Source organism: Pleurodeles waltl, chromosome 2_2 (genome assembly GCF_031143425.1).
Source record: "Pleurodeles waltl isolate 20211129_DDA chromosome 2_2, aPleWal1.hap1.20221129, whole genome shotgun sequence".
Taxonomy (NCBI): Eukaryota; Metazoa; Chordata; class Amphibia; order Caudata; family Salamandridae; genus Pleurodeles; species Pleurodeles waltl.
The window spans coordinates 445479009-445623187 of record NC_090439.1 but is presented as its reverse complement, the minus strand read 5'-3'; positions in this window follow the sequence as shown (position 1 = coordinate 445623187).

The following is a 144179-nucleotide window of genomic DNA, read 5'->3' as shown; positions in this document are numbered from 1 at the left end:
GCTCACTACTAGAAAACACTTCCAGGTCTGTGAATATTTTTCTGTTCTGTTCTTTTCGAATACAATATCAGGGATTCTATGGACTTCTTCAATAGAATCAGTGGAATACCATGGGAAGGAAATTACCTCATGGCAATGACAGACATTGTATCTTTTATACACAGCTGTACACATGGATTAAGTGTGTGCAGGAATTTTCTGACATCGATGTCCATCAGTTTGTTGGAACACAATGAAATGCAGATAGAAATGTTACATTTCTGCCTGATTCACAACATATTCATTTTTACAACAGTTTTTATTTACTATAGAAAGGAATTGTGATGGACATGTCTTTTGCCCCAATGTACATGAAATAAAAAGATCTTGAGAATTTTACCAAATCAATGAATGATAACCGACAGAAATTGAAGTTTACCTATGACATCAGTATAACTTAACTACATTATCTGGAAATAGGTTGCTGGGGGGGGGCGTGGCTAATCGCCTAAGATGGCGGTCGTCTAATCGCGGAGCTCCCGTCTCGGGCCTGCCAAATCATATAAATCTGTGTGAAATTGGGGCTACTGACAAACAACAGGCCGTTCGCTGCTCGAAAGAGATGTCGGAGCATCTGCGGAGCGCAGTTTGAACTCTCTATTGGGGACGGAAAGGCGCCGCTGGACCCTGCCGAGAATCTGAGCCTGCGATGCGGTGGCTGGGCAGAAGCGAGACAGAGGCCGGATTGGCGTTGCGTTGCCGTGAGTGGGGGGTGAGGCCAGCACTGTACGCGGGAACCTAGGCCAGGACGGTGTGCCCTGTCTGGGCTCACTGCCTGGGGTTCCCCCCCACACCCACTCCTTCCTTGGTGGAAAATCGCAGAAAGCGCGAACGATGGGGCGGCGAGGGGAGAGGCGATCTAGGAGCTGGCTGCGCTCACACTGCGGCCGGGGCTAAGGAGACACTGCAAAGGCACAGCGGCATGCCCCGATGTACGAGATAGGTACCGGAGGATTAGCGATGATTTACCCTGCATGAGGGAGTTGGGACTGCGCCTGCGGATCCCACCTTCCTCCACGGAGGAGGATTCGTTAAGACCAAGGCCTGGCATGTACTGAGCGGTCCAGTGGCAAAGCTGAGATGCCCATAGAGATCTTAAATGAAATTTAAACTTGAAAGAGAAAAATACATTGAACACACAGGCACAACTACAGAACTAGAAAGCCAAAAATGTACACCTCGATGAAGGAAGGCCTCGGATTCTAAATTGGGCAGAATAGAAAGACCCAGTAATTAACTACAGCTGAGTGGGAAGACATCGTAACCCGCACAAATTCCCTGTTGACTTAACTGAGTGTTTTAAATTACCAACTTGATGGAATAAAACCGTTACAAAGACACACAATAATGGGCCACACAAAAGGCCAATACCTAGAAGGCATGGAGATGCCGACCACCGATGATCCAATGCTGACAATGCCATCCGGATGTTAAACTGACAAGCCAGACGTTATCCTTCAGGAAATCAAAGACTTGCAACAAGCAATAGAGAAAAAAACTGGGCTCCATCACAATCGAATTGAGTATCCTAAAAGACGACCAGAAGAAATTGTCAGACAGAACGAAACAAACTGAATCAAACGTCACTGAGATCCCCCCGACTCACAAGGAAAACAAAAACGCCATTGAGCACCTCCAGCAGCAAGTAGAAGCTCTGCAGGAATGAGTCGAAGATGCAGAAGGTCGATCTTGATGCAACAATGTTCGAATAATTGGTCTCCCGGAAGGAAAGGAGGGAAGAGACCCCACGCAATATGTAGAACACTGGCTGAAAAAGATAGCCATGAACCGATTGTCAGCGCACTTTTCAGTAGAAAGACGCACCGTTTACCGGGTAAGAGACCTCCACCAGGAGCACCGGCACGCCCATTGATAGCCCAGATACTAAACTACAGAGATCGTGACATTATACTACAGGCAGCAAGAGAATTATACCCCATTACAGTGGATAATGCCCGATTCTCTCTGTATCCTGACTACACACTATTGGTCCAGAAACGTAGAGCCTCTTTCCAAAGAGATTACGAGCAGAAGGGATAAAATACACACTATTATTCCCGGCCCGTTGCGAGTTACATTCATTCATAAAACGCACTTCTTTAAAACCCCTGACTCGGCGTGTAACTGGCTGGATGCAACCTTCATAATGGCGCCCTTCCCCCGAGACAACCCCACCAGCCTCGTGAAGGGAAATGCGATAGAGCGCAATCGGTATGGAAAAAAGCTGGTTCAACACTATTACAAGTTCTGGAAGGTCAGACTGATGCATTACAATCAGCATACTCTTTACATTGAATAGACTCCTCCCCACACAGAGCTCTCTCGTCCATGGATAGCACTGCAGCATCTGACTCAAAGGGAAGCTTGGCGTTGTTCCCCACTGTCACCCCACAGACAGCACAAGACCTCTAAGGGAAAAACTACTACCTCAGCATAGACTATGCACCCATCTTCTGTGGAGACCAGATCTCCCCTTCTAAGTGGCGGGCCCGGGCGGTTGAGCACCGCAATCCCTGCTATACATAAAGTAACCCATTGGCCACGGGCGTGAACTACTGAACGCACATCTTGTATAACCCCATTGCGTAAGCTCCCTATATGTTTCTCCTTTGGTTTGCAATCATAATGGTTTTGTATTGCACAATAGTTTGGCAAAGCCAGTTTCAGCTTTGCCTAGTATTAAGTCTAATAAGAGGCATTGTTTACTGGTTCATAAGTTTGACATCACCACACACATCATACATAATACATCAAGAGGGGCAGGGGCCAAGTTGGGCTGCAAGAGTAATGACCAGATTAATACCTCAGAATGACTTCAATACGTGAATTCAACATTGTAACCTGGAATGTGCGGAGAATGGGGTCTATCTAAAAGCGACATAGAATACTGGCCCAATTGAATCACCGAAAAATACACATCGCCTACTTGCAGGAAACTCACCTCACTACCCATGAAGCGACAAATCTCTGCAAGAAATGGTGGGGACAACTCCTTCTGACATCATACTCTGCGTTTGCGAGGGGAGCGGCGGTGTGGATACGGGCTGGAGTTCCCTTCGAAGTATTGGAGACTAAGATAGATGATAGCTGACCAGAGGCATGTTAGATGGGAGACCCATAATACTGGGTAGTATATATGCCCCAAATACTGCCCAAGATGTTTTTCTGGAACGCCTGTCAAGGGTGCTACTACAATGGGCACACATCCCATAGATACTAGGCGGAGACTTTAACGCGGTACTAGATATCACATTGGACCGCACCACCCCCTCATTACAAGGCACTAACGCACAAAGACAAGCAGACGCATTGCGCAATTGGCAACAAGGCTGGTCACTAACAGACATTTGGTGAGCTAGAAACGTAGGTATGAGAGAGTACTCCTTTTACTCACACCCACACAAGGTGCACATGAGACTAGACCGCGTTGTATGTACTACATCACTGCAAACACAGATATCACAGGTTACATACCTAGGGAAAACATTATCAGACCATAACCCTTTAGAGCTGACATTGTTGTGGGGCCGACGGTCTACACCGATCCCTACACGGCGTCTACAACCATCAATATTAGAAGATGTTATTTTGAGAGACGAAATTTCCCAAATGATCACAAACTTGTTCACTGACAACACGGGCTCAGCATCCTCCCCACTGATGGAATGGGAGGCATTCAAGGTAGTGATAGGGGGGCCAGTGATGGGAGCAGCATCAGGAGTACAAAAGGTATTAACAAGAGAGCTATAACAGGTAGAGAATCGACTGAACTCACTCGAAAAAGAGATATTGCTACACCCCCCTAAGGCTCAGCAACTACAGGAAGCTAGGGCCGAACATACAGAACTCATTGAAAGGCTATGAAAAATAGACTATGCTAAATACAGGGAACGAGTTTACAACGAAGGGGACAAAGCAGGGACAGTACTGGCATGCCTTATAAAAGAGGAGTCATCCCCCACTCCCATTCTCCATATTATAACACCACAACAAGGTAATATAACTACACAATTGGAGATAAACACAGCATTCTGTGACTACTACACTACGTTATTTTCAGCCCCCCCAATAATAGATCAGGCTAAGATCGACTCCTTTCTGGCTGACATCACACTACCGACACTTAACGAAGAGGCTCAACTACAATTAAGCACGCAAATAACACAAGAAGAGATACGTGAGACTATTAAAAACATGCCGCGTAATAAAACACCGGGGTCGGATGGACTACCATCTGAATTTTATTCCCTCTATTGCACACAGCTTGCCCCACAATTGGAAAAGCTATACTATGCCTTGTTACAAAATGGATCTCTCCCAGATACGACTAAACAGGCAATAGTTACCTCTCTATTAAAACCGGTAAAATCCACAACAGACGTTCCTTCCTATAGACCCCTGTCTTTACTGAATACAGAATATAAAATACTAGCAAAAATATTGGCGCAAAGACTACTCAGTTTTATAGAGAGTCTAATACACACGGATCAATGTGGATTTGTTCCGTCTCGGAACACCTCCCTGAACATCCGCTGACTATATCATGTGATGGACTCTGCCAAGGGATGGTACCCACATGCGGGATGTCTCTCGTTGGACCTTCGCCAAGCGTTCGACTCCTTGAGTTGGGACTATGGGGGTCATTACAACATTGGCGGTAAAAGCCGCTTACTGCCGTGCAGAAGACCACCAACACACGGCCGCGGAATTCCGCCACAGCTATTATGACCCACATCTCGGAATCCGCCAAAATTCAGACAACCACACAAGTCCGCCACACCAAAGGTCAGTGATAAACTGGCGATAACAAAACCTCCACCGTCACGTCAACAGAAATACGCCCACACTATTACGACACACGAATCTACGTGGAGGTCTTTCAACCGCGGTATTCCATTGGCGGTACACACCGCCGCGCTCAAAATACACACACTTCTACAAAACATCCCCACATTGGACGATTCAAAATACACACACCTGAGACACATACACACACCACTCCCACACACTCATTTCAATATAAAACACATACCCACATCACCCACAAACCCCCACGACAACAAATACAGAAAGAAGGCCAGAGAGAGACACCACCAGCAAGTACAACAGCATCCACAGGCACATAACACCATCACCCACACAACTTCCACACACCTCACACAACACACCACTACATATCACCACATGTATCACCCCACACTCCACCCCACACATCACCTACACCACCCCATGGCACGTCAAAGACACCCCAGGTTCTCGGAGGAGGAGCTCAGGGTCATGGTGGAGGAAATCGTACGGGTAGAGCCACAGCTATTCAGAGCACAGGTGCAGCACACCTCAATTGCAAGGAAGATGGAGCTATGGCAAAGAATAGTGGACAGGGTCAACGCAGTGGGAAAACACCAAAGAAATCGGGAGGACATCAGGAAAAGGTGGAACGACCTACGGGGGAAGGTGCGTTCCGTGGTCTCAAGACACCACCTGGCAGTTCAGCGGACTGGAGGCGGACCCCCACCTCCTCCCCCACAACTACCAACATGGGAGGAGCAGGTCTTGGCGATTCTGCATCCTGAGGGCCTCGCAGGAGTAGCTGGAGGAAATGACTCTGGTAAGTCAAAGCTTTACTATTACATACCCCACCCTACCTGCATGCTACCACATACCCCCACCCTCGCCCTCACCCCCATCACTCCAACTTCTCACAAATGTCCCAATATCACAAACCACACATCCCAATACCAAGCCCTGCATGCAACACCAAAGCATGGACACCCATCAAAAAAGCATGCCCACTGCACACAGCCATACACCCCTTAAACCATTATCACAGTAGGTCCCACACAAGAATGGAAGCAATGGGGTACAGGGTGACCCACCCATTGCACACCATGGCACACACAGATGCAATAATCATGCCTTTCCACCCCTGCAGGACCCCTACCCAACGTCACTGGACAGGAGGGTCCAGACATGTCCACTCCACCCACAGAAGAGGCCCACAGTGATGACAGCAGCTCTGTCCAACTGGATCTAGATGACCAGCCCGGTCCATCAGGGATCTCTGGACAGTCAGATCCCCTCACACAGTTACAGGCCACCACAGACCTTCCCCCCTCTGGAAACACCAGCACAGTACCCACCCAGCGGGCCCATACCTCCGTCCCCAGGACACGTGAATCAGCTGTGTGTCCACCACTACAGGGAACCCCAATACACCAACAACAACAGGGACCTGGGGGCAGTGGGCACACGGTCCAGAGGACGGAGGCCCAGGAACACAGGGGAACTGGGAGGGCTGCCGTGCGACAGGGGGCGGACAGGCCAAGGGAACCCACTCTCCACGAGGCCCTCTTCTCCATCATGGGAGCATACCACCACACCCAGGAGACGATGGCAACGGTACTGGCCAAGCTTCAGGAGACCCAGCGCATGCAGGAGGAACAGTATTTGGGCTTCAGGGAGGAACTCAGAACCATCAGCTCCACCCTGGGCACCATCGTAGGGGTGCTGAAGGAAGTACTCAACACCAGGAGGGACACTGTGGCACTACAAGGGGTCCCTGACATTAGCATGGACGATGAAATGCCCACCACCTCTGCTTTTTGAAATAGTAGTGTCAACATACCTATGTCACACAGCTCTAGTCCATGAGTAATTTAAGCAGATGTCACACAGAGGGACCCACATCTGTGAAACAGTAAGGGAAAGTGACAACTCAGTGACCATACACTGGGTGAAAACGACAGACAGGAGAGAGGTAGTAGTGTAAAAGTACATGTAGTAGGCAGCATTGTATTCTTACCTGTGTTTCACTGGAAATATTGCTGGATCACTGAGTCCCTGTTCTGCATGTCTTCTTCCTCTGCTTCATCCTCATCACTGTCCACAGGCTCCACAGCTGCCACAACACCGCCATCTGGACCATCCTCCTGCAGAAAAGGCACCTGTCGTCGCAAAGCCAAGTTGTGAAGCATACAGCAGGCCACGATGATCTGGCACACCTTCTTTGATGAGTAGAATAGGGATCCACCTGTCATGTGGAGGCACCTGAACCTGGCCTTCAGGAGGCCGATGGTCCGCTCGATCACCCTCCTAGTTCGCCCATGGGCCTCATTGTAGCGTTCCTCTGCCCTGGTCCTGGGATTCCTCACTGGGGTCAGTAGCCATGACAGGTTGGGGTAACCAGAGTCACCTGAAAATGGCGAGGGACAACTGTTAGACACACACTAACCTGTAGGGATATACCCAGACAACCATTCCCACTGTCTTGCTTCCAGGTGCTCACCTAATAGCCACACACGGTGCCTCTGGAGTTGACCCATCACATAAGGGATGCTGCTATTCCGCAGGATGTAGGCGTCATGCACTGAGCCAGGGAACATGGCATATACATGGGAGATGTACTGGTCTGCCAAACATACCATCTGTACATTCATAGAATGCTAACTCTTCCGGTTTCTGTACACCTGTTCACTCCTGTGGGGGAGGGGGACCAAAGCCACATGGGTCCCATCAATGGGACCTATTATGTTGGGGATATGTCCCAGGGCATAGAAATCAGCTTTCACTGTGGGCAAATCCTCCACCTGAGGGAAAACGATGTAGCTCTGCATGTGTTTCAGAAGGGCAGACAACACTCTGGACAATACATTGGAAAACATAGGCTGGGACATCCCAGATGCCATGGCCACAGTTGTTTGAAAAGACCCACTTGCTAGGAAATGGAGTACTGACAGCACCTGCACTTGAGGGGGGATTCCTGTGGGATGGCGGATTGCTGACATCAGGTCTGGCTCCAACTGGGTACACAGTTCCTGGATTGTGGCATGGTCAAACCTGTAGGTGATTATCAAATGTCGCTCCTCCATTGTCGACAGGTCCACCGATGGTCGGTACACCGGAGAATGCCGCCATCTCCTCACATGCCTCAGCGCACGGTGCCTATGAAGGACAACAGCAAGCACAGAGTCAAACACCTCAGATGTACGTACCCACAGTTTACACAGAACACCAAACATACACAAAAGGTGGCCTGTATGTGTGTTGAGACTAGGCCTAGGTATGTGTGAAGCAGTTGAAAATGAGGCGATGTGGGCATCTGAAATGGCGGCTGCCTGACCTCTAAAGTGAGACAATGAGATGTGAGGTAACTGCGCTGGCGTTGTACATCGTCGCGGTAGGCGGTCGGAGACCGCGGCGCAATGCTGCATTGGTTAACATTGGACCCTATGGGTCCCAGGAGCCAATGACGATGTACGCCGGCGGTGATGGTATGCACCGCAGCGGACGTGACCGCCATTTTCTATCTGTTCAATCACTTGATACCTGATCTTCGACAGGAGAAGACCTACACTGCAAGTGCTGCTGTGACCTCGGTCTGGAAGAGACAATGGCTCGTGTGTCTGGGGAAAGGGCCCCTGCCTTCACATCGGAGGAGTGGGAGAAGCTCATGGATGGGGTCCTCCCCCAGTACACGCTACTCTACGGTCCTCCAGACAACCTGGTAAGTACACAGGGAGCATGTTGTATGGGCTATGCCTGTGTTGAGAGGGCTCGATGTAAGAAGGAAGGGGGCAGAGTGCTGCGTGCATGAAAGACGGTGAGTGCATGTGCCACATGGCAAGGGTAGGGATGGGGGCCACTCACTTTGATGGTGCAGTTGGTAATGACTTCTCTTCTTCCCCTGTACATTTCATGATGGTCAGCGCCCACCAGAAGAAAGATATTTGGCATGCCATCGCCAAGGACGTCCGGACCATGGGGGTCTACCACAGACAGAGCACCCACTGCCGGAAAAAATGGGAGGACATTCGCCGCTGGAGCAAGGAGACGGCGGAGGCTCAGCTGGGGATGGCTTCCCAACGTGGGAGGGGTGCCCGTCGAACTATGATCCCCTGATGTTCAGGATCCTGGCGGTGGCCTACCCGGAGTTGGATAGGCGCTTGAGGGCATCACAGCAAACACAAGGGGGTGAGTACACTCTCATTCAGCTGACTTTGCGTGCAGTGGAGTTGTCTGGGTGGGGAAGGAGGGCTGGTGGTTTCCCTAGGACAGGGTGAGTTCCGTAGGCTAGGCCCCTCCGTAAGGCATGGCCCTGTGGCACCCCACCTCTATAGAGTGCCAAGTACATCTATTCATGCCCCTGTGTCATCTATGTGTGCAGATGTCGTCCATAGCCTTGCAGGCCATTTCCCAGGAATTGCACTGTGGAGCCCAAGAGCGCAGCGTAGTGCAGGGGGCCTCTGTGTCTGTCTTGTCCGCCAACGGTAGCGGTAATCCATGCACTCAACATGTCTTTCTTCTGTCTCCTCCCCCTTTTTGTGGTCTTCCTGTTCTTGTGTGCATTAGCATCATCACACGGAGGAGCAGTGGCACCGGAGCACGAGGGAGCTGCATCCCACATGGCCCGGGAGGGCGAGACTACGGACTCAGAATTCACCAGTGGGACGGAGGGCGAGGGGAGCTCCACGGCGGGGACAGGAGCTGACACCAGCGACACAGGCTCGTCCTCTGTTGGGAGCTCCCTTGTGGTGGCGGCAACATCTGTGCTCCCCGCATCTACAGGTACAGCCGCCACCCCTCCTACCAGCACCGCCCTCCCAGCAGCCCCTCAGCCTTCGCCCCATGCCCGCTCACCCAGGATAGTGGGCATCACCTTCGCCCCAGGCGCCTTAGGCCCTGCCCCAGTCACCCCTGCTGCCCTCAGTGAGGAGGCCATTGACCTCCTCAGGTCACTCACTGTTGGGCAGTCTACCATTTTGAATGCCATCCAGGGTGTAGAAAGGCAGTTGCAACAAACTAATGCATTCCTGGAGGGCATTCATTCTGGTCAGGCGGCCCTTCACTGAGCTTTTCAAACTCTGGCTTCAGCTCTGATGGCAGCCATTGTCCCCGTCTCTAGCCTCCCCCCTCCAACTTCCTCCACCCAGACCCAATCCCCTGTACCTCTGCCTATCCCAAGCACACCATCAGACCAGCCTGCACACACCTCACCACAAAAGGGAAGCTCAGGCAAACATAAGCACCACACATCCCACAGGCACTCGCGCAAGCAACATACACATGCAGACACACCAACATCCACTGCCTCCACTGTGTCCCCCTCCTCGTTGTGTCCCTCCTCCCTCCCAGTCTTGTCTACACTCACACCTGCATGCACTACCTCTACAGCCACTACGTCCCTCACCAGCACACCCACCAGCGCACCCCGCTCACATGCAGTCACCGCCCCACTACCATTCACACGTCCACTCTGTCCTCTCCCAGTGTGTCTGTGACACCCCCTCCGAAGATACACAAACGCAGGCACAGACCCACCCAACAGCCATCCACCTCACGACAGCCTCCAGCACATGCACCTGCACCCAAAGTCACAAAACGTACACCTCCTACTACCACCACCTCTTCCTCCACTCCCAAACCACCTCCAGCTACCGATCCCAGTGTATCCAAAATAATTTTCCTGTCCAGCCTTGACCTTTTTGCCACACCTCCCCCACCCCGTCCTTCTCATAGGTCACGAACTAGCACCTCAGCCACAACATCTCCGGGACCAGTGGTGCCTGTAGTCACAGGTATGTGGAGTGCACCGGCCACCAGGACAGCCAGTGTGGGACGGAGCCACAGCACAGCCAGTCCCCCCCCTGTGAAGCATCAGAAGTTGGCCAGTGCCCGGAGGGAGAGGGGGAAGACTCCAGCCACCAAAGCTGCTCCCAGGGGTCCTGGTGGGAGTGTGGAGTCAGCTGTTACACCTCCCAAGGTGGGGAAGGGCCACAAGAAACCCAGCAAGTCTGGGAAGAGCTGCACGGCGGAGAAGACCGCCATCATCCCCGCTGCCCAGGAGGCCACCGCCAGCCCCAACCCAGTTGCCCAGGAGGGCCCCGCCAGCCCCAGCCCAGCTGCCCAGGAGGGTGCGCCAGCCCCAGCCCAGCTGCCCAGGAGGGCCCCACCAGCCCCAGCCCAGCTGCCCAGGAGGCCACCGCCAGCCCCAGCCCAGCTGCCCAGCAGGCCACCGCCAGCCTCAGCCCAGCTGCCCAGGAGGGCCCCGCCAGCCCCAGCCCAGCTGCCCAGGAGGGCCCCGCCAGCCCCAGTCCAGCAGCGCAGGAGGCCACCGCCAGCACAAGCCCCGCTGGGCCATGAAGGACCACCAACACAAGCCCCGCTGGGCCATGAAGGACCGCCAGCACAAGCCCCGCTGGGCCATGAAGGACCGCCAGCACATGCCCCGCTGGGCCATGAAGGACCGCCAGCGCAAGCCCCGCTGGGCCATGAAGGACCGCAGGCACAAGCCCCGCTGGGCCGGGCACCGCCAACTCAAGCACTGCTGAACAGGGCACCGCCAACTCAAGCACCGCTGAACAGGGCACCGCCAACTCGAGCACCGCTGAACATGGCATAGCCAAATCAAGCACCGCTGCACAGGGCACCGCCAACTCAAGCACTGCTGGGCCGGGCACCGCCAACTCAAGCACCGCTGAACAGGGCACTGCCAACTCAAGCACCGCTGAACAGGGCACCACCAACTCAAGCACCGATGGGCTGGGCACCGCCAACTCAAGCTCCGCAGAACAGGGCACCGCCAACTCAAGCACCGCTAGCCCATGAGCGGCATGGGCACTGACGCAACTGGGTCCATCACGGGGTGAGTGTTGCACTCTGGGCACCAGTCCCCCTCCAGAACCAGCGGAGACATCCATCCACTACCTCGGTCCTTCACAGGATGAAGCACTCTGGGCACCAGTCCCCCTCCAGAACCAGTGGAGACATCCATCCACTACCTCTGTCCTTCACAGGATGAAGCACTCTGGGCACCAGTCCCCCTCCAGAACCAGTGGAGATATCCATCCACTACCTCTGTCCTTCACAGGATGAAGCACTCTGGGAACCAGTCCCCCTCCAGAACCAGTAGAGACATGCATCCACTACCTCTGTCCTTCACAGGATGAAGCACTCTGGGCAGACATCCATCCACTACCTCTGTCCTTCACAGGATGAAGCACTCTGGGCACCAGTCCCCCTCCAGAACCAGTGGAGAGATCCATCCTCTACCTCTGTCCTTCACAGGATGAAGCAATCTGGGCACCAGTCCCCCTCCAGAACCAGTGGAGACTGTTATCAACTTAAGAGACTGTGGCTTTGCACTCCCCAGGATTGAACAGTGGGCAACCCACCCACTGTAGAGACTTGAGAGACTGTGGCTTTGCACTCCCCAGGATAATGCAGTGGGCAACCCACCCACTGTAGAGACTTGAGAGACTGTGGCTTTGCACTCCCCAGGATTGAACAGTGGGCAACCCACCTACTGTAGAGACTTGAGAGACTGTGGCTTTGCACTCCCCAGGATAATGCAGTGGGCAACCCACCCACTGGAGACACTTGAGAGACTGTGGCTTTGCACTCCCCAGGTTAATACAGTGGGCAACCCACCCACTGGAGAGACTTGAGAAACTGTGGCTTTGCACTCCCCAGGATTGAACAGTGGGCATTGAGCCCCCTCGTGGATCTGGCGTCGTGCACTCATCCGGCTGAGGTGTCCCCCCTTCCCTTCCCCCTGAGGTGCCTGTTTTATTTCTATCTGATGCCCCTGCAGTGTTCTCTCTGTTTTGATCGGGTGTCGAGTGTGGGCATCGCCCATGCATTTTGGGCCCAGTGGTCCACTGACTATAATTTTATTTTGTCTTTGCATTCTTCCGGGGGGATTGGGGAGTGTAACTGTAATGTATCAACATGTATTAGTGTGTGTGTTATAGTGGGTGAGGGTGGGGGTGTTCCGTGTGTGTGTGTCCCTGTTTTTTGCCTCCCCCCGTGTCATAGGTGCAGTACTCACCGTGGTCTTCGCTGCCGGCGTTCGTGCTCCTGGTAGAGGAGCAGGAAGACTATTGCAGGTAGAATTTGGAGTTCCGGTTCCATGGTGTCCTCGATCCTCGTGGGGTGTGTAGAGGTGAGCGTTTTCCCTTCGATATTCCTGTTTCTGCCGTGTTTTTATCTGCGGTGAATCCGCCCCGGAAAAGGTGGCGGATTGGCCTGTCATAATAGTGTGGGCGGTACATTGCCTCCCGCCTGTCTGTTGGCGGTGACAGCCGCGCTGTTTGTTTGTACCGTTGTGGCGGTCTGAGTATTAAAGTGGCTGTCTTTGTTGGCGGTTTCCGCCACGGTCGTAATTGCAATTTTTTTACCGCCGGCCTGTTGGTGGTCTTACCGCCGCTTTAACACCGTCCGCCAGGGTTGTAATGACCACTTATATGTTTAAGGTGTTGGAGAAATTTGGTGTCCCTCGCGATTACACATGCTGGGTCCATCTGCTATTTGCCTCACCAAAGGCAAGGGCACGCACGGGACAGAACATCTCAGAGGCCTACCAGGTACACAGGGGCACCAAGCAAGGATGCCCATTATCCCCCCTACTGTTTGACCTAGCGATAGAGCCATTAGCCCAATGATTGAGGCAAGATAGCAAAGGTTGGGGAATAGATACAACTAGAACAAAGCACACGGTGTCACTATATGCTGACGACATTATATTATACATAAAAGATCTAGGGCAAAACCTGGACTCCATAGCGCAAGAATTTACACCATTATCCGGACTGGCCATAAACTTTGAAAAATCAATAGCATTCTCCTTTTCTGGACCAGATTTGAGAAACACAGTGCCATTTGGTGATAAACAACTACAAATGGCCACAGACACATTTCGGTACCTTGGTATACAAATTTATCGTACCCCAATACATCTCTTAGAAGGTAATTTGCAAAGAGCGATGACTTCACTCAGGTCACAGATCCAGTTTTGGGCAACATTACCAATATCAATTGCAGGTAGTCTGGCTCTGGCCAAGATGGTGATGTTGCCTCGCATTTTATATTACTTTATGAACCTACTGGTGAAAGTGCTAGAGATCTACTTTAAAATACTCCACTCGATGTTGCTTGAACTTGTTTGGGGAAGGGGAAGGCGCCGTATAGGCCTAGCCAAGCTGCAGATGCCGGTGGGTCAGGGAGGCATGGGTGCACCGGACTTCAAGGACTACTGTGTGCTACAATGGCTGGCATATTGGCTGGCCAGACGAAACTTGCAGGAAATAGAGTACACCCAAATAATGCTGGATAAAGGCAGCAAACACTCCTTGTTGTGTCCCGGCTCTCAGACACCGGAGAAAATGCCACTTCTTCTATGAGTGGCCTTGCAATTCTGGAAACTGTCACTCAAATACACAGCTAAAACAACCCCTTACTCCCTGAATATTCCACTGTTGGGATTGCCAGTGACTACAGGTGCACTGACCCAACGCCAAATACAAAAATGGACACAGGAGGGTGTGGACACGGTTAGTTCACTGTTTGAAGACCAACACCTACTTGCACATACTGGCTTCACACATGAGCATAATCTGTCATCGTCGCTCTTCCTTCTCCATGCCAATCTCATACATTATGTAAAAAAAACACTGGGCCCAAGACGGTATATAACCCCCTACGCACAATCTTGTAAGTACTATATACACCGCAGGGCAAGGAAAACACTTAATAAAATGGCTCTACCGAAGGCTAAGGACTCACTTATCACTACCCCTGACAAAACTAAAAACTAAGTTGGAAATGGACGTTGGCAAAGAGCTGTCCGATGAAGATTGGGCAGCAATAATAAAGTATCCTAGTCAAATTCCCCATAACACAAGATTCAGATTTATACAGTATGCCATACTACATAGAGCATACCTCACACCGCACAAGTTACATTTACTATACCCCGAAGCACCATCAAGATGTCCCAGATGTGGAGTTGAAGAGGCAGAACTAATACACATACTTTGGAATTGCCCTATTATTGCCCAGAATTGGAATGGGGTGAGAACTATACTAGAGAATACAACGGGGAGCACTGTATGCCAGACAATTGAAGCTTGTCTACTGGGGCTATTCGCACACTCGAGAAAAGGGAAAGCACTCCCACAACTAATAAACTTAGCACTTATCTTGGCAAAACCCCTACTAACTAAGCGTTGGAAGACCACAATGGCCCCGTCAGTGATGCAGTGGAGTATAGAAGTGATAGACTGGAGAAAGGCAGAAAGTATAGCCCTTAAAAGAGAGGAGAGTAGAGGAATGAGAAGCCATCCTTTGGCTGAAGAATGGGACGAACTATTAGATACATTTGTGGCATCATGCGGAGAGGAGGGGATCCAGGTTAATATATAGAAGTGTCTATGCTCAACTGCCATGGTAATGTAAGTTAGAAGACCGATACCAGGGTACCGCCTCAGGCAGTAACTTGTTATTGAAATAAGTGTGTCTGTTGTGAATGATAATGTAGAACTCCTAAATAAACATATGATGTATAGTCACAAGAGGTACAACTGGATAATGTAATAACTATTGTGCAGCTGTCAATGCCCCCCTATAAAGCTGTGATGTCAAATAAAAAAATAAAAAAAGAAGGTAGAATAAGATGGTTAAATGTTACTTGTGATGCAAGATTAAAACGTATAAAGTTACATATTTGAAAAATGTATTATGCTACCTACAAAGTTTTATATATATGGTGTATAATGTTAAATACCACTGACAACCAAACAATTATATGTATGATATACCTTGATGTTGTACCAAGATGGTGTATGGTAAGAATGGTAATATGTGATAAATCTTGAAAATAATAAAAAGATGTTTAAAAAAATCTGGAAATAGATTGCTATATACAATTTGGGGAAATTTGCATTAGTATTCATTGAAAGCCAACAAGATGCAATAGCATATTACAAACAGCTGACATCCTCAGGCACTCAAGTGGAGTTTACCACATGGAGAATTCCTCAGAGAAAGGAGCAATTGCTTTGAAGACAGTGACATTTAATTTCAAGTCATAGACATGCACAATAGATTCACCCACAGAGGGACTTCTAAATCAGTATTGGATGAAGCATTAGCAAGAGCCAGGAAGAGAAAGAGAGATGATCTGCTGATATAAAAAAGGCAAACTTAAAAAACATGGAGGAGTGTTATGGAATCTTAATGAATGTAATGTCTCATGATATCAGACCAAAGCACTTTTAAAGGAGAATTGGACATTGCTTAGAATGGATGATACTTTAAGAGAAATACTGCTAGATCATTCTAAGATTACGTACAAGAAGACAACCTCTCTGGGTGATCACATGACCAGGTCCTTAATGGAGAACACTAACACAGATGGGTCAAACTGGGTTACAAACAGACAGAAGGGTTTTTGGCGATGTCTGAAATACAAAGCTTGCTCATTTGGGCAGAATAAGACATATTTTAAGTTGCACAAAGGAAAGTCAGTGGAGGTCAAGGAATGGATAAGTTGTGAAATATCATATGTGGTTTATGTACTGAAGTGCAATTGTGGAAAACACCTTGTAGCAAGGATTATTAAGAAACTGAAACTATGTATCCTTCAGCATCGTTGGCCGATTACAAATAATGATTTTACATACTCAATGACCAAACATATTTGGAAAAAGCACAATGGCAGCAAGTGTTAGCTTTAGTACTGTGGCATTCAACATGTGATAAAGGGGCTAAAAGGGGAAGGTTGAGAACTGGTGCTCAGGATTTAAGAGGATTGTTCTAATGGACACAGAAATGCAAGGAACTGAATGCAGACACTGACTTACATTTATATTTATATTTGTTAGCAGTGTTAGAACTGTGAGTAGAATGTGTTAAAACTGTGGGTAGGATCTCAATATAATTTTCTCACTGATCAGTTTATGTGAGAAATAATATGTGGGAAATGTTGATTACCTTTGACAAAATGCAAACTATGTAAGGTGCTTACAAACATTTAAAGTCAGTTCCTGATAATAGAGAATCAGTAGGATTATTTGTAGGGTATATCTGTTGAAAGTCTCTGAAGGCACACATTGGCAGAGACACAGGAACCCCCCCCTTATAGGTTCCCTTCAAATGCAGATCAGGTTTTATGTCCCACAAGCACCAAGACTTGCAAGCTGTACTTCTGAAGAGAAACTCTATAACTTGCCTTTTAGAGCACTAATTGCCAAATAATCAAACTTTCCACCATAGATGCACATGCACTTTCCAACCCGTCTCATGTATCAGTATTGAGTATCACACTATACATACAGTTGCACTTTTTATTGCACTTTTGCACTCCACGTGGCAACTCATTGCAGCCTGTTGCATTAGCTTTCAATGTTGCAAGATTTATATGTACTCTAGAAAGCATCCAAATGGAGGTATTAAGTTCAGTTGCAACACCACACCCTTAGAAGAAATCAGTGCAAATTAAATATGCACCTGACACTTTATTTGGTAAGAGGGAAGAAAGGAAGAATGCATAAAGCGAGTTGACATATACACTTGACACTTTATCCCGCATTGTGTTGAGATGACATTAGAATTTGTTAGATTATACACAACCTAGCACTTTATAAAAAAGAATGGAAGAAAGAAAGGTGACAAAAGTATGATTAAAGGAACTTTTACACCATCTGATTAAGATGACAAATGTTTAATTGCATACTGAGGAAAATGTAATTCAACATTTGATAGTTGAATGCAATATTTGATGCAATGTGATATTTACATGTGATAATGGTTGGAATGGTGCATGACATTGCATATAGCATGTGAATCAGAAAAGCGATGTGTAGAGCATTATTTTGCCACCAATGTGTGTAAGTGTCATCTATAGATGCAGCAGATAGGTATTTATGCAATAATGTGTACTAAAGTCTTGGCACTGGGATATTACATCGATAGATGGCACATTATGTCGCACTGTATGGAGAATGATACAACAACTGAAATATGATGTCCTTTACAGGCATTTATGTTGCAAAACCTATATATATCTATTGTTCTAAAGTCTCTATTAGAGTTCAAATAGCTGGGTGCTGTGTGTGTATGACCAGGAGAGCATTATAGAAAACACTGTTACTGTACCTGTTTAGTGAGTCATATTACACTATTGTGACTAATTATATTGATTCTGTTGATGAAAATACCGTTTGTAAACTGTTTATATTTGTATTGGCTTGAGAGAAATGGCTGAGGTTTTGGGTACTTTACCAATATGAATGTGTTACCACATACTGAACATTTGTTTATACAGTGCTCTATTGATGTGCACTGCAATAAAAAGATATCAGAAAGAGAGGAACCATGTATTGTTAAAACTGTTAATAGTCTAGTTTTTTAAATGTAGTTGGTGGGATTCAAAAGTGTCCCTTGAAAACAACATTCTGTACCAGGGAAACTGTATGGGCAGCTGAAGGCTCCGCCAGAAGCGCATCACCATGTTTTTCATATTTTGCTCTTTCAAAATAAACTAAGTAAATGGTTTGCAGGAAATGACTTGGTGGTGCTGCCTTCTTATTTCTGGAGCCCGACAAAGAATTACGGCTGCCGAGGTGAAAGAAGTTGTGGAGCAGCACTGGGTCATTATATTTTAGGACAAATAAAAAAGACAAGTTTATTTGTCAATTAAAACAAGTGAAATCTCCTTTCCGTATAAATCTTAAACATTTGTAGTTGAAAACAAATAGAAGTAGGAAAATTACCACACACACCCCTGGACTTGAACCCTCAACTGTCAGTGCAAGGGTCTGAGACCTTAACCATTATGCCACATGTGACTCTTTATCACACTCTTTTCAGATACCTATGATAGTCTCTTCCAGAAAAAAAAAAAAGAGAGAGAGAGATAGAGAGAGAGAGACAGAGAGAGAGAGAGAGAGAGAGTGAGTGAGTGACAGGACTGTGGAGGAAGCATTAATGCCCCTGCGGTCCTAGGCAGTTCTCCACATCCTGCGAAAGCAGGCATTGCTCCCACAAGCAGGGAGCTGCTTTAAATATCAGCTCCCTGCTTGTGGGAATAATATTTTCCCTAAGAATCACCAGGGCACCTTTTTGGAAAATTACGTGAAGATTCTATTCTATGGAAACATGGTCCTAACTATAACTACCTAGAGTTGACCTCATGGTTTTGGGGTGATCTGTCAATCAGCGGCAAAGAAAAAGTGAGGGGCTCAAAAAAGTTGTGTTTCCCATGTTAATTAGGATAGGACCTTTAGACACAACTACATTGAGTACTGATGGATGGCATTACACCAAATTAAGCAGAAAGCTAGCTTTGGGTACACAGATTGATCTTTTGGTGTAAATCCCTTTAGTAGTTTACAAGAAATTGAGGATAATCCAAATTTGTATATCTATGGCCATGAATAAATCAAGAGTATTCGCTCATTTTTAGAATGTAAGTGTGAATAGAAATGTTGTAATTGGCTGGCCACAACCTGATTAGAAAGTTGCAGCTGCCATTTTATGTAGTGGGAGAGGGTACCCAGGGCTGACAATAGAAATTATAAGTGTTATAATGGGTCAGGGTGAAAGTACCCTGACCCCAGGGGTATGATATATGGGTGTTTTAGGGTAAAATGATGGGTTTAAAATAATTTTTCTTCATCATGCGTGATATCCTCAAATATCCTCCAATATCCTTCAATAATTTAGGATATTCGAGGATATTTGAGGATATTCAATGATATTCAACGATATTCAATGATATGCATAAACAATAAAAAACATTCACAGACTCATGCATATACCAATTCATTCACTCATACATGTACTCAGAGACTCATGCACTCACTCAGAACCACTCATAGACTCACACACCCACTTTCAGACCCACTCATCCATTCATGCACCCACTCACAGATCCACTGACAGAGACAGGCCCTGTGGCCTACCACCTCTCCAGATGCCCAAGGGCTGTGCACGGCACAGGGTTGGTTGGTTATATAAGAGCTTGGCAAAAGGATATGTGCGGCGGTTGTTGGATTAACATATAGTAATTAAAATTACTTTACGTTTAAACACCATAGAAATGTACTGAAAAAGCAAAGGTTACAGGGGAATTATATTTGGGTTCTGAGTTTACTTGCACAAAACCCTAGAAATTCAGCAGTCATAGTTAGAGTTATTCCACTCGTGCCCTAAGGTAACTATGACTCGGGCATTCACCATGAACAGCTAATTGCTCCACATATTATATCACTGATAACATCTTCTATGATATCTTTGATATTATCACTGCAAAATTAGCAATAAAGTTATTGATAGGAAAACCTTACATGGCAAGGGCGCAAGTTATAGTTACTTGAAATTACTCTAACTATAACTGTGGAAGTGCTGAATTTCTACGTTTTTTACGTTCAAAATGTGAGCCTAACTATAACGTCCCTTTAGTCTTTGTTTTAGTATGTATTCACTGAAAAAGAAAGTTATAAGGACATTATATTTGGGTTCAAATTTTCGACACACAAAATCATAGAAATTTAACAGTTAAATTTATCTCAAGAAATTAAAGATCATGCCGTAAGGTAACTATAACCATCACCCCGACCATGCACAGTTTTCTCATCAATAATTTTATTGCAAATGTTGTAGTGATATTATCAATGATGTCATAGAAGATGTCAGGACTGATGCAATATGTGCGGTGATTAGCAGTACATGGCAAAGGCGCGAGTTATATTTACTTTAGGGAATGAGTTATGGTTTCCAACATCACTTACGTATACAATAGAGGGCTGGCTGCAGGGACGAGGCTCCAGCTAGGCCTTACACCCAACCCTATGATGGATGGCCCACTTCTTTCTGTGCACGGCCCCCAGCCATATACAGTGGGGATTTGGGAGCAGGGCCTAGCACAGACCCCTGAAGACAGCCAACCCCCTACATACATCGAACAATATTCTGTTTTTTATTATTTTTTTAAACTTTTTTTGTAGGTACTATAGTACTCCCATGGTACAGCCACTCAATATTCATCCCCATCATACCGCAGTACTATCCAAGCCTTCAATGGAGAAGCTGGCACTCTCCAGTCCTAGCATGGGGTGGATGCTTGTGTGGTGACTTCTGGAGGATTAGTGCGATACCTCACAAGAACACCATGGTATTGAGGTAAGTGGGCAGAAAAAAATTGCTTTTGGCCTTGGTGTGGTCATTTTGCCTCCCCCCACCCCAAAAAGTGCCTGGTGCTCTGTTTCCCTACTCTGCTTCTTATACAATTTATTTAAAAAATGTTCAGGACACGGGGACCTGTAATGGGCACTGGATCATCTTCTTCCAAGTTGTAGTTGGGCTTTACATTGCGTAGTACTGGGTGTCCCGACCCCGTGAACCGAAAAAGGCAACAGGGGAAAAAGGTCCCTTGGACATCCAGGTGCTCTTATCTTATTTATTTTCAGTACCGTGGGACTCCTCCAGGACCAAACATCCAGATGCACCTAGCATTTAACCCTGCCAGTCCAGCACAAACACCTTTTTAAATGCAAATGTCTTGAAAAGGGCTAAATGGATTTACACAAATCAGTAAAATGTACGCGTCTAAGCTAAGTTCCAACTTTCTTCCCAATTTAGTGTAAGTCCATTCAGCCATCTTTTCTGAACAACTTCCCAAAATTTCCTATGGGAATTGACATGGGAAAATGATACTTTGTGACCCTGCTTCGAAACGTGTAATTATTATTGTCCATCAATCTCATTCGTACTTCACTTTTTACACTTTTATAGTTTAAATGTAAATGGTTTAATTTCTCAGTGATTCAGATGAATTGTTGGAATATTACAATACCATTTATTTATTTTTTGTAAATTTCGTAGGAAATGATTTTGATTTCCTAAAAAACGACATCAAATTAGGTTATATTCATTTAATCTCAGAATTATCGAAGAAACCTTTTAATCACAACCTCTTTGTAACTCTTGTTTTTCTTTACGTGGCTTTTTATTACATTCGAAACGAGCTGTATTTGGCCTTCTCACTGGAGCTATTGATAACTGTAAATGTGTCCACAGATAGTATTATATTATATGGAGCACACCACAGTTACAAGAATGAAGTGATCATTTTCTCTTTTAATTTTTTTAGCATCTTCAAACCAATGTGGAAAAATAAAATTAGCAGCAGAGCTCACATAGTATGGCATGAAGCAAGTAAGTGCTGTTGGGTTTACAATAAACTAGGGCCCTGATTTAGGAAGGGCCAGCACCACTTTAGCACCACCCTAACATAATTTGTTTTTACGCTAAGGTGGCACTGATGTGGCCTTTTCCCCGTGCCATATTTAAAAAGTGGTGCAATGCATGCATTGCACCACTTTGTAATGTTCTGCGCTATATAATGCCTGTGCCAGGCATAATGCAGGAAAAGGGGGCGTTCCCTAGTTAAGGGGGCTGAAGAAATGGTGCAAAGAAAACTTAGGTCATTTTTTTCAGCACTTTCAATGCCTGCACAAAGCAGGTCTTAAAAGGGGGCACACCATTGTTTATTATGGGCCCCTATGTACTGTTCAGAGTTTGGCGCCAAAATTTTGACACTAACCCTGAACAGTACATCAATAGCGCCAGAAATTCTGACACTATTGCCCCCTACCCTGCACCATGGTGCACCGTATTTTTAAATACGGCGCACATATGGTGGCAGTAGCGGGGCACAAGGGGCTACAAGAAAAGTGTAAATATAGCTGGCCGTAAATGTTAAATTTATGGTGTATTTTTTAACTATACATTCAAGCCATTAGTACAATAAGTACTACATAATAATATTTCATCAATATTAATTTCACTCATGTTCAAATGCATATATCTAGGAGGATCGACAAAGATTTGAAAGGGTGAATTTTTGAAAGTATTTTAATAATTATCAATAAACAATCATGCTTTTATTAGATTTCTTTCTAAATTAGATTTTGCTGGCCTCCTTTGCTGAGGAATTGAACGTTTGCCGTGACAGCACACAGCGTTAACCGCAAGACCAACTGGTAGTTAGAGCAATGGTTTCCAATTGCTGCTGTCACGCCTGATGGAAAGCCTGTCTCTCAAATGTCACGGTGTGTTTGGGCTCACTGCATTGATCAAGTCTGTCCGGAAACATGTCACCATTCCCTGTGTTTTAAATTAAATTAAACATGTCTTGCATATCAAGACTCTCCAAAAGTTGAACACATTCTTCATTTTTGCTTATCATTTGATCTCCCAGTGTCTGCTTCGTAGTGTTCAAAGTCGCTTTCCACTTCAGCCAACTTCTCTGAAAGACTTTTTTGATTCCCATTTGCATGAAAATCGCCCCCGGGTTTTAAATCAGCTGGCTTTCACCGGTGACCTAGCTTTAAGAATAAAGGACAAGTAGGCACAATGCATCAGTCTATTTGATATCTTTTTTCTCTACTGTTATTTAATAAGGATTATGTCTGGGAGTCTTTTCTGGTGACAGTTTTATTAAGTAAACGGAATTCTAAAACATCATTTTGTTCCTTTTTCGCTTCTAAATGTTAACGGCTTATTTGATTTGAGTTCATTTGTTATTTCCCTAACATGCATGTTTTCGCGTGAAATCTGCCTAAGAAAATATTGTCAGATTTGTGTAATCTGAAATCTGATTGCAGTTTACTAAGAACTGTTGCTAGGATGTCACTACCCCTATTCCTTTATTGATTTGGTTATTCACGGTAATTTAGAAAATGTTATCGAGACATGGACATTGACACCCATTTTACTAGTGTAAAATGCCATTTATTAGGACAGGCTTGCTCATCATAACATAACATTAAACTAACTGGAGCTTTAAATGAACACTTTTCGGACCATATGTATGAAAAATGGAGATTGCGAATCGCAAATAGCGATTATCAAGAAATCGCTATTTCCGAGTCGCAATTGGCCATGTAACAATATTGCGATTCGGAAACAGCGATTTCTTAAAAATCACTATTTGTGATTTGCGAGGCCCATTTACCGAATTGCAATTTGCATTATCGCAAATTGCGATTTTTTTGAGATTCGGTAAAAAATCGCAAATTGCGAGAAAGTTCAAGAATGCACACCTGGAGGAACCTGATGACATCACCAGCAGGAAATGAGTCATCCCAGGCAGTTTTAGGTGCCACACCCAAACCAGCATCCTGAGAGAGAGCAGCCCAGCCACACAGAGCAGCACTCAGAAGGAGCAAGAACACCTGAGTCAGGATGGATACCCCAGGCCAAGCACAGGAGAAGGCTGAAAGGAAGCGCAAGCTGAAATTCAGAGAGCAGGAGCTTGAGGTACTAACTGAGGAGGTGGTGAGGAGCCATGACCACCTGTTTGGAAAAAGCTCACTCCAGGTGCCTGAGAGTGAAAAGAGGAGACTATGGCTGGACATACAGTCCAAAATCTGCACCATGGGAGTGGCACAGCACTCCATTGAAGAGATAAAAAAAAGGTGGTACGACCTGCGGTCCCGTGCAAAGGAGAGGGTGGCAAGGAGACTTGCGGAGGCCAGGGGTACAGGTGGCGGTCCACCAACAGAGGCACCATCAACACTATTGGAGGACCTAGTGGAGTCCACACTCCTCCCTGAAGCTGTGACTGGGGTCACAGAAATCGACACCTCCGGCACACTGAGTACCAGCAAAGGTAGGTGCAATATTGTATTGTAACCCTTCATGTATATTCACAAAAGCCCCTTAGGAATTAGCATGTAATGTGAAACAGTGTGTGAAGTAGTCCAGTCCACATCTTAGATGCAGCACTACAATGCATTATGGGAGTGACAGTCCACAACCTAGAACTGAAAGTAGCACAACAATGTAATTAAGTATAGTGACACCCAAAGTAACACAACACACACAACACCATGTAGAGCAGTACCTGTACCTTTATTGCCATTGTCTGATAGATAATGTAACACACAGAACTGACATGCTGCATATTGTTGTTGCAGGTGGGCCAGGCCCAGCAGCCACACCATCTGCATGTGTAGGAGAGACAGACACCCATCTGCCCTCAGATTCGAACACCAGTGGGTCCCTCCAAATGTCGACTGGACGACGCAGGCCCAGGGCACTGCCATTGCCAGAGCTCAGCAACGACTCTGATGATCAGCAGGAAGTGCAAAGCACACCATCAGCACCAGACAGACGCAGCCTGATTCCAGAGGGCAGGTGTCAGCCAACCACAGCACCACGCAGGATTGCGACGGAGTCCTGGGCACAGCAGCATGAGGCAGGTGAGGGTCCCTCCTAATTCGGGGGCCTGGAAGCTGCTATGTTGCAGCAGCAGCATCTGTAAAATAAGTGGATCCTTGCATTAGACCGAAACCTGCGCAAACACAACCGCACCATGATGGGCCTGCATCACCATCTTGACTCACTCAATAGCATATTGTACAGCTGCGTGTGGGACAGGTGCAGGCTTCACAGGACACCAGGGACCTTACAAGTGCTGTCCGTGAACTGTGCCAGGAGCTGCGCCATGAGAGGGTGACCCAGCGCAGACAGGAGCGCAGATTCTGTACAATGTTCGGCAGCTACTGCCGGTCCTCTAACAGGATGGCAATTCAACTGGATTGATTGCCCGTCGCGCAGTGGCTGCGCAAGTGGAGGCTGCACATAGCAGCAGGGACGTTGTCAATGGACTTGTCCAGATCACAAATGTGATCGAACACATCATGGGACCACGATCAGCCACTCCAAGTGAGCTAGCACTGGGGGACACTGAGGACAGTTCCAGCCTCAGCAGTGTTGCCGTACCAGCAGCAGACACCAGACAGCGCAGTGCCAGGCACAGCACTGCCACTGAAGGTGACAATAGAGGTGCCAGTGACGTAACTGGGCACCCGAGTGGTGTGCGTGGTACAAAAACATCACTCTTGCTGCCATTAGACTGCTGTTGCCACTATGAAGAAATAGTGCATAACTCTGGTTGTTCATTGTTTTGCGTTTGTCACATCACCTGTTTCATTTCTTACTCACTCATACATTACCTGACGTAAGGTAATACATTTCTTTCACTACAGGTACAGTTGTCAGAGGATTTGTGTCATTTATACTCACATCTGAAATGGTTGTGTGTGATGTCGGCACGCCTTTGCCTTCCCTCTGCTGCACTGGTCCTGTCTGCTGGCTGTAGAGGTGGTATGGCATTGTCATCCTCATCTGATTCAGATTCACATATTTCTACAGGTATGCCCCTGGTTGTAGCTATATTGTGCAGGATTGCACAAGTAGCCTCTATTCTACATGTTGTCTCTGGACTGTACTGTAGTGCCCCTCCACTTTCTTTTGTGGAGGCACCGGAAGCGACTCTTCAGCAGTCCAAATGTGCGCTCCACCACGTTGCGGGTCGCCCTGCGTGCTGCATTGTATTTCCATTCAGCTGGTGTTGTAGGATTGAGGTAGGGCGTCATCATGTAGGTGCGCACTGCGTACGCACTGTCTTCTGAAAGGGACAGAGGGTGTGATGAGTAACTGAGCCATCTGACATGGGTTCGCCATCTATGCACCAGTGTACAGAATGACATTACCTAGTAGATATCCTTCACCAAACTCCCCAGCTAGCAGTCTTGTGTGAATCCCGCTGTGGCAAAAGATGTACAAATCATGTGTGCTCCCTGGGAACCTGGCCACGAGATCAGTAATGATGTAGGAGGCATTGCAAATCACCTGTATGTTCATGGAATGTTGGTATTTACGGTTGCGGTACACATACTCTGTGGCTGATGGTGGACAGATTGCCACATCTGTGCCATCTATGGCACCTAGGACGTGGGGGAACTGTGCTAACTGGTAAAACTCTATTTTGGTCTGCTGTATTTTCTGTAGGGTGTGGGGGAATCTGATGTACTGTTGTAGTTTGCTAAGCATGGCTTTGATGAAAGAATTTAAAAATCTGGAGAGGGTACTCTGTGAGACCCCTCCAGCTGCTGCTATGACCCTTGATAGCTCCCTGAGGTGAGTAGGTGTAGGGAACATAATACCTGCACATGGGTAGGTATGCTGTGAGTCCTTAGTGTTCTGCGCTGCAGTATGGGTTGTAGCTCAGCTATCAGATCAAGTATCATGGCTGAGTTCAACCTATACCTCTCATATATTTCCTCCTCTGTCAGGTCAAAAAGTGCTCCTGTCTCCTCAAACCTGCCAAGATCCTCATCCTACGCGCATGATGTAGAGCGCAGCCATTGTGAAAAAGAGTCTGAGGCATTCTGGGCCTCTTTATATAGGTTGCACCTGGTTACCACCTGGTTTCAGTTCATGGGGCCATATTTATACTTTTTGACGCAAAACTGCGCTATCGCAGTTTTGCACCAAAAAGATTAGCGCCTGCTAACGCCATTCTGAAGCGCCATGCGGGCGCCGTATTTATTGAATGGCGTTAGCCGGCGCTAGCAGACCGGCGCTGCCTGGTGTGCGTGGAAAAAAACCACGTACACCAGGCAGCGCCGGCATTGGGGAAAATGGCGTTAGGGCGTCTTAAAATGGGGCAAGTCAGGTTGAGGCAAAAAAATCGCCTCCACCCGATTTGTGCCATTTTTAACGACGCCCAGATGCCATTTACATGACTCCTGTCTTAGTGAAGACAGGAGTCATGCCCCCTTGCCCAATGGCCATGCCCAGGGGACTTATGTCCCCTGGGCATGGTCATTGGGCATTGTGGCATGTAGGGGGGCACAAATCAGGCCCCCCTATGCCAAAAAACAATATTACATTTTTTTTTTTTATACTTACCTGAACTTACCTGAATGTCCCTGGGATGGGTCCCTCCATCCTTGGGTCTCCTCCTGGGGTGGGCAAGGGTGGCAGGGGGGTCCCTGGGGGCATGGGAGGGCAGCTGTGGGCTCATTTTGAGCCCACAGGTCCCTTAACGCCTGCCCTGACCCAGGCGTTAAAAAGAGGCGCAAATGCGGGGTTTTTTTGCCCCGCCCACTCCCGGGCGTGATTTTTGCCCGGGAGTATAAATACGACGCATTTGCGTCACAGTCATTTTTTTAGACGGGAACGCCTACCTTGCATCTCATTAACGTAAGGAAGGCGTTCACGGAAAAAAATTACGCTCATTTCTCATACTTTGGCGCTAGACGCGTCTAACGCCAAAGTATAAATATGGCGTTAGTTTTGCGCCGAATTTGCGTCGAAAAAAACAACGCAAATTCGGCGCAAATGGAGTATAAATATGCCCCATGGTATTTTGCATGTGCAAAATGCCATTCTGCGAAAAATCACAATTTGCGATTTTTTTATGCATCTCTTTGCGACTTGGATTTTGAGAATCGCAATTTGCGCCTCGCAATTTCCTACTGGAAATACTGAATTGCAAAATGCGACTCGCAATACCAGGTCGCAACGTAAAAAATCGCAAAAATTGCGATTTCTTATTTTTTGTCTGCGAATGCCTTTCATGCATCACAGACCACGTTTTTGCACTCGCAAACGGCTGATTTTTGCGATTCGCACCGTTTGCGAGTGCAAAAATGTTTCATACATCTGGCCCTTCATCTTTACCTTTAGAACTCCCCTGTCTTCCATTCTCACTGCATTCATTCACTGTTTCCTCCGTTCACCCAGCGTCCACTTCCATTCTCCAAAACGTCCCCCTTTTGCTTTCGTTTCCTGTCTGAATCGGGCATCCCCCACTCTGTCATCCTTCACCTTTTTCATTTTCCTCGCTGGAAGTGTGGCCAGGCCGGCATCTGACCCTTCTCCCTGCCCCATCTACTGCCCACACTGAGCAACCTGCCCTAACTCTGGCATACAAATCTCCTTACCCAACAAACAGCACCTCCATTCACTCACCCCACTTCCTCAGTGCACCTCACTTTCGTCTTGTAGGGTGGGTTGGTGGCCAACCTCAGTGTGGCGCAACAGGCTGCGCAGAAGAGGCTGATCACCACCCCAGCCCCTCCCAATAAGCTTTTCCTTAAACCCTCCCCTTTTACCCCCGTCTATCCCCTCTATGGCTGTCTCCTTCCGGCCTGAAAGTTCCTGAAAATACATTAGTTAAAGTCATCCACCCCAACAGTGTGCAACCAGCATCTAATGGACAGAGCAAATACCTTTATTGAGTTTACCATCAATCACATCTCAACAAAAAGGCATTTAAAATGATGTCTTGGTTCATACTTTAGTGTTTACCACAAATAATTAAGGAATGTGTTTATTTTCACGGGACAGTTTGATGTAACATTGAGTTAATTCAATGCAAAGTCTGTCAATTAGAGAATAACTGATGATGTAAAATCCTTTTAGAAATACAAAGACACAGAGACATTAAGGGGCATATTAAAGAGCCACTTGCGCCACCAGTGCCTCACTTTTCGTGACGCTCCGGTGGCGCTATGCCCTGCACCGTATTTACAAGGTGGCATTAAGCTACTTTTTGTGGCTTAACACCGCTTTGTAGGTACGACCCCTTCACACGCTGAACCTTGCGTGAAAGGGACGCTCAATGGGTGTTGCTGTGGGCGTGCCACAGAACACCCATTGCATTTTGATGCTGCCCCTGATTTACGAGTTTTTATAAACCTGAAGCAGCGCTGAAATCTAATGCTACCACGGGGTGATGTTAGCAGGGCACAACAAGGAAAAATGCTTTTATTTCTCCTCATGTTTTGCTCTTTCTATTAGTGGTGCATTCTGCAGCACACATTAAAAGAGCAAATAGCCATTTAAGATTGTTTTTGTGTAGAAAGGTGTCCCTTCCTGCACAAAATAAATCACCCCCTCAACGTAGCCATCCTTTCACCATTGCGCAAGGGTGGCTGCATTGGTGCTCAGCCGCAAATTTAGTGCCGGCACAGGGGACAACACAGGAATGTGCCATATTAAATTAAATATGACACATCCATGCATTGTGAGAATGGCGGAGCGCGGCTCTGCACAGCCCAGTGCCGCATTACGTCATTTTCTGGCAAATATGGGCCTTAGTCCACCCACCACACTAGTGTGTGTTTGCACTGGAGTGGCTACCCCTCGGTACCCTTCCATACTTATGTATGGGCACTGAGGGGTATATGCACTGCAGTGGTACCTAAACAGGGCTGGAAGGAGGACAGTCCCTCTATGTTTAAAAATCACAGCAGATTGAAGTTCAATCTGCAGTGTTTTTATAAAATAGAGGGAGTGCTCAATCTTAGCCCTCTTTAAGAACCTTTACATTGCTGAGTTAATTCGACTGGTGGAATTTTTAATTCAGTGCTACATGAGTAACACAGAATTACACAATTTCTCCAATTCAGGCAGCAGAATTGAAAAATTTACCCACCCCTAAAATATATGTTAAACACATTTATGTTGTAAAAAATGTGTGTACATAAAAAAGATAGCTTATATAGCAAAGGATGGTTGTCACGATCTGTGCCCCCCCCCCTTCAAGACAAGCAGAGGTCGGATCTCTAACTCCCTGATTAAAAGAGTTAATTAAATGGTCAATACAAATTAGAAATCCAGTTCGACAGAAACCCATAAAGAACTGCTGGTGCGCCTGGTCCTTAATGAGGAAACTTACAAGGGGACACTCATAGGCCAATGAACCTTTTGATTCGCATGGAGTATCCTAGTTATGATGTGACCAATGTTTCTTAATAATGGATACATAATATTAAATAATCATTAGACTAGTCATTAATCAACAGTTAATAATCATCACACCACTACCTTTCCGTTATGAACAACCACAACTCAGTATAAGTTTTAGTAATTGTATTCCCTATTGGTTACAATACTAAATCATGAGATTAGTTCAAGCTTTATTCAAATTCTAAATTTCGTATTAATTAATTAGAATGACACTGGACAGAGACTCGTCACACCTACAACACAATGTACAACCAACTCACAATTACACCATCATGTAACTAAGCAATCAACACCCACATCACACACACAGCACACCTTACCTGTCATACCATGCACAATACAGGCACACTCACACAATCAAAGCACACAAAGCCACACACTACAACAAACGTATATCAACACATATCAACACATATCAACACAAACATAACACCATGACAATAACAAGTCAGCAACATACAAATGCCCATCACACAACACATACCGTGTCTGTGGTTGTGGTGTCCGTGAGTGTGGTGACTGTGGTGGGTGTCTGAGGGTCTGCTGGGGTGGTGTTTGTGGGTAGAATAAGTGTGGTGGCTGTAGCACTGAATGTTGGTGTGATATCTGCAAGTGTGTCAGGTTTTGTGTCTGCGATGCTGAAGTGGTGGGGTGTCAAGGCAGTTTGTGACTGTTGATGTGTATGCAGGTGGATGTTGCTTGTGTGTATGCCAGTGGTGTCTCTTGTGGTGCCTATGTTTGTCTGTGCTACCCTTTGGATGTTGAGGTAGATGCATGCCTGTTTGTTTGTGCGCTTTGGCTAGGTCGGAGAATCGGATTGGGAAGAGTAAGGTGGAGAGGGGACGGTAGACAAAGGGTGACTGGCTGCCCTCAGTGTGGAGGCCAGAGCCTGAAAATATCTCTGTAGGCCAACCAATGCACCGTAAATGCCCTTCAGGAACACATTTTTCTGTTGTGCCTGAGTTGCCAGTCCCTGGATTGCTTTCATGATGGTCGATTGACCCACAGAGACAAACCTCAGGAGGTCAGTAGCCTCCTTACTGAGGGTAGGAGGGCTAACAGGGTCCAAGGCAGAGGTGTCTGTGGTGAAGGAGACGTCCACCCTCTTGGATCAGTGGGCACGGCCAACTGGGTGGGGAGCTACAGGGAGGGTGGTGATAGCAAGGGGTGGCAGACAGAGATGGTGGTCCCAGATGACCTGCCACCACCAGGGAGTGGCCACTAGAGGAGGATTCTGAGGATGATATACTGGATCCAGTTTCCCCCGTGGTACTCCCCTCGTCCTCAGGGACACTGGGTCCCTCTGTGTGGAGGCCCTGTGGCCAGAAGCTTCTCCACTCAGTGTGTGTGTGTGTGTGTGTGTGCAGTTTTAAACTGCTAATTCGACCTTGCAAGGGCACTCACTTGCCAGACCCAAACCTTCAATTTTAGTACATGTAAGTCACCCTTAAGGTAGGCCCTATGTAGTGTATTTAAAAGGTAGGGCACCTGCTAGTGTGTTTTACCTATCCTGATAGTGAAATACTGCCACATTCGGTTTTCACTATTGCAAGGCCTATCCCTCTCAGAGGTTAACATGTGGACTGCCTCAAATAGCTTTTTTGTGCAGTTTCACATTGGGAGCAGATAGAGAACTTAGCTTCTTTGTTGACTACAGGGGGCTCAATGCTGTCGGCCGGACTGCCACACACCCCATCCCCCTAGCTGATAAGCTCACTGACCAGTTGGGATCTGCCCAGTTCCTCAGCACATTTGATCTGATGTATGGGCACATGTAGATCGCCTTAACTGAGGGGGCAAAAGAGAGGTCGGTGTTCTCAACAACAGAGTGACATTACCAGTATTTTGTCATGCTCTTTGGGTTGTAGAACTCCCCTGCCACCTTCTAAAGACTGGTCAACGTGGTCCTGGTGTTGTATAGCTATTTTAGCCATATTTTAGACACAGTATTTTAGGAAACTAGGCCAGCTGTTGAGCACTTTAGTCCAGTTACATTTTATTCCGCATTGCTTTATTTTTCTAGCAATAGCAATATTTGCAGTATTGTTTTATTTTCTCTATCTATTTGTTCCTTTGCCTATGGAAGCATCACACTCTTAGTATTGCATTCATTTCACTTTGTGCTTTTCTCAAGGCTGCAGTCAGATAGGGTTGCCAGAAAAAGTGGTACACTGTGTCTCCAACATTCACAGAAATACACACATCCTTTCGTGGGGACATTTTTTGTAGAACATCTATTGTTTTATTATAAAAACACTTCTCTGTCCAATGCACATTAGAGGGAGATTCCAGCCAGATGACCATGACTACATGCGGATTGCTGAACGATAAGCATTGAGAAATTAGAAATATTGCCTCTTACTGTGGCTGAAATACTATCTGCTGAATGGTTGATACATGAGGTTATTAATCTGCCTATTTCAACACTTCAATTTACATCGTGCTTGAAACACATTCTAGTAGGCAGATATGAAAGACTGGAAGATAGTTACTTATACGAGGAGTGTGAGATTCTTTTTTGTACAAATTTTTCAATGGCATGAAAGAGACCTTTCTTAGCGGTAGTGAATGCAAGATTTCTGTGAGCCATTCACTAGTTTGTAAACAGCTGTCATCGCACGGGCATGCAACACCTCCGCAGCGAACTTGGCCTGTTATCTAAACAGAGTTCCAGTCCCCTTGATTAGACCTGCGTTCCAGATGATCTCAAATTGTAGCTTTGTGCTCCTGAACAGTGAGAGCTATTGTGGAATGCGAGCCGGAACAGTTTACGTTGTTTTGGTTGCCCAAATAGTCACTTGTTGCGGAAATGTCCTTTTTCCCCTACTCAAAAAAGGGAGGTAGCAGAAATTTGGCCTCATGTTGCTACTTCAGATGTGAAATTTTACAAGCTGAGCATACTCAAGGATTTATTGTTCCAAAAACATGTGGCGCTTACATCGGCATGTGAGACCTATGCGCTTCAAGTTGCGAGGTCATCAGCAGAGATTTAGGGGCACATGCATGAAGACTAAAATTTGCGAGTTGGTAATTGCGATTCAATGCGAATCGCAGTTTCCGACTCGCCAATCCAAACGTACATACAAATAGAAGACCAATTTAGTGTTTCGGTGCCGAGTCGCATCACAATTTGCATAATCGCAAATTGTGATTACCTAAATTGTGAATGGGGGTGTTGCCGAATCGCAATTTGCAACCCGGGCTCGCAAACAGGATCAAAAGAACAGAGAAACTTCACTTCCTGGTGACGTATAATGAACTTAGAAACAGGAAGTTCCTCCCATGGAAGTGTGAGGAGTCTAGCAGAAACACACAGCAGAGGCACACCCAGCTGAGAGGAGCAACTGCAGCCATGGCTAGCCAAACAAAGGAGGGAAACACATCAGGGAGGAAGAGAAAGCTGACATTTTCAGAAAAAGAGTTGGAAGTCCTCACTGAGGAATGCTGCCTACATCATGAGGTCCTGTTTGAGAAGGTAGAAATGACTGTACCTGACTCACACAAAAATAATTGGATGGACAGACAGAGCAAAACCAATGCCATGGGAGTCAGCCACAGTGTCATTGAGGAAGTGCGCAAAAGATGGGATTACCTCAGGTCAAGAATCAAGGAAAGAGTTGCAGAGCAGATGAAGGATGCTCATGGAACAGGTAGGGGACCATCCACAGTACCACCACCCACAGCAATTGAGAGTATGGTAGAGACTACACTGGAGTCAGAGGCTGTTGTAGGAATCAGGGACCTGGATAGTTCAGCACCAGGAACCTCCAAAATTAAGTCTCACATCTCACTTTTTCAAACTTTTCAGGGCATTATGCACACAACCACAGTTCATAAAAGCATGCATCATTCAAATATTTCCATGCCTATAAGTCCAGCTCAAGTATTGTACATTATTGGGAATGTGGAACCGTAGTCCAAAATTTGATTAATTTTGATTTTGATAAGACATCTGAGAGGCACTGACAGTGAATCCTCTGTGTCCCACAGGTCTCCCTCATGGAACCAATGATGACCCCAATGTGGCAGGAGGTGATGATTCCACCATGTCAGCAGAGGAGGCAGTCAGCATTTCAGTAGAGGATTGCAACATACCAACCATTTTTCCCAATGCACCTGAAACCACAGAGGACACTGATCTCGACAATGAGGGTGTAATCCTGACTCCCAATCCATAGACGGGTGATAGCTAGCCACAGAGATTTGAGTGGTGTGGGCATAGAAGGCGGCGTCTGACAGATGCTGCAGGTAATGAGGATGCCACTACTCAACTATTTCTGGGACTACTCAGCAGTCAATGCCTGCAAAAAACATATGCACTTTATGAACACAATTTACACTGTATGCAACAGACTCTCACACAGGGCCACCATGAATGGCAACATGGTCAACCTCACCACTGTCATCACTGACCTATGCAGAGAAATGGTGGCAGATGGTGCCCATGTAAGGCACCATGAGCGCAGCACAGATGCATGGATGGACCGGCTAAGTCAGTCCATTGGCTGTCTAGCCACAACAACTACATGCCTGTCACGATGCACTGTCACGCTCCAGGTTGAACTGGGACATTTTGCTGGAGATGTGCCCAGGAGACGAGGCCGCGCTACTGCAGCTATGGACCTACTTCATATCTCCCAGGCAGCAAGAGGCACTGGTGACAGACTTGAGGACAGTGAAGACATATCCAGTGTGAGTAGCATTTCCGCCTCAGAAGCCTGCATCCTGCGTAGTATCATTGCCCGCAAGACATCTGTGGACCAACCAGGCACAGGCCATGGTGGTCGTAGCTGTAGGAGGGTGTGATGTGATGACTCTAGGTTTTTCTTAAGGCACATGATGGGAATGTGTCAGGTGATGTTACACCATTTTTGTTTACTGGTTTGTACATGCCACTATTGACATAATGCACTCCTGACATTGAAGGATATTTTTTTCAACAACTTGACTAGGTGTGTTTTACATTTGTGTGTGCAGTGTCTGTTGGCACTTACCTGCCAAAGTAATGGGTTGGTCTGTGATCCCGTCGCCGTCTGTCCAATGCTACCATCCCCAGGCTGTTGTAATGGTGGCTCCTGCTCCTCATCCTCAGATTCGGTGTCATCTATGGTGAGATGTAGCCCACGCCTGGTTGCAATGCTGTGTAGGATGGCACATGTCGCCACAATCTTGCATGCTATCTCTAGGGCATAATGGAGGGCTCCTCCACTTTTGTGCAGGCACCTGTAACGTGAGTTCAACATGCCAAAGGTCTTTTCAATGACGGCTCTGGTGCAATGATGCCCAGTGTTGTAGCTCCTGTCATTCTGATTTGCAGGTGTTAGGTATGGGATGAGTTTTCATGGCCTCAAAGGATATGCAAGGACCTGTGTAACAAAACAGCAAATATGAGGATGGCTTTACATGGTTATGACCTGATGCGTATTTATGACCCTGGTGTGTACTACACAGTAGCAAATAAATATCCATCATCAAACTCCCCTCGTTCTAGGCGTTGGTGTATCCCACTGTGCCTGAAAAGGTACGCATCATGTGTGCTATCTGGGTATTTTGCCACTATATCGGTTATGACGTTGTGGTCATCACATGCCACCCGTATGTTGAGTGAGTACATTTCCTAATGCGGAACACATATTCCAGATGTGCAGGAGGACATATGGGTACATGTGTCCCATCCACACACCTATTACATGGGGAAAGTTGGCAATTCTGTAGAAGTTCAATTTGGTGTTCTGTATTTCCTGTGCATTCCTGGGAATGTAAATGTATCTGGACTTGTGTGCGAGTATAGCATCTAAGAACCTACTAAAGAATCATAACAGGGCACTTTGGGACACCCCACCAGCGACAGCAATCACCTCCTGGTAGCTACCCAAGGCCAAGAGGTTCAGTGAGCACAGCACTTGCACATGTGTGGGGATGGAGTAGGGTTTGGCTTTCTAGCTGAGGATTTGGCAATTCTATAATCTCTAAGATGACTGTGCTGTTCAGTCTATATTTCCCATATATTTCCTCCTCAGTCTGTTGAAATATGGTCTGCCTGGTTCTGTATATCTTCTCCTGTCTCTGCCTCTTTCTCCTCTGCTGGGCAGCCTGGAATCACCTCCTCCATGCAAACACCTATAGTGCAGCCATTGTGGTAAACCTAGATGCCTTCTGGGTCTGATTTTATACTTTGGTTCTGCTTAACACCTGTTTGGAATCAGGGCTAATCTGCAGGTGAAAAATGGCCTATTTGTGACTACCATGTACATATGGTTTGGGAGTCGTAAATTGCGATTTTCCTATTTGTGATTAGCAAAATCCAGTCACAACTATTTGCGATTTGGTGATTGGTTGCATTGCTATTTGGGACTCCGAAATGGCATTTGTACATACCATTTCGCTTTTTGCACTGTCACAAATAGCGCTGCAACCCACTTGTGAGTTGCAAAATGTATGTACATGTGCCCCTTGGTCCCTTTTAAGTACAAACTTTCCAAGACACTTTGGTGAACTTGTGGGATGAATATTCAATGTGTCCAGTAGTTCTGGAATCATGCATTTCTTTAAGGCTGCTGGTTCTGGTTTTGTTAACACGTTTTTCTCTATATTTGGCTTTATACCTTCAGCCATACACTCAATATTTTTGAGTGGTTTTGGGGCATTTCCTATTACTTTGGCTCTAATAGGCATTTTACTGTTGCTACTTTTTCTTCGCAACGGCTGTCCCTTCACAACAAGGAGGACTGAGAGCTCTTTTACCACAACTGTGTTGTGAACGCATGATGCAGTATTTCAGAGCACCACTCCTGAAAGTACTGGAGTGCAAATGATCTCTGTCATTCAGACCAGTTTTGGATTGTGTGCAGCCCGTGTTTTGATGCCTTTGTTGCCTTTTCAAATGTGCACTGAAAGTTTGTCTTTCTACGCGGTGCTTACTTTCATTGGACCCTCATCTGTTGATATTCTCGCTGAAGGATCATTACCAGACATGCGCATTGAGGGCACATTTTCTACAGGAGGCTGTTGTTGAGTTGCCCTTTGTGGATAATGCAGCTCTTAACTCAACATTGCGCACAACACTGAATGTTGCTGCCTTAGCTGGAAATTAGGCTTTGGAACACCAGTTCTCTATGGTTTTCCTTGGAAAGAATTGGATATTTTATCACTTGCTGAAGTGGAACATTTCCTGGTTTCAATTGTCCTGGACATAATTAGCGATTTTAAAAATGACGATGACTCGAATTTGGTTGTATTGGCACCACTGCTGAAGTTTTAAACTGTCCTTTTTACCTGAGTGCTCAAGTGTCTTTTAACCCCTTCTTTGCACAGGACGTAATGGTTACGTCTTGAGGCACAGTGCTTGTGTGCCCAGGACGTAACTATTACATCCTGGGCACAGAGCCCAGAGGGAGCGCTGGCGCTCCCTCTGAAGGGTTCCCCCACCCCCCAAAGCAGGGAAGGAAGGGGAAGACCTTCCCCTTCCACCCCAGACCCCTCCACCCCCGCCTGTGACGTCAGAACGCGATTGCACGCTGATTGTCACAAGGCCTCCTCCTTCACGCTGAGAGCTCAGCTTCCGGCGCGATGATAGGAAGAGAAATGTAAAGCATTTCTGTTCCGATCACGTGGAGGAGGCAAGAGAGGCTTCAAAGGGAAGGAAAGGAATTTCCTTCCCTTTGAAGTCTCTCACAGCGTTTCAAAAGCCGGATTGCAAAGCAAAGCAATCCAGCTTTTGAAACGCCCACTAGACACCAGGGATTTTATTTTTCTAAATGAAACTAGCATGAGGGAGCGACCCCTTGGGCAAGGGTCGCTCCTAGAGGGGGCATTTTTTTAAGGCCTTTTCTCCCCCCTCTGTGGGCAGATCAGCCTATTATTAGGCTGATCTCCCCCCAGGGGGACAGAAACCACTAGACACCAAGGAGTTCTTTTTTTTTTTTGTGAATTTCACACAAGGGGAGCGACCCCTTAGGCAAGGGTCATTCCCGTTGGGGGCAAATTTATTTTAGGCCATTTCTGCCCCCTTGGGGGGAGATCAGCCTATTGTAATTAGGTCGATCTGCCCCCAAGGGGGCAGAAACCACTAGGCACTGGGAATTTTTTGTTGTTGTTGTTGTTTTACAGATGGGGAGCGACCCCTTAGGCAAGGGTCGCTCCCCTGGAGGGGCAAATTGTATTTAGGCCATTTCTGCCCGCTTTGGGGGCAGAAACCACTAGGCACCAGGGATCCTTTTTTTTTGCACCATCACGCAAGGGGAGCGATCCCGAAGGCAAGGGGCACCCCCGGGGGGGTGGGGAGCAAATTTATTTTAGGCCATTTCTGCCCCCCCTGGGGGCAGTTCAGCCTATTGTTATTAGGCTGATTTGCCCATAGGGGGGGCAGAAACCTCTAGGCGCCAGGGCAATTTTTTTGTGTGTTTTTGTTTGTTTGTTTGTTTTTTTAGAGATGGGGAGCGACCCATTAGGCCAGGGCCGCTCCCCTGAGGGGCAAATTGTATTTAGACTATTTCTGCCCCCCTTGGGAGCAGATCAGCGGATTTTAGGTCAATCTGCCCCCAAGGGGGGCAGAAACAACTAGGCACCGTGGATTATTTTTTTGCGCCAATGTCACGCAAGGGGAGCGACCCCGTAGGTAAGGGTCGCTCCCCGGGGGTTTGGGGGGCAAATTTATTTTAGGCCATTTCTCCCCCCTCTGAGGCAGATCGGCCTATTGTTATTAGGCCGTTCTGCCCCTGGGGGGGCAGAAACCTCTAGACGCCAAGGCTTTTTTTTTTGTGTGTTGTTTTTTTGTTTGTTTGTTTTTTTAGAGATGGGGAGCGACCCATTAGGCAAGGGTCGCTCCCCTGGGGTTCAAATTGTATTTAGACCATTTCTGCCGCCCTTGGGGGCAAATCGGCCGATTTTAGGTCAATCTGCCCCCAAGCGGGGCAGAAACAACTAGGCACCGGGGATCTTTTTTTTGTGCCAATGTCACGCAGGGGGAGCGACCCCGTAGGCAAGGGTCGCTCCCCTGGGGGTTGGGGGAGCAAATTTATTTTAGGCCATTTCTGCCCCTCCTGGGGCCGGCTGATCTAGAGGCCAAAATCAACAGGTAGGCACTTTGCAAAAAACAACTCTGTTTATGGTGAAAAAATGTGATGTGTCCACGTTGTGTTTTGGGCCATCTCCTTTAGTGGGAGCTAGGCCTACCCACACAAGTGAGGTACCATTTTGATCGGGAGACTTGGGGAACGCTGGGTGGAAGGAAATTTGTGGCTCCTCTCAGATTTCAGAACTTTCTGTCACTGAAATGAGAGGAAAAGGTCTTTTTTGGGTCAAATTTTGAGGTTTGCAAAGGATTCTGGGTAACAGAACCTGGTCAGAGCCCCACAAGTCACCCCATCTTGGATTCCCCTAATTGTCTAGTTTTCAAAAATGCACTGGTTTGCTAGGTTTCCCCAGGTGCCGACTGAGCTAGAGGCCAAAATCCACAGGTAGGCACTTTGCAAAAAAAAACTCTGTTTACTGTGAAAAAATGTGATGTGTCCACGCTGTGTTTTGATCCATTTCCTTTCATGGGCGTTGGGCCTACCCACACAAGTGAGTTACCATTTTTATCGGGAGACTTGGGGGAACACAGAATAGTGTACATTATTTCCTTCCAAATGTAAGGCAATGTGTAAAAAAGAAGTCTATTTGAGAAATGCCCTATAATTCACATGCTTGTATGGGCACCCCGAAATTCAGAGATGTGCAAATAACCACTGCTTCTCAACACCTTATCTTGTGGCCATTTTGGAAATACAAAGGTTTTCTTGATACCTATTTTTCACTTTTTATATTTCAGCAAATGAATTGCTGTATACCCGGTATAGAATAAAAACCCATTGCAAGGTGCAGCTCATTTATTGGCTCTGGGTACCTAGAGTTCTTGATGAAACTACAAGCCCAATATATCCCGGCAACCAGAAGAGACCAACTGACGTAACGGTATATTGCTTTCAAACATCTGACATTGCAGGAAAAAGTTACAGAGTAAAACGTGGAGAAAAATGGCTGTTTTATTTTTACCTCAATTTCATTTTGTTAAATTTCAGCTGTTATTTTCTGTAGGAAACTCTTGTAGGATCTACACAAATGACCCCTTGCTGAATTCAGAATTTTGTCTACTTTTCAGAAATGTTTAGCTTTCTGGGATCCAGCATTGGTTTCTTACCCATTTTGGTCACTAACTGGAAGGAGGCTGAAAGCACAAAAAATAGTAAAAATGAGGTAAGTCCCAGTAAAATGTCAAAGTTGTTGAAGTAAGCCTCAGCAAGGCCTACTAGTGCAAGGGGTTCACCTTTCTCTGAACAAAGTCCTCAGACCATGTAGGAAGAAGTTAGCACAGGAACTGAAATAAAAGACAAAGGGGGTCATTACGACCCTGGCGGACGGTGTAAAAGGTGCGGTAATACCGCAAACAGGCCGACGGACAAAAAAAGGGAATCATGACCCTGGCGGAAACCGCCAACAAAGACAGCCAATTTAACACACCGACCGCCACAGCGGTACAGACAAGCAGCGCGGCGGTCACCGCTAACAGACAGGCGGGAGACAATGTACCACCCACACTATTACAACCCGCCAATCCGCCACCTTTTCCGGGGCAGATTCACCGTGGATAAAAACACGGCGGAAACAGCTTCTGCTATGGGAAAACGCTCACCTGAACATATCCCACGAGGAACGACGACTCCATGGACCCCAAACTCCAAATACTACCTGCCCTTGTCTTTCTGCTCCTTTACGACCAACAGCGAAGTAGGCGCAGAAGATACCGGTGAGTACTGCACCTACGACACGGGGGAGGGGGGAGGCAAACGTTAGGGGGACACCCACCAAACACCCCCGCCCCCACCCTCGCATATTACAACATACACACCAATGCACTCACAAAAATCACAGTAACAACCCACAATCCCCCCGGAAGAATGAATACACAAAGCAAAAATCGGTCAAACAATGTAATGTGCCAATATACATGTCATACAAAAATATACAGATATATATTTGAAAATCTGTCATAATTATATACAAGACGAGAAGTAGTGCAGATATGTACACAAAAATGTCCGTGCACCAACAGTCCAAAAATGCATGGGCGAGGCCCACAATAGATACCTAACCAAAATCGGAGAGAACACTGCCGGGGCATCAGATAGAAATAAAACAGGCACCTCAGGGGGAAGGGAAGGGCGGGCACCTCAGCCACATGAATGCGAAGCCAGATCCACGACGGGACTCCATGCCCATTGATGTATCCTGGGGAGTGCAAAGCCACAGTCTCTCAAGTCTCTACAGTGGGTGGCTTGCCCACTGTAACATCCTGGGGAGTGCAAAGCCACAGTCTCTTAAGTCTCTACAGTGGGTGGGTTGCCCACTGTACCATCCTGGGGAGTGCAAAGCCACAGTCTCTCAAGTCTCTACAGTGGATGGCTTGCCCACTGTGCCATCCTGCGGAGTGCAAAGCCACAGTCTCTCAAGTAGATGCAGGTCTCCACTTGTTCTGGAGGGGGACTGGTGCCCAGACTGGATGTGTCTCACCGTGAAAGTTCCTGTCCTGTCACTGTCCCAGCTGCACATGAGATAAGGATGCCTGATGTGGCGGTCCATTCATTCGTACACGGTCCATGCCCTGTTCCGCAGTGCATTGACATGGCGGTCTTTGCCCTGTTCAGCGGTCTTCACCATGGCGGTCTTTGCCCTGTTCAGCGGTGCTTTGCCATTGAGGTTCATGACAGTTCAGAGGTGCTTTCACATGGTGGTCTTTGCCCTGTTCAGTGGTCTTCACCATGGCGGTCTTTGCCCTGTTCAGCGGTGCTTTGCCATTGAGGTTCATGACAGTTCAGCGGTGCTTTCACATGGCGGTCTTTGCCCTGTTCAGCGGTCTTCACCATGGCGGTCTTTGCCCTGTTCAGCGGTGCTTTGCCATTGAGGTTCATGACAGTTCAGCGGTGTTTTGCCATGGCGGTCCTGATACTGACATTGCTGTGTGGCATGACGATCTCTACACTGGGCATTGCTGTGTGGCATGACGATCTACACACTGGGCATTGGTGTGTGACATGACGATCTACACACTGGACATTGGTGTGTGGCATGACGATCTACACACTGGACATTGGTGTGTGGCATGACGTTCCATCATTGACCAGCGGGGCTGTGGCATCCTGTCCCCTCCTGGGCTGTGACTCTGGCAGTGGAATCTGGACCAGTGACGATACTTTTGCCCTCCTGGGCTGTGACTCTGGCGGTGGTCTCTGGACCAGTGACGATACTTGGGCCCTCCTGGGCTGTGACTCTGGCGGTGGTCTCTGGACCAGTGACGACGGTGCTGGCGGTTGTGTCTGGACCGCCGGAAATGATGGCACACTTCTCCGCCGTGACACTCACAACAGGCTGGGCATACTTCCTCTGGACCATCCCCACCTTTTTTGGAGTTACAGCTGACTCACCAATCGCCTTCGATCCCATTTCACTTGTTGTCCCACCAGGAGTCTTGACACGGTCCCGTCGTCCACTCTCCAATTTTGGAGCCTTTACATGGGGTGGGCTGCCAGTGCCTTGGCTCCGGGTCCTACTGCCTGCCCTGGTGGACGGTGCACTCCAAAAACCTGGAACACGCACCACTGGTACTGGAGGCTTTTTGGCTGAGGCGCTATGATGGGACTGATGAATTGGAGGGGGAGGGTGGGGGCAAAAAGGTCAATTTGACAAAGGGACAGTTTCTGACGGACACTGGGATGGGTAGCTGGAGGGGGTCTGGGAGTGGAGGAAGAGGAGATGGTTGTAGGAGGTGTCACTTTAGCTGTTTTGGGTGCAGGTGCAGGTACTGGAGGCTGTCATGAGGTGGATGGATGTTGGGTGAGTGATTGCCGGCGTTTGGGTACTTTGGGAGGGGGCGTCACAGACACACTGGGAGAGGACACAGGGGATGTGTATATGGCAGTGGAGGTGGTGAGTGCAGTTTAGCGGCTTGTGGTGCTGGGTGTCCTGGTGCGAGTCCTAGTGCCTGTAGATGTGGTGCATGCAGGTGTGTGTGTAGACGAGACTGGAGGGAGGAGGGAGAAGAAGAGGAGGTGGACACAGTGGAGACAGTGGATGTTGCTGTATCCGTATGTGTGTGATGCTTGTGTGAGTGCCTGTGGTGTGTGTGGTGCCTATGTTTGCTTGTGCTACTTGTGTGTGTTGACTTGTGTGCATGCTGGTCTGTAGGTGTGCTCGGGATGGGCTGGGGTACAGGGGATTGGGTATGGGTGAAGGAAGTTGGAGGGGGAAGGCTAGACACAGGGACAATGGCTGCCCTCAGTGCTGAGGCCAGAGATTGCAGGGTTCGCTGAAGGACAGCCTGACCAGAATGAATGCCCTTCAGGAATGCATTACCGTGTTGCAACTCTCGTTCTACACCCTGGATGGCATTCACAATGGTAGACTGCCCAACAGTGAGTGACCTGAGGAGGTCAATGGCCTCCTCACTGAGGGCAGCAGGGGTGACTGGGGCAGGGGCTGAGGTGCCTGAGGCGAAGGTGATGCCCACCCTCCTGGGTGAGCGGGCACGGGGCGAACGCTGAGGGGCTGCTGGGAGGGCGGTGCTGGTAGGGGAGGTGGCGGCTGTACCTGTAGAAGTGGGGGGCACAGATGGTGCCGCCACCACAAGGGAGCTCCCATCGTCGGACGAGTCCGTGTCGGTGGTTGCTGATCCGGTGGCTGACGTGAAGCTCCCCTCGCCCTCCGTCCCACTGGTGCATTCAGAGTCTGTGGTGTGGCCCTCCATGGCCATGTGGGATGCAGCCCCCTCATGCTCCGGTGCCACTGTACCTCTGCCTGATGATGCTGATGTACAAAAGGAGAGGGAGAGCAGAAAAAAGGGGGGAGACAGAAGTAAGAGAGTTTTAGTGCATGGCATACCGCTACCGTTGGCGGACAAGACAGACGCAGCAGCCCCATGCATTACGCCGTGCTCCTGGCCTCTGCACATGCAATTTCTGGGATATGGCCTACATGGCAATGGTGGACATCTACGCACATGGATGCAACAGGGGCAACTATACCTCAACTTGGCACTCTTCTGAGGTGGGGTAGAGTGCCACATGGCCTACATTACGGAGGGGCCTTGCCTACCGAATTCGCCCTGGCCTAGGGACACCCACAGCCCACCTCCCCAATCCAGACCCCTCCACTGCACGCAAAGTCCGCAGAATGAGGTTGTACTCACCCCCTTGTGTCTGCTGTAATGTCCTCAAGCGCCCATCCAACTCCGGGTAGGCCACCGCCAGGACCCGGAACATCAGGGGGGTCATGGTGCGACGGGCACCCCTCCCATGTTGGGAGGCCATCCCCAGCTGAGCCTCCGCCGTCTTCTTGCTTCAGCGGCGAAGGTCCTCCCATCTCTTCCGGCAGTGGGTGCCCCGTCTCTGGTGGGCCCCCAGGGTCCGGACCTCCTTGGCGATGGCACGGCAAATGTCCCTCTTCTGGTGGGCGCTGACCTACATGACATACACAAGGGAAGAGGAACAGTCATTACCAACTGCACCATCAATGTGAGTGGCCACCTCCCTACTCTGACCATGTGGCCAATTTATTCCCATTCTTTAATGTAGTATGAACTCTGCCCCCTTCCCTCTTCCCCCCAGCCCTGTCCACCCAGGCCTAGCCCATACAACGTGCTCCCTGTGTACTAACCTGTTGGTCTGGAGGACCGTAGAGTAGCATGTTCTGGGGGAGGACCCCATCCACAAGTTTCTCCAACTCCTGTGCAGTGAAGGCAGGGGCCCTTTCCCCAGACGCAGCAGCCATCGTCGCTTCCAGACCGAGGTCACAGCAGCACTAACAGTGTAGGTCCTCTCCTGTCGAAGGTCAGGTATCTAGTGATTGAACAGATAAAAAAAATGGCAGTGACGTCCGCGGCGGTGCCCATCATCACCGCCAGCACACCTGTTCATTGGCTCCTGGGACCCATAGGGTTCTATGTTAACAAATGCAGCATTGCGCTGTGGTCTACGACCGCCTACCGCGACGGTTTGTGACGCCAGCGCTGTTACCCCACAATCCCATTGTCCCACTTTAGAGGGCAGACAGCCGCCATTTCAGGGGCCCACATGGCTCCATTTACTTCTGCGTCACACATAGCTAGGCCTACACTCAACACACATACAGGAAGTGTTTTGTGAGTGGTGTAGTCTTGTGTGTGACTGTGGGTACATCCCTGGAGGACTAATGACTGGTTCTTCGCTGTTGTCCTTCGTAGGCACCGTCAGCTGGGACATGTGAGAAGATGGCGGAATCCTCCGGTGTACCGACCGCTGGTGGACCTATTGACAATGGAAGAGAAACATTTAATCACCACCTACAGGTTTGACCGTGCCACAATCCAGGAACTATGTACCCAGTTGGAGCCAGACCTGATGTCACCAATCCGCCATCCGACTGGAATCCCCCTTACGTGCAGGTGCTGTCAGTGCTCCATTTCCTTGCAAGTGGGTCTTTTCAGTCAACAGTGGCCATGGCATCAGGGATGTCCCAGCCTATGTTTTCAACTTGTTGTCCAGAGTGTTGTCTGCCCTGCTGAAACACGTAAGGAGATACATCATTTTTCCTGAGGTGGAGGATTTGCCTACAGTGAAAGGTGACTTCTATGCCCTTGGACATATCCCGAACGTCATAGGTGCCATTGATGGGACCCATGTAGCTCTGGTCCCCCCCACAGGAGTGAACAGGTGTACAGGAACAGGAAGAGTTATCATTCAATGAATGTCCAGATGGTCTGTTTGGCAGACCAGTACATCTCGCAGGTAAATGCTATGTTCCCTGGCTCTGTGCATGACGCCTATATCCTGTGCAATAGCAGCATCCCTGATATGATGGGTCAACTCCAGAGGCACCGTCTATGGCTATTGGGGGACTCTGGTTACCCCAACCTTTCCTGGCTATTGACCCCAGTGAGGAATCCCAGGACCAGGGCAGAGGAACAGTACAATGATGCCCATGGGCGGATTACGAGGGTTATCGAACGCACCTTCGGCCTTCTTAAGGCCAGGTTCAGGTGCCTCCATATGACAGGTGGGTCCCTATTCTACTCACCGAAGAAGGTGTGCGACATCATCATCGCCTGCTCCATGCTCCATAATTTAGCATTGCGACGCCAGGTGCCTTTTCTGCAGGCGGATGATCCAGATGACGGTGTTGTGGCAGCTGTGGAGCCTGTGGAGCCAGTGGACAGTCATGAGGATGAAGCTGAGGAAGAAGAAAACGACAACAGGGAGTCAGTCATACAGCAATATTTCCAGTGAAACTCAGGTGAGTACATTTTCCGGTGTGACATTACATTGACTTTCACACGTCTACCTCTATCCTGTACCGACATTTCACTCACTATTTGTTAACTGAGTTATCCCCTTCCATTTCAGTTTCACAAATGTGGTAACCTACGTGTCAACTGCTTGCATCCTTGAAGGGCTTGTGATGTGTGACATTGGTATGTTAGCCTTCCAATGGGTAACCCTTTATGACACTGTCTTTGATAATAGAAAAATACAAATCATAGACTGACTCCAGTTTTTTTAGTGTTTCAAGTGTGTTTATTTAAGTGCTAAAAATGAAGGGGGGGTTGTAAAATGGTGAGGGGTGATGGTGGAGGAATGTCCATGGCAGAGTCCAGTCTATTAGTCTCACAGGTACATTGCATATCTGCCCATTGGAAGTGGAGCTGGGGCAGTTCCAATTGGGACAGGGTAACAAAGTGGGACAGTGGGGGGGACAATCAGGGTGGTCTTATTTCCTGGCGGGGGTCTTGCCATCTTGCTCGGTCCTGTTCCTGGATCTCAGGGCCCGCTTGCGTGGTGGTTGTCTGTCTGTAGGGTATGGGGTGCTGGTGTGTTGGTTCTGTGGCGGGGCGTCCTGTCCACTAGCGCCAGCGGAGGTGGTAGGCAGTCCATCGTGGTGGCTAGTGTCAGGGGCCCCTTGGAGTGCCACGGTGTCCCTCAAGGTCTTTTGAATGTCCGTCAGCACCCCTACGATTGTGCCCAGGGCAGAGCTGATGGTCCTGAGCTCCTCCCTGAACCCCAAATACTGCTCCTCCTGCAGACGCAGGGTCTCCTGCAACTTGTCCAGGACCGTGGCCATCATCTCCTGGGAGTGGTGGTATGCTCCCATGATGGAGGAGAGGGCCTCGTGGAGAGTTGGTTCCCTTGGCCTGTCCTCCCTCTGTCGCACAGCAGCCCTGCCAGTTCCCCTGTGTTCCTGTGCCTCCGTCCCCTGGACTGTGTGCCAACTACCACTGCCCACAGGTCCCTGTTGTTGTTGGGGTGGTGGGTTAGACTGGGTGCCCTGTAGTGGTGGACACACCGCTGATTGACCTGTCCTGGGTAGAGAGGTTTGGGCCCGCTGGGTGGGTGCTGTGCTGGTGTTACCAGAGGGTGGAAGGTCAGTGTTGGGCTGTGCCTGTGCGAGGGGAACCGACTCTCCTGAGGCCCACGATGGTCCGGGCTGGTCATCAAGATCCAGTAGGGCAGGGCTGCTGTCGTCACTGTGGGCCTCTTCTGGGGGTGGAGTGGTGTTGTCTGGACCCTCTGGTGTGGTGACATTCCTTCGGGTTCCTGCGGGGGTATAAGTACATGATTATTGCATGTGTGTGTGGCATGGTGTGCAATGGGTGGGTGACCGTGTACCCCAGTGCTGGCATTCCTGTGTGGGACCTTGTGTGATGATGGTTTAGGGGGGTGTATGGGTATGTGCAGTGGGCATGCTTTAGTGATGAGTGTCCATGGTTAGTTGTGTCATGCAGGTCTGGGTGTTGGGATGGGTGGTTTGTGTTATTAGTACATTAGTGAGGAGTTGGAGTGCTAGCGGAGGGGGTGAGGGTGGGGTGTGTGATAGCACGCAGGTAGGGTGGGGGATGTGATAGTTAAGATTTGACTTACCAGTGTCCGTTCCTCCTCCGACTCCTCCGAGGCCCTCAGGATGCAAGATGGTCAAGACTTGCTCCTCCCATGTTGTTAGTTGAGGGGGAGGAGGTGGGGGTCCGCAGCCAGTCTGCTGTACTGTGATGTGGTGCCTGGATACCGTTGAACGCACCTTCCCCCGTAGGTCGTTCCACCTCTTCCTGATGTCCTCCCTATTTTTTGGGTGCTGTCCCACAGCGTTGACCCTGTCCACTATTCTTTGCCATAGCTCCATCTTCCTTGCAATTGATGTGTGCTGTACCTGTGAGCCAAATAGCTGTGGCTCTACCCTGATGATTTCTTCCACCATGACCCTGAGCTCCTTCTCTGAGAAGCGGAGGTGTCTTTGGCGTGACATGGGGTGGTGTGTGTGATGTGTGGGGTAGTGTATGTGGTGATGAGTGTGGTGAGTGTAGTGGTATGTGGTGTTTTGTGCTTGGATGTTGAGTGGGTGATGGTGTTGTGTGCCTCTGTGTGATGGGGTTGTCTAATCTGTGCTCTCTCTCTCGCCTTCTCTCAAAATTTGTGGTTGTAGGGGCTTTTGGGTGATGTGGGTGTGTGTTTTATTTTGTGTTGGGTGTTTGGGAGTGGTGTGTGTATGTGTATCAGGTTTGTGTATTTCGAAATGTCCAATGTGGCGGTGTTTTGTATATGTGTGTGTATTTTGAGCGCGGTGGTGTGTACCGCCAATGGAATACCGCGGTTGAAAGTCCGCCGTGTGGATTCGTGGGTCGTAATGGCATGGGCGTGTTTCTGTTGGCGTGGAGGTGGAGGATATGTTTCCGCATGTTTATCGCTGACCTTTGGTGCGGCGGTATTGTGTGGGTGTCTGAATTTCAGCGGATTCCGTGATGTGTGTCATAATAGCTGTGGCGGTCTACCGCTGCCGTGGCAGTGTATTGGCAGTCTTCTGCATGGCGGTAAGCGCCTTATACCGCCAGGGTCGTAATGACCCCCAAAGTTTATTAACCTCATGAGGTGGTACTACAGTTCAAACAGCACCCTTAGGTAATGTCTGAAGTAGCACACTGAAATGAGAGAGCATGGTCCTTTTATACCCACGCAAGGGCTAAAAGGAGGTGGTACAATTATAGAAGCAAGACTTGTATACATGTAAGGTCATGTGGAAAATGCACAGTCGACAGGTAGGAGGAGCTAACAGTTTTCAAGGACTAACAGCTGCAGACCTTACTGCGCATGTGCGAAAGTGGGAGATGCTAAATATAACTTGTCACTAGGCAGATTTCAAGAGTAGTTAACAGAAAAGTAGGACAGTGCATATGGTGAGCACATGGCAGCATGTGGCAGAGAAAATGGCTGCCATGAATACAAAATGGAATTTGCGAAATGTTCACAATAGTTACAAATACAAGATGTCTTCTGCTAATGCTTAATCTAATCGCTGCTAAACTACAACAAAGTTGTATTGAAAAATTGGGTTTTCCAATTCAAGTCTGCCTGTTCCTGAAAGCTGGGAAGATGGTGATCTTGCCACCACAAACCTTTTGTTGGTGCCATTTTCAGGGAAAAAACCACGAGCTGCCTTCTGCAGCCCTTTTTTCCCATTTTTTGTGAAAAAAACCAACTTTTCACTGTATTTTGTCTAATTTCTTGGTCTCCTTCAGGGGAACCCACAAAGTCTGGGTACCTCTAGAATCCCTAGGATGTTGGAAAAAAAGGACGCAAATTTGGCATGGGTAGCTTATGTGAACAAAATGTTATGAGGGCCTAAGCGCGAACTGCCCCAAATAGCCAAAAAAAGGCTCAGCACAAGAGGGGGAAAAGGCCTGGCAGCAAAGGGGTTAATTTGTCAATATTGACTTTTATGTTTATACGTTTTAATATGGAGATTTCATTAGGCTTTTATTCATTTTAGGATTTGAACCACGTTTAACCCAGCATGGGGAGGGTATGATATAGATATTTTAGCCATATTTTAGACACTTTCTTTTAGCAAATTAGGCCTGCTGCTGAGCACTTTAGCCCAGTTACATTAAATTCAGCATTGCTTTATTTTTCTAGCAATAGTCACATTTGCGGTGTTGTTTTATATTCTCTATCTATTTGTTCCTTTGCCTAGGGAAGCAGCACGTTCTTAGTACTGTATTAATTTCACTTTGTGCTTTTCTCAAGGCTGCAGTCAGATAGGGTTTGCTGGCAAAAGTGGTACGCTGTGTCTCCAACATTCACATAAATATACAAATCCTTACGTGGGGACATTTTTCATAGAACATCCATTGTTTTATTATAAAAACACTTCTCTGTCCCATACATATTGAAGGGAGATTCCATCCAGATGACCATGACTGCATGTTGATTGCTGAATGTCTTCGCTACAACTGCTTGTTTAGACTGCCAAACCCCTAACCCATATGGTAACGGTGTCCGGTGTCTTCTTAGACAAAAGGCTTCCGTGCTCAGGTATGGGGGATGATGTCTTCCCAGGGGGGAAACCTGAAGTGTGGATTAGGCTTATCATGCTGTGCTCTAACATAGCATAGATAGAAAACAACTACATCACTCCTTGTGACAGTATGGAGGGCCTGTTTTTGTGTTTCACTCCTAGTCACAATGTTGCTTCTATTGTGTTCTATCATCCTACTAATATTGCAAGACATGACATTTTATCTAAGATGCAGTTAATAGGATAAATCCTTATTGAACTATATCCTGCATCTAATAATAATAATAATAACTTTTATTCGGTATGAAAAAATTCATCCATTACAATAAATAATCTTCAATACATTTGATAAAATTAGCAATAGAACCATAAATAATAAGAACACCCATCAGGAGTAAAAACATATATAACCACATACGTAAAAACAATAAAATAGAAGGATTCATTCTAAAAACTCTACATTGTTACGCCAAGTAATAGCTCCCTTCAGGAATGAACCCAGCCCCTTCCACACCAATACATCTGAGGCCATCTGCAGCCACATAAAAGCCGGACGATATTGCACAAAACCCTTGGGCTTTAGGAGAGGTAATAGAAAACGAGTTCTGAATGGTGCATAAAAAACACAAAACAAAGTAAAATGGGGCAAGGTCTGTTGGGACACCCCATCACAGGGGCAGGGTCTAATACATTTGTCCCCATACTGACCTAACAGGAAACACAAATTACTTCTAATGATCCCCAAACGGAAATGGGTTATGAGAGACCTTTCCCTCACATCCTTAATCTCTAAGAGATAGCGCTCAGGTCCTATCCACATCTTTAGCATAATGAAATCCCTGATTGATTTTTTCCCTAAGACCTCCCCCTCCCTCCTGTTCTTCTGGATTTTTAAAAAATTCTCCTTAACCCATTTCTTATCACACCTGGTCAGGCCTTCAGGATAATCAACCAAGTCAGGCCGCCCCAAATCATGAGCCATCTTCCTTATGTGCATCAGCCAGGGAATATTCTTTACATTGTCACAAGCCAGACAATCCTTTAAGATATCCCTATTCAGAGTGGCATGCTCATTAGTCCAAATTGAAATCCATAGCAGAAGGGGAGCCAACTGAATGGTGTCCTGGACAAACTCAAGCTCCAGCTCCAAATGAAGGCTGAAACCAGGGATATTTTGTCAAACTCCCAATAGCCTTCTACAAAACCGATTTTCTTTCACCGTAAGGGCTCGGGAGTCCCTATACCCCCAAAGTGCAGCACCATACAGCAGGACGGGGAGGCATTTCCGCCTATAAATTTCAAGCAAGGGCTTGATGGGTTTACTACCTACCCTTACAGCAAAATCAAAAGTTGTGCCAACTAGTGCATGAAAAAGCGCACCCCTTCTGGCAATACAAGGTTTCCATGATCCTTTCTCATCAAAAATAATCCCTAGATATGGAAACTCATGGACCCTACTAATAATTTTATCCTCCACCCTTAGCTCCCCCACTCTACTCAGAGGTCTTCCACACACCATAAAATGAGATTTCTTAAAATTGACCTCTAAACCCAAAGCTGACGTAAAGGAGGCATAAGCTCTAACTGATTCCCGGAGACCATTCATAGTACCGTCCATAAGGATTGCGTCATCCGCGTACGTAAGTACAGGGATATCAGTACCATTCACCTTTGGAACATCCCTACAATGTTTCCTCAGAAAATCAGACAATCCATTTGTATATAGAAGGAACAAAGTAGGAGCCAGAACACACCCCTGGCGCACACCCCTTGAAAGCTTAAAGGCCTCTGAGCATTCCCCATTCGACCCCACCCTAACATTAGCAATCGTCCCAGAATGTAAATATCGGAGCAACTCTACAATATTAGAATCCAGCCCTAGCTGATTTAATCTTTCCCATAATATAGACCGGTTCACCTTATCAAAGGCACAGCTAAGATCCATAAAAGCAAGATAGAGCGTACCTTTCCTAGCCTGCGTGTATTTACCGATCAGCATCAATAGATTAAGACATTGATCTTGCGTGCCAAGGCCTTCCCTGAAACCATACTGATCCCGGCTTAAGATATCATTCTCTATCACCCAGGACTCCAGGCGCCTTAAAATAATCTGTCCCAAAATATTCACCGAAGAGTCCAGTAGAGAAATAGGGCGGTAGGACTTAGGATCATTTCGGTCGCCCTTTTTAAACACTGGGACAATACATGCCAGTCTCCAAGAGGCAGGGATACCCACAGTAACTGCTGCATTAAGGACATTCAAGAGAACAGGTGCCCATAACTGGGGGTTCGCTTTATACAGGTCCATAGGGATCGAATCCGGGCCTGGGGCTTTATTGCATGCACTACTCTGTATCGCATCCATAACCTCCTGGAGCCATCTCATACTCATTTTCCTGATTATTTCTTAGGGGAGAACCCTCAAAGATACTACAAAAGTGAGTTACCCATGCTTCCGGGGCGATGTTACAGCCAAGCCCCTCAGATGTGTCTGTTCCAAAGGAACCTCTATTTACCACTCTCCAAAACAGGCCAGGATCTTTCAGAGCTATGGCACGTTCTAACTCTTCCCAGGCTTTATCTTTATGTTTAATCTTGCTATCCCTCAGGGCCCTCTTGTATTTCATTCTAGCTTCTTTTATGAGGACCCAATCTCTAGGATGTTTCTTAGTGGCCATCTTCAGGTTTGCCCTTGCATCATAGCAGATCTTGTCATACCAACCACAATAACGTTTACTAGGATGGCTGCTTACTGAAAAAAGGCAGTCGCTCACTGCTGCATTTACTATTGTTATTGCATTCATAACAGTTTTAGGATTAGGAGCCTCCATCAAGAGTGTGTCCATAAATAGATCTAATTTTTTCCCCACCACCCTTTCAACAATTTTTAGGGAATCCACTTGCTTCCACCCAAGCCGCTTACCCTGGACCTTTATCTCCACTACTACCGGCCTACCTCGCCCCAAATTACGTAGGGCCCCAGGGAGTTTAAAGGATACTATAAGGGGATTGTGATCACTGAAAATCGCCCCCATCACCTCCCCCCCAGTCACCAGGTCTTTCATAGGTGGAGACATAAAGATATAGTCAATAGTGGATTCAGATCCTCTTCCCACATAGGTTGGGAGTTGATGAGTGCCTGCGGCTTCTATATCACACACATTCAGAAGACCCAGCTTCCTGAGTTCCTTGATTAGAACCCTGCCTCTGGCGTCCTGCAGACCGTCCACTAAATAATCCTTACAGTCAGGAATAAAGGGATTAACCACAGTACTGAGCCTCCCCAGTTTAGCATTAAAGTCTCCAGAGACAATAGCACAGAATTCTAACCCCATCTCCTCCATTCTGTATTTCAAAACCTGAAGAACGGAAAACAGGGCACCAATTTGGCATCCCATATCCCATACAGCATTATAAAAGTTAACCAGTAAAATATTAAAATTATTAGAGAAAATTACCCATACCAGCAATATACCTTGGTGATTGCAGTTAATTTGAAATGCACCCACTATCTTAGAGAGGCGAATTAGGGTAACCAAGCCACCTTTTGAGCGGCCACCAAGAGACTTCACAGCTGGAATTGCAAATCTGTTGTACCCATCCCACACAGACAACCCCTCTGACCAGGTTTCCTGAAGCATGATCACATCAAAATTCGTCACACACCTAATCCACGCCTTATCGGATAACTTAGCATCATAGCCCGCAATATTCCATGAGATAAGTTTACACTGTGAGGGCACCTCTTCCCATATAGCCAGGGTCTTGGCGCATTGTCAATCCACCCCTTCCAAGGATAGATTACTGTTAGTGACAGTTCTTCTTCTGGTTGCCTGGTGACTATTCTGACACAGGGGGGGAAACCTACCAAAGCCCGGAAAAACCCCGGCACTCAATCGCATGTGGTCATAAAAATAACCCAAAGGGACCATGCCAATTGTACCAGGTCTAAATACAGCAGGGTGGTAGGTAGAAAGGAGCCTTTGACTCAAGGCTGGGTATCTGACATTTATAATAATACAATCATCATCCCCCACCTTATTTTTGGGCCCAACCCATCCAATTCTTCTGACAAACAGAATATCGTTGAAATCCTTACATGAGAAATCACAATTCTTGCTCAACCAATATCCAGCCTTGTTTATGAGTTGAGCCGTAGACTCAGTAACCCCAGGGGCAAGAGCAGGAACATTCGTTAATACCACCACATAAGGGGCACAAGCTGGAGGGAGATCGAAACAGGTCAATTCAGGCCTGGCTGTCTGGAGATTCAGATTATTATTCCCAACCAGCTGTTGGTCAGCCCCCCCGTTATCACAAATTCAGGATCAGGCTGCCTACTACAGCTAGGCCTATTGACAGTAATATCCGCCCTTAATAAAGAAGTCGGTGCAGCCGGTGCAATCTCAGCATGAGCGCCCTGCCCCCCAGAATTTCCAGAATTAACCAATAGCTGAGATGGTTTGCCCAGAGGCCCCAATGGCCCTGCAGCGTCCTCCGGCAGGAGCAACTCCTCACAAGGATGGGATCGTCTGGGCGGGGCCACACATCCACCAATACAATGCCTCCCCTGACTACCTTGCACAGATATCAGAGAAACTGCCTTTTCTATGGCCGATAGTTTTGCCACAACGGGGGATAAAATCTCCAGGATCATTTCACAAAATTTTGACAAACAAATAGTAACATCACAACCCAGCTGCTGGCAAGGTGCAGGGTCACTACTCGTACCCTTAGGGAATTCCAAGGTGGATGTTTTCGATTTGGGAATCGATTTCTTTAAGGCCTTTTTTTTCCTTGGGGGTGGGCTGCATTTATCCAGGGGGCAGGCCGGGGGAGAAGATAATAAAAGTCTTTTGCTTCTTCTGGAAGGGCCTTGGCCACCAGAACCCTCTATAGACTCTATTTGCTCAATTTGAGCAGGTTCAGCAGCAAGCATAGCGGTACCTTGGTCTCCCGCAGGATAAGTCACCTCCACATCCACAACCTCTAGAGGACCACTATCTATTGGGGCCAGACGCCAGTCCTCCAGTTCCATTGATAACCTCCTTTCTGCCAGATCAATCTCCTTTGTTACGACCCCGACAGCTCTTGCAAGGAAGGAGTCCAATGTGGTGGTACCACTTCCCTGTCTACTGCTACCACCACCCCCTCCCATGGGGCCAGTTAACGGACCTCTTTTCCTGCCCATATTAGCAGAATGTTACAATAATGAAATAACAAACAGAACAGACTAAAAAAAATTAAAATATTAAGTTATTAAAAAACCCACTAAGACTCACTAAGAAGGCTCCAAAATGATCCCCAATATATAGTGAATATACAATAGTCAACCTTTCACTGGAGAGGAAAGAGGGGTGGCCCAGCCCAGCCTCTATCGGGCAATGACGGGCACAAGACGGGCCCGCCCTTGGCCCGGGCACGTCCCGCGGTTGCGGGAGCGCGAAACAAATTTAAAGGGCTCCTGCCCGAGTCTGTGGTGCTGCTGGCCGCCTCCTCCTCCTGACGCGCTTCCCGCGGATGCGGGAGCGCGAAACAAATTTAAAGGGCTCCTGCCCGAGTCTGTGGTGCTGCTGGCCGCCTCCTCCTCCTGACAAATTTAAAGGGCTCCTGCCCGAGTCTGTGGTGCTGCTGGCCGCCTCCTCCTCCTGACGCGCTTCCCGCGGATGCAGGAGCGCGAAACAAATTTAAAGGGCTCCTGCCCAAGTCTGTGGTGCTGCTGGCCGCCTCCTCCTCCTGACGCGCTTCCCGCGGACGCGGGAGCGTGAAACAAATTTAAAGGGCTCCTGCCCGAGTCTGTGGTGCTGCTGGCCGCCTCCTCCTCCTGACAAATTTAAAGGGCTCCTGCCCGAGTCTGTGGTGCTGCTGGCCGCCTCCTCCTCCTGACGCGCTTCTCGCGGATACGGGAGCGCGAAACAAATTTAAAGGGCTCCTGCCCAAGTCTGTGGTGCTGCTGGCCGCCTCCTCCTCCTGACGCGCTTCCCGCAGATGCGGGAGCGCGAAACAAATTTAAAGGGCTCCTGCCCGAGTCTGTGGTGCTGCTGGCCACCTCCTCCTCCTGACGCGCTTCCCGCGGTTGCGGAGCGCGAAACAAATTTAAAGGGCTCCTGCCCGAGTCTGTGGTGCTGCTGGCCGCCTCCTCCTCCTGACGCGCTTCCCGCGGATGCGGCAGCGCGAAACAAATTTAAAGGGCTCCTGCCCGAGTCTGTGGTGCTGCTGGCCTCCTCCTCCTCCTGACACGCTTCCCGCGGATGCGGGAGCGCGAAACAAATTTAAAGGGCTCCTGTCCGAGTCTGTGGTGCTGCTGGCCGCCTCCTCCTCCTGACGCGCTTCCCGCGGATGCGGGAGCGCGAAACAAATTTAAAGGGCTCCTGCCCGAGTCTGTGGTGCTGTTGGCCGCCTCCTCCTCCTGACGCGCTTCCCGCGGTTGCGGGAGCGCGAAACAAATTTAAAGGGCTCCTGCCCGAGTCTGTGGTGCTGCTGGCCGCCTCCTCCTCCTGACGCGCTTCCCGCGGATGCGGGAGCGCGAAAAAATTTAAAGGGCTCCTGCCCGAGTCTGTGGTGCTGCTGGCCGCCTCCTCCTGCTGACGCGCTTCCTGCATCTGTTTGACTTTGCCTGTGTAAGACTAATGTAACCGAGAGAAAGGGGTGAGATCTGGTCGACCACGATTCCCCTGAGGAGTCTTTCTTGTCATACGCTTGGTTGCCACAATCATCCCTGCTCTTGGGCAGAGGTGAGGCACTGCTAGTTTGCCAGAAAACACATATTAGGGCGACAGGCATCACATAGTATAGAATTGTACTCAGTACCCACAAGTCAGGTAATTATGAGAACCTATGCGACCCTGTCGGGTTGAAGAACTTCAATGATGCCTTCCTAGACAACATCGCTGTCTTCAGCTCCACATGGGAGGACCACTTGCACCGCCTCTCAGAAGTGTTGAAGGCCCTGCAAGGTTCAGGCCTCAATATTGAGGCCAGTAAGTAGGGCAGGGGTCTGTGGTGTACTTGGGAGACCAGGTAGGGAGTGGCCAGGTGGCACCCATGCAGGCAAAGACCATTGTAGCTTGGGCACCCCCGAAGACTCGGACTGAGGTTAGTTCCTTCTTAGGACTCAATGGATATTACAGGAGATTTGTCAAGGAGTATGGCACCATTGTTGCTCTCTTCACAGAGCTGACTTCCAAGAAGCAGCCCCATCAGGTGATATGGAAGAGGTGTGCCAGACTGCTTTTGACACTCTGCAGAAGGCCATGTGCACAGCCCCAGTGCTCAAGGCTCCTGACATTTCCAAAGAGTTTGTGGTGCAGACAGATGCTTCAGAGCATGATATCAGAGCTGAGCTTTCACAGCTGAATGAAGGGGCATAGACCAACCTGTAGTCTTTATCAGTAGGTTTCTTCCCTGGGAACAGATGTGGAGTTCAATAGAAAGGAACGTTTTTGCTGTGGTCTGGGCACTGAAAAAGCTAGGACTCTACTTGTTTGGGACTCACTTCCGGGTTCAGACAGACCACAGGCCCCTAGGAGTGAAAGCTGATTAAAACACAAGAGCCCAGACCGACGCCACTGCTTGGGACCACAACATCACCTGCAACTGAAGCTGTAGTCTCCTCCGGAGTGCGACGACCTCGCCAACATTGCAGGCATGACGCCATTGCAGTCTTGCTGACATCCCGTGACTTTGTGAGTCTTGAGTGTGTGTCACTGACGTTCATGACACCTGACTCCGCCACAGTACCCACAGCCCTGTGGCATGACTGCAGTTCTGTGAAGTTGCCCCACCAAGTCTTGACCCGCTGGACATCAACCCTGCCAGAGTGTAAGGAAATGACGCTTCACACCGACGCTACATCACCTTCCCTGCTCTGCTGTCAAGACGCACCGGATCCAGCGACGACTCTCCTCCCCGACTCCGTGCACTGACTAGTTTCTTTGTTACAAAAGGTATTGTACCTGGAGGTCCCTGTGACTCCGTGACCGGTGCCATCGGTGTCGGATTGTTGGGACCGACTACGTCTTGACACCGCAATAAATCTAAACTGAGCATTTGTGTTTCTAAGCGCTATATTCAAGTTTAATCTTTAAAAATTCATAACTTTGCTTATTTATGTTGGATTTTGTTGTATTGGTCTTGGTTGATTAAGATAAATGCTGGCTATTTTTCTAAACTGGTGCTGAGTCCTTTTGTGGTTTTTCACTGTGTTACTGTGTGTTTGTACAAATACTTTACTCGTTGACTCTGAGATAAGCAGGATTGCTTGTGCCAAGCTAACAAGTTGGTGAAGAAGGGTAATCTGAGCTGTGTAGCTCCCTTTTCCTGATTAAAGTGAGGGTCCCTACTTGGACAGAGGGCAAAGTGACTCCCAACCAGAGAGCCCATTTATAACATGTACCAATGGTGATGTATAAAAGGATTGTAAATACATTGTGGACAAAGGCATCTAAGTCATTTTCCTCATGAAAACAAAGTATATCAGTCATATAAATGCCTAATAAGCTCAGAGCATTTACCCCCACACAACAACGGCTAGTATATATTTTGTTTACAGTCAATAGACCACTGTCATGTGCATGAAGGTGGCGATCAGAATTAACTAATAATGCAATTATTCCATCAATAGCCCAGTGACTGGGTGGCAACATTACTATCCGCATATCAGACATGACTACCCTTCCATCTGCCTGTGAAACATATCTGAGAGAAAAAACACATCTGATGCTACCATGACAGATACACCCACCATGATGCAAGCCAAATGTCTGAATACACATACCATACCAATCACCTATGTATGTGAACTACCATACCTGCACCACATTGGTGTCAGTGGAAGCAATAGGTTTCCATACAGCCAGAACTCAGTACAAATAACCTATTTAGCAACAGAAAGTATGTATAGAACTCTTTACAATGTGGAATCATGACAGAACCTTTCAATTTACACATGATGTTGGCAAAAAACTGATAAGATTGTAACTGTGAATAAGATAAATTTGCATGTTTATCATGCCTACAACAGTATGGCTAAATAAAATGCTGGGTATCCATTTACCACCTACGGAACCTGAACATGGTACTAACATTCATTGCTCTCACACCAATGTATGTGATCCAATAGGAATCTAGCAATACCTCCATGGTTACCAACATATAGGTTGTTCACTCAGATGAGACATTACATAGGTCTATGTAATCCCTCTCTGGCCAAGAGGGTTCTCATTGTAACAGATCTTAATAAGTTAATCAGGTATGTTGTGTGAAATGTCAGATAAACATCACAGCCCCTCATGATGCTGTCACTTATCAGAAACAGGATGGAAGGAATGACTTCATGGATCAAAGGACATTGCGATGGACAATGAGCAAGCACCTGGACAACTTACCATCATGATATTGGGAGTATTGACCTACAGGTGGTCGTGAATAACCATCAGGTTATGAAAAGCTTTATAGTGGTACACATATGACACTGCCACATGTGGATCATCATATACTTTTGTACAGAGGGGACAACATAGGTATGTCCCTATACATATTAAAATGTGCACACCTGTGTACCATTGCTGCGAACTGTACATCAATGTGTTGACTGTAGACCTTTGCCCCTTGCACATTGTCAGAGCTAACAATCTGTCACATCAAGCACTACCCTGGTAGGGGGTGACTTTGTTTTAGGTCTATACTTACCTCCTTGTGGCTGTTGTGCTGCCCTTAAACGCTCATCCAACTCTGGATATCCCCAGCTGGGCCTCTGCAGTCTTTGCGCCCAGAATCTCAGGTCCTCCCACCTCCTCCTACAGTGGGTGCTCTGCCAGCTGTGGAACCCCATAGTCCACACCTTCTTGGTGATGGTACGCCAAATCCCATTCTTCTGATGGCCTTTAACCTGCATGGATGACACAAACAAAAAGAGAATGTCGTGTCCACATGCACCATGCCAAAACAATCAGGGTGAAAAACAAGTTAGTGTAATTAGTCATACAGTGACTGTCTTCAAAATCCCCCTCAATGATAGATGAACATATGAAGTCTGGCCCTGTGTGATGTTGGAACAGGCATTCAACATGCATATCCAGCAACAGGTGTCAGCTTGTTACATATGACCAGACCACAAACATATCTGTAAACATGGTATTCCTGGCATCAGTCTCTAGGTGAGTCAGGGAACATACATCACACACTCTCTACTATGTCTCAGGAGTCAAAACAAATATGCACATGCCCATCTACCCACACATATTACCTTAACCCTTATTTCTTCCACATTTCCTGGACATCATCACAAAATTGACCCATCATCCATTGCTTGTCATAACAAAGGATAGATGAGGATATATACATATGTGTACATGGTGCACTTACCTGTTGCTCTGGTGCACCATAGAGCTGTCCATACGGGGGTCGGACCTTCTTTGCCAGCTTATCCTCCAGGGCAAAGGCAGGGGCCCTATCACCAATAGGATGTAGCTGTCAACACCAGGACAGTGCGCGCTCTACGGGCAACATAATGCAAAATGCCAAACCTTATGCAATGTAATAATTCATGCATTGTGTTTTGAAATTGTATATTAACTTTTTGCATTGCAGGTATTTATCTTGAAATGTCATTAATGCTGCTTGTAATGTATTGATCATTTTCAAGCCTTTCCTGCAGCCTGGTTGGGTGTGGCATGTGGGCAGGGCTTGGGTCTATTTAAGGAACCCAGCTCAGCTCCACATGCTCACTATTCCCGGTGCAGGGCAGCAGCATTTTCCAGGGTTCCTGTTCCAAAGGCCTACTTGGACATTTCCTGGCCCTGTCCTCATTCTCTTGCTGATCTTCAAGCAGGGCGGTAAGGCGGAGTTCGGGGTAGCCCCTCGACTCCGTTTCTAGAAACGTTTGAGTTTTTGGCTTTGTGATTTTCAGTTATTGCAATTTAATTCTTGGCACTTAACCCTTGCAGTTCGGACCGGCAGAGTGCGCAATAATTTCAAGGCATTTGAATCTTGATGGTTGAATCAGCAACAGTGTGCGTGATTCATTCTTGGCAATTAACCCTTGCAGTTCGGATCGGCAGAGTGCGCGATCATTTCAAGGCATTTGAATCTTGATGGTTGAATCGGCAACAGTGTGCACAATTCATTTTTGGCAATTAACCCTTGCAGTTCGGATCAGCAAAGTGCGCGATCATTTCAAGGCATTTGAATCTTGATTTGTTGAATCTGCAACAGTGTGCCTGATTCATACTTGGCAATTGACCCTTGCAGTTCGGATCGACAGAGTGTGCGATCATTTCAAGGCATTTAAATCTTTATGGTTGAATTGGCAACAGTGTGCACGATTCATTCTTGGCAATTAACCCGTGCAGTTCAGATCGGCAGAGCGTGCAATCATTCCAGGTACTTGAGTCTTGATGCAAAGCCTGGCAATAAGGTGTGCAATAACTTCTGGGCAAATTGAATCTTTCTAGACAAAACAAGTTTAGTCAGTTTGTCAATTCTACAGTGTCATTCACGAATCCTATAGCAGTTAATTCTTTGGGAACAAATGTACTCATTGACCCGTTTTGTGATGTAATTGCTATTCTAAGGATTAACTTGTGAGAGTTCAATGTTCAGATTATGGGGGTCATTACGACCCTGGCGGCCGGCGGTAAATTGGCGGTAACACCGCCAACAGGCTGGCGGTGTTCCGCCGGCTATTATGACCGTGGCGGAAAAGCCACGGCCATACCGCCGGCCCCTCCACTTTCCCGCCAGGATTCCGCCTGGCGGTCATAATCCCCAGGGAAGCGGTGCATGCACCGCTGCCCTGGGGATTATGAGTCCCCGACCGCCAGCCTGTCTGTGGCGGTACACACCGCCATTGAAAGGCTGGCGGTAAGGGGATGCGGGGTGCCCCTGGGGGCCCCTGCACTGCCCATGCACTTGGCATGGGCAGTGCAGGGGCCCCCAGGCATAGCCCCGTTGCGCATTTCACTGCCCGAATTTCGGGCAGTGAAATCCGCGACGGGTGCTACTGCACCCGCTGCACATCAGCATTGCCGTCGGCTCTATTATGAGCCGGCAGCAATGTTGATGTGACATTTCCGCTGGGCCAGCAGATGGTAACACTGTTACCGTCCGCTGGCCCAGCGGAAATGTCATAATAGGGAGCCAGGAATACCGCCGGCAATGGCGGTATTCTGTCTCCCGCGGCCCCGCGGTCTTTTTCAAAGACCGCCAAGGTCGTAATGACCCCCTATATGATTATAAAAAGGTCACGTTATTGAAAAGTTCTTGATCTCTCATGTTATTAGGGCATAAAGAATTAAAACAAAGTTCATGAAGATTAATGTGAATGACCTTGCTATTGTGTTCTTAACTCTTGCTTCCACAGGTCTCCTTCCCCGCTGTTCACAACCTAAACCCCATCCCCCACTTGGACATTCTTTAACTCTGTTCTATGATAGCTAGTAGAGTTTGGAGCTGCCAAGAGGTGGACATATTGGAAACAGGCGCAAACCCTGAGGATCCGGTCTTGCTGACAGTAGCATGGTTGCTCCCAGGGTACAGTACACAGCAGCTCAGGTCATGGAAGTCTTGCTGGCAGCAGTTTCAGGAGTCAAGTAAAAGATATGGTATGACATGGTGGTTATTTCCACCACGTAAGACATCATCGGTGGACATCACCATTGGCACGAGAGCAGCAAAGGCAGCAGTGCGTTAAAATGGAAATGTCCACCGCTGTTTTATCCACCTACCACCATGATGACTTCCACCGGCGGAGTTAAGTAGTTAAGTAATTTCCTAATGTCCAGTACAGTAGGTCAGGCAGCTGCCATTTTAAGGCTCATAGCTGATGGGTAAAGTTAGATTAAAGTTGCGTCACAAGCTGTGAAACATATCTATGACACTGTGCTCACTGCTGGCTTTGAGTAAACAGGTAGGAATATGCAGGATTAATGTACAGGTTGTAAACTTGATGAGTTATGACTAAAGTAGCTTTAGTGGCCTAGTCAGCACACCAATCTGAAATATGGTATTTGTACCTTATAAATGTGAAACATGGCAAGAATGTCATTATCGCAGAGACTTTTAGTAACATACTTCTCCATTTCTAAATCATGATTGAGGGAAATGGAATGTGTTTGCAGTAAGCAGTTATTATTTGCCTGGTTATGCACTGTGTACAATGTTTCTAGAATTTCATATGGCATGTCCAAGCATTATGTGTGATACATGTATTTTAACACTTTCAATGGACAGAATGAGTGAAACACATACATCTTGGTTTTATCACACATAGGCCCTCATATGACATTGGCAGTAAATCCTGCTTACCGCCACGCTGACGGCCGCCAACTTACCACCGCTGTGGTGGCGATCCGTTCACCATATTATGACACACTCACACACACCAATCCGACAAAATACAGCCACATACACAAATCTGCCAGCCCAAAGATCAATGATAAAGTGGCGGTACCAAAACCCAATACCGTTACACCAACAATAAAACGCCCACCACATTATGACCCACGAATCACCATGGCGGACATTCAACAGCAGTAAACAATTGGCGGTACATACCGCCACGTTCAGAATGGACACCCACATACAAAACAACACTACATTGGCCAATAGGAAAACACACACCTGACACCCATACACACACCACACCCACACCACTATAAAACACACTCCCCCATTACAAACAACCCTTTACAAACAACAGTTGCCGCCAGGAGACTGAGAAGAAGAGCACAGACAACTAAACACACACACCACTTACACCCAGACACCCCTCACGCACTCCACATCACACACCCCACAACATTACCTAACACACTCTCACCAACACACATCATACAACACCCATAGCACAAAAAAGTCACCCCTGTTTCACTAAGGAGGAGTTAAGGGTCATGGTGAAGGAAATTGTCAGGGTAGAGCCACAACTCTTTGGAGCACAGGTACTGCAGATTTCCATTGCAAGGAAGATGGAGCTATGGCGGAGAATCGTGGACAGGGTGAATGCTGCATCCAAGAACAAGAGACGACATCAGGAAGAGGTGAAATGACCTACGGGGTAAGGTACATTCCCTGTTTCAACTGCCCCCCCCTCCAACTCCAACTTCCACTTCCCAATCCCATTCTCCTCAACCCAACCCATCCCAAGCACACAAACAGATGTGCATGCACACAAGGCAACACCCAAGAGTGTCACTATAAAAAACACAAGCACCACACTTCATCCCACAGGCACCCACACAAACAACATCCCATTGCAGACACAACAACATCCACAGCCTCCACTGTCTCCCCCTCCTCCTCCATCCCCTCCCAGTTACATCCATACATACACCTGTATGCACTACATCAACATCCACTACCAGCATCATCACACCAAACAGAACCCACACCTCACTGGCAGACACCTCCACAACATTCAGGCATGCACCCTCTCCCACTGTATCTGTCCCCCCCTTCCTAAAGGACACAAACACAAGCACTCAGACACCCAACAGCCATCAACCTCACATCAGCATACTGCCCATGCACCTGCATCCAAAACCAGCAGACATACACCTCTGACAACCACTCCCTCATCCTCCACTCCCATTAGTGTTCTCTCCTCCCGCCCCAACGTCCCTATAAGGCTTTTCCTTGCCCAACTTGACCTATTCCCTACCCCTTCCCCCCATCCTGCACGTATGGGTGGGATACCAAAGACACAGCCCAGCACCTCAGCCAAACAGTCCTCAGGGACAGTGGTATCAACACCTACTCCTGGTGGTAAGGATACCAGACCTACGGCTCTGAAGGGGAAGGAGCCAGCACCACCAGGGATGAAAGGGAAGAATCCTGCACCAGCAGTGAGGAAAGAGAAGGGGCCTGCACAAGCTGTAAGGAAGGAGAAGTAGCCTGCACCAGCTGTGAGGAAGGGAAAGGATCCTGCACCACCAGGCAGAGACGGGAAGAGCCCATCCATCCCTGCAAGGAAGAGAAAGGGATCCCCAAAGCATGAGCAGGAGAAGAAGAGGCACTCTACACCCATGAAAGCTGTCAGGCTAACACCGCCACCACCACCAGCTATCATGGGGCCCCTAACAGCAGATGTGGATATACAGCCATTAGTGAGTGCACGGCTGCCCATGATCCTCCCCCAAACAACACTAGCATGCAGCCATCAGTGAGTGCAGAGGCTGCCAGGAGCCTCCCCCAACCACCATCACCATGCAGCCATCACTGCCGGCGGACGCCATGTAGTCCTCCCTCCAGGGGCTATTGTGCGGTCTGTCCCCCCAAGAACCAGTGGGGAAGACACCCACTCCTGAGACTGTGGCCTTGCACTCCCCAGGAAGGAGAAATGGGCTTGTTGCCTCCTCCAGAACCAGTGGGCAAGTCACCCACTCCAGAGACTGTGGCCTTGTACTCCCCAAGACAATGCACAGGGCATGTTGCCCCCTCCAGAACCAGTGGGTACTCTCCCACTCCAGAGACTGTGGCCTTGCACTCCCCAGGACAGAGAAATGGGCATGTTTCCCCCTCCAGAACCAGTGGGCAAGTCACCCAGTTGTGAGACTGTGGCCTTGCACTCCCCAGGACAATGCACAGGGCATGTTCCCCCTCCAGAACCAGTGGGGAAGACACCCACTCCAAAGACTGCAGCCTTGCACTCCCCAGCACAATGCACAGGGCATGTTGCCCCCTCCAGAACCAGTGGGCTTGTTCCCGCATCCTGCTGAGGTGCCTCCCCCTCCCCCTGAGGTGCTTGCCTATTTGCAAACTGATGCCCCTGCAGTGTTCTACCGGATGCGCTCAGGACTCGAGTTGGGCATTATACTGTGCCCTGTGGCCATTTGGTCCCTTTGAACTTTGGACTGGGCAGTGTCCCATTTTGTGCATATGTACATATCTGTTTCATTACCAAATCACATTAATAAGTTTGTTGTTGATCTGATTACAATCACTTTAGTCAATTCCTGTTGTCGTTACATTATTTTGCTGTTTTCTGGGGACAAATTGTTTTTTTGGTGCTGCTTGGTGTGTGTATGGTGTGTGTTTGTGTTTGGTGTGTGTGGTGCGTGTGTGTGTCACTCTCGTTTTCCTGCCTCCCTCACTTGTGTGCTAGGCGTCTGTACTCACCTTTATCGTCTGCTTCGGCGTTGGTATTCCAGGTGGAGCATAACGTAGAAGATCATCAGGAAGACTTTCAGTTCGGGTTCCATGGCGGCATGGTTCTTCCCTGTGTCTCCAATGGTGAGTCCTTTCACTTTTGAGCTCTGTTTCCAGCAGGCTTTTGTTGGCATTGATACCGCCCCGGAAAAGGTGTTGGTTTTGTGTGTCTTAATATGGTGGGCGGTACTTTGACTTCCACCTGACTGTTGTTGGCCACAGCCATGGTGGCAGTTGGTGTGGTACATTGGCTGTCTATTGGGGGTATCACTGCCATGGTCATAATTTTGCAGTGATTACCGCCAGCCTGTTGGTGATATTACCGCCACTTCATCATCCATCGCCAGGGTCATAAAGAGGGCCATAGTTACCATGGCATGAGAAGAGTGAGATAACCTCCAGTGTACCATTCATTAGCAGGCTTGCAGACCATGGATAATCAACATATCATCCAAATTTACTGCCTGGATAGGCATACAATCATTGATCTCTGTCGTCTGTTGGAGCCAGATCTGATGCCTGCCACTTGCAATCCCTATAGCATACCACCCATTGTACAAGTCATGTCAGGGCTGCACTTTCTGGCCACGGGCTCCTTTCAAAATATTGTGGCCTTAACTGCAGGGATGTCTTAGCCTATATTAAGTCTGGTTTGAAGGCTGTATTGTCTGCATTGTTGAAACACCTGGACAGCTACATCAGATTTCCACAATGTGCAGATTTGGCCCATATGAAGGCTGATTTTAATGCTTTGGCACATATCCCATATGTGGTGGGTGCCATTGATGGCATCCATGTAGCCTTGGTTTCCCCAAATGACAATGAACAGGTGTATAGTAAAAGGAAATACATCTACTCCATTAATGTCCAAGTAGTCTGCTTTCACACGTTTGTGTAAGGTACCCGGGGTCAGTTCATAACGCCTTTATCATGTGCAACAGCAATATCCCACTGCTGATGACACAACAGTTCACAGAGAGGGCCTGGCTGGTTTGTAAGTCATATATGTCATGTGTGTCATGTGTGTCTGGAACTTGTATCTGCTACCAAATGTGTGGATGCCCAAGATTTATGTTTGTATCTTTGTAACTATTTCTTACAGGTGAGTCTAGCTACCCAAACCAAACTTGGTTGTTGACACCTGTGAGGTACCCAACCACGCCAGGGGAAGTCCGCTTCAACGAGGCCCACGGTAGGACAAGGCGTGTCATGGAGCAGACATTTGGGTTCCTGAATGCAAGATTCTGTAGCAGTGATAAGTCTGTTGGAGATCTAAGTATGTCAAATTATTGTTGCCTGCTGACTGCTCCACAACCTCGCCCTGAGAAGTCAAATCCCATTTATACCAGATGCATTCTCACCAGCAGTTCCTGTGGATGAGAATGAAGAATTTTCAAGTGAGGATGACTATGATGAAGATGAAGCTGGAGACATCGAGGCAGATCTCATCAATCAGTACTTCATCTGACTTTAGGTATGTGATGTCCTGTAATTTCACTAACTCAGTGGGGTATTCGCTAGGAATGCTTGATAAGGGTCTTAGTATAACCATCAAACAGGTCATAAGTAGCTTCAAAGCTCATTACTCAGATGTGCATGCAGAACACTACATGGAGTAGTGCACAACTTTTTAAGTTTGTCACAATGCACAATCTGAATTACCATTGTATATAGTACATAACTGTATGATGTTTTACAAACATTTCTTACCTATACCTTACGTATTTTGCAGATTAATTCACAAGGTCTTCCTCATTTGGCAATAACTGACATTGTCACAGGCAGGTGGGATTTGCAGAATAACATGTGAAGTGAACATGGATTGAACCAGGTACTATCAGGCATGAGATTTGTGGTTTGTGAGTTTTAGGCCCAGACTATCAGGACAGTGGGATTGTAATGTCGTATCCCATACTATAGACCTGTTTGCCATAGTAGGTGGGCTCAATGGTGCCATGTTTGTGGTCTTGTGTCTCTGACACGTCACCCTGTGCAATCCATGACCTCAACTTTCTTAATGGCTTGATTTTTATAATACCTATTTTGTATGTAGCTGTCACTGTGTTTCCTCATTTCAGGCCACTGTACATGTGTATTAAGAGTGACATAGATGAGTAGCATGCCTACTGATACCTGACCATGGTAAGTGGAAGGTTCCATGTCTGGGGGCATTTATATAGACCCCTGTCTGTATAATGGGGTATAGTCATCTGGGAGGTATGGTATGGGTATTTGATAAGGCTTTAGATGATGATACATTTAACCAATCTGTTTGCCTATTTGGATAGTGAAAGACTGGCATGTCCCTAACTTCAGTGGTCTGTGGGTTGCTAGTAATTCACACCTATGCTGAGTCACTAAAGTGAGTAACAATACTTCACTGAGTGATCATTTGCATTTTCCCAGCCTATATGAAGGAACATGCAATCAATGTGAATATAAGTTTGTCCATCAGTATCATCAAATGGTAAATGTACCTCGATTAAACAGTACATGTGAGATGGGACTTTATAAAGTTGGTACATGTGTGCATATCTTTTATGTGCAAGAGGTATTACAGTTAACAGTTGAATATAGCTGAAAACTTACTCACACACATGATCTGTGGTTTAATAGCATTTAATAAGGAATGCACATTCATTTGTGGAAATTAGATCAGATCAAATAAATTTAAACTGTGAAGGGTTTAGTCATGGTGGATGAAATCATCATGGTAGCTGCAACAGCATGTGGAGTCTCAAGTTAGAAATAACATCTAACTTGAGGAAAGTACCATCTTGCCTGGCATGTTACCCCCATTTTTACTTGGGTGTCTGTTTGTTTTTGCCTGTGTCACTGGGATCCTGCTAGCCAGGACCCCAGTGCTCATCGTTTGTAGCCTATATGTGTTCCCTGTGCGGTGCCTAACTGTATCACTGAGGCTCTGCTAACCAGAACCTCAGTGTTTATACTTTCTCTGCTTTTAAAATTGTCACTGCAGTCTAGTGACTAATTTTAGCAATTCTGATTAGCACACTGGAACACCCTTATAATTCCATAGTATATGGTACCTAGGTACCCGGGGTATTGGGGCTCCAGGAGATCCCTATGGGCTGCAGAATTCCTTTTGCCACCCATCGGGAGCTCAGACAATTCTTACACAGTACTGCCACTGCAGCCTGAGTAAAATAACATCCACATTATTTCACAGCCAATTTACACTGCACTTAAGTAACTTATAAGTCACCTATATGTCTAACCCTCACTTAGTGAAGGTTAGGTGCAAAGTTACTAAGGGGGTCATTCTAACCCTGGCGGTCGGCGACCGCCAAGGCTAAAATGACGGAAGCACCGCCAACAGGCTGGCGGTGCTTCCTTGGCAATTCTGACCGCGGCAGTAAAGCCGCGGTCAGAGAAGGGCAACCAGTGGTTTCCCGCCGGTTTACCCCTGGCCCAGGGCTGCCTGTTTCCGTGTGCACTCTCTCTGTTGCTGAGCACCCCCTTTGTCTCCTCCTTCAAGGGGAGACCTCCTGGTTGTTCCTGGGCCCTGGCATCATCCATTATCTTCAACCGTGACTCTTGCAGCTAGCAAGACTTGTTTGTGGTCTTTCTGTGTGGAAACAACTCTGCATCCTCCTGCACAGCGTGGGACACCCTCTGACCAAAGGAGAAGTTTCTGGCACCTTCCGTTGTTGCAGAATCTTCAGCTTCTCCCACCCTGATGCAGCCCTTTTGCACCGTCATCCGGAGTTTAGTGGACTCCTGCCCCCCGGACACTTGCGTGACTCTTGGACTTGGTCCCCTTCCTTTGCAGGTCCTCAGGTCCAGGAATCCATCTTCAGTGCTTTGCAGTCAGTTGTTGTTTTCGCAAAATCCCCTATCTCGACTTTACTGTCTTTCTGGGGTAGTAGGGTAACTTTACTCCTACTTTTCAGGTCTTGGAGTGGGGTATCTTGGACACCCTTGGGGGGTCATCACAACATTGGCAGTATAAGGCGCTTACCGCCGTGCAGAAGACCGCCAATACACCGCCGCCGCCGCGGTAGACCACCACAGCTATTATGACACACATCACGGAATCCGCCTCAATTCAGACACCCACACAACACCGCCACACCAAAGGTCAGCGATAAACTGGCGGAAACACATCCTCCACCTCCACGCCAACAGAAACACGCCCATGCCATTACGACCCACGAATCCACGCGGCGGTCTTTCAACCACGGTATTCCATTGGCGGTACACACCGCTGCGCTCAAAATACACACACATCTCCAAAACACCGCCACATTGGACAATTCCAAATACACACACCTGATACACATACACACACCACTCCCACACACCCAATACTATATAAAACACACACCCACATCACCCACAAACCCCTACGACCACAATTCACGAACGAAGGCCAGAGAGATAGCACAGAACAGACAACCCCATCACACAGAGGCACACAACACCATCACCCACGCAACATCCAAACACAAAACACCACATACCACTACACTCACCACACTCATCAACACATACACCACCACACACATCACACACACCACCCCATGTCACGCCAAAGACACCCCGCTTCTCCGAGGAGGAGCTCAGGATCATGGTGGAGGAAATCATCCAGGTAGAGCCACAGCTATTTGGCTCACAGGTACAGCACACATCCATAGCCAGGAAGATGGAGCTATGGCAAAGAATAGTGGACAGGGTCAACGCTGTGGGACAGCACCCAAGAAATAGGGAGGACATCAGGAAGAGGTGTAACGACCTACGGGGAAGGTGCGTTCCACGGTATCCAGGCACCACATCGCGGTACAGCAGACTGGCGGCGGACCCCCACCTCCTCCCCCTCAACTAACAACATGGGAGGAGCAAGTCTTGTCAATCTTGCATCCTGAGGGCCTCGGAGGAGTCGTTGGAGGAACGGACACTGGTAAGTCTAATCTTAACCACCATAACCCCCACCCTACCAGCATGATATCACACACCCCCACCACCACACCCTCCCCTATCACCCCAAATCCTCACCTATCTACCCATGACACCAACCACCCATCCCAACCCCAAGACCTGCATGACATAACGAAGCATGGACACCCATCACCAAGCATGCCCACTGCACAGACCCACAACACCCCCCAACCATCAGCACACAAGCCCCCACACAGGAATGCCTGCACTGGGGTTCACGAACACCCAACCATTGCACACCATGAAACACACACATGCAATAATCATGTACTTATACCCCCGCAGGAACCCGAAGGAACATCACCACACCAGAGGGTCCAGACAACACCACTCCACCCCCAGAAGAGGCCCACAGTGACGACAGCAGCTCTGCCCCACTGGATCTTGATGACCAGCCCGGACCATCGTGGGCCTCAGGACAGTCTGTTCCCCTTGCCCAGCCACAGCCCAACACCGAGCTTACACCCTCTGGTAACACCAGCACAGCACCCACCCAGCGGGCCCAAACCTCCCTACCCAGGACAGGTCAATCAGCGGTGTGTCCACCACTACAGGGCACCCAGGCTAACCCACCACCCCAACAACAATAGGGACCTGGGGGCAGTGGTAGTGGGCACACGGTCCAGGGGACGGAGGCACAGGAACACAAGGGAACTGGGAGGGCTGCTGTGCGATAGAGGGAGGACAGGCCAAGGGAACCAACTCTCAACGAGGCCCTCTCCTCCATCATGGGAGCATACCACCACTCCCAGGAGACGATGCCCACGGTCCTGGACAAGTTGCAGGAGACCATCCGTCTGCAAGAGGAACTATATTTGGGGTTCAGGGAGGAGCTCAGGACCATCGGCTCCGCCCTGGGCACCATCGTAGGGGTGCTGACGGACATTCAAAAGACCTTGAGGGACACCGTGGCACTCCAAGGGGCCCCTGACACTAGCCACAACGATGAAATGCCCACCACCTCCGCCGGCGCTAGTGGACAGGATGCCCCGCCACAGGACTACCACACCAGCACCCCATCCCCAGCAGACGGATAACCACCACGCAAGCGGGCCCTGAGATCCAGGAACAGGACAGAGCAAGATGGCAAGACCCCTGCCAGGAAATAAGACCACCCTGTTTGTCCCCCCACTGTCCCACTTTGTTATCCTGCCCAAATCGGAACTGACCTAGCTCCACTTCCAATGCCCAGATGTGCAATGTATCTGTGAGACTAATAGACTGGACTGTGCCATGGACATTCCTCCACCATCACCCATCACCATTTTACAACCCCCCTTCATTTTTTTACACTTAAATAAACACCCTTGAAACACTAAAAACAAATGGAGTCAGTCTATGATTTGTAAATCTGTATTATCAATTACAGTTTCATAATGGTTTACCCAATGGAAGGCTAACATACCTATGTCTCACATCACAAGCCCTTCAAGGATGCAAACAGTTGACACGTAGGTTACCACATTTGTGAAACTGAAATGGAAGGGGACAACTCAGTTAACAAATAGAGAGTGAAATGTCGGTACAGGATAGAGGTAGATGTGTGAAAGTTAATGTAATGGTAAAAATGAAAATGTTCTCACCTGTGCCTCACTGGAAATATTGCTGTATGACTGACTCCCTGTTGTCGTTTTCGTCTTCCTCAGCTTCATCCTCATCACTGTCCACAGGCTCCACAGGCTCCACAGCTGCCACAACACCGTCATCTGGATCATCCTCCTGCAGAAAAGGCACCTGGCATCGCAATGCCAAGTTATGGAGCATGGAGCAGGCGATGAGGATGTCGCACACCTTCTTCAGTGAGTAGAACAGGGATCCACCTGTCATATGGAGGCACCTGAACCTGGCCTTCAGGAGGCCGAAGGTGCGCTCGATAACCCTCCTAGTCCGCCCATGTGCCTCATTGTAGCGTTCCTCTGCCCTGGTCCCGGGATTCCTCACTGGGGTCAATAGCCAGGAAAGGTTGGGGTAACCAGAGACCCGCAATAGCCATACCCGGTGCCTCTGGAGTTGACCCATCATATCAGGGATGCTGCTATTCCGCAGGATGTAGGCGTCATGCACAGAGCCAGGGAACATAGCATTTACCTGCGAGATGTACTGGTCTGCCAAACAGACCATCTGGACATTCATTGAATGATAACTCTTCCTGTACACGTGTTCAATCCTGTGGGGGGGGACCAGAGCTACATGGGTCCCATCAATGGCACCTATGAAGTTGGGGATATGTCCAAGGGCATAGAAGTCACCTTTCACTGTAGGCAAATCCTCCACCTCAGGGAAAATGATGTATCTCCTTACGTGTTTCAGCAGGGCAGACAACACTCTGGACAACACGTTGGAAAACATAGGCTGGGACATCCCTGATGCCATGGCCACTGTTGTTTGAAAAGACCCACTTGCAAGGAAATGGAGCACTGACAGCACCTGCACGTCAGGGGTGATTCCAGTCGGATGGCGGATTGGTGACATCAGCTCTGGCTCCAACTGGGTACATAGTTCCTGGATTGTAGCACGCTCAAACCGGTAGGTCACGATTAAATGTCTCTCTTCCATTGTCAACAGGTCCACCAGCAGTCGGTACACCGGAGGATTCTGCCATCTTCTCATATGTCCCAGCTGACGGTGCCTAAGAAGGACAACAGCGAAGAAACAGTCACTATTCCTCCAGGTATGTACCCACAGTTACACACAAGACTACACCAGACACAAAACCCTTCCTGTATGTGTGTTGAGTGTAGGCCTCAGTATGTGTGACGCAGCTGAAAATGAATCCATGTGGGCCCCTGGAATGGCGGCTGCCTGACCTCTAAACTGGGACAATGGGATTGTGGGGTAACAGCGCTGGCGTTGCACACCGTCGGGGTAGGCGGTCGTAGAGCACGGCGCAATGCTGCATTGGTTAACATTGGACCCTATGGGTCCCAGGAGCCAATGAACAGGTGCGCCGGCGGTGATGATGCGCCCCGCCGCGGACGTCACCGCTGCGGACGTCACCACCATTTTCTATCTATGCAATCACTAGATACCTGACCTTCGACAGGAGAGGACCTACACTGCTAGTGCTGCTGTGACCTCGGTCTGGAAGCGACGATGGCTGCTGGGTCTGGGGAAAGGGCCCCTGCCTTCACTGCACAGAGTTGGAGAAACTTGTGGATGGGGTCCTCCCCCAGTACATGCTACTCTACGGTCCTCCAGACCAACAGGTTAGTACACAGGGAGCACGTTGTAGGGGCTAGGCCTGGGTGGACATGGCTGGGTGGAAGAGGGAAGGGGGCAGAAGTCATACTACAGTAAAGCATGGCAATAAATGGGGGCCACATGGTCAGAGTATGGAGGGGGCTACACATATTGATGGTGCAATTGGTAATGACTGTTCCTCTTCCCTTGTGCATGTCATGTAGGTCAGCGCCCACCAGAAGAGGGACATTTGGCGTGCCATCGCCAAGGAGGTCCGGACCCTGGGGTCCCACCAGAGACGGGGCACCCACTGCCGGAAGAGATGGGAGGACATTCGCCGCTGCAGCAAGAAGACGGCGGAGGCTCAGCTGGGGATGGCCTCCCAACGTGGGAGGGGTGCCCGTCGTACCATGACCCCCCTGATGTTCCGGATCCTGGCGGTGGCCTACCCGGAGTTGGATGGGCGCTTAAGGACATCACAGCAGACACAAGGGGGTGAGTACAACCTCATTCTGCGGACTTTGCATGCAGTGGAGGTGTCTGGGTGGGGGAGGTGGGCTGTGGGAGTTAGGTAGGCAAGGCCCCTCCGTAATGTAGGCCATGTGGCACTCTACCCCACCTCAGTAAATTAGCAAGTTGAGGTATAGTTGCCCCTGTGGCATCCATGTGCGCAGATTTCCACCATTGCCATGTAGGCCATATCCCAGAAATTGCATGTGCAGAGGGCAGGAGCGTGGCGTTGTGCATGGGGCTGCTGCGTCTGTCTTGTCCGCCAACGGTAGCGGTATGCCATGCACTAAAACTCTCATTGTTCTGTCTCCCCCCTTTTCCTGCTCTCCCTGTCCTTTTGTACATCAGCATCAACAGTCGGAGGTACAGTGGCACCGGAGCACGAGGGAGCTGCATCCCACATGGCCATGGAGGGCCACACTACAGACTCTGAATACACCAGTGGGACGGAGGGCGAGGGGATCTTCACGTCGGCCACCGGATCACCAACCAGCGACACGGACTCGTCCGCCGATGTGAGCTCCCCTGTGGTGGCGGCACCATCTGTGCGCCCCACTTCTACAGGTACAGCCGCCACCCCCCCTACCAGCACCGCCCTCCCAGCAGCCCCTCAGCATTCGCCCCGTGCCCGCTCACCCAGGAGGGTGGGCATCACCTTCGCCTCAGGCACCTCAGGCCCTGCCCCAGTCACCCCTGCTGCCCTCAGTGAGGAGGCCATTGACCTCCTCAGGTCACTCACTGTTGGGCAGTCTATCATTGTGAATGTCATCCAGGGTGTAGAAAGGGCATTGCAACACAGTAATGCATTCCTGGAGGGCATTCATTCTGGTCAGGCTGTCCTTCAGCGAACCCTGCAATCTCTGGCCTCAGCACTGATGGCAGCAATTGTCCCTGTGTCCCGCCTCCCCCCTCCAACTTCCTCCACCCAGACCCAATCCCCTGTACCCCAGCCCATTCCAAGCACACCTACAGACCAGCATGCACACAAGTCAACACACAAAAGTAATTCAGGCAAACATAGGCACCACACATTCCACAGGCACTCACACAAGCATCACACCCATACAGACACAGCAACATCCACTGTCTCCACTGTGTCCCCCTCCTCCTCTTCTCCCTCCTCCCTCCCAGTGTCATCTACACACACACCTGCATGCACCATATCTACAGGCACTAGGACTCGCACCAGGACACCCAGCACCACACGCCGCTCACCAGCACTCACCACCTCCACTGCCATTTACACGTCCCCTGTGTCCTCTCCCAGTGTGTCTGTGACGCCCCCTCCCAAAGTACCCAAACGCGGGCAATCACTCACCCAACATCCATCCACCTCACGACAGCCTCCAGTACCTGCACCTGCACCCAAAACAGCTAAAGTGACACCTCCTACAACCACCTCCTCTTCCTCCACTCCCAAACCCCCTCCAGCTACCCATCCCAGTGTTCGTCAGAAACTGTCCCTCTGTCAAATTGACCTTTTTGCCCCCACTCCCTCCCCTCCAATTCATCAGTCCCGTCGTAGCGCCTCAGCCAAAAAGCCTCCAGTACCAGTGGTGCGTGTTCCAGGTTTTTGGAGTGCACCGTCCACCAGGGCAGGCAGTAGGATCCGGAGCCAAGGCACTGGCAGCCCACCCCCTGTAAAGGCTCCAAAATTGGAGAGTGGACGACGGGACCGTGTCACGACTCCTGGTGGGACAACAAGTGAAATGGGATCGAAGGCGATTGGTGAGTCAGCTGTAACTCCAAAAAAGGTGGGAAGGTCCAGAGGAAGTCTGCCCATCCTGTTGTGAGTGTCACGGCGGAGAAGTGCGCCATCATTTCCGGCAGTCCAGACACAACCGCCAGCACCGTCGTCACTGGTCCAGAGACCACCGCCAGAGTCAGTGCCCAGGAGGGCCCAAGTATCGTAACTGGTCCAGAGACCACCGCCAGAGTCAGTGCCCAGGAGGGCCCAAGTATCGTCACTGGTCCAGATACCACCACCAGAGTCAGTGCCCAGGAGGGCCCAAGTATCGTCACTGGTCCAGAGACCACCGCCAGAGTCAGTGAACAGGAGGGCCCAGGTATCGTCACTGGTCCTGAGACCACCGCACAAGACACAGCCCAGGAGGGCCCAAGTATCGTCACTGGTCCAGAGACCACCGCCAGAGTCAGTGCCCAGGAGGGCCCAAGTATCGTCACTGGTCCTGAGACCACCGCACAAGACACAGCCCAGGAGGGCCCAAGTATCGTCACTGGTCCAGAGACCACCGCCAGAGTCAGTGCCCAGGAGGGCCCAAGTATTGTCACTGGTCCAGAGACCACCGCACAAGACACAGCCCAGGAGGGCCCAAGTATCGTCACTGGTCCAGAGACCACCGCACAAGACACAGCCCAGGAGGGCCCAAGTATCGTCACTGGTCCAGAGACCACTGCCGCAGTCACAGCCCAGGCGGGGCCAGGATGCCACAGCCCCACTGGGCAATGATGGAACGTCATGCCACACACCAATGTCCAGTATGGAGATCGTCATGCCACACACCAATGGCCAGTGTGGAAATCGTCATGCCACACACCAATGTCCAGTATGGAGATCATCATGCTACACACCAATGTCCAGTGTGGAAATCGTCATGCCACACACCAATGTCCAGTGTGGAAATCGTCATGCCACACACCAATGTCCAGTATGGAGATCGTCATGCCACACACCAATTCCAGTGTGGAAATCGTCATGCCACACACCAATGTCCAGTGTGGAAATCGTCATGCCACACACCAATGTCCGTATCAGAACCGCCATGTCAAAGCACCGCTGAACAGGGCAAAGACCACCAAGGCAAAGCACCGCTGAACAGTCCAGAACCGCCATGTCAAAGCACCGCTGAACAGAGCAAAGACCGCCATGGCAAAGCACAGCTGAACAGTCCAGAACCGCCATGTCAAAGCACCGCTGAACAGGGCAAAGACCGCCATGGCAAAGCACCGCTGAACAGTCCAGAACCGCCATGTCAAAGCACCGCTGAACAGTCCAGAACCGCAATGTCAAAGCACCGCTGAACAGGGCAAAGACCGCCATGGCAAAGCACCGCTGAACAGGGCAAAGACCGCCATGGCAAAGCACCGCTGAGCAGTCCTGAACCCCCATGTCAAAGCACTGCTGAACAGTCCAGAACCGCCATGTCAAAGCACTGCTGAACAGTCCAGAACCGCCATGTCAAAGCACCGCTGAACAGGGCAAAGACCGCCATGGCAAAGCACCGCTGAACAGTGCAAAGACCGCCATGGCAAAGCACCGCTGAACAGGTCAATGCACCAGGTAGGAATGAATGGCCCACCACATCAGGCATCCTTATCCCTTGTGCAGCTGGGACAGTGACAGGACACTACCTTTCACGGGGAGACTCATCCAGTCTGGGCACCAGTCACCCCCCAGTACCAGTATGGACCTGCATCAACTTGAGAGACTGTGGCTTTGCACTCCCCAGGATGGCACAGTGGGCAACCCACCCACTGTAGAGACTTGAGAGACTGTGGCTTTGCACTCCCCAGGATGGCACAGTGGGCAACCCACCCACTGTAGAGACTTGAGAGACTGTGGCTTTGCACTCCCCAGGATGGCACAGTGGGCAACCCACCCGCTGTAGAGACTTGAGAGACTGTGGCTTTGCACTCCCCAGGATACATCAATGGGCATGGAGCCCCGTCGTGGATCAGGCTTTGCATTCATCTGGCTGATGTGCCCCCCCTTCCCTTCCCCCTGAGGTGCCTGTAGTGTTTCTATCTGATGCCCCGGCAGTGTTCTCTCCAATTTTGGTCAGTTATCTATTGTGGGCCTCGCCCATGCATTTTTGGACTGTTTGTGCACGGAAATTGTTGTGTACATATCTGCAATACTTCTCAGATTGTATATGTAAATATGAGTGATTTTGGAATACATATATTTGTATATTTTTGTATGACATGTATAGTGGCACATTACAAAGTTTGCCCGAAATTAGTTTTGTCTTTGCATTCTTCCGAGGGGATTGAGGGTTGTTACTGTTATGTTTGTGACTGCATTGGTGTGTATGTTGTAATATGCGAGGGTGGGGTTGGGGGTGTTTGGTGGGTGTCCCCCTAACTTTTGCCTCCCCCCTCCCCCATGTCGTAGGTGCAGTACTCACCGGTATCTTCTGCGCCTACGTCGCTGTTGGTCGTGAAGGAGCAGAAAGACAAGGGCAGGTAGTATTTGCAGTTCCGGGTCCATGGAGTCGTCATTCCTCGTGGGATGTGTAGAAGGTGAGCGTTTTCCCATAGCAAAAGCTGTTTCCGCCGTGTTTTTCTCCACGGTGAATCCGCCCCAGAAAAGGTGGTGGATTGGCCTGTTGTGATACTGTGGGCGGTACATTGTCTTCCGTCTGTCTGTTGGCGGTGACCGCCGCGCTGCTTGTCTGTACCTCCGTGGCGGGCGGTGTGTTAAAGTGGCTGTCTTTGTTGGCGGTTTCCACCAGGGTCTTAAGTCCCTTTTTTTGTCCATCTGACTGTTTGCGGTATTACCGCATCTTTAACACCTTCCGCCAGGGTTGTAATGACCACCTTAGTGTTTTATTACACTCCCAGCGACCCTCTACACACTACGCTAGGCCTGGGGTCCATTCGTGGTTCACATCCCACTTTTGGAGTATATGGTTTATGTTGCCCCTATACCTATTGTGTCCTGTTGCATTCTATTGTGTTCTACAGTGTTGGCACTACTTTTCTAACTGTTTACTTACCTGATTTTGGTTTGTGTGTATATTTTGTGTATATTACTTACCTCCTAAGGGAGTATATCCTCTGAGATACTTTTGGCATATTGTCACTAAAATAAAGTACCTTTATTTTTAGTAACTCTGAGTATTGTGTTTTTTTATGATATAGTGCTATGTGATATAAGTGGTATAGTAGGAGCTTTGCATGTCTCCTAGTTCAACCTAAGCTGCTCTGCTATAGCTCCGTCTATCAGCCTAAGCTGCTAGAACACCACTAATCTACTAATAAGGGATAACTGGACCTGGCACAAGGTGTAAGTACCATCAGGTACCCACTATAAGCCAGGCCAGCCTCCTACATTGGTGGTGCGGTGGTGTGATAAGTACTTGTAACTGCTTTACAACTTCGTTATTGGTGCTTTTCATAAGAGAAACATATACCAAATACTTAAGAATATACACAGTAACCTAAACAGTGTTTAACGTTCCTTCTCTAAAACTTTCTAAAAAGTTTCTGAAAAGTTTTCAAATGTTTGAAAAAGTTTTCTCTTTTCTTTAAAAAGTTCCAAAACCTTTTTCTCTCTCTGTGTCCTAAACTCTTTATATCATGTCTGCAGTAGAACTTACTCCCACAGTTGTCCAGGCAACATATGGGAATCTAAACTTTGAAAGTTTGAGGGGTCTCTGCATTGAAAGAGGTTTAGCAATTGGTAAGAATCTTACCAAAGATCTTCTCCTTAGCCTTCTCCTAGAAAGTGACCAGAACCAGTCTGGCCATTCCCAGGATCAGGAGGTAGGGGAGGAGAGTACTCAGCAAGACTCAGAGGAGTCCCCCGAGGATGCTGGGGAGGGTTCTTCCAGGGACCTGCCAGCTAACAGGCCACCTAATGACACTGGTAGTGGGAGGGGGTCACACATTAGTAGGGCACCTCTCACTCCTAAAGGCCAGGTTACTAGGGTCCAGCGAGTTAGGGACAGGTCTAACTCTTCCAGTTCCCACATTTCTTCTGTGTCTCACAATTCCCAAGCCTCCCACCCTGAGGATAACTTAATGGAAGGGGAATTCAGAAAGCTGAGGTTGGAAGAGGCCAGGCTGAAGCTTAAACAGCAGCAGCTGGCCTTTGATTTGGAATCTCTGGATGTGGAAAGGAAGAGGTTGGGGTTAGTTCCCAATGGTGGCAGCAGCAGTGTTTTTGATAGCAATCCTGTTGGAGAGCAAGATTCCAGAAACCTGCATAAGTTAGTCCCCCCTTACAAGGAGGGGGGTGACATTAACAAGTGGTTTGCTGCACTTGAGAGGGCCTGTATGGTACTTTTGGTCCCTCAAAGGCAGTGGGATGCTATCTTGTGGCTATTTTTCACTGGCAACGGTAGGGAGAGGCCCCTTACTGTCAGTGTAAGTGATGCTAACAACTACAAAATTTTGAAAGATGCACTCTTGGATGGATTTGGCTTAACCACTGAACAATACAGGATTAAGTTCAGAGACATCAGAAAAGAGTCCCATCAAGACTGGACAGACTTTGTGGACTGTTCAGTGAAGACCTTGGAGGGTTGGTTACATGGCAGTAAGGTGACAGACTATGTAAGCCTGTATAATCTAATCCTGAGAGAGCATATTTTGAACAATTGTGTGTCTGATTAGTTGCACCAGTACTTGGTAGACTCAGATCTGACCTCTCCCCAAGAATTCGGAAAGAGGGCGGACAAATGGGTCAGAACAAGAGTGAACAGAAAAGTTCATACACGGGGTGACAAGGATGGCAAGAAGAAGGATAGTAATTCTTCTGACAAGGGTGGGGACAAAGATATAAAACATTCTGAGTCTTCATCAGGCCCACAAAAATCCTCTGGGGGTGGTGGTTCCAAATCCTCTTCTCACAATCAGACAAAGCCATGGTGTTTTTTTATGTAAAGTAAAATGCCATTGGGCAAGTGATGCCACTTGTCCAACGAAAAACACCAAGGCTCCCACTACCACAACCCCAACTGCAACCTCTAGTGCCCCTGGTAAAAGCAGTGGTGGTGGGAAGTCTACTACAAATAGCCAATCCAAGGGTGTAGGTGGGCTCACTATTGGCAGTGTAGTTGGGGTTGGTCTTGTTAGGGAGACCACAGAGGCTGTTTTAGTCTCTGATGGTGGCATTGACTTTGCCACCTTGGTTGGTTGTCCCCTTAATACGGGTAAGTACAAGCAACTTCCCCTAATCAATGGTGTTGAGGTTGAGGCCTACAGGGACACAGGAGCCAGTGTAACTATGGTTATAGAGAAACTGGTTCACCCTGATCAACACCTGCTTGGTCAGCAGTACCAAGTGACTGATGCTCACAATAACACACTTAACCGCCTCATGACCCCATGGCTGTTGTGAATTTCAACTGGGGGGTTACTGGTCCAAAGAAAGTTGTGGTAGCCACTGAATTACCTGTAGATTGCTTACTAGGCAATGATCTGGAGACATCAGCTTGGGCTGAAGTGGAGTTGGAGGCTCATGCAGCAATGCTGGGCATTCCTGGGCATATTTTTGCTTTGACAAGGGCTCAGGCCAAAAAGCAAAAAGGACAGGGAAACATGGATCCTGGAACAATGGACCAAGTGCTCCCAAAAGCTAGGGGTAGTAAGGGTAAATCCTTACCCACTATCCCTCCCTCACCAGAAGATTCCCCTTTTGAGGAAGAGGAATCCTCTCCCTGTGCAGAACCTACACCAGAGGAGCTGGCAGCAGACACTTCTGCGTTTTTGGGTGCAGGAGGACCTGCTAGGGAAGAGCTGAGTGTGGCACAGCAGACCTTTCCCACACTAGAGGGTTTGAGACAGCAAGCTGTCAAACAGCAGACTGGGAATGTCAGTGATAGCCAAAAGGTGTATTGGGAAGACAACCTCCTGTATACTGAGTCAAGAGACCCTAAACCTGGAGCTGCCAGGAGATTGGTCATCGCTCTGCAGTACAGGGACTTTCTTCTTACCTTGGCACATGACATTCCTTTGGGTTGGCATTTGGGCCAAAGTAAAACTTGGGACAGGCTTGTTCCCCTGTTTCACTGGCCTCACATGTCAGAGGACACCAAAGATTTTTGTCGCTTTTGTGTGAGCTGCCAAGCCAGTGGAAAGACTGGTGGCGCACCAAAGGCCCCCTTATTTCCACTTTGTGTGGTTGGGGTGCCCTTTGAAAGGGTAGGGGTTGACATAGTTGGCCTCCTTTACCCTCCAACAGCTTCAGGCAATGGGGTTATCCTGGTTGTAGTGGACCATGCCACTAGGTACCCTGAAACAATTCCCTTAAGGACCACAACAGCTCTTGCGGTGAAAAAGGCCCTCTTGGGAATCTTTCCCAGAGTGAGCTTCCCTATGGAAGTGGCGTCAGACAGATGTAGGAACTTTATGTCTGCATACCTCAAGGCAACGTAGAAGGAGTGTGGTGTAACATATAAGTTCACTACTCCTTATCATCCACAAACACATGGCCTGGTTGAGAGTTTTAATAAAACTCTCAAAGGAATGATAATGGGACTCCCTGAAAAACTCAGAAGGAGATGGGATGTCCTGTTACCTTGCCTCCTTTTTGCTTACAGGGGGGTACCCCAAAAAGGAGTGGGCTTTAGCCCCTTTGAACTCCTCTTTAGGCACCCTGTGAGAGGTACCCTTGCACTTGTTAAGGAGGGTTGGGAACAACCTTTAAAAGCTCCTAAACAGGACACTGTGGACTATGTACTTGGCCTAAGATCAAGAATGGCTGAGTACATGAAAAAGGCCAGTAAAAACCTTCAGGCAAGCCAGGAGCTGCAAAAGCAATGGCATGACCAGAAGTCTGTCCTGACCCAGTACCACCAAGGACAAAAGGTTTGGGTATTGGAGCCTGTGGCCCCAAGAGCACTCCAGGACAAATGGAGGGGACCCCATCTAATTGTTAAGAAAAAGGTTGAGGTTACCTACTTGGTAGACCTGGGCACTGCCAGGAGTCCCTTTAGGGTGCTCCATGTCAACCGCCTAAAACCCTACTATGACAGGGCTGATCTCACCCTGCTCATGGCAACTGATGAGGGACAGGAAGAAGAGAGTGACCCTCTCCCTGATCTCTTCTCCACCACTGAAGCTGATGGCTTAGTGGAGGGCGTAGTACTTGCAGATTGTCTTACTGCTAAGCAGAAAGACAACTGTGTAAATCTTTTAAGTCAGTTTTCTGAATTCTTCTCACTGATACCAGGTACCACTACTTGGTGTGAGCACACAATCAATACTGGAGACAGTTTACCAGTCAAAAGTAGGATTTATAGGCAGCCTGACCATGTCAGCGACTGCATAAAACAAAAATGTTAGACTTAGGAGTGATTGAGCCTTCAGAAAGCCCATGGGCTATCCCAGTGGTGTTTGTTCCAAAACCTCACAGTAAGGATGGTAAAAGAGAGATGAGGTTTTGTGTTGACTATAGGGGACTCAACCAAGTAACCAAGACAGATGCTCACCCTATACCCAGGACAGATGAGCTGATAGATACACTGGCTTCTGCCAAGTATATAAGCACTTTTGATTTAACTGTAGGGTATTGGCAGATTAAATTATCAGAAGATGATAAAGCCAAAACAGCATTTTTAACCATTAGATGGCACTATCAGTTCACTGTAATGCCCTTTGGTCTGAAAAATGCACTTGTCACTTTTCAAAGGTGGATGAACACAGTCCTTCAAGGGTTGGAAGCTTTTAGTGCAGCGTATCTGGATTATATAGCTGTATTTAGCTCCACCTGGGATGATCAGCTGGTCCACCTGTGGAAAGTTTTGGAGGCCCTGCAAAAGGCAGGCCTCGCTATCAAGACTTCAAAGTGCCAGATAGGGCAGGGGAAAGTGGTTTATCTGGGCCACCTGGTAGGTGGGGAACAGATTGCCCCACTGCAGGGGAAGATCCCGACCATTATGGAATGGGCTCCCCCTACAACTCAAACCCAGGTGAGAGCCTTTCTAGGCTGCACAGGGTACTATAGGAGGTTCATTGAGAATTATGGCTCCATTGCAGCTCCTCTTAATGACCTCACTAGTAAGAAGATGCCTAAAAAGGTATTGTGGACACCTAGCTGTCAAAAAGCTTTTGATGAACTCAAACAGGCCATGTGCTCTGCACCTATCCTAAAAAGCCCTTGCTACTCCAAAAAGTTCATAGTCCAGACTGATGCTTCTGAATTGGGGGTTGGGGCAGTGCTATCACAGATTAATACTGAGGGCCAGGATCAACCTGTTGCTTTTATCAGCAGGAGATTGACCCCTAGAGAAAAGCGTTGGTCTGCCATGGAGAGGGAGGCCTTTGCTGTGGTCTGGGCACTGAAAAAGTTGAGACCATACCTGTTTGGGACTCACTCTATTGTTCAGACAGACCACAAACCTCTACTTTGGCTAAAACAAATGAAGGGTGAAAACCCCAAATTGTTGAGGTGGTCCATCTCCCTACAGGGAATGGACTATACAGTTGAACATAGACCTGGGAGTGTTGTGTAGCCATTTTAGTTATAGCTCCATGCACGTTAGTTTAACACACTAGGCCGCTGTGCACTTTGACCTAGCTATATTTTATTCTGCTTTGCATTGTTATTTTTACAATAACCAGTTTTACGGTCTTGTTTTATTTTCATCTATCTAACTGTTTTTGCATAGCCCAGCACTGTGTTCTCAAACAAGACATTCTTGATCACTTTGTGCTTCCGTCAAGGCTACAGTTTGGTACATTGCCGTGAACGTGGTAGCAGTTTAGTCTCCAACCTTCGTAGAAAATACACATCCTTAATTAGGGACATTTTCTTAGAACATCAGCTGTCTTATTATAAAAACACTTCTTAGTCCCATTACACGTTGAGAGGGATATTCCAGCCAGGGAACCACGACTGTATGTTGATTGCTGAATGCTTCGCTGCAGATGCTAACGCAGACTACAGGCCTTTGCTCAGGTATGAGGGTTGATGTCCTCCTGGGGGAACCTGAAAGGCAGAATTGGAGCTTAACATGCTGTGCTCAGATTATGACTTGGATAGGAAATAGTCCATAAATCCTACTGGCAATATGATAGCATTATTCTTACGCTTCACTCTCCTCGTCACCATTTTAATATTGTCATGTTGTGTCGTCCTGGTTATTGCAGCTCACGCTTTGCTATCTAAAATGCAGTAGTTTTTTGAAACCACTCATTAAAACTCATACTGCTTCTCATTGTCATTTATAAATGAGACTGAATTGTGAATGAGAGAACCGGATGTGACCTGCGTGACCACGACTTCCCTGAGAAGCCTAATATGTCATGCGCTCGGCTGCCCAATCATCCCTATCTTCTGGTAGAGATGAGGCACTGCTAGTTAGCTGGAGCAAAACCCGGATTTAGAGAGACAGGTGTCACCCACAGTGGGTCAGACTCAGTCTTCCACACCGTGGACAATATTGCTGCTCAAAATTCAGTAGTCTCATTAGAATAATGAGAGCCTATGCGACAGGAGTACCCAGTCCAATGCAGAAGGACTCTCCAGAAATTTCTATTAGACAATGAAGACTCATCTGGGCATGGTAAGCCTTATTATCCCTCGTTGGGGGGGGGTTGTGTAGGAAACTACCATCTTGCCTGGCATGTTACCCCCATTTTTACTTGTGTGTCTGTTTGTTTTTGCCTGTGTCACTGGGATCCTGCTAGCCAGGACCCCAGTGCTCATAGTTTGTGGCCTATATGTGTTCCCTGTGTGGTGCCTAACTGTCTCACTGAGGCTCTGCTAACCAGAACCTCAGTGTTTATGCTCTCTCTACTTTTAAAATTGTCACTGCATGCTAGTGACTAATTTACCAATTCTGATTGGCACACTGGAACACCCTTATAATTTCCTAGTATATGGTACCTAGGTACCCAGGGTATTGGGGTTCCAGGAGATCCCTTTGGGCTGCAGCATTTGTTTTGCCACCCATAGGGAGGTCAGACAATTCCTACACAGGACTGCCACTGCAGCCTGAGTGAAATAACGTCCACATTATTTCACAGCCATTTTACACTGCACTTAATTAACTTATAAGTCACCTATATGTCTAACCCTCACTTAGTGAAGGTTAGGTGCAAAGTTAATAAGTGTGAGGGCCCCCTGGGACTAGCCAAGGTGCCCCCGCATTGTTCAGGGCAATTTCCCCAGATTTTGTGAGTGCAGAGACACCATTACACGCGTAAACTACATACACGTCAATACCTATGTGTAGCTTCACAATGGTAACTCCAAACATGGCCATGTAACATGTCTAATATCATGGAATTGTCCCCCGAAAGCCAAGTATTAGGGTACCAATCCCATGCATTCCCGGGGCTCCAGCATGGACCCTGGGTACTGCCAAACTAGCTCTCTGGGGTTTTCTCTGCAGCTACTGCTGCTGCCAACCTTCAGACAGGTTTCTGCCCTCTTGGGGTCTAGGAAGCCCAGTCCCAGGAAGGCAGAACAAAGGATTTCCTCTGAGAGATGGTGTTACACCCTCTCCCTTTGGAAATAGGTGTTAAGGGCTGGGGAGGAGTAGCTTCCCCCAGCCTCTGGAAATGCTTTGAAGGGCACAGCTGGTGCCCTCCTTGCATAAGCCAGTCTACACCGGTTCAGGGATCCCCCAGCCCCTGCTCTGGCACGAAACTGGACAAAGGAAAGGGGAGTGACCACTCCCCTGTCCATCACCACCCCAGGGGTGGTGCCCAGAGCTCCTCCAGTGTGTCCCAAACCTCTGCCATTTTGAATGCAGAGGTGTGACGGCACAATGGAGACCTTTGAGCGGCCAGTGCCAGCAGGTGACATCAGAGACCCCTCCTGATGGGCTCTTACCTGGTTAGGTAGCCAAACCTCCTCTGAGGGCTATTTAGGGTTTCTCCTGTGGGTTCCTCCTCAGATAACGAACGCAAGAGCTCACCAGAGTTCCTCTGCATCTCTCTCTTCCACTTCTGCCAAGGATCGACTGCTGACTGCTTCAGGACACCTGCAAAACTGCAAAAAAGTATCAAGATGACTACCAGGAACATTGTAGCACCTAATCCTGCCGGCTTTCTCGACTGTTTCCTGGTGGTGCATGCTCTGAAGGCTGTCTCCCTTCACCCTGCACTGGAAGCCAAGAAGAAATCTCCCTTGGGTCGACGGAATCTTCCTCCTGCCAACGCAGGCACCAAACTTCTGCATCGCCGGTCCTCTGGGTCCCCTCTCACCTTGACAAGTGTGGTCTCTGGAACACAGGAGCTGGATCCTAGTGACCATGACAGTCCAGTAGTCCTTCTGTCCAAATTTGTGGACTTAAGTCCTTGTCTTCCCACGCCAGACACAGTAATCCTGTGTACTGCGTGATCTGCAGCTGCTAGGGCTTCTGTGCACTTTTGCAAGGATTTCTTAATGCGCAGCACAGCACAGCACAGCCCAGGTCCCTGTCCTGCACTGTCCTGCACAGCTCAACTCGCTGAGTTAACCACCGGCTTCGTGGGACCTTCTTTTGTTGTGCTGAGATGACCACCGTGCTCAGATTTCTTGAATGCCTGTTCAAGTGCTTCTGCGGGTCCTGCCTGCTTCTGCATGGGCTTGCTCTGTTGCTGAGCACCTCCTCTGTCTCCTTCTCCAAGGGGCGACCTCCTGGTCCTTCCTGGGCCCAGGCAGCACCCATTATCTTTAACCATGACTCTTGCAGCTAGCAAGGCTTGTTTGCAGTCTTTCTACGAGGAAACAACTCTGCATCCTCCATCACGCTGTGGGACATCTTATGACTAAAGGAGAAGTTTCTGGCACCTTCTGTTATTGCAGAATCTTCAGCTTCTTGCTCCTGCTCCCCTGGACACTTGCGTGACTCTTGGACTTGGTCCCCTTCCTTTGCAGGTCCTCAGGTCCAGGAATCCATCTTCAGTGCTTTGCAGTCAGTTGTTGTTTTCGCAGAATCCCGTATCTCGACTTTACTGTCTTTCTGGGGTAGTAGGGTAACTTTACTTCTACTTTTCAGGGTCTTGGGGTGGGGTATCTTGGACACCCTTGGTGTTTTCTTACACTCCCAGCAACCCTCTATACAGTACACTAGGCCTGGGGTCCATTTGTGGTTCGCATTCCACTTTTGGAGTATATGGTTTGTGTTGCCCCTAGGCCTATTGTGTCCTATTGCATTCTATTGTGTTCTACAGTGTTTGCACTACCTTCCTAACTGTTTACTTACCTGATTTTGGTTTGTGTGTATATTACTTTCCTCCAAAGGGAGTATTTCCTCTGAGATACTTTTGGCATATTTTCACAAAAATAAAGTACCTTTATTTTTAGTAACTCTGAGTATTGTGTTTTCTTATGATATAGTGCTATATGATATAGGTGATATAGTAGGAGCTTTGCATGTCTCCTAGTTCATCCTAAGCTGCTCTTCTATAGCTACCTCTATCAGCCTAAGCTGGTAGGACACTACTAATCCACTAATAAAGGATAACTGGACCTGGCACAAAGTGTAAGTACCATCAGGTACCCACTAAAAGCCAGGCCAGCCTCCTACACTTATACCATTGGAAAATGGAGATTGGTGCCAAGACAATCAATAGGGTCTATTAGTGACAAAGAAGGGGAACCAATCAGTAGAGGTTCACTTCCTGGCAGTGGTTGAAGTCTTGGCACCTGCTCCTCCTGGATGTCTAGGTGGATGTCCACATTTGCTGGGTGGGGGGGGCTCATCAGCTACAGAGCCAGGAGTGTCTGTTGCATGTCCTTCCATTGGTAGGGCCTCCATTCAACTGGCTTTCACAGATGTTGAAGAGGCAGATGTCACATTGCTAGTGGAAGAGGCCTTCTATTGTGAACATAACCTCAGAGGAGTATTCATGTGTCTCAGCACCCCTGCAAAGGCAGCCAAATGGGCATTTTGGGCCTCCCACCGCTGCATCACTTCCTGGTAGTTGCCCTTCTGCAGCTGTTAATCTCCCCCATCATGGTAAATGCTTGGCCTATCACAGTGTGGGATTGTTGGTAAGCTCCCAAGACATCGGAGATGGTGCCCTGGCCAGTTGTATCCCTAAGAGGCTCCTCCGTGCCCACACCATCCCTTCCATGTACCCTACCCCACTGTGCCCCTGTTATTGTTTGCCCACTCCCACTGGTGCAAGGTCAATCTTTATCTGGGTGTACAACTGGTGACTCAGGTATCTGTGCTAGAGGGCACATGATGGTTGACACTGTGCTTGGAACACAGGATTGGGGGTGAATGGTTGCCTAAGATGTTGAATCAGCAGGCCTGGGAGGAGTCGATGTAGGCAGGTTTAGGCTGACAATTGTTGACTGATCGGTGTCCCAGATGGGCCAGAATTGTCCTCATTGTCAACGCATCCACGGGTGATTTCCTCACTGAGGGCTTCTTCCAAAGGGGAAGTGGCTGTCTCTGGTGTCCTTTCTAATGTCATAACGGCTAGCTTACATGTAGGAGAAGTGGAACACACAGTTCCTGAAATGTATGCAACAAGTCATATCAAACTTTGACTGGTAGACATGCAATGCGAGATGTACACAAAGACTTTACTTGATCCCCTGATATGACATTGATACCTGCTTCCAGATCCCTGTCAAGCCCTCATGATGCAGGAAATAAGACCTGCTCCTCTCATGATGTGAAAGTAGGGGGAGGAGGTAGGAGCCCACCACCAGTCTTGCTGACCGCTAGCTGGTACCTGGCAGCCAGGGAACACCTTGCCTCTGAGGTTGTTCCATCTCTTCCTGATGTCCTCCCTTGTGCGTTGATAGTTGCCTAAATAATTGACCCTGTCAACTATTCTTTCCCACATCTCCATTTTCCTTGCAATAGATGTTTGCTGGACCTGTTCTCCAAATAGGTGTGACTCTATCCTGATGATTTAGTGGTGGACGAGACAATAAGGAAGTAAAGAAATATAGGGAAATTGAATGTGTGATGAAGTGTGGGTCTGTGTGAGAAAGCAGCCTCTTTCTAGCATGGTTACCCCCACTTTTGGCCTGTTTGTGAGTGTGTGTCAGTGTGTTTTTACTGTGTCACTGTGATCCTGCTAGCCAGGACCCCAGTGCTCATAGATAAAAACCTATATGTCAGTGTGTTTTGCCTGTCTCGCTGGGATCATGCTAGCCAGGACCACAGTGCTCATAGACAAAAACCTAAATGTCAGTGTGTTCTGCCTGTCTCACTGGGATCCTGTTAGCCAGGACCCCTGTGCTTATAGTTTGTGGCCTAATGTATGTGTTGTCAGTAGTGCTTGACTGTGTCACTGAGGCTCTGCTAACCAGAACCTCAGTGCTTATGCTCTCTCTGCTTTTACATTTGTCACCGTAAGCCAGTGACTTCACTTACCAATTTCACTTGGCATACTGGACCCCCTTATAAGTCCCTAGTATATGGTACCTAGGTACCCAGGGCATTGGGTTTCCAGGAACTCCTTAGGAGCTGCAGCACTTCTTTTGCCACACATAAGGAGCTCAGACAAACCCTTCCACAGGCCTGCCGTGGCAGTCTGCATGAAATAGTGCACACACTATTTCACAGCCATTTTCACTGCACTTAAGAAACTTATAAGTCACCTATATGTCAAACCTCCACTTGCTGAAGGTTAGGTGCAAAGTTACTAAGTGTGAGGGCACCCTTGCACTAGCAAAAGTGCCCCCACATAATTCAGGACCATTTCCCCAGACTTTGTGAGTGTGGGGATGCCATTACACACGTGCACTACATATAGGTCAATACCTATATGTAGTTTCAGAATGGTAACTCCGAATATGGCCATGTAAGGTGTCTAAGATCATGGAATTGTCCCCCCATTCCAAATCTGTTATTGGGGAGCCAATTCCATGCATCCTGAGGGCTCCACCATGGACCCCCAGTACTGCCAAACCAGCACTCTGAGGCTTGCACTGCAGCTACAGCTGCTGCCACCTCACAGACAGGGTTCTGCCCTCCTAGGGTCCAAGCAGCTCAGTCCCAGGAAGGTAGAACAAAGCATTTCCTCTGCGAGCAGGGTGTTACACCCTCTCCTTTTGGAAATAGGTGTTAAGGGCTGGGGAGGGTAGCCTGCCCCAGCCTCTGGAAATGCTTTGAAGGGCACAGATGATGCCCTCCTTGCATAAGCTAGTCTACACCGGTTCAGGGACCCCTTGTCCCCTGCTCTGGTGCGAAACTGGACAAAGGAAAGGGGAGTGACCACTCCCCTGTCCATCGCCACCCTAGGGGTGGTGCCCAGAGCTCCTCCAGTGTGTCCCAGACTTCGGCCATCTGCTTTGCAAGGTGTAGAGGCACTCTGGAGGGCTCTGAGTGGCCAGTGCCAGCATGTGACATCAGAGACCCATCTTGATAGGTCCTTACCTGATATGGCAGCCAATCCCCCTCTCAGGGCTTTTTAGGGTCTCTCCTGTGGGTTCTCTTCAGATTCTGCTTGCAAGCTTCCTTCAGGAAACCTCTGCAACTACTTCATCATCCTCTGACCTTGGATCAACCTCAGCCTGCTCCAGGAACTGCTTTAACAGCAACAAAGTATCCACAAGGGATACTTTTCCTCCGCAACTTCAGCTCTAGCAGGCAACTGCAACAGTTTCCATGGTGTGCACGCTCTGAGGACTCACGCAGGCACCTTCCAAGACGACAACTGGTACCCTTGGACTCATCTCACATCGACAGGCATGCTCCCAAGGACACAGAGGATGGACCCCAATGACATAGACTGTCCTGAGCTCCTGCTGATGCAATTTAGAGGATGTAAGAATTGCCTTCCTCTGTGTACTTTTTGCAAAATTCCTTCATGCAGAGGGTGGCCCAGGTCCCCAGCACTCCATCCTGTGACGCTCAACTCGCTGAGTTGTTCTCGGGTGGCGTGGGACCTTCTTTTGTTGTGCTGCATCAACTGTGTTTTGCACCTCCTTTGAACCCAGATCCTGTGGCTTCTGGGGATGCTGGCTGGCAACCTGAGGGCTCTCTAAAGTGGAGAGAGCCCCCTTTTCCTCCACAGTGTTGAGGCCTCCATGTCCCTCCTGGGTCCAGCCAGCGCCATTTTGATGCAAAATATATATTTGTCGTAACCAAGGCTTGTGGGTGACTTCTAACATGAAATCACATCTGTATCCATCTTCACATTGTGCAACATCTTCTGCCCTTCCTAGGGTGCATTCCTACAGTCTTCGCCCAACCAGGTACTCTTTTTTGCACAGTGTTGAGGCCTCCATGTCCCTCCTGGGTCCAGCCAGCGCCATTTTAATGCAAAATATATATTTGTCGTAACCAAGGCTTGTGGGTGACTTCTAACATGAAATCACATCTGTATCCATCTTCACGTCGTGCAACATCTTCTGCCCTTCCTAGGATGCATTCCTACAGTCTTCGCCCAACCAGGTACTCTTTTTTGCACCATCCTCTGGGTTGGCAGGGGCTCCTGCCTTTCCTGGAACTTCTTTCGACTTCTGGACTTAGTCCCCTTCTTTTGCAGGTCTTCAGGTCCAGGAATCCAGGAGTTGTTGTTTGCAGACTTGGTTGATTACTGCCAAATCCAAATCACGAGGTGTAGTTTGTCCTAGGGAAACTTGCAGTACTTTACTCCTGCTTTTCTGGGCTCTGGGGTGGGGTAATTTACTTACCTTTACTGTATTATTACTCTCCCAGCGATTCTGTACACACTACACTTGTCTAGAGGTTATTTGCGATGCGCACTCCACTTTCTTAGTATATGGTGTGTGTTGCCCCCTAGACCTATTTTCTCCTGTTACATTCTATAGCATTTCCTATTGTTTGCACTATCCTTTGTCTAATAACTTACCTTATTTTGGTGTCTAGTGTATATATTGTATATAATACTTACCTCCAGAAGGAGTATTGCCTCTAAGATATTTTTGGTACTGTGCCACCAAAATAAACTACCTTTATTTTTGGTAACACTGAGTATTGTCTTTACTTGTGTATAAGTACTGTAGAACTATAAGTGGTATTGCATGAGCTTTGAATGTCTCCTAGTTCAGCCTACGCTGCTCTGCTATTGCTACCTCTATCATCCTAAGCTGCTAGAATACCACTACTTCACTAACAAGGGATAACTGGACCTGGTATAAGGTGTAAGTACCCAAGGTACCCACTACAAACCAGGCCAGCCTCCTACAGTCTGTGATGAGCGTAGATGACTGGTGGTGGGTAATGTGTGGGGTACATAGTGTTGTGCTGGGTGTGTTGTGTAGTTGTGTGATGTGTGCTCTATAAAGTGTCTACGGGTGCCTAATCTATGGATTCTGATATCTGAGTTGGGTCATTTTTGAGGTGTGTATGGTGTTCTTGTTGCAAAGGATTGTGGGGTGTTTAGAGGTGTGTTTTTAATACAGTGTGTAGGTGTGTCAGATGTGGGGTTTTCAAATTATCCAGTGTGGTGTGGTGTATTACTGTGGTAACCACAGAATGCTGCGGTTAGCACAGTCATTTGTCTTCCACCACGGAAGAACCGTTATTGTGATTTGCAAGTCATAATATGTTCGGTGACTTTTTACGGGCTGGTGGTGCAGGTGTTGGGACCACCTCTTTCCTGCCCTCCATAGTCCTGGCAGTTTGGGAATTTTGGCTGGATTTCGGCGGTCCAGGCTGTGTAACTTATAGTACGGCTGCCTGTATGACCACCAACATGGCTTTTGATGGCCACCACTGCGGCGGTCTTACCCTCTGACTGCCAAAATCATGATGAGGCCCTTAATCTTCGCCAGTGGTAGAGTCAGATTGATTCAAATTAGATAGTTCTGACCTCTTGTACATTCAAGCTTGCGCCAAAGTTATGGAGTTAAATTCGTTTTTGAGACGTAGAAACCTACTTTGCATCAATGAGATGCAAAGTAGGCATTCCTGTGCAAAAAGTGACTCTATGGCCCTAGCGCAATATTTATCCCCCATGCTAAAATCACACACTAACGTAAAATTTTTTTACGCTAGTCTTCCCTTTGCACCGGCTTGCTGCTTTCCATAAATATGGTGCCCGGCTGGTGCACAGAAACGGTGCAAGCAGGAGCTAAACATTTTGATGCAAAACTGAATTAGTGCATTTAGACTTGCACCAAAAAATAGAAATCAGGGCCCCGGTTTTTGTGGGATTTCAACTTTGGTGGGGGCAGATTTGGGGCAATCTCCCCAATTAGGGCAAACATCCTATCTGCCCCTGGGGGTTCAGAAAAACTCTCTGCCTTCTTGTTGGGGTGGGGCAATGCCATGCCCATGATGAGCAGCCCCTAACGCTATATTTAAAAAAACAAAATCCCTGTTGTCTGCGGGGCTTTGTACCCACTGGGGGCTCTTTGCAAGTAATCTCCCACATATGTTTCCCATGAGTGGAAGAATAAACACATTTCTTTGGATGGAGAGCACGGCCATGCCTACTGCTATATTAACTTATCATATAATTCCCTGGCGTCTAGTGAGCTTTTTGTCCCCTTGGGAGGCAAATTAGGAAAATCAGCATCATCCGTCCCGTAGGGGGGTTCTGAAAGACTGCCTTGTTGTTGTGGCGGGGGAATGGACCTGCTCAAGATGGGGCAGCCCCATCTCTTATATCTTAAAAAAAAGTATCTCCCTGGTGTCTAGTGGGCTTTTTTTCCCTAGAGGGACATATTGTGAGTAATCACCACCATCCACCTTCTGAAAGGGACGGAAAAAATGTCACCATATTTATTTGGGGTGAGGGCATGGCCAGTCCCATGGTGGGCAGCCCGCTATCACATTTGTTTTAGAAAGTACCTGTTGTCTAGTGGGCTTTCTGCCCCCTAGTGTGCCCATTAGGTATAATTACCCCCATCCACCCACCCTGGGGGCAGAAAGACTGTGGTCTTATCCATTGGGGGTGGGGGCATGGCCATGCCTTGTGGGCAGTACCCAATCATATATGTTTATAAAAAAAAATCTCTGGTGTATGGTAGGTTTTATGAGTTCCCCTCCCCGCTGTAGGCAGATTGAGGTTAATTATTCCTTATTTCCCCATGGTGGGAGAAAGACTGAAAAGTTTGAGGGTGTTGAGGGAGCCCTTGCTTAAGGGGGCACTCTCCCTATCTCTGGTGCCTTGTGGGTGGATTCCTGCTTGGGGACCATTCTCCTCTTCCAAGCAGGAATCCACCAAGTAGAGGTGTCATTGGAAAGGGGTTTTTCTCCTGTTTCCAACAATACCACTCACAAGAGAATTATTGCTCAGAGGTGCTGAGATATGTCTCCATGCACTGATTTAGTGAAAGCCCTTTGGCATGTTTTTCTTTCACTTTTAAAAGTAAGGATGGCAGAGCATCTAGTGCGGTGAAACACTCTGGCTGCTTGGAAAGCTCCTCCCAAGCAGCCTGAGTTAGAGGAAAAAAAGGAAACCCTTTGGTGCAAAGCCTCAGTGCAGGCTAATGGCTGACAGATGCACCAGGAAGGGGTTTAAATAGTTTTTTCCATGCACTATGTCCAGTGCTAAGTGCATTTGGTACAGCATATGTGCCTGTGTGTGAATGTACATTTCTATAATCTAAGACTTTTCTATATGATCCATCAGGTTTTAAAACTGAAAAAAGGGGTGTTCATGATAGAACCACAAGGCACTATGATGCCTTGAGATTGCAGCTGATCTAGAATATCTTTTATATCATGGTATGCGTCTGGCTCCAGAGGATATCAAGCCTGTATCTAGAGGTTGCCCTTTTTTTTCCAGTTGTTGAAGTTGGTTCTGGATCAGAAGAAGTCATCTTTTTGCTGCTCTTGCACTGAGTATGGAGTTCTGCGGACAAGGTTTCCTTGGAAATTGTATTCCATTTGCATAGCTTGGCTCCAGTGGGTGCAATTCCCTGTTGGTTGGTTGGAGATCTATGCTTCTCATATTTAACTGACCATCTTTTGCTTTTGAGGGTTCTGGAATGTTCTTCTAGATAGGAAGATGGTGCCAATTTTAATGAAACCCTAAGTCACAGCTTGAGTTTTTGACCCATAGATTAATTCTTCCTATGCAAAATAATTGCATGCTGCATAATAATTTGCAATTAACAAACCTATAACTCATCCATTCAAAAAATATTATTTTATATTGCAACCATGGAAAAAACACTTTATATTGTCTTCCCTCATTCACAACCCTTAAGGCAGCTATAATCTTGCACATGATTTGCACACATTTTCACAAATAAAAAATGAAAAGATTACCAATATAGTTAAAAAAAGCTCTACATTTCAGGCTCCGGATAACTATAAAAGTAGTGATGTGTTGCTAAACATGAAAAATGTAATGCACAAAAACAAAAAAATTCTACATCTCAAGCAAAAACATATTCTAAGAAAAATCACACCAGACAGAGAACACTGTGCAATTTCAACACCAATGATCTCATAAGAGCTATCTTTTCTTATCAAAAACATTAACTAGACATGTTCTTCTGGGCAAGAAGTGACCTAGAAATATCCTGGTTGAGGGTCTAGAAAAACATAGACCTTAATTATTATCAGCATGTGTTTCAGCTCCACATTTCCCATTAGCTCTGGGGGAAAGGGAATATTAGGAATGTGTATGGAACTGAATATAACTTTCAGTTTTCTGACTAGAGTTTTTTGTAGAGATTCATCACTTCATGTCGGAGGTTGTGAAGACCATAGGTGTTCTAAGAGAGGAATTGAAGGCATATTGGAAGATCATGGGAACAGTAGTAAGCCAGAAAGCTGATTTAAATAATTTAAGATCTAAAGGTTCAAGGGCACTTACTTTGAGACATTAGTGCCTTAAAATGCTGGGAGAAATTGTCTACTGGATGAATATTGAATATAAGACTTCGATTATGAGTTCCTCATAAATTTCCAATACCCATGCAAACAACTTTGCACTGGTGTCGAATTAGGAGTTTGTCAGAAAATCCAACAGTTAGAATTTTGCCTGTGATAACTTTTGACAAGTTTAAACTTTCCAAAAATTAACTGGGTAAAAAATTACTGGAAAATACCTGGACTTATGGATTTTGGTCAAGTACCTGTCAGAATCTGTAAATTGTTTTCAACTTCAAAATATAAACTTAAAATAGGTGTTATACATCAAACCTGATAAGTAGAAACTGCAGGGTTCCATTGTTTATTGAATGATATAAGTAACACCCAAGTAATGAGGCACTTCAAATCAAAGCCTAAATGTGGTAAACATGGGCCTGCAGCTGACAGGTAGTGATGCATTGTGAAGCAGGTATTTTTCATTCTTGATTGGTTTGGGTATTTCTCTATTTTGAATGGTTATGTAGCTGTTTGCTTTGTGTTCCAGGTTACATATTCGTGTTTACAAAATAATTACATTTACGGCACATTACCAGATGGTTGATACGGATTTCAAGTCAGATTGTAATTCCTAGTTCTTGTTAAATATTTTGTAATTGCAGTGTCAAGTCGACCAGATGACACAATTATCAATTATATGCATCAATTCAAATTAAATTATATGTATGCCACTGCACATACATTCTGTGAACATCTGTCATCTTGAATGTGCATGCACTGCTATTTCAGTGCATCTTTATGTTATAGTGTGGATTTTAGAAGCACATGTTCTCAGGGCACACTGGCACTGCAAAACTGGTGTTTATTGCTACCCACCTCAGTGGTACTCATTGTACTCATTTTATAAAAGGCTCAGTGGAAATTTTGAACCTGTGACCATGGGGCCACTTTCAGATCACTGGTCTGGATGCATCAGTACAAGTAGTATAAGGGGATACCTTCCATCAAACTTTTGACAGGTGCCTCTCCCGTAATGACATAGGCAATGACGTGGGTCCCCCTGCCCCGTGATGACGTAGGCAATGACGTAGGTGTAGATGATTCGCGTGGGTTGGGACATGGTTTGATGCTGTGTTAGTCATGTGTCCTGATGCTGTCCCTAGTGTCTAGGTCTAAGGGTTTGTGAAATTGTGACTGTGCAGGTGTGCAGCATGCTTCATGGCCAAAGTGGACAAGTCTGGGCATGTTCATGCCTACAGGGTGGTTGGTCTTCAATGTGCCTCCTCAGAAGGAGGAGCAGTGGAATTGCAGAGCCCCCACCCTTCCCAGAGCCTTGCATAACCTAGAGGGAATGTCCGATGGTGACTTTAAAAAAAATAAAAATAATTTCTTGAAGCCCACAGGCACAGAAAGGGCCAAGCAGGGAGTTTGTGGACATAGAGCATGACCTTTAAAAACACAAGTCACAGTTACCTAAGGGGGTTAACGTTGTGTACTGGGGAGATAAGTGAGGCCTAACTGGCCACATGGGGGTCTTCAGGCTGATGCTTAGTTTGTAGAGGAGTTTCTGACCACCACCCCACATATCTTATGTGGCCCAGTTGTTACTGATTATGTCAAACAGCAAGCTTTCAACCTATTGTTTTGCAAGTCAGAATGACCCATGCCCGTCTTCAGATGGATATGTAGTTTTCTAGAAGAGTTTCTGCCCACCACCCATAGTATCTTATCTGACCTGCTTGTTACTGCTTATATCAAACAGTGACTTTTCAACCTCTGTTCAACCTCTGTTTTTGCAAGTCAGAGTGACCCATACATAATGTCAACATGGAAAATGGTAGCCCCCCCCTCAGGTGAAGTGTTTTGAAAGTGTAACCGTAAAGCATAATATATTTCTGAGCCCGCCCCTCAACAATACCTATGCATAATTAGCTTGGCACAGCAAGTATAAAAAGCCCCCATAGGGACCATACACACAAGCATCTCACAAAACTCTTTTTGTGAGCGGCAAATTGAGGCTTGCGGAGAGCAGGGCTACCCCAGAGCATTAAAGAGAAAAATATGAAGAGCAGAGGGGAAACCGGTAGTGCAAACCAGCTTCTACTGAATATAAATAACTATGGGCTGTTTGTATATTTTTGTAATGTAATTCTAAATTGTTGTCGTCTCTAGCCACCCTTTCCCTAGGACACACAGAGAATATGTGTCATGTACACTATTATCTAAGGGAATGTTTTCTATTAAATTTATGTATTATTATTATTATTAATAAATTCTATTTATGTGTTACGCAAAACGTGTTATAAGTATGATAAAATGGGTTCGGGGTGCCCATCATGAACCCTTACACCCACAGCGCACCAACTGACCTTTACCTTAAAGGTGGGGTATAGGTGTGTCTTGCGTTTCTTAAGCGCTTTGGGGGTCACCACAGACCCCAGCACCCCAAAGGATTGGGGCAGTTCGAAGGGTTAACTGAGGAATCTTACTATTTAAAAGCACATGCTGAAAAGTTCCTTGTGCATGCAGCCTTCTGGAAATACTAAAAATTGTCAAGATACTTCTTATAATTAATGTGTTTACTGAGACCTGTAGTTTTGACTCTCCATAAAGTAGCGCCAAGGGTTAAGACGCTTGCTTCAAAGAGCAGAACTATGGGCCAGATGTATCAAACGTTTTTGCATTCACAAACGGTGCAAATCACTAAATTTGGCCGTTTGCTAATGCAAAAACGTGGTCTGCGATGCATGAAAGGCATTCGCAGACCAAAAAAAAGAAATCTCAAAAATATCGATTTCTTTCGTTGCGACCTGATTTTGCCTGTCGCATTTTGCGTCTTGCAATTTGTGACATGAAATACTGAATCTCAATTAGCGATTAGTTATTTCAAGTCAGAAATTGCAAGACACAAAATGCGACACACAAAACCAAGTCGCAATTCGATGCACCAAAATATCGCAAATTGCGATTGTTCGCAGAATGGCATTTTGCAAATACAAAATACCACTAAGTGAAACCAGGTGGTAACCAGGTGCAACCTCTATAAAGAGGCCCAGAATGCCACAATGGCTGCACTCTACTTCATGGCGAGGAGAATGAGGATCTTGGCAGGTTTGAGGAGAGGGAGGAGGAGACAGGAGCGCATTTTCAGAGTGCGCATTACACTTTTTGACCAGACTGAGGAGGAAATATTTGAGAAGTACAGGTTGAACTCAGCCATGATACTTGACCTGATAGCTGAGCTACAACTCAAACCGCAGCACACAATACATAGGACAAATATCATACCCACTCATGTGCAGATATTATGCTCCCTACACCTACTTGCCTCAGGGAGCTATTAAAGGGTCATAGCAGCAGCTGGGGGGTATCACAGAGTGCCCTCTCTAGGTTTTTCAATGCACTTATCAACTCCATGCTGAGCAGAATACACCAGTTCATCAGATTCCCCCGCACCCCACAGGAAATACAGCAGACAAAAATAGATTTCTACCAGATAGCACAGTTCCCCCACGTCCTAGGTGCCATAGATGGGACACATGTTGCAATCTGTCCACCATCAGCCACAGAGTATGTGTACCGCAACAGTAAATACCAACATTCCAAGAATATACAGGTGATATGCAATGCCTCTTATATCATAACTGATCTCGTGGCCAGGTACCCAGGGAGCACACATGATTCGTACATCTTTTGCCACAGCAGGATTCACACAAGACTGCTAGCTGGGGAATTTGGAGAAGGATATCTACTAGGTATTGACCCTCTCTACACTGGCACATTGATGGCGTGGTGACGTCAGATGGCTCACGTACTCATCATACCCTCTGTTCCTTCCAGGAGACAGTGCCTACGCGGTGCGCACCTACATGATGACGCCCTACCTCAATCCTACAACACCTGCTGAATGGAGATACAATGCAGCACACAGGGCAACCCGCAATGTGGTAGAGCACACCTTTGGGCTGCTGAAGAGTCACTTCTGGTGCCTCCACAAAAGTGGAGGTGCACTACAGTACAGCCCAGAGACAACATGTAGAATAGTGGCTACTTGTGTAATCTTGCACAATATAGCTACCACCAGGGGCATACCTATGGAAATATCTGATTCTGAATCTGATGATCCCATACCACCCCTACAGCCAGCAGACAGGACCAGTGCAGCAGAGGGCAGGCAAAAGCATGCTGACATCATGCACAACTATTTCAGATGTAAGTAAGAACAACACAACTCCACTGACATTTGTACTAGTAGTTATTAAATATATTACCTTAATGTCAGGTAACATCAGTTTCACTAGCAGCAAAAATAAGATTATGTAACTAAAAACAAAAGCAGATAACAGTATCTCAATATTCATTCATAGTTTACTGTATGACACAAAGATAAACAGTCCCCTATGACCATTACTCTCACTTTCTATGGCCATACAAGCCACTCGAGTGCGCAGTGGCCTCACTGGCACCTCTGTTTTCTACCTCAGTGGCAGTGCTGTGCCTGGCACTGTGACACCTAGCATCAGTTGTGGGCACTGCTACGCTGCTGAGGCTAGATGTGTCCTCAGTGTCCCCCAGTCCCAGTTCACTGGGTGTGGCAGAGCGGTTACCCAGCATATTGTTAAGCACATTTGTGATCTGCACCAGTCCTTGTGTCACATCCCTACTGCTGTGCACTGCCTCCACCTGTGTTGCCACAGCACGCCGCAATATGAGGGCTGTTGAATTTGCAAGGCGATTAACAGAGTGCCAAAAAATGCCAAACATCCCCACAAAACGTCTCTCCTGACTGCAGTGGCTAACTCTGTTGTGGTGCAGCTCAGTACACAATTCCCTCACTGCACTTGTCAGCTCCCTGGTGTTCTCCGATGCTTGGATCTGTCCCTTATGCAGTTTAGTGAGGTTTGAATTGAGGCACTCCACTGCCGATGCAGCCACCCCATGTTTGAATTGTGCATCTGCCTTTGTAAAGCAGAGATTTTCTTGTTTTGCAGGCGCTGCTGCTTCAACATAGCAGATTCCAGGCCACCAAACACCGATGATCCCTCTCCTGCTTCAAAATGCTGTGTGCCTGCATATGTAGGCCTCCTGCGGGGTGTTGTGCTACGCTGGGGCTGGAACTCCTGCATACCAGTGCATCTGCCATCTGGTGAATGTGTGTGGGCGTCATCCTGCAGGTCATCAGAGTCCTGGATAAGTTTGAGTAGAGGTACTGCCCTAGCCCTGCGTCTGATGGGTGCTATATTCTGTGACTCACTGGTGTTTTAGTCAGATGCAGGGTGGGCTTCAGTATCCCCCGCAACGGAACTTGCAGAAGCTGCTGGGCCTGGGCCACCTGCAACAACAATGTGCAGCATGTCAGTTATGTATCACCAAAGGTCACACAATTGTAATAAATGTACAGTTACTTCTCATCACAATGTTGTGAGTGTTGTGTTCTTCTGCGTGTCGCTCTGCCTGATTACATTCTATGTGCTACTTTCAGCTCTGGGTTGTGGACTACCACTCTCATAAGGCATTGTTGTGCCGCTTCTAAGATCTTTGCCCTACTTGCTAATTCCTAAGGGGCGTTTGTACATACACATATTGGGTTACATTTCAATATAGCACTTACCTTTACTGGTGCCTGGTGTGCCGGATATGTCGATGTCAGTGACCCCACTGACTGCTTCTGGGAGGAGTGTCGAATCCACTAGGTCTTCCATCGGGGTGGAGGGTGTCTCTGTGGGTGGGCCGCCTCCTGTGCTCCTTGCCTCCTGCAGTCGTCTTGCCACTCTCTCCTTGGCATGGGAACGCAGGTCGTACAACCTCTTCTTTATCTCCTCCACAGAGCGCTGCACAACTCCCACAGCACAGATTTTTGTCTGAATGTCTGCCCAGAGTTTGTGCTTTTCACTCTCAGGCACCTAGAGTGAGCTTTTGCCAAACAAAAGGTCATGGCTCCTCACCACCTTCTCTGTGAGCACCTCCAGTTCTTGCTCACTAGCCTTTAGTTTCCTTTTCCTTTCTCCCTTCTCCTTTCCCTGTGCAGAGGTGTCCATGGTGGTTCTGCAGTCCTGCCTTCTTCAGAGACTTGCTCACTGTGGCTGGGATGTCTCTCTCTCTGAGTGCTCCTTTGGGTGTGGCACCTGCAGACTGCCTGGGATGGCTCACTTCCTGCTTTTGATGTCATTAGGCTCCTCCAGGTGTGCGTTCTCACAATTTGCGATTTTCAATTACTGAATCGCAATTTGTGTTCTCGCAAATTGCGATTCGGTATTTGGGACTTGCAAACCACAAATATCGAATTTTAAGAAATCGCTGATTCCAAATCGCAATGGTGTTACATGGCATATTGCGACTCGGAAATAGCGATTTCTTAAAAATCGCTATTTGCGATTCGCAAAGCCCTTTCTTGATACATCTGGCCCTATATGTGCACAGCTGAGCCGATAGCTAAAGCCAGCTTTTCCAAACACTTTTTAAAATGATATTAATGTTGGAGGAGGACTGTGGCGAGATGTGGAGGTACAATGTTTTCATTGGTGGAGTAGGGGGTCACAAAAAGACTGTTGTGCGGGGTCACAGGCTGTGAACCGGGGGTCCCCTTGAGAGAAGGCATGTAAAGTCATGTGATGGCAGGTGGAGGCAATGCTTAATTTGTGCTTGTTGGTTCTGGTGCTGAGCTGCTCTCAGAGACCTTGTGGTCTTTAACATGTCTGTTTAGTTAATAATGAGAGTCCCCGAGTGCTATGCGGCTCTCTAACAGAGATCCTGAGCATTTTGCAGCTCACCATTAACCTACTCTCAGAAGCAGTGCGGTGTCTCCTGCGGCCTCTGAGAGCAGGCCTGCTGAGTTAGTGGCAGGAGGCCTTGCACCTCGCGTTAGACCCCCTCTAGCCTCCCTTGGGGTTAGAGGGGGTCTTGCACAAGGTGCGAGGCCTCCTGCCACCATATGGTGCAGGAGAAGACTCAGATGGCGCGAGGTATGGGCCTGAGGGCACGAGCCGTGCGCGCTTAGTCCTTCAGGCCCTTACATTATAAAATAAGGTTGGGGCCCTTGGACCCTGAGCAGGAGGCTCAGGGCCTCCAGGAGCCCAGCTGACATTGTTTAAAAAAAATAAATACAAAAAATAAATAAACTGAATAACAGTAACACCAAGTGGGCTACTGGCCAGAGGGCAAAGAGTCCCCTGTGTGTGTGTGTCCACTTGCGCTCCGTGTCCTGTGCCCTGTAACCCCCCAGCCCAACCATACACCTTATAAATGGTTGGAGCATTGAGCAACAGGCTCAAGCCCCACAAACCCCCATCCACCCACCTCAGGTTGGGGTCGTGCTGTCCTGTGGAGATAGTGAGCACAACGCAGGAGACACCCTTGCTGCCTCCACAGCAAACAATTTTTCAAAAGACTGTGCTCCGCCCAGTAGGCACACAGGGTTCAGAGCATTGGAGAGCTAGGGCAAAAATCCAGAAATAGATCCCAGGATCAGGTTGCCATTCTATTGTATATATATATATATATATATTTATATATATATGTATATATATATATATATATATATATATATATATATATATATATATATATATATATATATATATATATATATATACACAATGATTTGTAATGTTTTAAATTGTTTTGTGTTTTTATATTTTTAATAATTAGTGTAATTATATGTCACTATCAGGACCAGAGGCGGCATTGTAATATGAGTAAAATAAGGCTGCGGAACCCCTGGAACTATATAAATAATGCCTTATAAAGAGAATCCTAGAGCTTATGTTGTGCAGGAGCACCAGCCTGTGGACTTTTTAAATAAACATTTTGAAAAAATGTGAACAAATGGCTTTGTGTATTGTACCTTGAGAGCACGGTATTGGGTTGATGGTGGGCTTAAAAGATGGCATCTTGAGAGACTTTTTTTACAACCTTTTGCAAGATTTTATGAATGGGTTATGGATGTAACATTAAATGAGTTATGCTTAAAGTGAATTTTGTCTCTTATGTACTTAGGATCCCCAAGAGCAAACGGTGAAATAGGAGGAAATAGATGCCTTTCAGCAAGGTACAGATATCTATAGTTTTATAGTTAGAGAGCCTTGGCAATGACCTAGTCTTTTTTTAAATTTTTTAAATTTTCTAATAGTGCTTTCCTATGTTTGTCCACTTTTTATAGGGTAAGCCACCAAAGTACAGACAGCTGTCAAAACTCTACAGCGGATCCTAGAGGCTCAAGACATAAAGGGGCATGTTTATACTCTGTTTGCACTGAATTAGCGTCATTTTTTTTTACTCTAATTCCGTGCAAATCTTACTCCATATTTATACTTTGGTGCTAGACCTGTCTTGCGCCAAATTTATGGCGTTAAAGTCATTTTCTGGAAATGGAGACCTACCTTGCCTTAATGAGATGCAAGGTAGGCGTTTCCATGCAAAAAATGACTCTATGGCCTTAACGCCATATTTAGGGGCATATTTATACTCTGTGGCATATTTATACTCTGTTTGCACCGAATTAGTGCCATTTGTTTTTTACTCTAATTCAGTGCGAAACTAACTCCATATTTATACTATGGTGCTAGACCTGTCTAGCACCAAGGCCCTGATTTATACTTTTTTTGCACCGCATTAATGTCATTTTTTTTTACGAAAAAGTGGCACAAACGTACAAAATATTGGCCCTTATTTATACTTTTTGCTTCAAAACTGCACTAACTCAGTTTTGCACCAAAAAGTTTAGCACCGGCTTGCACCATTTCTGTGCACTAGCCGGGCACCATATTTATGGAATGGTGCAAGCCGGTGCAAAGGGTAGGCTAGAGTAAAAAAAATATATATACTTTTGTCGGGTGGAGCTGGCAGTATAGAAGAAGAGGGTTTAGCACCAAAAAAAAATGACTCTAACCAGATTAGCATCATTTTATGGTGCTAAACCTACCATGCCACATGACTCCTGCCTTAGAAAAGTCAGGAGTCATGCCCACCACCCCAATGGACAGCACAGAGGACAAGGGTCCCCTGGGCATGGCCATTGCCCCCTGTGCCATGTATGGGGGCCCATTTCAAAAATAAAATGCAATCTTACCTGTACTTACCTGGGATGGGGTCCCCATCCTCCACAGTCCCCCTGGTGTGGGTGGGGGTGCCCCTGGGGCCTGGGGAGGGCACCTATGGGCTTATTCCATGGTGTTCCACCATGGAAATAGGCCCACAGGTCCCTTAACGCCTGCCCCGACCCAGGCTTTAAAAAATGGGGCAAAGCAAGCTTTGCCCCATTTTTTTTTACCCCTCCTCCCTCCCTTGCACCATTTTTGCATGGGAGTATAAATATTGCGTTAAGGCCATAGAGTCATTTTTTGCAAGGGAACACCTACCTTGCATCTCATTAAGGCAAGGTAGGTTTCCACTTCCAAAAAATGACTTTGGGGCATATTTATACTCCGTCTGTGCCGAATGTGCATCAAAAATGTTGACGCACATTCAGCACAAACCTTGCCCAGTATTTAAACTTTGACGCCCGCGGACGATAAAAATCTGCCGTGTGCATCATTTTTTGGATGTGGCAACCTGCCTTGCATTAAATATGCAAGGTAGGCGTTCCCGTCGAAAAAATGACTTAAACGGGCGTGCGTCGTATTTATGCTTTCGGTTAAAAATGACGCGCGGCCGGGAGGTGGAGCCTGAAAATGACGCACAGCTCGATTTGCGTCAAAGTTTTACGCCTGGGTCAGGGCAGGCGTTAAAATGGGGCAAACACACCTGTATTTAATCAGAACATACAGAAGCAACAGCAGAGCAGCAGAGCAGCAAAAGGGAGACATGGAGGTGCTTCTCATCCAGCGTGCACGCAGACGCAGATCCCAGCAACAACAACAGCAGCTACCACAACACCAGCAGGGACCCCAAAGGCAGCGCAGAAGGCAGAAGAGAATATTCCGAACCAGAACAACTCTTCATGGCCTCAGGGAACACAACATCATCCCGTAGGTACAGGTTGAACTGGCAGGCCATTCAGCAGCTACTGCGAAACATAGAGCCACAGTTGGCATCCACCTTGCTGACACCCCGCACCATCCCAACAGAACCCAAGCTGCTTGCCGTACTTCACATGCTGGCAAGTGGCTCTTTTCAAACAACTGGTGCCCTGGTTGCCGGAATATCACAGCCATTATTCTCTGCCTTTTTGCCCAAAGTACTGGATGCCATCATTGGACTCACACCCCACCACATCTGCTTCCCTAACACACTGCAGAAACAGCAGGAAACAAAACAGGGGTTCTACATCATTAGTGGTTTCCCACACGTTCTTGGTGCAATCGACTGCACATATGTACGCCTTGTGCCACCTGCTGCATCTGAACACCTCTACCGCAACAGGAAGCACACACATTCCATCAATGTGCAGGCCATTGTCGATCACCAAGGATTGATCACCAACATCGTGGCAAAATATCCTGGGAGTGTCCATGACTCATTCATCTTCCGTCACAGCACCATCAATCAATACTTCCAGGATGGACGATATGGCAATGGACTACTTGTTTGTAAGTATACAAACCTACTCATATACACACTGCACAGGAACCCTCTAGGACACACAACACATACACCACAACAGCAACATGTCGACAGGAACACACTAAGGTTGTGACATCGCTAGCCATGTTTCATAGGTCACCATTGAACCTGTCACACAACTGAAATAACTGTACAGCCTAATGTTAAGACGTCAATGATCACAACGTTTGGAGTGTGTTGCCTAAATGTCACCTTGCAAATTGCAAGCGTCTCAATTATGTTTACATTAATCCATTGCATAAGTCTAAAGGTATGGGATGTCCAGGGTACACTGATATGAACGTGTTAACAACACTGTCAATTTTAACCTGTGCATGGAACTATCATCTCACCCCCAGTGAAGACACAGGGACACCTGTATCACAAGTCACAATGCTAGGGAGGGCACACTGTACTGCGAATCCCAAAACATACTGCTGACAACCGGTCAGCAGCCAAACACTCTTTCAGCCAAGGAAACAACACAATGCAGATGGTACATTCTACAAGCCTAGGATGCAACACAATAACACAAAAGAATCACAGACAACACAAGACAACTACTGCCATGCAAGCTGATATAAATGGGACAAGCTACATCAACATGATCCGCTTCATTTTCTCTTTCAGCTGATCAGGGGTATGGCATCCAGCCATGGATAATGACACCTATTGGCAATCCAAGTACTGCAGCAGAGCGTGCCTACAATGACGCTCATAGGAGGACACGCACCATAGTCAAGAGGACCTTCGGCATCCTCAAGTCGAGATTCCGGTGCCTCGACATCACTGGTGATAGCCTCCTATATTCCCTTGAAATGGTCTGTAAGATCATTCTAACATGTGCCATCCTGCACAACATTTGCATAAGAAGGAACATTCCCCTCCTGGAACCAGAGCCACACATGCCTAAAGAGGAGGAAGAGGAGGATGGTGGCCTGCAACATGAGGGGGAACAACAAAACACGACCGCTGGCTTGCGTAGGCGCCAACATATCGTGAACAATTTATTTTAAATATAATCACCACTTTATAAACTAATGTAAATAAACACCGATAATAATCACCATATCATGGTCTGGCTAATCATTTTTGCACACCTTTATCTCTAACTATCAGAATAAGAGTGTTGCCTCATGGAGCATTGCTGATATTCCGATTAGGACACTGAAAATCCCAGAGCAATTGTGATGCGTATCATACAATGGTCACATACACACACACTGTAAATGACATACATCCTGTACATTTCACCTTTGAAGGCCAATAGCAGAGGACCACACCTATTTCACACATACATGTTGGAAACATGGTTCATCGCAGCATATGGCACACAACTAAGACACCATCACTCAATAAGAGGAAAACAAGCCTCATACATGAGGCAGTTGATGTGCTTTTGCATCAGTAACAGGAATGTATGACCAGACCCTTGACAGCAGTAAATCCAACTGCATCTAATCTTTGCAAGGACTATCTGTGACTAGAGTTACCTAGAAGCAGAACATCGACAGCACAAGTGCCACACATATGACAAGCATTGCGCACATGACATTCCATGTACATGTCAGCCCATTTCCTAACTCCTGACACACCCATGCACCTGGTCATAACCCACCTGTCTGAAGAGGTCCCTGGAATAGTAGTATGTGTACCGCAATATTCCCTCCTCTACACACACAGACTAACAATAGTAATCCAGTGTGCTACACCCCTTCCTATGGTATACCATTGTCATAGTACATCTGACTGCATGGACGTCAGGTCAATTAATACACTGGCTTGTAGTTTCTAAGCCCTGTTATCACCTGCAGATTACTTCCCGTGTGAAAACGTCTGTTGGCCATTAGAATGCAAATCTCACCTACAGGACTAGTGGGAAACTGATGCAGCCCGCACCTGTGATCACCTCCATGCACACCACCCATTTCAACATGTACTGCCCCTGCTGATGCCTGGAACAGCATAGGAGTTGCCATTTTGTCAAATACACCGTTAAGCATTGCTAGTAATTAAGCCGTGTAACACAGCCCTTGGGTTCATGTATCACCTTCAAAAACACAGGACATACACAGTTTTACATGTCAACTGTCTAGTTCGTCCTCCAAACAGTCTTAGTCAGACCACTGATTATGTATCTTGTGAAATTGCTGGATCCAGATTGACCCTGCATCCTGTCAGCCTGACTGGCATCTGTCTGTGCATCACCCTAAAGTTTCCCTGTGGCTATATATGTATCACACTTGCTTTACCAAACCTCTCATTCCTCAGAGGGTATTTGGTCATGTGCTTCATCAATGCATACTCAAATACATTGTATAGCATCATCTGCCTTTTAATTGTACCATATTAGTTAAATCCTCTTTGAATACCAAAAGCATGGCCCATCCCTTGTCTGGGTCTCATTTATGCATGAACGACAAAGTGTGACAGTGTCCCAGGGCCATATGCAGGGATTGGGTACGAGGCCTTCAGCAGAACCAGCAACCTCTGATAATGACCATGAAAAGTCCACACATGTTAGGACCCTGACAGTTCACACGCAGAATTACATTGCTCACAACATATTGATGGGCCGTGTGTGGTGAATAGCTGCGAAAATAATCAGCAAAGAGGCTATGATGTTCCCAGATGCAGTGGGAATTTCAGAGGCCAACCTGTGTACAAATGTTGTAATGACACCTGCCGGAACATGACACCTGAGACATGATCTCACTCAGCACACCAAGGTTTCCCTGTTGACAGCCTCAAAACACGTCTTCAGTGACAGGGTGGGACCATCCCCATGTAGGTTCTCATGTCCTCATTGACTTTACTCACATTGATCTCTGAAGGATACTCAGTAGATACAGGAATAGCTGCCAGTGACTCATGATGAGACCTGGACGTAACTGTGATAACATACACCCCTAAAAATATACAGGATCAACATTGGACCACACACATGAACAAGACACCTCTGTGCAATTGATGACTGGAAATATGTGGACACGTGCTGCCTCGTCTGCTTGTCCACCACAGCCACTGGAGAGTTGTGGCTCAGTTATATGACCTCAACTGTGGCGTCATCATACATTTGTGGTTCACATTTGGCTGTCTGGGCCAATTAAATGGTACCCACTTCATCAATGCATGTGCCTGACTGACTGTGGGATTCACCAACAAGGGCCTAAGAAGCAGTTACCAAAAATCTAGGACATAGGATGGTGAAATTGTGGACCATTGACATGAACAAGCGTCTGCCATCTATCTGGTGCATGCTTTGTCATATGTGGTGTCTACGTTACCCAAAATCTTGGAAGTGCACACAACAGATTTACAGATGTTGCTAAATGTATGAATAACACATGTCCTCTCTCATTTCCACAATGACTTGCATCTAAGGTATGGACACATTGACTTCACATTCATACAAGCATATATTCAATAATGCATCTTGTGATGCACACACACTCGTTCAACAACTACATTAGTTGCCACTGCACACACATTGAGCCATAGGCATTGAGGTATTGTACTTATGTACGTCACCTTGCTATCCTCTCCTGATGCCAAACATGCCCAAATTGTGCAATACATATATGTAGCCCACACATATGGCCTTCTAGTGCATCAGCCAACCGTCAAAATCCTGTTAAGGAAGTAGCGGGTCACGGTCCGCTGCAGTATGATGTCTCACATGTGAACATACACCATCAACACCATAGTGGGTGCAATCAGCCTATCTCAGTTGTGTCCCAAATGTAACATAACATAAAAACTGCAAAAATGCCCAAAACCAGTTCATGCACTGAAATTTTGACGTTGCTAGCGTTATGTGTCATTTTTTCCCAACAATACATAATCTGTAGGATATCCTATTACATCACATCCTGCATAAAATGGGTGCCGTATTTCTCGTTATGCGTCATATTTTTTCACCATACAGATTGTGCGTCATATTTTCCGATACACAGGAGTGAAAATTAGGCCGCATACATTTTATGCAGGATGTGATGTAATAGGAATCCTGTTTACAGATTATGTACAGTGGGTGCACTTTCACTTTCACTTTGCAGTCTGTGAATCTTCTAGACTGTGTGGCTGTGTTCAGAGTGTTGTCCAGTGATTATGTGCTTTTGTGTCCTTTGTGCTATCTTAATTGTTATTTTGTGAAATAAATATTGTTGTTGTATAGTGTGGGAATCTGTTGTGGGTAGTGCTAGTTTGGGGATAGTTGGGCTCTTTTAGTGGTTAAGTTTACTTTTCTTTTTTTTTTGCGTACTCCTACTTTCCCCCTTTTCTCCTTGCTACTTCTTTATCCCCTATTCCCCTTTTCATTGCCGAGATGTCTGGTAGGCCACATCTGGCAGGATGGGTGAGGAGGAGTTGGGGGGTTTATATTGCTGGTGTGCCATTTCCTCCCACTCATGATCGAGGCAGGGTGAAACAGGGGTATCACACTGAGGCGCGAAGAATCCAGTGGGGAAAGGTGCTGCATCACTTGCAGCGCGTGCATGTGAGCCAGAGGAGTGACCACCAGCTGAAGCACCGGTGGGCTGACCTCATCACCAGGGAGCAAGATCTGCTGGACCACCTGGGAATAGAGATTGGTCGCCCTGTTGGTGAGTACATGTCAATTGATGATAGCAAAGTGGCCCAGACATATGTCTCATGTGAGTCTGGTGAGTGTGTAAGGAAAGCGTTCACGGAAGTTCTATGAATGTTAGGGATTATTGTGGTCCTTCATCTTTTTGAATACATGTCAGATATGGATTTGAAAACATCGGAAAAAGGTGTAAAGTGCCCTCAGCTAACATCTTAGAATGGTATTTGAAGTTTGTTGTGCCACATTCCAATTAGGGATGGCAGTCCAAAGGTATGCACATGGGTTCACATCTCTATGTTTGGTGCAAATCACCATTGCTGGGCCACATCAAATGAAGAAACTGTAACAACATGAGGGCTTACAAAAGTCCCTGCCCCTCTGTACATTTTCCCTATGTGTAATAAATGTGTCATGGCCACATAGGCTGTTTGACTGGTAACGAACTCCTCAAGTAACCGGGCTTTGGATGTCTCTCTTGGGTGCACATAATGGCTTTCATTACTTTATTCAGCTTACACATTGTATATGTCTTTGACATTGTTGGTCAGTGCACAGATTCTGAGCACATTTCTTCCTTCCATGCCTTACAGGTGGACCGGCATCCTACACTGTGGGAGAGGTGGATACATTTGAGGACCCCGACCACTCCACTAAGTGTTGATATGTCTGTTATGTGTTGTGTTTGCTGGTGATGTGTGATGGACTCCTGTGTGTTGAACACTTAGCAAGGTGTGATTCGCTGGCCAATCATTTGTCTAGTTCCATGAGTGGGATTTCAGTTTCTCAAATTTTTTGAGTTGGCCAATGCTTATCCGATTGTATTATCTAGGGATTGTAGGTCATTTATGCAGGCCCTGCAATGAGTACTGGGGTGAGTCATGTGGATAACACTTGTATCAACAAGAGTCGCACTGGAACTCATCTCAGATTTAGTCAGCCTGTCAGACCCACATTCTCCCAGATTGGTACTGCAAATCGCTTTCCAACAGACTTCTGCATCCCTATTCACCAAAGTACTTATTAAACTGTAGGTAGAACTTCCTAGCAGCATGTATTTCCACATGTAGTGCTAAAAGTCTGTGGAACTTGAGTGCAATGGCCTAGGTGTGCATGCTAATCATGATCATGGGTGTTCTTGCAACTCTGTGTCTGGTGTAAGTCATGCCTTACTGGAAGTATATGATGTGTACCAAGCTCTGCATTTCCTGACATGTGTGGCGCTACGATTGGTCAAGGTTTTGCAGACTCCTAATTGTTGATAGACCTTACCTGTGGAGTGTGTGTAGAGCCAAACACGTGTGGAGTTTTCTGGGTGTCTATGGTGTTTGGACTTGTTTGTTGTTTCTCCAACCCCCCCTCAAACACAGGCATGGGTTTGTCAATAGTGTACATAGGACTGATGCTATCAGTATGTTACACATACATGTGAATAAGTGAATGTTTGGTCGGAACCTAGTATACACACTCAGGTATGGCAAATGGGTACTATACTAGCAAGTCCAATTACAACTTGCAGACCATGTGACTGCAGTGTGATGTTCAAGGACACCCTTATAAGATGAGTTGTCGTAAGCACTCTTGTAGTATCGTCTTCATGACTCACATAGATCATTGTGACACTGTTCAGCATGATTACCTATTTGGATATAAATTCAGACACCTTAATTCATGCAGTTTTTGGAGTGTTTGCTTAGATTTGTGTGCACTGTTATATGTGTTAGTTTTGCATGGTGACAACATTTTGCGGCCACTATTTGATGACTAAGATATCCCTTGAGGAAGCATTATTATGTCCAACACAGCATGATGGTGTATGGTTTCTCACTTCATCAGATATCACCCTCAGGAAGGGCAGAGTATGATGAAATCCTGGACAATGTGCAGATTTATCTGACTACATAATTTCAGGACAGTTGTATTGACAAGCTACGTTATTTGACAGGAGGCACATTTCAGTTTTCTACTGCACAGATGATGTTTCACATTACACAGAGACAGATTTGTTGTATAAGTGCTATTTATTGAAAAGTGCTTTAGTGCTATATGTACATTGTCCATGATTGTGAGTCCATTATAGTGACATCTTCCATTGTGATCCTACACAAGTGATAAAGGAAAATGCATTTGCTGGGGTGCAGAGGGACAGGATTTGCCAACGAGTAAGAGAGAGACAAGCACTGGGCAGGCAGACAAGATATACAGTGGTCAGCAGAACAGTCATTGAGTAGAGTTGTTGTAAGACTGGCATGTTTCAAAACGCAGGACATTGGTAATAGTTGGCCATGTTGCGGGGACTAGTGCTTCCGGGTACTTTTCCGTGTGAATGTGATCTGTTCCATGTCTTTTCTTCTGATGTGTGTGTTGCCTCCTCTGTCCTTGGTGGTGGTGGTTGTGAAGGGGCAACACACACCTCAGTGTTTGAAGACGTGGAGTCAGCCATCCCGGTAGCTGCTACCTGTGGGGGTCTTAAGGGCAGTACTGCAGCAAGGAGGATCTGCTGATTCTTAAGAATAGCAGCCACATCACGATGATAGGCAGCCTGGTCGGCCCTGAGGGGTTCTATGTTGCATTCATGCACGCGTTGACAGGATTGCTGTTGTAGGTGTTGGGTCAACTGTATTACAGCTGTGTTGATTTCCTTCAACCTTTTTTCAACTTCCTGCAAGATAGTTGTTCGCCCTTGCATAGCTGCTGCCTGTTGCTCAGTTGACATCATGCATGAACGCACCCCTCTAGGCTGGCTGCCATGGTTTGCATCCCCACCCGCACCTCATTGGCCAGCTCCCACTGTACCCCAACGACAGTTCTCTCAAAGCTGGTACCTGTGTCGTCTGAGTCCTTGGAGCTGGCAAGTTTTACAATTGGGGTGGTGGGTGGGTCCTCTGTGATGGCTGCTTGTTCTGTGCTCCTCCTTGTGACTGAAGGTCGGGTCTGGAGGGTTCCAAGGACCTCTTGGATGGTCTGCTGGGGAATGTTTGTCAGCTCGTCATCCATGTCATCAGGGTATTCGGGGACAGGCATATCCGCAGGAGATCCATCGTCCTCTGCAATGAAATGGGATACAATTATTGGGTCTGTGTTGTGGCATTAGTGATGTGACATGCCTGCCTTGTGATGAATTCACATTGTGATCTTGTTTCGTGTTTATTGCTCCAGTCTTTCAGATGGGCATTCTCCCAGGCCTATGGCCCACCTTTATGTCACATGTTTTGTGGTAAGTTATTAGACTTGTCGGCATCATCTCCTCTAGGTGTTTGTTCTGGCCAAATTGTGATTTGTTACATTCTTATCCTACTCAACCCTCCGTCTACATCCATTCTCATGGTGAGCCCTTTCTCTGGCTGTGGGTGCTCTGATGGCACTGGTAGCACACTTAACAATCTGGACCTGCCCCAGTCTCTGATCTTTCACATCCACTTATATGTAGTTGACATGTAGCGTATCCTATGCATAGCATTGTTATGGCACGATATGGATGTTGGCATTGGTAATGTGTACAGCTGATGTTAGGGAATGTGTGGTACATTGGATTGCCCTGATAGTCGTAGCATTGTCCTATTTCCTCCTCTTACTGTGCAGGTGTATTTCAGTGACCACTGACATGTGTCCTCCCCCTCAATGCTGTTGTCTGAGCAGTATGACATTTGGGATGTTACATAGTGGCCCAGGCACAGGATGGACTCTGACATATGCAGCATGGGTGTGTCCTTAGTGCTGTGTAGCTCCTACTGTTGATGGCATTGGATGCTGTTTGCGACAACTATGGGCATTGACATTTGACAGGACTGGGGCCTTTGTCTTGTTTCAGGGGATTATTGGAGTTGTCATCATCAACCCTCTAATTTTGCTGTGTATGATCCATGGGGAAATTACTGCCATTGGCTACTTGAGCTGCACACACAGCGGAGGTGGTAGTGACAACTGCTGTCAATGTGACATTCCTGTTGTCGGTATGGCTAGAGGTTGTTGATTGGGCCCTAGTTAATGTAGGGGGTATAGTGGCTGACATGTGCCAGGATGTCAGTTTGACATTGCGCCCTTCTCTCCTGGCGTGGCTTTACCTTTGCTCTATCGGTGGCATGGCAGCATGCCCCCATGGGACTGTTGTTGGTGTAGTGTAATGGTGTGGCCCAGCTTCTCTCTGTGCAGGCCATGCCTCCATGCCATACCCCTTTACCCATCACACTCCATGTATATGATGACTTCCATGCATTTTGTGGTCAGCATCCCCCCCGCTTACAGTTGACATTAGTGTATTTAATTACCCATGCGACTTACCCTGCATGTGCGTTGTCTCCTGGTAGTCTGCGCTGTTCTGTCCTTGAATCCCTGTGACGATCTCCTCAGGGATGACGGCTGTGACCATCTCCTCTATGTGGTCCAGGGCCTCCTGGTGTGCTGGACTCCCACCTTCAGTCTGCAGTGCTGCCTTCCTGTTTCTGGCCATTTTTTCCTTGGGCCTGCGCTTGCAGTCATGCTAGCGTTTTTTGCACTCAATGACTGTTCTGTGTACTTCTGCCACACTGTTAATCTTGTCAACAATTTGTTGCCATATTGCCTCTCTCCTACTGATTGGCAACTTTGAGGTGACAAACAGTAGGTGCAGGTGTTCCGTCACGTCTTTAACCAGAATTTCATGTTCCTCCGCACTGAAGCGACACTTACTTTTCTTCCGAAAACTGTCCTGGGTCTTGTGTGGGTCCTCCTGGCTGGTTTCTGGTCTGTTGTCATCTTCCTGGGGTCTGTACAGGCATCTGGGATCCATTTTGGCTCTCTTCTGCTGAAATGGCTGTGTTTGCAGGGAATGTTGATGCTATTGTGTCAAAAAATGCCGCATATCTGGTGTGCGGGGTTGTAAATCGACCCACAGTCATTTCCTCCGCGTTAAAGTCGTTTTGCTTTACGACGTGACGCTGCAGTGTGCGTAAAAAAAATGACTTACACCTGTGGTTTGCGCCGCCGTGCGTCAAAGTATAAATTTGACGCCCGCATGGCGCACCAAAATGGCGTTAGCCGGTGGTATTATTTTTGACGCAAAACTGCGCCAGGGCTTTGCTCTTACAATCACCACCAAACTCAAATTCTTTATCTTGCCATCCTCTGTTTTAATACCATTCTTAAATAGCCTGTCCGCTTTACATGCATGTGTGAACTTAAACAATGGTGCACAATCAATTGGGGCTTAGACCTTAACAAAATTACCCACCTTCATAGTCATGTTTGACACATTTTGTGATGTCACAATACTGTGTCTTCTTTGCGGCGTAACAATTTCTTTGTTGCAACACTTCCCTTGTCCATTAAGTCCATCATATTTTAAACCTTTATTCCAACTCTTCCAACTGGGATAGCGTATTGTAGTGGGAGCATGACCTTTAACCAGTTCAAAAGAGGTTTTCCTGTAGTAGTGTGAGGAGACATGCAATAAGTGGTGATTCTCTCCTTAAACACTCCTCTTCAGGTCAGTCAATTTGCCCTAGCTAACTGAATACTCTCCTTAAGTGTTTTATTCAGCTTTTCTACAGCACCATCTGTTTCTGGGTGACAGGTGGACCATGTTTTCACTAGTATATCACATTTCTTCAAAACTGATTTAAATTAATTAAAACTAAATTATGGTCCATTATCCATTAAAATAGAAGTAGGATAACCACTCTTAATGACATCTTCAAGAAATGTAATAGCATTAAATGCAGAGATATTTTGCACACAAATAACCTCAATACACCAGAAGTAAAGATCAAGCAGCACAATAAGGTGAGGGGTAATATGTTCTCCTCTAAACAGACACACAGTGCCCATGAACACATCATCCCAGGGATGTTTAAGTAGTTTCCTGTGTACCATAGGAATGGATCTTGAGATTAAGCCTTTATCACTAAGGCTGCATTTAATGTAGTCTCTAACACACTGCTCCAACTCCATATCCAGTCCTGACCATTAAATTGTTGCTTGTATTCTTTGTTTGGTTTTCATTATGTCCATATGTCCCTCATGAGCCAACTAAATCAATTTTGATCTAAATGACACTTGCTGTACCAATTTGGTCCCCCTAAGCAAAATAACACTCTCTAATTCAAGCTCATTGTTCAAAGAATAGCAAACCTTACTCTAATTATTATATTTTCCAGACTTAAAATAAAAGCTTTACCTTGAACTTACTCGATTTGCCATCTTCCTCAATTTCCAAATTCCACCCATCTTCACACAGTTCACTATCAGTGATCTCACACACTTTAAACACTACTTCATTCAACTCATCCTGAGCTCCATCATAATAACCTTCTTCACCTTTGATTTCCAAGCAAGAAAGGAAATTGTCAAAAATATTTCTTATTCCCATTATATATGCTAAAACAAAACTAAATTTTTGTAGAAAAATTACAACATTGACCATTTCTTGAAGAAAGCAAGTCAAGCACTTTTCTTTTAAATACCTCCTTAAATTGTTTATGTGCGAATTCTAAAGGCTGTTTCCCACACAAAATTGAAAACTTTCCTTAATGCCCCGTAAATGGTAGTCTCCTTGTTTTCAACTACCAAGAAATTAACCTCTGAGAATCTTAATCAATGAGATGCACTTGCAATTAAATGCTCTACTGCTTGTCTTGTTTGTTGTAAAATTGTACCATGTCCTTCTGAGCTACTTTGACTATCATCAATAAGGGTTTTATTACCTGGTACAATGCTTGCAAACAAACACACTTAATATCACTTTTTATTGCCACAAAATGCTTTTCATAATCCTCACTTCAAAGAAACCACTCTCTCTTAATAGAGTATTCCACCATACCCAGAAAAGAAATCAACTCCTTCTTCTTAGTGGTTTTCTTCAACTCAACAATGGTATCTACCAGATCCTTCTTAGGATTTAGCCCAGCCTCAGGGTTGTGATGACCAAGATAATGCACCTCTTCAACCCCAAACTTACATTTAGTTTCCTTCAAAGTCAAACCTGCTTGTTTCAGTATTACCAACACCATTCCTACCCTTTCATTATTGTCTTACACACTTTTGCCAAGAGCAATGACGTCTTGATAACACCAAACTCATTTGAACCCTTGCAAAATCTTGGATATAATCCTTTGAAACACTGAGACTATGGAAATGAGAACAAAATGCATTTGTTTGAGTTTGTACTCTCCCATGGGTGTTAAGCTAAATCCTGTGAAGCACTAACCAATTCAACCTGATGATAAGCAGACATTAAAATTAATATGGAAAAAAGCCTCACACCTTGAAATGAAGTGATCATTTCCTCTATATTTACTTATGGAAACCTATCCACCGCTTCCTCTCAATTCAGGGCTCTCAAATGTACACACAAATATGTTCCCCACAACAACAGGAGACAACCATTCTGTGGCCTCCACTGATTTAATCATACCGAACCTTCATATATTCTCCAATTCAGTCTGAACATTGTCCTACACACTAACCGGGACCTTTATGACCTTAGTAACAACATAATTAACATTCTCTTAATCTTAATATAATTCGTGTTTCCTACCTGACATCCCAAGAGGTTCTCAAATAACTGTTTGAACTCTATTTCACAATCCTTTTTAAGCTCCGGAATCTCATGAATCTGAACTTGAAGAAAGGCATAAGTTGAGCTTAAACCCCACCATTTTGTGATGTTACCAGCCAAACAAGTTGTCACCCCCTGACAGAAAGGTACATGCCACCTCCAATACTGTGAGAATCATATCCCAATTTTGCATCAAAATAGCCTATTGTTGAAAAAGGAATCTAAACATAGCACCTAGTATGTATATCTAAGCCTATCATAGGTACAGTTCTTTAGAACACACTGTCAAACACATCTTTTGAGACAATTAATATATGTGAACATATATCCAATCTCAATAGAATTCAATGACCATTTCTCCTGAATATTTCAGAAAGATACTCATGCATATCTGTTCCTGGTTTCCCTTCATTAACATTGTTACATACATCATTGACTTGAAAAATTACTTCTTTGTGACGTTCCTAACATTTTAGCCCTCCTTGCAACCCTGGCGGTCGGTGATAAAGCGGCGGTAATACCGCCAACATGCCGGCGGTAACAAAAATGGAATTATGACCACGGTGGAAACCGCTCAGACAGACAGCCACTTTAACTCACCAACCGCCAGGGCGGAATCAACAAGCACCACGACGGTAACCGCCAACAGCCAGGAGGAAGACAATGTACCACCCACTCTATTATGACCGGCCTATCAACCACCTTTTCCGGGGTGGTACCAACAACATCAAAAGCCTGGTGGAAACACAACTCAGAAGTCAAAGTTCTCCCCTGTGGAGACTCAGGGAACAACCACAACGCCATGGAGCATGAGCTGCAAGTGTTCCCCATGCTCGTCTACCTTCAGCTGCATTATGAATACCAACGCGGGTGAAGGCGACTATGGTGAGTACTTCCACCTAGCACACAAGGGAGGGGGGAGGAAAAAGAGAGTGACACACACATGCACACACAACCCCCACCCCCAACACCATACACACAACCAGATGCAGTAACATTACATATTCTCCCCCTCAGGAATAATGGAAGGACAAAATGATTTGAAGAAAGTGAGTTTAATATGACAAAATACTATGAATAGGTGCGTCAAAATCAAAACGTATATACATATTTACGTAGGGACACTGCCCAGTCCTCAATGTCCATGGGCCACAGGGCCAAAACACATAGGCCAAGGCCCCACATCACTCCTGCAACAACACGGAGAGAAAACTGCAGGGGCATCAGGTCAAAAATACACAGGCACCTCAGAGGGACAGGGAATGGTGGGGTACCTCAGCCAGAAGATGGTACAACACCACTGGTCCTGCAGGGGGGCAACATGCCCTGTGCGCTGTCCTTGGGGTTGCATGGCCACAGTCTTTGAAGTGGGTGGTTTTCCCCCTGCTTGGTCCTGGGGAGTGCAAGGCCACAGTCTTTCAAGTGGGTGGTTTGTCCACTGCTTGGTCCTGGGGAATGGAAGGCCACAGTCTCCCAGATGGGTAGTTTGCCCACTGCTTGGTCCTGGGGAGTGCAAGGCCACAGTCTCTCAAGTGGGTGGTTTGCCCACTGCTTGGTCCTGGGGAGTGCAAGGCCACAGTCTCTCTAGTGGATGGCTTCTTCCACTGGTTCTGGAAGGGGCATTGTACTTCATCCTGTGGAGGATGGGGTGAGTGGATGGCTTCTGCACTGGTTCTGGAGGGGGCACTGTGCCTAGTGAGCTTCATCCTGTGGAGGATGGGGTGGGTGGATGGCTTCTTCCACTGGTTCTGGAGGGGGCATATTGCCCAGTGTAATTCGTCCTATGGAGGATGGGGTAAGTGGATGGCTTCTTCCACTGGTTCTGGAGGGGGCATAGTGCCCAGTGTGCTTCAACCTGTGGAGGATGAGGTGGGTGGATGGCTTCTTCCAATGGTTCTGGATGGGGCATAGTTCCCAGTGAGCTTCATCCTGTGGAGGATGGGATGAGTGGATGGCTTCTTCCACTGGTTCTGGAGGGGCCATTGTGCCCTGTGATGCAGATCTTGGGGAGTGCAAGGTCACAGTCTCTCCCCTGGGTGTCAGACCTACAGGATTTGCAGGGGCCAGGCCGCACAATAGCCCATGGATGCAGGACTACACACTGTCTGTCGGCACTGGTGGCTGCTTAGTGGTGACAGGAGTGGTGCTGGTGTCAGTGCTGGCAGTGGTGGGGGAAGGCTCCAGCTCATCCCCTGCAGCCTCAGACAGCTGCCCACTTGGGCTGCTGCTGCTAGTGTTGGTGCTGGCATTGGTGGGGGGAGGCTCCAGCCCATCCCCTGCAGCCTCGGACAGCTGCCCACTCAGGCTGCTGTGGCTGGCAGTGGTGCTGGTGGTAGTGCTGGTGTCAGCGCTGATGGTGGTGCTGTAGTGGTGGGGGAAGGCTCCAGCCTATCCCCTCCAGCCTTGGATGGCTGCCCACTGGGGCAGCTGCTGCTGGCAGTGGTGCTGGTGGCAGTGCTGGTGGTGGTGCTGGCAGTGGTGGGGGGAGGCTCCAACCCATCCCCTGCAGCCTCGGACGGCTGCCCGCTGGGGCTGCTGCTGCTGGCAGTGGTGCTGGTGGTTGTGCTTCTGGCGGTGTTTGTGGCAGTGCTGGCAGTGGTGGTGGGAGGCTCCAGCCCGTCCCCTGCAGCCTCAGATGGCTGAACCCCTATGGTTGGTGGTGGGGGCTCTGAATGAGTCCCAGCCCCAGGCCTCCTGTCCTTCTTGCCTGCTGGTGAAGGCCTCTTGCCCTTCCTGTCAGCAGCCGGGGATTGCTCCTTACCCTTCCTTGCAGCAGCTGGGGGTGCTTCCTTGCCCTTCCCTGTAGCAGTTCGGGGTGCCTCCTTGCCCTTCCCTGTAGAAGCTGGGGGTGCCTTCTTGCCCTTCCTTGATGCAGCTGGTGATGCTTCCTTGCCCCTCTTTGACGCAGCTGCTGGTGCCTCCTTGCCCTTCCTTGATGCACCTGGCAGGCACCCTTTCAGTGTGGCTGCCTGGTTCCTGGGATCCTCTCCCACCTGGAGTAGCTGTCAGCACTACTGTGGTCATCGACTGGGTGGCTGAGGTGCTCACCTGGGTTCTGACTACATTGGCCCAACGTGAAGAACGAGGGGAGTGGTAGAGAAGAGGTCAACGGTGGAGAGAAAAAGCTTCTTGGGGACATTGGGGCGGGAAGAGGGTGAAGGTTTGGGAGTGGAGGAAGAGGAAGTGGTTGTAGGTTTCTGTCTGCTGATATTGGGATTAGGTGCATGGGCTGGATGCTGTTGTGAGGTGGATAGCTGTTGGGTGTCTGAGTGCTTCCGTTTGTGTACTTTGGGAGGACGGGGCACAGACACAGTGGGAGACGACATAGGGGACATGTGCAGTGTGGGGCGTGTAGTGATAGGCGTGACGGTCGTAGTGGATGAGGATGTAGTGCATGCAGGTGTGAGTGTAGACGGAACTGGGAGGGAGGTGGACGAGGAGGAGGAGGGGACAGAGTAGAGGCAGTGGATGTTGGTATTTCTGCATCTGGATGGTGTTTATGTGAGTGCCTGTGGGAGGATGTGTGGTGCTTGTTTTTGCCTGAACCACTCCTGTGTGTTGTGTTGTGTGCATGCTGGTCTGCCTGTGTGCTTGGGATAGGTTGGGGTTGAGGGGAATAGGATTGGGTTAGAGGAAGTTGGAGGGGGAGGCTAGAAACAGGGACAATGGCTGCCATCAGAGAAGAGGCCAGAACCTGGATTGATCTCTGTTGGGCCGCCAAGCCAGAGTGTATGCCCTCCAGGAATGCATTTGTCTTTTGCAAATGGGTTGCCAGCCCCTGGATGGCATTCACAATGGTTGACTGCTCAACAGAGATGGATCGCAGGAGGTCAATAGCCTCCTCACTCAGGGCAGCAGGGCTAACTCGGGCAGGGCATAAGATGCTGGAGCGAAGGAGATGCCCACCCTACTGGGTGAGTGGGGAGGGGAAACACGCTGATGGGCTGCTGGGAGGGTGTTGCTGGTACAGGGGTGGCGGCTGTACCTGTAGTTGGGGTGGGAACAGAGGTGTCCGCCACCATCAGGGAGCTTCCATCGGAGGAAGTATCATTATCCGAACTGTGCCCTCCAGTCTCCGCCATGGTGCTCTCCTCACCCTCCGTCCCACTGGTGCCCTCACCGTTGGTGGGTTCAGCCTCCTGGGCCCTGTGGGATGCAGCTTTCTCCGTGGCCAGTGCCTCTGCCCCTCCGCCAGATGATGCTAATGCACATAAGGACAGAGTGACAAAACAGAAAGGGGGGGAGACACTTGGTCAATGGGGCCAACAACACCAACGTTAGCGTACTCAACACACACACACAGGGAACAGCCTTACACACTAGGAAATACACTAACAGCCACAATGCTAGTCACCAGCCTATGGATTGGGACACCTAATGCAAATTGCAGCATACCTGAGACCCACAGACCCCTGCCCAGTAGTGGATGCCTACTAGCTTGGTTGGAGGAAGTTTGCATCAGACCCTGCCCAATATGGGACCTACCCTGTAATGTCCGGCCTGGCCTAGGGGCACCCACAAGCCCACATCCCCACCCGGATGTCACCCCACCAAGCCCAAGTAGTATATTGCGGCACTGTACTCACCCTCTTGTGGCTGCTGTGATGCCCCCAAGCGCCCATCCAACTCGGATAGGCCAACGCAAGTATGCGGGACATCAGGGGGGGTCAGGGTTCGACAGGCACCTCTTCCTCCTTGGGAGGCCATCCCCAACTGGGCCTCCACGGTCTTCCGTGCCCAGCATCTCAGGTTCTCCCACCGTTTACAAGAGTGGGTACTCAGCCTGCCGTAGGCCCCAGGGTCCGCATGTCCTTGGTGATGGCATGCCATATACCCTTTTTCTGATGGGCGCTGACCTGCAGAGAAATACACATGGGAAAAGGTATCAGTCAGACCGTCCTGCCCGTTACACTCATGGCCCAACATAGCCCTTCACAACCTCTTACCCACAGACATGGCCCACCATACATGCAGCACGCTGCCCAACCCCCCCACACGAGAAATTCACACACACCTCCCCATGCATTCATGCCACATGCATCGTGCTCACAGTGTACTCAACTGTTGGTCTGGAGGTCCTGGGGTAGGACCCCATCCACCAGTGTCTCCAACTCTGCCACGGTGAAAACAGGGGCGCTTTCCCCAGTGACATGGGCCATGGTCGGTTCCAGACATGGGCCACAGCAGCACATGCAGTGTAGGTCCTCTCCTGTTGAAGGTCAGGTAGCAAGTGAGTGAACAGATAGAAAATGGCGGTCATGTCCGTGACGGTGCGTACTGTCACTGCCGGCGTACATCACCATTGGTCACTGTAACCCATAGGGTCCAATGATAACCAATGAGGAGTTGTACTGCGGTTCTCGACCGCCTCCCGACCGGCACACAACATCAACGGAATTACCTCATTTCCACATGTCCCTCCATACAGGACAGGCAGATGTCATTTCGGGAGGGGGGGGGGGGCAGGCCATGGCACCTAACTGCATCACAGTACACATAAGCACCATTTGGACCTATCCAGCAATATACTGTTACAATCACAACATTCAATGAAGTGTAGTGTTTGGAAATATGGGATACTGACCAGCTGCTCACCGTTTTGCCCCATAGATTGCAACCGCTGCGGATAAATAGGAGATGGAGACATCCCTCAGTGTACAGGCCCCTGGTGGACTTGGCAACAATGGAGGAGAGGCACATTATCCTCACCTATAGACTTGACAGGGCCGCAATCACAGAGCTGTGTGCTCAATTGGAGCCTGACCTAATATCTGCTATCCGTCACCCCACCGGGATCCTCCCTCTTGTGCAAGTCCTATCTGTGCTCAATTACCTGGCAACTGGCTCCTTCCAAGTGACAGTGGGATTGGCAGCAGGAATGTCACAGCCAATGTTCTCAATAGTGCTGACCAGAGTGTTGTCTTCCCTGATTAAACACATGCACAGCTACACGTTTTCCCCCAGGTGGAGGATTTGGCCACAGTGAAAGCTGATTTCTATCCAATGGGACATATCCCCAACATTATTGGGGCAATTGATGGTACACATATTACATTTGTTTCCCCCCCTGGAGATAGGAACAGGTGTTCAGAAATCGAAAGAGCTTTCATTCACCGCCAATGTCATAATGAGGGCCTATATTCTTTAACCTTCTTTAGATTACTTCTGCAGCATTTCCTGAAATGACCTTCCTTACAAAAGACCTTACAATTAACATGTGCAGTGGGACAGTCACTTTCATTTTTCTCTGTGACCTACTCTCCTACACTGAAATCACACCCGTCTGAATTTCACCTTTTCCTCTTTAATATTCTCACGTTTGGACTAGCACACACAATTTCGCTTCAATTTTATCTTTTTGACTGATCTATTTGCTTGTGCTACTTAACTCAGCAACACATCTTATCTATGTTCAACTTAATCTACAGATGACTCATCTTTTAACCATAACCTCCTCTCTAATCTTGTCGCAGCCATGTTTTAATACAAATTGGTCCCTTATTCTTCCCTCCACAGCACAACCAAATTTCCATGTTGCATCCAGTTTCCTTAGGTCTGTTATAAAATCCTCCACTGTTTCCTCTTTATTTTGTTCTCTCACCCAAACTTATATATTTCCATAACTGAACATGTTAGCTGAGAGTGTTGATTGATTTTAACATATATATGCCATACTCATCCAGATTTGTTTTTTCTTCATCACTTAGATTCAGCAGTTGTCCAACACCTCCTGATGTCTCCTCTTAAAAAATGTGAAGACAGTGAGTGTAGTTCAGCACTCAAAGTCCTACTACAAACCCTAGCATAATTAATGAACCTTTCTATCATTTCTTCCATTTACCAAGAGGATTATCAGGACTTAACAAAAGAAATGATGCGGTGTCACATTCTGCATTTCAGTCACAAGAAAATAGCACAGCACTAAGCATTCCCAAGAAGAACAGAAAAAATATATATATATCAATGTTACTGAGCACTCAACAGCATGCTGAGGCAGTGCCGACTCTGTAAAGCATCACTTTTCGGATGTATTTGTAATAGCCTTCTTGCATTAGAAATACCAAACACAAAACAATAAAAACATCTTCCAAGATGTCCCTTTCCGAGATTTTACGCAGCCATGCACTACCTAATGGAACGCCTTTCTATATGACTGTCGACAATGCTTGGCATTATTTTCTACAGACGATGGTACTTGTCTTTATGAAACAACGGCAACGCCTATGTTTTACACAATATGACTGCCAATGTCCCTGATGCTTGTTCCTAAAGCTGGTGGTCTGTTTTTTTCCTGCATGCTACCTTGAAACGCAAATATGATCTACATGACGGACCTACCACACTCCCAACAAAATGCCCCAGATTGTCTGCCTTTCCTACAGCACTGCTCTCCTTAACTGTTTTCCAATGATACAGTGCTCTTCACCTTCACTCATACGCAATGAATTTTCTCCTATGAGCAACTGACTATCCATCAGGATTCCTGCTCTCCCTTGTGGCATGAGAACATTTGATGATCTTATTTAATCCTTTATTGAGGTGTTCAGTATCTGACTCTGCCTTTTTTGCCTCCATCCTCATCACCAGTGTGAGACTGACAAATAAATAGGATCTCAGATCATGTAAATAATACAGGAAACATGATGGACCTTATTTTGAAAACTTCAGCTGAAGCAGTTCTAGGCCTCAACTGAACTTCCCATTCAAACAAAAAATATTTCAGAGAGAGCTCACAAACCCGAGATTCTAACCAACATAGCAGTGTGAACATCTAGTTGCACATGTAATAAATTAAAGCACAGGGCGACAATTCAGTAAATGTAAATAATAAAAAAAAACAGTTCATAAATTGTTTACTGAAATAGAGGTTGAATCCCTGGTCTCCAGCAGAATCGGATGGTAAATAAATATTGAGTAAAGACGTATAATTGACAGATGTTTGCTTAATTTGTTTGGCAGATAAATTGACCCTGTGCCAATGACTGCAGAATGAACTGAGCAGATTCTTTTGAAAATCACTGCTGACCATAGACCTGGAGCATGCAGATGTCATGACACAGAGGCTCCACAGTGCAATAGAGAATAATCCTGAGTATAGAGTTGTCCCTCAAGAGGTTTGCTTAAACTGTATTTTGGACATGAGGCATTTAGAAATTCCCAAATACAGATCAGACCCATAGTGCAGAGGTACTTGCATGGCAACTTGATCTACTGTTTTGCAGCTGGACTAAGAGAGCAATGGACATTTTTTACTTTACAGTCTAAAGTAATCACAAGGAGGCAGAAAAAGTATTCTTTAATTACTAGACTGTTTCAGTTTGTAAATAAGAGACAAAGGGCCAGATGTAGGAAGCCTTTTGCACCTCGCAAACGGCGAAAAACGCAGTTTGCGAGCCGCAAAAGGCCAAACACGATGCACAACCGCAAATAATTTGAGGCTGCGACTTGCAAATAGGAAGGGGTGTTCCCTTCCTATTGGCGACCGCATCGCCATGCTGAGTTGCTTTGGGACCGCGAATGCGGTCGCAAACCAACTCGCAGTTACCATCCACTTGAAGTGGATGGTAACATATTCGCAAAAGGGAAGGGGTCCCCATGGGACCGCTTCCCCTTTGTGAATGTCAATAAAAATATTTTTTCAGAGCAGGCAATGGTCCTATGGACCACTGCCTACTCTGAAAAAACCGAAACCAAATGGTTTCGGAATTTTTTCTTTTTGCAGCTCGTTTTCCTTTAAAGAAAACGGGCTGCAAAAAGGAAAAAAAAAACCTGCTTTATTCAAAAAGCAGTCACGGACATGGTGGTCTGCTGTCTCCAGCAGGCCACCATGCCTGTGAGTGCATGGACTCGCTATGGGGTCGCAAACTGCGACCCACCTCATTAATATTCATGAGGTGGGTCTATACGACCCCATAGCGAGTCACAGAAGGTGTCTGAGACACCTTTCTGCATGCACGTTTGCGAGTTGCAATTTGCGAGTCGCTATGACTCGCAAATTGCAAGTCGCAAATGAAAACTTACCTACATCTGGCCCATACGGTGTTATAGAATGGGTACTAAACAGATGGAGAATATACACAAGTCTGTTAGAAATGTATAAGTGACTCAGACAAATCTAATTTTCCTGCAGGTCACTTTTACCTTGTTATGAACTGTTCTGTTGCCTAATTGATGATGTGGAGTTTGTTGATTTCAGCACTGTGTGAATTATAGTGCTACTTTCAGGCTATAAGAACAGACAAACTGCTACTAATCTTGTAAATGATTAAATCTGAAGATGATGGGGCGATTGTGTGCGTTTGTTTCCTGCATTCTCAGTTTAAATTATTTATTTGAGTTGAGTAGGTACATGTAATGAACAGTACATAGTTCATACATTGTAAATCAAAGTGTCATTTTGACTTATACGTCAATTGTATGTCTGTCTCTGTTGCACTATTTAATCAAAAATAAAGTTTGTGATTGAACATGGATCCCTTGACCCACCGGACCCCGCTTAACATCATGCCACTTCACACACCAATACCTTCCTTCTCACGATCCTAGAATATACCATAGTCAGGGAAGGACAGTGTATATTTTTAGAGGGTCACCTGGATGGTCAACCTCTACTCCTCAGAAACATCAAGGCTTTGCATTCCAAACAAGGGAATTTTTGCAATGCCCTCTTCACATCCCTCACCCATAAAACTGCACTCCTGTGGATCATAGAAAGTGATTGTAACTGTGTCCTAGGACTCTCCAGCAATAGGTCCCACCCTCCATTACTGTGCTCCACCCACATGCACATGCTACCAGATTCCACAGCTGGAAACACCACTGGTCCTTGCTGGATGCATGGCATTCCCATAACACTACTTCCAAATTGTATTGCTTCTATTCTGCAACTCTCTAACTCCATTTAAGCCTAACCCACTTTCTCTGCTCAGCCCACCTAGTGCCCCATTTACAGCACATAGGTTGCATAGTCTTGACCACAACACACTCTACATTGACTTATGCTGGGCAACCCCTAGGCCACCAACACCTATCTTGTTTCTCTCTTGTGACACCCTGGAAGACCCCATCTCTGCGAGGAGTAGAGCATGCATATTCAGCACTGCTTCACTGACAACCACAATACAGCATCTATTAGGATGCTTGAATGAGACACCTTTAAGGCGGTGATTCAAGGCAACTGCATCCAACATATTGTTGGCATCTGGAGAATGCTGGAGAAGGAGATCTCCCAGTGGAACCTCAGCTCATGACACTGGGAAAAGCAACTTACTTTCACCCCTCACACACCACACAGCTTACAACAGTGACAACAGCATTTGCAGCACTCTTGGAGTGTCTTCACCATTCAACGTTTCTGCTCATGTGGCGTGACCTCCTAGAGAGGCAAAAGGTCTGGCTGCTTGTTAGCATGGCTGATTCAGCAGGATCCATAGGCCACGTCGATCACCGAGCTACAGCTGCCCTTAGACCATAACGTCTGCATGAGGAAATCCTCCAATCCTTTTACGACTACTATACTACAGTATACAGTGTCCCATCCCGCTCTCTGGAGAAACATTCCAGCCATTTTCTGCATGGGATTGAACTACCCTGAGTTCCTGTCACTACTAAACAAACTGTAGAAGCACAAATATTTATGGAGGACATGACAAAAGCAATCAGAGTCCTAGTCCATAACAAGGCAGCATGCTTGGACGGCCTTCCTCTGGAATATTACAGCACTCTGTCAACGCATCTTGCACGCTGTCTAGCTGCGGTGTATGAGTCTGCACTGAATGCATGGGAACTCTTCCCTTGCTACACGTGTCCCTTCTAGTCTCACTATGTAAATCAAGCAGGTGCCCTATACCTGCATATGCCCTGGAATTCCCTCTTATAGATCTTCTATGGTTCCCTGGCACCTATACACAGTAAGACATCCAAACTTGGACAACTCAATCATGGCACACCGTAGACGATCTGATCACAGACTGCCACCTCTTCCCCTTTGCACAACTGATGACAGATCACAATCTCCCACCTGGCCAACTCCTCCTTCACAAACAGTTAGTCCATACCTGTCAACTATTGTGGCACACCTCAGATGTGAAACCTGCAATCAATCCAGTAGGGCAAACTACGCTGGTCATGGGAAACGGTCGACATCTTATTACTTGGCTGTACAAAGCCATTAGAAATCTGTCGGCAGTCCCCCTAGCTGAGATCCGGCAGAAATTGAAGATAACAATGGGTAAGTGCTATGTGAAGAAGAATGACAACTGGTCCAGGAGTTTCCCCAGCGAGTCTTGCAAAATTCTTGCTTTAAAAATATGCAGTTCTTTATATTGCATAGAGCATTTCTTATTCTTCCCAAATCAACTGATACTTCCCCGATACACAAGCAAAGTGCCCACATTGCTAAACCCTAGATGGGGACCTAAAATACATGTTGTGGACCTGCTCGGCACTTCAACATTTCTGGTCCTCTGTTCACGACACCCTCCAGATGATCACTGAATTACCAAACATGCATACCTGGAAAGCATGCTTACCAGGCATCTTTAAGCAGCAGAAACAACACAAAGCGTGCATTCGCTACACCTCCCTGGTCCTTCCCCTTCACCTTCCTTACCATCCACTGGTGCCCCTCAACTAGAGGCCTGGTATGGCGCAGTACGCAAAAGGGCGGCAGCAGAGAAGGAAGTCCTCTGTTATGAGAAAGGTTTCCACCTGTGGAAATACCCATATCCCCTCACTGGGCGGTCCTTTTGACCGAATTCAACCAACATAAAAAGAATGATGACCAGATTCGCAAAGCCCATTGTGTCTACTATAGCTGGTACCTCAGCTGCCAATAGCATTACCAAGATCTCTCTATTTGGGTCCTCCATGAGGCTTGCTGTCTTCTCCATTTCATTTGTCAAATAACCTGCCATAAATCCCCCTCTACCCCAAGTTCACTCCACATATTTTTGAGATGGTCATTCCTGTTCCCCACAGCATGTTTAGCTACCTCGATGGACACAGTGCTATTGTTTTATTTTTATGAACTCACAAACTGATTTTGTCTAATGTTGCTCACTATACTTACTGATACTTACCCGAAGCTAGTGGCCTCTTTAAATTATATGTTGATGCGCACATCCACATAGTGTGTCCTGTATTAGGAATTTGTTAATGTTTCTGTCAAAACTCAATGAAAATGATTTACAAAAAAAAGTGGGTGAATGGGCATTACATGTGCTTAAGAACCTGATATTAGTTTGCTGTATACGTGTTTGCTATGTGCAAGTTTGATGTGTTGATTTTTACACACCGGCGTAATTTTTTATTTGTCAATTTGAAAACTATGCCTTTATTTGAGGGAGGAGTGTCTTGAAAAAGTGGCACCATTTACCTGGATAATAAGGAGGATTTTTTTTTATATTGTTTTTCGAGCAGCACTGCAATATGCAAATGCTTCCTTCTAACTTTTTCTAATTTTGTAGTTATGTTTTTTCTGACATTTTGCTTAATTATTCTTGGTCACCATGTACGATTTAACACAATTTATTCCATTTAATCAAGCATAATTCTTCCTATGATGTGATAAATATGTATAAATAATACCTAAAATTAGCTCTCCCTTGTCTACTGTACATGGACATTTCAGTAATCGGCTGGTATTGCAATCCTATTGCTACAGACAAAGGAAGCTTTAATAGCCTATAATGTAAAATCAATATTTAAAATAGTAACACACGCTATTGTTAAAAAGACAACTTCCAGTTTTATGTAATTATTACCTCAGGGCGTGTTTATGTCATGTGAAATTATACTTCCAAAGAAGGCAAATTAAATAAAATACTTAACATCACACACAGATAAGCATATCAGTTGGTGAAGAATGTCATGTACCAATGAAGAACATTTACATCTCAGGTGGAGAATGGAGACATATACCATGTGTGTCTCTGTGGTTAGGTAAGATAGAATTTTATCTTGATGATTAAGGTGGATGTATTTAATAAGTTTGTTTACACCACAGACTTCCACCTGCCCAGCTTAACTGCTAAGGCTTTGAATCACAGTATTGTTCAGTATGCAGTCTGAGAGATTCAATGCAGAAGACATGCTTCTTACACTTCTCTTTTCTAAACAAAAGAATAATTAAATTAATTTACACACCATAACTTAAACATAACCCATCCTACTAAACCACTAACTAATCACATAGAATATGAAGAAGTTATACATTTCTTACATAGTCATCCAAATGCATGGGACACTTTTGCACCTTAACACTTCTTCTGGTCAGAACATCATGTTTCTCACACTCAGTGAGACCAGAACAACCATGGGTACATTCATTTTCACAGCCTCCATTTTCTAACTATAGAGAGTGGAATTTGACTACACAGTTTCATTCCAGAACATTCCATCATCTGTTCTGATGACATTATTAAACAGCTTCACAACATTTCTATTTCCAGTATACTTGGACCATTGTTGCCACACAAGTGGCACCCTATCTTTTATCCAAAAATCAACAGATACTTCATTGTTCTTCACACAGTTTCTGTCATAGAAGTATTCCTTATTCATAGACTGAAGTCTCAAATCTAGTTCCCTGCAACCTCCAACACAATTGGTTTTAAACCTTTATCCAAACAATCCAACTTGGGGATATTTATGTGTTAGCAGATCCCCTTTTGAAACATTCAAGCAGAGTTTTTCAAATTGAAGCATAGGAAGACATTCAATATGCTGTAATTCTTTTTTGGCAATATATTCTCTAATCAAAGCTATTCATCCTTGCTTATTGTATACTTTCCCTTAATGCCATATTTATCATTTCAACTGTACTATTTGTCCCAGGATGATAGAAAGAACGCATTATGTGATGAACCCCACATTTAAAAAAAATCTTTCCATGTAATTGGAAAAGATTTGAGAGGATTCTCTGACAAAATGTAATTAGGATACATTTCCCCTTTGTATACACTGAAATCACACCCGTCTGAATTTCACCTTTTCCTCTTTAATATTCTCACGTTTGGACTAGCACACACAATTTCGCTTCAATTTTATCTTTTTGACTGATCTATTTGCTTGTGCTACTTAACTCAGCAACACATTTCCTATGTGTGCAACCATCTTATCTATGTTCAACTTAGTCTACAGATGACTCATCTTTTAACCATAACCTCCTCTCTAATCTTGTCGCAGCGATGTTTTAATACAAATTGGTCCCTTATTCTTCCCTCCACAGCACAACCAAATTTCCATGTTGCATCCAGTTTCCTTAGGTCTGTTATAAAATCCTCCACTGTTTCCTCTTTATTTTGTTCTCTCACCCAAACTTATATATTTCCATAACTGAACATGTTAGCTGAGAGTGTTGATTGATTTTAACATATATATGCCATACTCATCCAGATTTGTTTTTTCTTCATCACTTAGATTCAGCAGTTGTCCAACACCTCCTGATGTCTCCTCTTAAAAAATGTGAAGACAGTGAGTGTAGTTCAGCACTTAAAGTCGTACTACAAACCCTAGCATAATTAATGAACCTTTCTATCATTTCTTCCATTTACCAAGACGATTATCAGGACTTAACAAAAGAAATGATGCGGTGTTACATTCTGCATTTCAGTCACAAGAAAATAGCACAGCACTAAGCATTCCCAAGAAGAACAGAAAAAATATATATATATCAATGTTACTGAGCACTCAACAGCATGCTGAGGCAGTGCCGACTCTGTAAAGTATCACTTTTCGGATGTATTTGTAATAGCCTTCTTGCATTACAAATACCAAACACAAAACAATAAAAACATCTTCCAAGATGTCCCTTTCCGAGATTTTACGCAGCCATGCACTACCTAATGGAACGCCTTTCTATATGACTGTCGACAATGCTTGGCATTATTTTCTACAGACGATGGTACTTGTCTTTATGAAACAACGGCAACGCCTATGTTTTACACAATATGACTGCCAATGTCCCTGATGCTTGTTCCTAAAGCTGGTGGTCTGTTTTTTTTCCTGCATGCTACCTTGAAACGCAAATATGATCTACATGACGGACCTACCACACTCCCAACAAAATGCCCCAGATTGTCTGCCTTTCCTACAGCACTGCTCTCCTTAACTGTTTTCCAATGATACAGTGCTCCTCACCTTCACTCATACGCAATGAATTTTCTCCTATGAGCAACTGACTATCCATCAGGATTCCTGCTCTCCCTTGTGGCATGAGAACATTTGATGATCTTATTTAATCCTTTATTGAGGTGTTCAGTATCTGACTCTGCCTTTTTTGCCTCCATCCTCATCACCAGTGTGAGACTGACAAATAAATAGGATCTCAGATCATGTAAATAATACAGGAAACATGATGGACCTTATTTTGAAAACTTCAGCTGAAGCAGTTCTAGGCCTCAACTGAACTTCCCATTCAAACAAAAAATATTTCAGAGAGAGCTCACAAACCCGAGATTCTAACCAACATAGCAGTGAGAACATCTAGTTGCACATGTAATAAATTAAAGCACAGGGCGACAATTCAGTAAATGTAAATAATAAAAAAAAACAGTTCATAAATTGTTTACTGAAATAGAGGTTGAATCCCTGGTCTCCAGCAGAATCGGATGGTAAATAAATATTGAGTAAAGACGTATAATTGACAGATGTTTGCTTAATTTGTTTGGCAGATAAATTGACCCTGTGCCAATGACTGCAGAATGAACTAAGCAGATTCTTTTGAAAATCACTGCTGACCATAGACCTGGAGCATGCAGATGTCATGACACAGAGGCTCCACAGTGCAATAGAGAATAATCCTGAGTATAGAGTTGTCCCTCAAGAGGTTTGCTTAAACTGTATTTTGGACATGAGGCATTTAGAAATTCCCAAATACAGATCAGACCCATAGTGCAGAGGTACTTGCATGGCAACTTGATCTACTGTTTTGCAGCTGGACTAAGAGAGCAATGGACATTTTTTACTTTACAGTCTAAAGTAATCACAAGGAGGCAGAAAAAGTATTCTTTAATTACTAGACTGTTTCAGTTTGTAAATAAGAGACAAAGGGCCAGATGTAGGAAGCCTTTTGCACCTCGCAAACGGCGAAAAACGCAGTTTGCGAGGCGCAAAAGGCCAAACACGATGCACAACCGCAAATAATTTGAGGCTGCGACTTGCAAATAGGAAGGGGTGTTCCCTTCCTATTTGCGACCGCATCGCCATGCTGAGTTGCTTTGGGACCGCGAATGCGGTCGCAAACCAACTCGCAGTTACCATCCACTTGAAGTGGATGGTAACATATTCGCAAAAGGGAAGGGGTCCCCATGGTCCCCTTTGTGAATGTCAATAAAAATATTTTTTCAGAGCAGGCAATGGTCCTATGGACCACTGCCTACTCTGAAAAAACCGAAACCAAATGGTTTCGGAATTTTTTCTTTTTGCAGCTCGTTTTCCTTTAAGGAAAACGGGCTGCAAAAAGGAAAAAAAAAAACCTGCTTTATTCAAAAAGCAGTCACGGACATGGTGGTCTGCTGTCTCCAGCAGGCCACCATGCCTGTGAGTGCATGGACTCGCTATGGGGTCGCAAACTGCGACCCACCTCATTAATATTCATGAGGTGGGTCTTTACGACCCCATAGCGAGTCACAGAAAGTGTCTGAGACACCTTTCTGCATGCACGTTTGCGAGTTGCAATTTGCGAGTCGCTATGACTCGCAAATTGCAAGTCGCAAATGAAAACTTACCTACATCTGGCCCATACGGTGTTATAGAATGGGTACTAAACAGATGGAGAATATACACAAGTCTGTTAGAAATGTATAAGTGACTCAGACAAATCTAATTTTCCTGCAGGTCACTTTTACCTTGTTATGAACTGTTCTGTTGCCTAATTGATGATGTGGAGTTTGTTGATTTCAGCACTGTGTGAATTATAGTGCTACTTTCAGGCTATAAGAACAGACAAACTGCTACTAATCTTGTAAATGATTAAATCTGAAGATGATGGGGCGATTGTGTGCGTTTGTTTCCTGCATTCTCAGTTTAAATTATTTATTTGAGTTGAGTAGGTACATGTAATGAACAGTACATAGTTCATACATTGTAAATCAAAGTGTCATTTTGACTTATACGTCAATTGTATGTCTGTCTCTGTTGCACTATTTAATCAAAAATAAAGTTTGTGATTGAACATGGATCCCTTGACCCACCGGACCCCGCTTAACATCATGCCACTTCACACACCAATACCTTCCTTCTCACGATCCTAGAATATACCATAGTCAGGGAAGGACAGTGTATATTTTTAGAGGGTCACCTGGATGGTCAACCTCTACTCCTCAGAAACATCAAGGCTTTACATTCCAAACAAGGGAATTTTTGCAATGCCCTCTTCACATTCCTCACCCATAAAACTGCACTCCTGTGGATCATAGAAAGTGATTGTAACTGTGTCCTAGGACTCTCCAGCAATAGGTCCCACCCTCCATTACTGTGCTCCACCCACATGCACATGCTACCAGATTCCACAGCTGGAAACACCACTGGTCCTTGCTGGATGCATGGCATTCCCATAACACTACTTCCAAATTGTATTGCTTCTATTCTGCAACTCACTAACTCCATTTAAGCCTAACCCACTTTCTCTGCTCAGCCCACCTAGTGCCCCATTTACAGCACATAGGTTGCATAGTCTTGACCACAACACACTCTACATTGACTTATGCTGGGCAACCCCTAGGCCACCAACACCTATCTTGTTTCTCTCTTGTGACACCCTGGAAGACCCCATCTCTGCGAGGAGTAGAGCATGCATATTCAGCACTGCTTCACTGACAACCACAATACAGCATCTATTAGGATGCTTGAATGAGACACCTTTAAGGCAGTGATTCAAGGCAACTGCATCCAACATATTGTTGGCATCTGGAGAATGCTGGAGAAGGAGATCTCCCAGTGGAACCTCAGCTCATGACACTGGGAAAAGCAACTTACTTTCACCCCTCACACACCACACAGCTTACAACAGTGACAACAGCATTTGCAGCACTCTTGGAGTGTCTTCATCATTCAACGTTTCTGCTCATGTGGCGTGACCTCCTAGAGAGGCAAAAGGTCTTGCTGCTTGTTAGCATGGCTGATTCAGCAGGATCCATAGGCCACGTCGATCACCGAGCTACAGCTGTCCTTAGACCATAACGTCTGCATGAGGAAATCCTCCAATCCTTTTATGACTACTATACTACAGTATACAGTGTCCCATCCCGCTCTCTGGAGAAACATTCCAGCCATTTTCTGCATGGGATTGAACTACCCTGAGTTTCTGTCACTACTAAACAAACTGTAGAAGCACAAATATTTATGGAGGACATGACAAAAGCAATCAGAGACCTAGTCCATAACAAGGCAGCATGCTTGGACGGCCTTCCTCTGGAATATTACAGCACTCTGTCAACGCATCTTGCACGCTGTCTAGCTGCGGTGTATGAGTCTGCACTGAATGCATGGGAACTCTTCCCTTGCTACACGTGTCCCTTCTAGTCTCACTATGTAAATCAAGCAGGTGCCCTATACCTGCATATGCCCTGGAATTCCCTCTTATAGATCTTCTATGGTTCCCTGGCACCTATACACAGTAAGACATCCAAACTTGGACAACTCAATCATGGCACACCGTAGACGATCTGATCACAGACTGCCACCTCTTCCCCTTTGCACAACTGATGACAGATCACAATCTCCCACCTGGCCAACTCCTCCTTCACAAACAGTTAGTCCATACCTGTCAACTATTGTGGCACACCTCAGATGTGAAACCTGCAATCAATCCAGTAGGGCAAACTACGCTGGTCATGGGAAACGGTCGACATCTTATTACTTGGCTGTACAAAGCCATTAGAAATCTGTCGGCAGTCCCCCTAGCTGAGATCCGGCAGAAATTGAAGATAACAATGGGTAAGTGCTATGTGAAGAAGAATGACAACGGGTCCAGGAGTTTCCCCAGCGAGTCTTGCAAAATTCTTGCTTTAAAAATATGCAGTTCTTTATATTGCATAGAGCATTTCTTACTCTTCCCAAATCAACTGATACTTCCCCGATACACAAGCAAAGTGCCCACATTGCTAAACCCTAGATGGGGACCTAAAATACATGTTGTGGACCTGCTCGGCACTTCAACATTTCTGGTCCTCTGTTCACGACACCCTCCAGATGATCACTGAATTACCAAACATGCATACCTGGAAAGCATGCTTACCAGGCATCTTTAAGCAGCAGAAACAACACAAAGTGTGCATTCGCTACACCTCCCTGGTCCTTCCCCTTCACCTTCCTTACCATCCACTGGTGCCCCTCAACTAGAGGCCTGGTATGGCGCAGTACGCAAAAGGGCGGCAGCAGAGAAGGAAGTCCTCTGTTATGAGAAAGGTTTCCACCTGTGGAAATACCCATATCCCCTCACTGGGCGGTCCTTTTGACCGAATTCAACCAACATAAAAAGAATGATGACCAGATTCGCAAAGCCCATTGTGTCTACTATAGCTGGTACCTCAGCTGCCAATAGCATTACCAAGATCTCTCTATTTGGGTCCTCCATGAGGCTTGCTGTCTTCTCCATTTCATTTGTCAAATAACCTGCCATAAATCCCCCTCTACCCCAAGTTCACTCCACATATTTTTGAGATGGTCATTCCTGTTCCCCACAGCATGTTTAGCTACCTCGATGGACACAGTGCTATTGTTTTATTTTTATGAACTCACAAACTGATTTTGTCTAATGTTGCTCACTATACTTACTGATACTTACCCGAAGCTAGTGGCCTCTTTAAATTATATGTTGATGCGCACATCCACATAGTGTGTCCTGTATTAGGAATTTGTTAATGTTTCTGTCAAAACTCAATGAAAATGATTTACAAAAAAAAGTGGGTGAATGGGCATTACATGTGCTTAAGAACCTGATATTAGTTTGCTGTATACGTGTTTGCTATGTGCAAGTTTGATGTGTTGATTTTTACACACCGGCGTAATTTTTTATTTGTCAATTTGAAAACTATGCCTTTATTTGAGGGAGGAGTGTCTTGAAAAAGTGGCACCATTTACCTGGATAATAAGGAGGATTTGTTTTTATATTGTTTTTCGAGCAGCACTGCAATATGCAAATGCTTCCTTCTAACTTTTTCTAATTTTGTAGTTATGTTTTTTCTGACATTTTGCTTAATTATTCTTGGTCACCATGTACGATTTAACACAATTTATTCCATTTAATCAAGCATAATTCTTCCTATGATGTGATAAATATGTATAAATAATACCTAAAATTAGCTCTCCCTTGTCTACTGTACATGGACATTTCAGTAATCGGCTGGTATTGCAATCCTATTGCTACAGACAAAGGAAGCTTTAATAGCCTATAATGTAAAATCAATATTTAAAATAGTAACACACGCTATTGTTAAAAAGACAACTTCCAGTTTTATGTAATTATTACCTCAGGGTGTGTTTATGTCATGTGAAATTATACTTCCAAAGAAGGCAAATTAAATAAAATACTTAACATCACACACAGATAAGCATATCAGTTGGTGAAGAATGTCATGTACCAATGAAGAACATTTACATCTCAGGTGGAGAATGGAGACATATACCGTGTGTGTCTCTGTGGTTAGGTAAGATAGAATTTTAGCTTGATGATTAAGATGGATGTATTTAATAAGTTTGTTTACACCACAGACTTCCACCTGCCCAGTTTAACTGCTAAGCCTTTGAATCACAGTATTATTCAGTATGCAGTCTGAGAGATTCAATGCAGAACACATGCTTCTTACACTTCTCTTTTCTAAACAAAAGAATAATTAAATTAATTTACACACCATAACTTAAACATAACCCATCCTACTAAACCACTAACTAATCACATAGAATATGAAGAAGTTCTACATTTCTTACATAGTCATCCAAATGCATGGGACACTTTTGCACCTTAACACTTCTTCTGGTCAGAACATCATGTTTCTCACACTCAGTGAGACCAGAACAACCATGGGTACATTCATTTTCACAGCCTCCATTTTCTAACTATAGAGAGTGGAATTTGACTACACAGTTTCATTCCAGAACATTCCATCATCTGTTCTGATGACATTATTAAACAGCTTCACAACATTTCTATTTCCAGTATACTTGGACCATTGTTGCCACACAAGTGGCACCCTATCTTTTATCCAAAAATCAACAGATACTTCATTGTTCTTCACACAGTTTCTGTCATAGAAGTATTCCTTATTCATAGACTGAAGTCTCAAATCTAGTTCCCTGCAACCTCCAACACAATTGGTTTTAAACCTTTATCCAAACAATCCAACTTGGGGATATTTATGTGTTAGCAGATCCCCTTTTGAAACATTCAAGCAGAGTTTTTCAAATTGAAGCATAGGAAGACATTCAATATGCTGTAATTCTTTTTTGGCAACATATTCTCTAATCAAAGCTATTCATCCTTGCTTATTGTATACTTTCCCTTAATGCCATATTTATCATTTCAACTGTACTATTTGTCCCAGGATGATAGAAAGAACGCATTATGTGATGAACCCCACATTTAAAAAAAATCTTTCCATGTAATTGGAAAAGATTTGAGAGGATTCTCTGACAAAATATAATTAGGATACATTTCCCCTTTGTATACCCCTATAAAACATCTGATAACACTTGCTGTAGAGATGTCATGTACATATGCTACCTCTACTCATTTAGAATATAAATTCATGAAGACTATGAGATACAGTGTACAATGATCTTCATTTAATGCCTCTGTTAGATCTATGGCAACTACATCTCAAAGAAATGTTGGTAGTTCTCTGCAAACCATGGGAGCATGTCTTATTGGTAATACTTTGTCTCTGTTATTACACTATATACAAACTGTCACCGTACAGTCCACTTCCAAATCAATACCTGGCCACCATAAATGTAACTTAATCTCTCCTTAGTCTGGGCTATTCCCATGTGTCCTTCGTGTGCAAACATTCAGGAGGTACAAACCCTTTGCATCTTAGTAAATTCTCCTTGTGCACTGATGATTCTTCTATCACCATCAATCATTGCCTATTCTATTCTGAATAATTCCCTGACAGAACAGTTGGTACAGTTCTCAACTACACAGAATCCTTGCCAAATTTCAACTTTCCCATCATCTGCTGCAACAGCACCCATTGCAGACTCAAAGGCACTCAGCTCTTCTTCTAAAAAATCACCTTGATCCGTCCATACTTCATTGTGAGACACCAAATCAGATCAACAGTCTGCTAAAATCTTTTTTGCACCTAGAATCAAATCAAACTCTTTTTGAGAAATCACCCATTTACTTAATCAAGGAAATTTAAAATCATGCTCCCTCTTTAGAAAAACCTCTTCCTAAGGTTTGTGAACATACTGCACCTTTAAAGTGGTACCTCACATCAGATTTCTCAATTTATCTAAAGCCCAATATGTCCTAAGATCTTCTCTGCCAATTACAGAGTAATTCAACTGAGAACCTTTGATACTTTTAGACAGCGTGATGCACATGCAATTAAATTCTCAGTTCCATGTCTCTTTTGAACCAGACTGCGCCTATATCTTACAAAATGATATCAGTTATATTATATGTCTCATCTGCACAGACAATGGCCTGAAAACCGGAAGAACTTTTAAGGTCATTGTTAGACTTTTCATCCTTGGCGTGGTCTCCCCTAACTTTTTTGCCTCTGTTACCCAGGTTGTTGATTTGTGCTGGACTTTGTTTTTGCTGTTTTTGTTACTCTGGGCACTTTACCATTGCTATCCAGTGCTAAAGTGCAAGTGCTCCTGTATAAAATGTGGTATGTAATTGGGTTTCCATGATTGGCATATTTGATTTACTGGTAAGTCCCTAGTAGAGTGCACTAGAGGTGCTCAGGGCCTGTAAATCAAATGCTACTAGTGGGCCTGCAGCACTGGTTGTGCCACCCACATTAGTAGCCCTGGAAACATGTCTCGGACCTACCACTGCAGTGTCTGTCTGTGCAGTTTTAACTGTAAATTTGACTTGGCAAGTGTAACCACTTGCCAGGCCTAAACCTTGCCTTTTCTTACATGTAAGGCTAAGGTAGGCCCTAGGTAGCCCCAAGGGCAGGGTGCAATGTATGGTTAAGGTAGGACATATAGTAATGTGTTGTATATGTCCTGACAGTGAAATATTGCTCAATTCCTTTCTCACTGTTGCAAGGCCTGTCCTTCTCATAGGTTAACATGGGGGCTACCTTTAAATATGATTAAAGTGTAGATTCCCTATGGGAGTGGATAGACATGTGGGGTTTGGAGTCTTTGAGCTCACAATTTAAAAATAGTTGACTTTAAGATTTTGTGTTTGAAAATGCCACTTTTAGAAAGTGAGCATTTTCTTGCTTAAACCATTTCTGTGACTCTGCCTCTTTGTGGATTCCCTGTCTGGGACAGTTTGACAGTTGGGCTAGTTGCACCTCTCACTAGACAGTGACACAAAGGGAGCTGGGGTGTAGTCTGCATTTCCTGATGAGCAATCTGTGCTAGGAGGGAGGTGAGG